The 141,512-nt window shown below is 50.9% G+C and overlaps 1 protein-coding gene, 1 long non-coding RNA gene and 7 other non-coding genes across 9 annotated transcripts; 5 read left to right on the top strand and 4 right to left on the bottom strand.

Moving 5' to 3' along the window:
* Positions 1 to 15,609: 15,609 nt before the first annotated feature.
* On the top strand, positions 15,610 to 37,397 carry LOC142821508 (zinc finger protein 773-like). Its single transcript, XM_075912649.1, has 6 exons — positions 15,610 to 15,985; positions 24,057 to 24,116; positions 26,143 to 26,343; positions 32,803 to 33,003; positions 34,240 to 34,353; positions 34,651 to 37,397. Exons 3-6 carry the CDS (start codon positions 26,157 to 26,159, stop codon positions 35,160 to 35,162), a joined length of 1,014 nt encoding a protein of 337 aa, XP_075768764.1. The 5' UTR covers positions 15,610 to 15,985; positions 24,057 to 24,116; positions 26,143 to 26,156; the 3' UTR covers positions 35,163 to 37,397.
* Positions 37,398 to 66,450: 29,053 nt separating this feature from the next.
* Positions 66,451 to 66,666, bottom strand: LOC142821674 (small nucleolar RNA U3). The gene has a single exon (XR_012898362.1). It is a non-coding gene; the product is annotated as a small nucleolar RNA U3 (small nucleolar RNA).
* A 1,523-nt stretch (positions 66,667 to 68,189) lies between these two features.
* TRNAS-AGA (transfer RNA serine (anticodon AGA)) lies at positions 68,190 to 68,271 on the bottom strand. Its single transcript has one exon. It is a non-coding gene; the product is annotated as a tRNA-Ser (tRNA).
* Positions 68,272 to 68,783: 512 nt separating this feature from the next.
* On the bottom strand, positions 68,784 to 68,855 carry TRNAG-UCC (transfer RNA glycine (anticodon UCC)). Its single transcript has one exon. It is a non-coding gene; the product is annotated as a tRNA-Gly (tRNA).
* Positions 68,856 to 87,068: 18,213 nt separating this feature from the next.
* LOC142821589 (uncharacterized) lies at positions 87,069 to 109,821 on the top strand. The gene is made up of 6 exons (XR_012898306.1): positions 87,069 to 87,180; positions 99,346 to 99,417; positions 99,718 to 99,740; positions 100,611 to 100,670; positions 104,885 to 105,024; positions 105,723 to 109,821. It is a non-coding gene; the product is annotated as an uncharacterized LOC142821589 (long non-coding RNA).
* Positions 109,822 to 113,212: 3,391 nt separating this feature from the next.
* TRNAS-CGA (transfer RNA serine (anticodon CGA)) lies at positions 113,213 to 113,294 on the top strand. The gene has a single exon. It is a non-coding gene; the product is annotated as a tRNA-Ser (tRNA).
* A 19,410-nt stretch (positions 113,295 to 132,704) lies between these two features.
* On the top strand, positions 132,705 to 132,784 carry TRNAT-UGU (transfer RNA threonine (anticodon UGU)). Its single transcript is given in 2 exon segments — positions 132,705 to 132,742; positions 132,749 to 132,784. It is a non-coding gene; the product is annotated as a tRNA-Thr (tRNA).
* A 954-nt stretch (positions 132,785 to 133,738) lies between these two features.
* Positions 133,739 to 133,811, top strand: TRNAK-CUU (transfer RNA lysine (anticodon CUU)). The gene has a single exon. It is a non-coding gene; the product is annotated as a tRNA-Lys (tRNA).
* A 1,738-nt stretch (positions 133,812 to 135,549) lies between these two features.
* TRNAS-AGA (transfer RNA serine (anticodon AGA)) lies at positions 135,550 to 135,631 on the bottom strand. The gene has a single exon. It is a non-coding gene; the product is annotated as a tRNA-Ser (tRNA).
* Between the last annotated feature and the right edge of the window lie 5,881 nt (positions 135,632 to 141,512).

The raw sequence follows: 141,512 nt of genomic DNA, 5'->3' as shown, positions 1-141,512 counted from the left end.
TATGCAAATGAAGCACAGATTAGCATATTGCCATGCTCATTTGCATAATTAATTGGGGTCCGTTTTTGCACAAGAGGGTTTTGCACAAGAAGGAACTGTGTAGACTGGGGCTCTTCCCCCGGCTCTAGACTGGCCTTGGCCTCTTTCCTGTCGGCCCCATGGGACCAGGGGAAATGCAGGGGCCATTTCAGAGTCTGGTTGGGGGCAGCGATCTGTCCGTGCTGTGATGGGGGAGAGGAGTGTGTCACACGGCTTTTGCTAGAGCTGGTATTTAAATAAAAAACAAAAAATAAACAAGCAGCTGGGATGGGGCAGCTGGAGGGAGCCAGGAGAGCAGAGGCAGCCTGAGAGCTGAGAGTCACAGGTGCCCACCAAAAACATCAGCTGTTTGTCCTACAGGGCAGCGCTCATGGCTCTGAACTTCACAACCTGAGTTCACATGTCAGTGGGATTTTCCTAGGCTGGTTGTTGCGAAACCTTCCTGTTTCTGGTGTCTTGTTCTCAGGCTGGTGAGAAGAGATTTTTGTGCCTTCTGCTGGGTGTCTAATGCATATTGGCGCTCGGTCTCTCATCCGGCTGGCTCAGATGAGCTGGGGCCCTGGAACCTACCAGGCTGGCTAGAGCTGCAGGGGGCTGAGTTTGTGTTTCTCTCTGCTTCCCCTGATGCCCTCAGGTCCAGTCCCAGCTGGTGCCAGGCTCTGCCTATTGCCCCCTGGCCTCTACTAACCCACATGTTGGGTGTGGAGCTATTGCCTTGGGCGTAGGAACAGTCTGGGAGAGTGAGCAGCACAAATGAGAGGGTAGAACAAGATTTACTCAATCAGTTTGGTTTTTTTGGATCCGCCCCTCCTGCACTTCTAGAAACACTGAAACAAAAAAAGACCCAGGAGAAGAACCCAACTATTTTACTTTTGCTGTGACATGAATGGATGTAGCTCAGGGTCCTTCTGCATGGGAAGTTTCCCTGTGTTCCACTTGGGGGAGGACTTGCCCTGACACTTGTACACGGGCCAAGCTGGTAGAGTTGCAGACTGTAGTGTGTGCTTGGCAAGTAATCCTTAGGTTGTACTGCAATTGACGAAAAGATTGTGCGTCTGAGCTGCTAATCGCATTTCTTGGGCTGCACAGGCCTTGAGACCCCGTGAAGGCTGGATTAAAATAAAGAAGGGCTGCACTTTGGAATTCAAAGGTGTTGTCTGGGACCATAAATTAGCACAGTTTTAGAGACACTTTTTTCAAAATAGACTTTTCTGATATTTGGCCCATCTACACAGGCCCAAATGTAGGGAAAACCTCCTCTTCGGGAAGAGCCCTTACTCCTAATGAAATGAGGAATACAGGCCTTCCAAAAACCACGCTCACTTTTTTGGAAACTGATCTCAAAAAGTCGACCCATTCCATGGACGCAGCAAAGTTTTTCACAGATACAAAAGGTAACCTGGAAAAGCTCAATATTTGGCATATAGCAAAGAAGGGTATCTGTATTGGGACTGCTGCCAAAAAGGGCATCATAGCCTAGCTGGCTAAAGTGCCTACCTTATAAGTTGAAAGTCCTGGCTTCAACTCCCAGTGGTGCCTTTTGGAAGCCTTTGTTCACATTTTCCTATGTGCTTCTGGGACACAGAAGAGGTCTCCCCCTGGCCACCCATGGAACTGCTGGTTCAGGAAAAGGCTGATTGGGGAGGAGTGTTGGGAAGAAGGAAACAACAAGCCTGGTACTGGTGCAGAGGCTGCTGTGATTGGCACTGGCAAGGCAGGGCTCTGACTGCAATTGGTAGGACAGGAGAGTCAGCACCACACACCCTTGTGATTCCCTGGGGGTGTCAGTGCCCAGAGATCCTGCAAGTGCAACCTCTGCAGCTCCAGAGAGTGAGGGTCTGTGGGCATCAGGTGCTTCTCACTTGTGGTTTCCTTCTTCCCAATACTCCTCTCCAATCAGCCTTTTCCTGAACCAGCAGTTCCATGGGTTGCCAGGGGAGGCCTCTTCTGTGTCCCAGAAGCACATAGGAAAATGTGAGCAAGGGCTTCCAACAGGCACCACTGGGAGTTGAACCCAGGATCTTGTGTTTGCTGAACAATAACTTGAGCCAGCTAAGCCATGGTGCTCTCTTCTTGCAGTTTGGTGAAACTTTTCTACCCTATGGTGTTAGACAACACCTTTGACTCCCAATGTGCAGCCATTCCCCATTTCCTTCCAGCCCTGGCAGTGTCTGGCTCCCCAGGACAGGACAAGGGGGCGGGGGTACGCTGGCTACATGTGGCTTGAGGATCTCCCAAAGATCCCAGCCAGTCGGCTTTTACAGAATCAGCAACCCCCTTGAACCATGGCCAAATGGGCCCAAGGCAAAGGAGGGGAGACAGCCCCACTTCCAGGAACTACAAGTCTCTGCACAGCAGAGGGAGGGAAGCAGCTGCCTCAGAAATGTTCTTGGCTGCTGGCCAGGAGTCACCCAGCCAGAGCCTGTCTTTGGCACCCCAGGCCCTCCCACCCCCCCAGCATTGATGGGAAGAGCAAATACTTGGCCAATTTTATGACTACAGATGAGGCTGTTTTCCCTGACTGGGAATCAAAGCCCAGCCACAGCACGCAAAGTGCTGACCCCTAGCCACTAACCCGCCAGGGAAACAAGAAGCACACTTATTTGCTCAGCTACACTCGCCCTTCGCAGGCCACTTTCTGTTCCCTTCAGAACGTGGGGCCATTCTCAGAGAAGGAGCGTGATGCCGGCATATTTCTCTGTGCCTCCCCTACCCCCCCCCCTTTCTCCTGCCCGCTCTTCCCACTTTCCTCTCCCCCTTCCCCTGCTGGTAACACAAACAGGACTTCTCCCTGTGCAAAGAACAAACTCTCTGATTTTGATGTGGGGAATGTAGAACTGGGGAGGAGGATGGCGGAAAGGGGAGGAAGGGGATGTGGGGCTCAGGGATGGTGCTGGGACTGGTGTCTGCCTTGGGTGGTCCCACTGCCTCGTGTGCAGGGGCCTCAGCAGCCATGGGGAGGCTCCAGGAGGAGAAGCCGCAGGAGCAGGGGCAGGTGCAGGTTCAGGAGGGACCTGAGCAGGAGCAGTTTGGATTCGGGGGGCTGCTGGGCCACTGAAGCAGGTGACCAGGCAGTTGGCAGCAGCTCTGTGTGCCAGGCACGTGCTCCAGGCCTTCTGGAAATATTGAGCCTCCCTCTGTGACTTGTGCTGAAGAACCTTGGGCCAGCCACTGCAGCAGTAGGAATTTGGGCATCAGGCCACCCCATTGGGGACAATGGAGGGAAGAGAAGAGTTTTCCCTCCTATTGGGGAAAGCAGGCCAGGACAAGGTCCTTTTAGCCACTGGGTCTGTGCAGGCTCAAGCCTCCTCCTACCAGCTCTCTGGCCTGCTTTCTACTTCCCTGTCCATAGCAGACAGCTAAAAGTAGACAAATGTGCCTGTGGGCAGCATGGGGCTTGAACCCACAACCTTGGCATTATTAGCACCATGCTCTAACCAACTGAGGTAGGGCATCTAGTGAAAGCCAGCTCATAAGTGGCCCTTTCAGAAAGGCTCTTCAGGCACCTGCAGCGACGTCTCTGCAGTGTTACCATGGGACGCAGTAACGATTAATTTAAACCTAATATTAGACATGCCCTGATTTGTAGTGCAGATGGTAAATATCCCAAGTCCCAAAAAAAGGATCACCTGAGGCCAATTACTCGTGGCCATATCTATCACCGTCGCGTGGTTTTCCAAATAAAACGCCGAGTCACAATTTGGGTCCAAACCATATATTATAAATTTAAGATGGAACAGCATGTAACAATAACTCTATAATCCTCCCTATCCCCGAAGACAAAGTAGATATTAAAGACCCCTAAACAATAGGACTATACATTACATTCACGTGGCCTAGAACAGCTGAGGCACTCACGACCTCTATGCCTTGGCTAGTTGCAAGTCGTGGCAGAGGAACAGCGAGGAGATCCCTTCAGGATCAGGCCCTCTGGTCTGATGATGGACGGGATATGGACTATAAGTCGAAGGCCTTCCACTCTCCGGTAATAATCCAATGGGATCCAAATGGTTTTCACCCAGGAATTCTCCACAGGCATAAAAAACCCAAAAATAGATCCCACCACACTCACACAAACACTACACTGACTAAGCTCACACTCTCTCACTCATTCTACCATTTACGCTACCACAGAGAGACATTCTACAGAACCAAACACAATCAGGAACCCAGCAAGAAAAAAGGAACCTGAACCACTACTGAACTGGGGTATTTAAGCACTCTCCGGCGGGAAGATTCCAAAGGTGCTGAGTGCACTCTTTTGCGGGTGGGGTGCATAACATTCTGAACCGTGTGCAGCTATTTTGAGCCAAGTGCAGAGCAATTTGTGCCGTGTGCACAACATTTGGTACCGAGTGCAAAGAATTAGAATGGGGTGCAGAGCACTAGTACCATGTGCAATTTGGAAAGGCAGTAAACTTCCAACTGGCAAACTTTCTTGCTTTGAACTAAGATAGATGGTTTGAACCAACTGCCTTAGTCTGGTTTAATCAGGACTCATAACACACTACTTCACAATTTCCCCTCCACACAACCAATAAACACACAAACTGAGGTAACAAAGCTACCCACCCCCTGGCACAGCATAGAACCCTCCCGTCCCATCTGCAGGAACACCTGGGCTACGTCTACACTGGCGGATTATTGCACAAGAACAGCTGTTCTTCCGGAAAGCGTCCACACTGCCCGTCTGCTCCTGCACAAGAAGATTTACAGTACGGCGTGGTAAGGGAGGACTTCTTGTGTAAGAGCAATGCTCATTTTTAACAGGTGTAAGCCCTCTTGCTCAGGAGCTCTTGCGCAAGAGGGCAGCGTGGACGCTCGGCAGGGCCCAAGCAGCCTCCTTTCACCTGGCAGAGGCAGAAGTGATGGAGGCAGCAATAAAAAAGTAACACCTTCACCCAAGTGTGTGTTGGGGCAGAACATGTGACAAGACAGTGTGTGTGTGAGTGACAGGCACATGCAGTGCATGAGTGACAGGATGTCTGGTGCCCCTATAAGGTTGCTGAGCATAATCAGAGCTGCCAGGCTGCTCCTTCTATTCCAGGCCCTGTTGTGTCCCCCTCTCTGTGAAGCTGGGGGGCAAGAGTTCCTGGGTTGGGGAGGGAAACATCCTGATATCAGCAACCCCTCCCTTGCCAGCAGGAATTCATGGGTGGCCAGGGGAGGTCTCTTCTGAGTCCCAGAAAGACACAAGCAAAGGCTATAACAAGGTACCACTAGGATTTGAACCAAGGATCTCTTGCTTACAAGGTAGGTGCTTTAGCCAGCTAAGCCACGCTGCCCTTTTTAGCTGCAGCCTCAATACAGATACCCTTCTTGGCTATATGCCAAATATTGAGCTTTTCCAGGATACCTTTTGTATCTGTGAAAAACTCTGCCGCGTCCATGGAATGGGTCAACTTTTTGAGATCCATTTCCAAAACAGTGGGCGTATTCTTTCGGTGTTCTCATTTTATTAGGAATAAGGGCTCTTCTCAAAGAGGAGGTTTTGTAGATGGGCCAAATGTCAGAAAAGCTTCTTCTGAAAAACGATAATTGTCTCTAAAACTGTTCTAATTGATGGTTGCAGACACCTTTGCATCCCAAAGTACAGCCATTCCCCATTTTCCTCCAGCCTTGGAGGGGGTCTCAAGACCTGTGCAGCCCAAGAAATGTGATTGGCAGTTGGCACCCACAATCTTTTTGTCAGTTTCACTGCTATCTAAAGATCACTTGCGAAGCAGGCACTACAGTCTGCAAGTGTACCAGCTGAGCTACCGAAGGGTGCCTGAGTAATGCTCATTTATACATGTTGGCCCATCTACAAGTGTCAGGGCAAGTGCTCCCCCAAGTGGATGGCATCGCAGGCGAGGGGCAGAAGAACCCAGGAGCACAGGGGTGCTTCACATGCAGAAGGACCCCTGAGCTAGATCCATTTATGTCACAGCAAAAGTAAAATAGCTGGGTTCTTCTCCTGGATCATTTTCTTTCAATGTCTCTAGGGGCAGACCCAAAAGAACCAAACCAGTTGAGTGAATCTTGTTCTAGCCTCTCACCTGTGCTGCTCACTCTCCCAGACTGTTCTTACGCCCAAGGCAATAGCTCCACACCCAACATGTGGGTTAGTAGAGGCCAGGGGGCAATAGGCAGAGCCTGGCAGCTGCTGGGACCGGACCTGAGGGCATCAGGGGAAGCAGTGACAAACATAAACTCAGCCCCCTGAATCTCTAGCCAGCCTGTTAGGTTTCCTGGCCCCAGCTCATCTGAGCCAGCCGGATGAGAGACCGAGCGCCAATATGCATTAGACACCCAGCAGAAGGCACAAAAATCTCTTCTTACCAGCCTGAGAACAAGAAACCTAAAGCAGGAGGGTTTTGCAACAACCAGCCTAGGAAAATCCCACTGACAGTTGAACTCAAGTTGCAAAGTTCAGATCCCTAAGTGCTGCCCCTTGTGCCATGGGACAAACAGCTGATGCTTTTTGTGATCACCTGGGACTCTCAGCTCTCAGGCTGCCTCTGCTCTCCTGGCTCCCTCCAGCTGCCCCATCCCAGCTGCTTGTTTATTTTTTGTTTTTTATTTAAATACCAGCTCTAGCAAAAGCCGTGTGACACACTCCTCTCCCCCATCACAGCACGGACAGATCGCTGCCCCCAACCAGACTCTGAAATGGCCCCTGCATTTCCCCTGGTCCCATGGGGCTGACAGGAAAGAGGCCAAGGCCAGGCTAGAGCTGGGGGAAGCAGAAAGCAGGAAGAGCCCCAGTCTACACAGTTCCTTCTTGTGCAAAACCCTCTTGTGCAAAAACAGACCCCAATTAATTATGCAATATGCTAATCTGTGCTTAATTTGCATAAGCTTTTGCGGAGGAGAGATGCAGTATGGAGATAGCCTAGGTGGTAGAGAGCCATGAAGTAACATAGACTCAGGAAAAATCCCTGGGCTGCAATCCTTAGTTACACACAATAAGAATAATTCACCAGCTCAGACGTGATTTCTAAACCCCCAAACAAGGAAAATGATAAAACCTGATGGAGTTGGGAGATGTTTCTCTACTTACACATTTCAAGAAGTTCATTCCTAAGTAAGGTAAGACTTCATGGCCTAAAGGACAAGGTGTCTGACTTTGAATAAAAAGATTGAAGGTTCAAGTCCCTTTGCAGTTATGTTTACCTACTTTTGTCTGTGCTTCTGGATCCTGCTGTCTTTGACCTTGAAAGGTTCTATATAACAATGTGGCTTTTCTGTACCCCTATTGGAAGCCCTGTGTCTAAAACAGTGGTCTCGAAACCTTCTTACAACCAAGATCACTTTTTAAATCTCAGAACAGGCAAAGATCTACCACCCCGCCCCTTCCTTGAAGCCCTGCCCTCTCTATTCTCCTACTGTCCATCACTTGCTATCCCTAGCCCCCACTGACACACTCTGATAAACAGTTTATTTTTAAATTATGCGATATATAAAATTAAAATCACGTGTTTATAGTTTTGAAATAAATGGTCTGGTTTTTATTCATGCTATTTAAATCTACAATGAAGCATTTATAATTATACATTTTGTGGGGACAGAGTTCTGTGGCTGGGGACAGGGTGCTGGGAGGGCAGAGGACAGGTTTCTGCAGCAGGGGACAGAGTGCCTGTGGGGACGGGAATAGGGACAGAGTTCTGTAGCTGGGGACAGGGGAGTGGGAACAGAATTTTGTAGCTGGGGACAGGAGAGTGGGGACAGTTCTGTGGCTCAGGAAAGGGGAGTGGGGTCTGGGGAGCGGGGAATGTGGACAGGGGGCGGGGGGCCAGTGGCAGCAAAGAGTCCCCTGAATCTGCCTCCTCCTAGGATTCTCCCCCACCCCACCCTGAGGGAAGCCAGCACATGCCTTCTCCGGGCCCGACTCCCCCCCGTCCCTCTGGTGCAGGGAAACCCTGCGTGTGCCTGACCCGGAGCCAAATCCCCTCTCCCATGGTGCGGTGCGGCATGGCCAGCTCCCTCCCACAACACGGCCAACCCCCGCAGGCACTTGCCCCGGGGCCAACCCCCTCCCGCAGCGCGGTGCGGCCCAGCCTGGCCAACCCAACTCCTATGGGCGCCTGCCCCGGGGCCAAACCCCCATCCCACGGCATGGCATGGCTTGGCCAACCCCCTCCCCTCCTGCAGTGTGGACAAACCCCAGGGCCGACCCCCTGCTCCTGCAGTGCAGGGAAACCCCTGCGCTCTGCTCACCCCTGCAGCACTAACGGCACAGGGAAACCGCTGCACTCCTCCTCCAGAGCCGACGTCTCCTCCCCCAGCACGCAACAGAGCTGTGGGAGGGGAGCAGCCCGAGCACTTCTGGAACCCCCGGAAGTGACGTGGGCTTCAGACAGGACTTCCATCCACCCCGCGGGAAGCCAAACTACACTAGATGTAGTTAGTGGGGCTTCTTGGAGGTGGGGGGAAAATGGGAGGTGGGAGTGTTCGAACACCTCTCCGTCGACTGGTCGAGGCCTTGTGATCGACCAGTAGATCGCAATCGACGGGTTGGTGACCACGGATCTAAACTGAAGCCTTTTTCTGCAGCCACACTGAAGAGCAGCAGCAATTAGCTGTAAAGCCTGGAGTCACATGCTCACATTCCATCTAAATGACATTGAAATAGTGGCACACTAGGCTGTGAGAAGGGATCTTATCCTAGTGGCACCCACTGTCACCAGGGAAGAAGCAGATCTCAAGGTGGGTAGTAAAAACTCAATTGACAGCATTTTTGTCTGGCAAAAGACTGCTTACCAATAGTTGTGGTTGTGCAATTGGCATTCTATGCTTCTTGGCATCACTTTCCTGATGTTTGTCTGTGTGATAGTCTGGTTTGGATCTGTTTCTGTCTGCTGTATAATTGATTTTGCTAGGTGTAAATCAACTAAGGCAGTGGGGTATGATTGGTTAGGTCATTCTGATACAGTATGTTATGTTTGGTGAGTGAAATTTTACTAAAATAATTGGTTAAGGAAGAACTAAGCAGTATTGAGTTTCTCTATATAAACTGGGATCCAAGAAGGAGCCCAGCAAGAAGAAGGAAAAGGGGAGAAGAGAAGAGGAAGGAAAAGGGAAAGGAAGACCAAGAAGGAGGAGAGAAGACCTTGAAGCAGAACTCACCTCCAAGGCAGCCTAACACCACAACAGCCTGAACTCCTCTGCACAGCTGTTGAAATGGTTTGCTGTGTGAATTCTATGGCAGTTGACATTAAGCCTGCACACTGGGATTATTTACCAGCTTGTTTTACTGTAGCTGTGATGGCTGAGTGGTTAAGGTGCTGGATTAGAAGCCCAATAGAGTTTCCCTGCCTAGGTTCAAATCCTGCTCACAGCAAGGTCTGTGTTTAGGCCACACCACTTCCTAAAACAACAAGGGCCTCTGAAAGTTACCAGCAGTGGGGCTGATGGTGCTGGTGTAGTAGACACAACCTATATGGCTTTGTGTCACCTTACAGCAACAGCCACACTAGTGGCACTTCCACAGTGGGCCCTGGACCATGCAGCTGCAACCACTTGGTCCCAGGCCAAGCACTGCTGAGAAGTCTCAGCCCCATCCCTGCCTCCTCCAATTTCAGCCTAACCTGTTTATCTGACTCCCACATGCTCCTGAAAGCCAGCACACAGGCAGCCCATCCCTGCACCAAAGGGCAGGCCCTGAAACTGCCTTGTGGGCATCAAGTAGAACCGCAATAAGAGAAGATGCCATGTTTTTGCCTGGTTTTAAACCAGGGTCCTTTTCCACGTTTAGCAAATGTGGTAACCACTACGCCACAGAAACACACTTAACACCATCTTCTGCTGCTGCACTTAAACTTGGGCAAATATTCGGTTGCTAACCCTTTGGCCAACAGAGATTGGTGCAGGGCAAAGGAATTCTCTGCTGTCAGGAAGGGACCAAACTGAAGGAGGCCGGGCCCCTACCTGGGGACTCCAACCTAAACCCTGAGACCAAGGGGTCTACAAGCTGGATAATCAAAGTTTGCCCCATTTCTTCCTCACACAACCCTGCAGAACCTCAAAGGCAACTCTACAGTCCCAGCGGCTGGGGGAGATGTGCATGTTAGAGCCTCTGCCCACTGAGCTGTAGCCTTCTGTGCCCAGGGAGCCAGATAGCAGCAGGGTGAGAAGGCAGGAATGAAATGGGGAATGGCTGAACTTTGCCATGCAATGGTGTTGTCTGGGACCATACAGTAGAACAGTTGACAGGTGGCTCAAAATAGGGCACCATGGCTTATCTGGCTAAAGTGTTTGCCTAGTAAACAGGGGATCTTGGGTTCAATTACTGGTGGTGCCTTGTTGGACCCTTTGCTCACATTTACTTATGCCCTTATGGGACATAGAAGAGGCTTCAGGAAAAGGCTGAGTGGAGAGGTGTGTGGGGAAGAAGGAAACCACAAGTCCCAAGAGGTTTTTCCCCCACAAGTGAGAAGCTCCTGATGCCCATATACCCTGACTCTCTATGGCTGCAGAAGCTGCAGAGGTTGCACCCTCAGGCTCTCTAGGTGCTGATCCCCTCAGGGAATGACAAGGGTATGTGGTACTTGCTCTCCTGTCCCAGCAATTGCAGTCAGAGCCCTGCCTTACCAGTGCCAGTCACAGCAGCCTCTGCACCCGGTCCAGGCTTGTGGTTTCCTTCTGCCCAACACTGTAGCATCTGCCCACGGGTGAGGCCTCCGCATCCCAGCACCCCTGTCTGCCGCACAGTACATGCATTGCGAACATTTGAACTGAGGCGGAGATGGACATAGGAGACAGACTTGTCGGGAGTCTCTGGATGAGGTTACAAGGGGTAAAACCCATCAAATCCAGCCCCCTGATCTAGGCAGGACCAATCCCAACTAAATCAACCCGGCTTTGTCAAGCTGAGACTTAAACACCTCTAGGGATGGAGACTCCACTACTTCTCTAGGTAACGCATTCCAGTGCTTCACCACCCTCCTAGTGAAATAGTTTTCCCTAATATCCAACTTGGACCTCTCCCACCACAACTTGAGACCATTGCTCCTTGTTCTGCCATCTGTCACTACTGAGAACAGCCTCTCTCCATCCTCTTTGGAACCTCCCTTCAGGAAGCTGAAGGCTGCTATCAAATTCCCCCTCACTCTTCACTTCTGCAGACTAAATAGACCCAAGTCCCTCTGCCTCTCCTCATAAGTCATATGCTCCAGCCCCCTAATCATTTTGGTTGCCCTCCGCTGGACCCTCTCCAATGCGTCCACATCCTTTTTGTAGTGGGGGGCCCAGAACTGGACACAATACTCCAGAGGTGGCCTCACCAAAGCCGAATAAAGGGGAATAATGACATCTCTGGATCTGCTGGCAATGCTCCTCTTAATGCAACCTAATATGCCATTAGTCTTCTTGGCTACAAGGGCACACTGTTGACTCATATCCAGCTTCTCATCCACTTTAACTCCTAGGTCCTTTTCTGTAGAACTACTACTTAACTGGTTGGTCCCCAGCTTGTAACTATGCTTGGGATTCTTCCGTCCCAAGTGCAGGACTCTACACTTGTCCTTGTTGAACCCCATCAGATTTCTAGTGGCCCAATCCTCCAATTTATCTAAGTCACTCTGGACCCTATCTCTGCCCTTAAGTGTATCTACCTCTCCCCCCAGCTTCGTGTCATCTGCAAACTTGGTGAGGGTGCAATCCATCCCCTCATCCAGGTCATTAATAAAGATATTGAACAAAACCGGTCCTAGAACCGAACCTTGGGGCACTCCGCTAGAAAATGACTGCCATCCTGACACTGAGCCGTTGATCACTACCCGCTGGGCCTGACCTTCTAGCCATCTTTCTATCCATCTTACCGTCCATTTATCCAGTCCACATTCCCTTAACTTGCTGGCAAGAATATTGTGGGAGACCGTATCAAAAGCCTTGCTAAAGTCAAGGTATATAACATCCACTGAGTTTCCCACGTCCACCGAGCCAGTTACCGCATCATAGAAGCTAATCAGATTGGTCAGGCCCGACTTGTCCTTTGGGAATGCATGCTGACTATTCCTAATCACTTTCCTCTCATCCAAGTGCCTCAAAATGAATTCCTTAAGGACCCCTTCCATGATTTTTCCAGGAACTGAGGTAAGACTGATGGGCCTATAGTTCCCTGGATCGTCCTTCTTCCCTTTTTTGAAGATGGGCACTACATTTGCCTTTTTCCAATCATCCGGGATTTCTCCCGATCTCCACGACTTTTCAAAGATAATAGCAAAAGGCTCCTCAATGACATTTGCCAACTCCCTCAGTACCCTCTGATGCATTAAGTCCGGACCCATGGATTTGTGTACGTTTAGCTTTTCTAAATAGTTCCTAACCTGTTCTTTACCCACCACGGGCTGTCCATCTTCATTCCATCTTGCGTCACTTAGCTCAGAAGTCCAAGAGCCGACCTTGTCCGTGAATACAGAGGCAAAGAAAGCATTGAGCTTTCCCCACATCATCTGTCACTAGGTTACCTCCTTCATCCATGAGGGGCCACACACCCTCTCTGATCACCTTCTTCTTGTTAATATGCCTGTAGAAATCTTTCTTGTTATCCTTCACATCCTTAGCCAGTCGCAATTCCATTTGCGCTTTCACCTTCCTGATAACCCCCTGGCATTCTCGAGCTATACCTTTAAACGCCTCCCTGGTCATTTGTCCAAGTTTCCACTTTTTGTAAGCTTCCTTTTTGTGCTTAAGTTCACCAAGGATTTCCCCTGTAAGCCAATCCGGTCTCCTACCATGTTTGCCTCTCTTGCTACGCGTCGGGATGGTTTCTTTCTGTGCCTTCAATAAGGCTTCTTTAAAATACTGCCAGCTGTCCTGGACTCCTTTCCCCTTCATGTTAGCATCCCAGGGGATTCTGCCCATCAGATCTCTGAGGGAGTTAAAATCTGCTTTTTTGAAGTCCAAGGTGTGTATTTTACTAGTCTCTTTTCTTCCTTTGGTCAGGATCCTGAAATCTACCATCTACCATCTTTGGTCACTGCTTCCCAGGTTGTCACCCACCTCCACTTCCCCTATTAGTTCCTCCCTGTTTGTGAGCAGAAGGTCAAGCTGCGCACGGCCCCTGGTCAGATCCTTCAGCACTTGTGTCAAGAAGTTATCCCCAATATTCTCCAAAAACTTCCTGCATTGCCTGTGTACTGCCATATTGGTTTCCAAACAGATGTCAGGGTGATTAAAGTCCCCCATGAGAACCAGGGCCTGCGATCTGGAAGCTTCTCTCAGTTGTCCGAAGAAAGCCTAATCTACCTCATCCACCTGATTCGGTGGCCTGTAGCAGACACCAATCACAACATCACTGCTGTTGTTTGCTCCTTTAAACTTAACCCACAGACTCTCAACAGGTTTTTCTCCCTCTTTATACTGGAGTTCAGAGCAATCGTAGTGCTCTCTTACCTATAGTGCAACTCCTCCTCCTTGTCTCCCCTGCCTGTTCTTCAGGAACAGTCTATACCCTTCCATGACAGCGCTCCAGTCATGCGAGTCATCCCACCAAGTCTCTGTTATCACAATTAAATCATATTTCTTGGACTGGGCCAGGGCCTCCAGGTCTTCCTGTTTGTTGCCCAGGCTTCTCGCATTAGTGTACAAACACTTCCGGTAACCAGTTGATTGCCCTATCTCCTCCATTCGAAACAGGGGTCCTCCTTTCTTGCCCCTTCCTCTCTGCATTTCTTCCCGGTATCCAACTTTCCCACTCCCCTCAGGGTTTTGGTCACCGTCCCCCGACGAACCTAGTTTAAAGCCCTCTCACTATGTTTGCAAGCCTGCCCACGAAGATGCTCCTTCTTCTCTTCGTTAGGTGGATTCCATCTCTTCCTAACAATCCTTGTGCCTGGAACAGAGTCCCATGGTCGAAGAAACCAAAGCCCTCTCTGCTACACCACCTGATCAACCATGCATTTACGTCCTCAATTCGACGATCCCTGCTCTGTACTTTCCCTTCAATATCCCTGCAGCTGCTCAAGGCTGCTTTCTGAAAGGGCCACTTGTGAGACTGACACCCATGGGCCGGCTAGCTCGGAGGTTTGGAACGTGGTGCTCGTATCACACAGACACGTCTTAAGAGCAAGCCCCTTATTCAAACCATAATGGGCTCGCTATTCCGACATCCCTGTAAACCTCAGGGCACGAGGAGGGAGGGATGTTTTGGAATTGTGATTTATTTCGAACTAAGTGCTGTGTAGGCAGCGCCGAATTACAAAATAAGATATTTCAAAATTGACTCGAAATAAGCTACACAATGTCATTGCTTATGTGGAGCTGTGGGACGCACCCCTAGTGAGTTAGAGCCCAGATCTGCCCCTAGCTCCCTGCTCCACATACTGACTCCCTTGCTGCCATGGGGCTGTTTCCATTGGCCTCTTCTCTCATTAGTCAGGCTTCAGCCAGGACTGAGACTCAGGAAGGAGAATGTGACCCGGCTCCCTGCACCTGGGCCCTGCATTTCTCATCCCTTCAGAGACACTTGCTAGTGGAGGAATAAATCACAGTCACATGAGTGTAGATTATGAAACTTTGTTGTTGCTGTTGCCTTGGAAACTTCCCACAGACCTTCCCCTGGGGACCCTGGGCAGCCCGCTCACATTGCACAGCTCACTTCAAGGTGAGGGTGCTAAGTAAATGCACCCACCCTGTTGAGGACCAGCCTACTGGGGGGAGGCTCTGGCCACTTCCTTTCCTCATCTCTCTCAGGCTGTGTCTACACTGCAGGGCTACGTCTACGCTGCAGGCTTTTTGCGTAAGAGCAGCTGTTCTTGTCCAAAAACTTGCAGAGCATCTACACTACAGGGATGTTCTTGCACAAGTAACTTTATAGTACAGCATCAGACAACAGGGCTTCTTGCGCAAGAGTTATTCCTCTCCCCATGAAGAATAAGCCCTCTTGCTCAAGAACTCGTCCACAAGGAGGCAGTGTGGACGGGCCACAGTGGTTTCTTGCGCAGGAGAGCGTCCACAATGCTATGCGTGCTCTTGCAGAAAATGGCCATCAGAGCTTTCCTGCGCAGGAGAGCGTCCACAATGCTATGCGTGCTCTTGCAGAAAATGTGGCCCCCTGGCCTTTCCTCCTGGCTGTGCACGGGGGTTTATTTCCCTTCTGCAGCTGCTGGGGAGCCCGGCGCTGGAGCAAGATGGACACATGACCAGAAGTAAACGGTGTCATGTCACCCCTCTCCAAGGGCTTTTCCCACCATCCTCCTACCAACAGGGATTAGTTTGGCCCCCACCAAACCCAACTATCCTACAGTTGCATTAACCCAACATGTGGGACATTAACTCGGGAGAGGGCAGAGAGGCTGGTCACTGGCACATGTGGGGCCAGCAGCCAGCTGGCTCCCTGGGCTGTCCGTGCAGTTAAAACAAGCATTGCTCTGGCAGAAATGGGGCTGGGGCTGGGCTGTGGGAAATATTGTGGGGTGGCGGCTGGTGCTGACCCCCTGGGACTGGCTGTGCCTGTGGCACTGGGTGAGAGTTCGGTGATTCTTAGGGGCTGGATGAGGGTTTGTTATGACACCAGGACCAGCCCAAGACCAGGAGATGGGAAGAGGCAAGTGTGAGACCCTGGTGTGTCTGTGGGGATAGGGAGGGGGCATCTCCTGCCTGGCACAAGAAGCTCCAGACCCCAGAGAAGCTAGGCAGGAGAATTGTGAGCAAAATACTCTGTTGGTTGCTTCCCTCCCTCCTCCTTGTGCCCTAGAAGAGGAGTCGTGCCCCGAACATTCCTCTTATCAGTGTGAGCTCTGGGGGAGGGAAGGACAAGCCAGGGCAGGAAGAACTTTCTCTCTACTGGGCTTAGATGCTGGGTGTGGGCCAGGGAGGGAGGGGGATGGTGCTGAGCGGAGGGTTAGGTACAAACTGAGGGATCTGCAGTGGCCCCACACCGAGCTAGCTCACCAGAGGCGCCTCTATTCCCAAGGACCAGGCAGGAGCGCACCGTGTGTGTGTCCGGCTGCTGTGTTCTCCTGTGAGTAACTTTCCTTCCCTTCTCTGGGCCAGTAAATCATTGGTGACGGTGCCATAGGACTGGCTGCAGGCACTGGGTTTGCTTTCGGCCGGGAGGTGCCAGTGACTTGGGGCAAATGCTCCTTTGGGATGGGCAGAAACCAGAGTGTTATGGGGCTTGGGGAGGGGCAGATGTTATGAGGGCAGGGGAGGGGAGCTGTGAGGGGATGGGGGCAGGGCGAGAGGGGGAGGGATGAGGGAGGCAGGTGTTTGGTTTGGGACTGGAAACCCCTGGTCCAACAGGCTCCTGGAGGCGCCAGGCAGCACCGCTGGCCGCGGTGTTGAATGTCTGGTTTGTGGCTCCGCAGGCTCCCTGCCAGCCCCTGCACAGCCCATGGGGCAGCCCCTGAGCCAGCATGGCCAGCTCTTAGCATTGGGGTAGCTGGAGCGGGGGGCATGTGCTCCCCATTGGCTGGGCCAGGGCCAGGCAGTAACTGCTCCTGGGCAGTGTGGTGAGCAGGGCTGGCCCCTCTCCAGGCACCCTGGGGAGGCACCTCCAGCCCCTCCCCTTGCACCCAGTTCCCCCAGAGCCTGGCTGGCATGGCTGCCCCACTGCTAGCCCCACTGCTTGGCATGGTGCAGTCATGGGGCCAAGGGAAGGAGTGTCCTTGGGTGTGGGGATCAGATGAGAGTTGGAGGGGGCCTGGAGTGCAGAGGGCAGGACGGAGGGATACGGGATGTTCCAGGCCATGTCTGGCTTTAGTCACAGGTATCCCCAGGCTCCCTGACCTGCTCTGCACCCCATTTCTGCTTCCAGCATGACCCTTGGTCCAAAAAGTTTGTCAAGCCCTGAACTAGCACCATGCTCATCCCCTTATGACCCACAGTGCACCCCCCCCATCCTACCCCACCCCCTCTCTGCCTGCTGGGATGTCCTGAGACAGGCACAGGACTCTGCCTCCCTGCAGCCAGCCCCATCCCACGGGGTTCTGGCAGAACAAAGGGGGGGCTCTGGTCACCCCCCTGAGTTTCTGCCCCCCCTCAACTTGGCTTTCCTCCTCTGCCCCCGCTCTTCTTTGGGCAAGTTCCTTGCGAGGAGCCAGCCCCATCTGCCAGCCTCCCAGGGCAGGAGAGGCCAAACCACAAGCTTACCACAGGTGCCTGGCCTGACTCATCTCATTTCCCCAGACTGGCACCCAGGGGCATTCTCAACTCATGTCACCCCCCTCTATCACACAGGAGTTGGGTTTATCCCAAGTGCAGGCTGGGCAGCAGGAGCTGCCCTTACCTGGGCACCAAGGGGAGCCACCACAAAGGAAGACCCTGGCTATGTCTAGACTGGCATGATTTTCTGGAAATGCTTTTAACGGAAAAGTTTTCCATTAAAAGCATTTTCAGAAAAGTGTGTCTAGATTGGCACAGACACTTTTCTGCAAAAGCACTTTTTGCGGAAAAGTGTCTGTGGCCAATCTAGATGCGCTTTTCCTCAAAAAAGCCCCGATCGCCATTTTCGTGATCGGAGCTTTTTTGCGGAAAAGAAATCTCTGCTGTCTACACTGGCCCTTTTGCGCAAAAGTCTTTCGGAAAAAGACTTTTGCCTGAACGGGAGCAGCATAGTATTTCTGCAAAAGCACTGACAATCTTACACGAGATCGTCAGTGCTTTTGCGGAAATTTAAACGGCCAGTGTAGACAGCTGGCAAGTTTTTCCACAAAAGCAGATGATTTTGCAGAAATCTTGCCAATCTAGACACAAGCCCTGTGTTTATACCTGGCTTTGAACCAAGGACCTTTTGCATATTAAACAAATATGATAACCACTACACCACAGAAACACACTTCGGCTATGTTTAGACTGGCATGATTTTCCACAAATGCTTTTAACGGAAAAGGTCTTCCGTTAAAAGCATTTGCAGAAAAGAGCGTCTAGATTGGCACGGACATGCCAATCTAGACGCGGTTTTGCACAAGAAAGCCCTGATCGCCATTTTAGCCATCGGGGCTTTTTTGCTCAAAACACTTCTTAGCTGTCTACACTGGCCCTCTTGCGCAAATACATTTGCACAAGAGGGCTTTTTCCTGAACGGGAGCAGCATAGTATTTGTGCAAGAACACTGACAATCTTACATGAGATCGTCAGTGTTCTTGCTGACGTCAGTGTTCTTGCGCAAATTCAAGAGGCCAGTGTAGACAGCTGGCAAGTTTTTCCGGAAAAGCGGCTGTTTTTGCGGAAAAGCTTGCCAGTCTAGACGCAGCTTTGGGTGTCAAGAAACACCCCTTTATGGCCTTCTACTGCTGGATTTAAATTTGGACTAATATTCTGTTACTAATTCTTTGGCCAAGGTCTTGGGGAGAAGAGGCAGAGCAAGAGCAGGGAACAAGATACCCCCCCACCCCCACTACTTCTCTAGACATTCACTCCCAACACTGGGGAGGGGGGGGGCGCATGTCATATCCCCATCATTTTCCCCTTGCAGGGATGGACCTTTGGGGCAGGCCCAGACTCCCTGGCCTCTCACTGACCTTCTGTCACCTGCACAGAGAAACCCTGCTGGATTTTTAGTCACACACCTTAACCACTTGGCCAGCACAGCTGTGAATGCAACAGGGCCCCAGGGCCAGGGAAGCTGGTAAATAATCCCAGTGCCCAGGCCTGACGTCATCTGCCCCACAGAATTCACACAGCAAACCTGGCTCCCAACACACAGGGGCAGTTTGGGGGCTCGTTCCTGGGCCATGTGGGTGAAGCATCAAATCAGCCCCCTCCTGTGGGGCTGTGAGTGTTGCTGTCCCTGCTGTACAGACAGGGACATGGAGGCAGGGAGAGGTTCACTGAACAGACCAAGGTCACACAGTGAGTTAGAGCCCAGCTCTGCCCCCAGCTCCCTGCCCCACCCACCGATGTGCTGACTCCCTCGCTGCCAGGGGCTATTGGCATTGGCCTCTTCTCTCGGTAGCCAGGGTTCAGCCAGGACTGAGACTGGCACATTCCAGCCAGGGGCTGCCCAGGTCTGCAATGAGAACAGCGGCCAGGCCTCGCCCAACCCAGAGTGACGGGTGCAGGCCTTAGGCCTGCTGACTCCATGTTTCTGACCCTCGAGTGCCGTACCTCGGTGTTTTCGTACCTCGGTACCTTCAGTGGTCTGGACTGTCAGTGTCAGCGTCGTCTGGTCAGGGTTGTCCTGGTGCGCTCCTGACAGGACCTTTACTCCATCGGTGATAATAAACTTTTGGCTGCGTGCGTAACAATCGGTACTCCCTTTATCTAGAGTGTTAGACCCCGTGCACTTGGGTCAACACAAGAGATATCTGAGAGGCCCCGGAAACCACAGATGCAGGCAAGGATTGAAATCAATTGAGCAGGTTTATTGTCAAATGCGAAGCTCTACCAGTTGGTAACAGAGATCAGTACAATGTTACACCACTGGGCACTATGTCCCACGTTGACAAGGTACCAACACCAGGCAGGCCTATTGCCATATAACAGGTATTAACAGCAGTTAGTCAAAGTTAAGCTACTGTGCATTCTGTAAGTTTAGGCAATGACACCTGCAGTTCAGGCGCCTAGTGCGCCCCCCCCCCCCCCCCAAGGTCGGCCGGAGAGCACCCTCTGCGGTGTCCTTTTATAGACAGGTACAAAAAACTTTCATCATTTCTTTACGTACCAGGTTACCACCCTCTGTTGCCTAGTTACTGTTGCATAAATTGCAAGGTTCGTCCCCTGGAGGCTAGTCTAATTTGCCCACAGAAGAGAGTCACACTTTCAGGCTGGGTCCAACTCAATTTTATTGTTTACAAACAATGGTCAGCCAAGGAGCTATTGCTCAAAGCAAAGCCGACCCCGGGCGTTGGCTAGTTAACTTCTTATATAGACTCTTAAAACTGTCGCGTATGGTGTGCTAAAACATAATTGGCTGTTTTAACTTTGCTCTTAACTTCCTTCTCAAGCTTGGTTCATTACCAAATAAGGCTTGGTACAGCATACAATAGCGCTTATAGAACAAGTATAGCAATTCTCGGAAGTTGCAGACTTAACAAGTACAACAATTCTCAGAAGTTGCAGACTTAAACGTGGAGCGTGCAGTTCTATTTTTACTCAATGGAGATGGGTTTAGCTTTCTGCTACATTACCACCCCTCATCTTATGGAAGGGGGGCTTACTTACTATCCTTCATGCTGTCAATCTCGACCCGGTCCTGAACCTAGGTCGGTATGTGCATTAGTTTTTAGGGAGTTTTTGTACCAAGACATTTCTTATTAAGATGTTCCATTACTCCCCTCTGGCTTACAGTCTGTACCCAGTGCCTCCCTGTGTCCTTCCATGCTCGACCTAACTTACACAATTGCACAGTTATCAATAGGGCTTCTTTCTTGGCTCCTGTTACTGAACCAAAGTCTTGCTCACTAAATTGCAGGCCTGTTGCTGTTTTAGGCCTGCTGACTCCATGTTACTGACCCTCAACTTACTACGTTCCCCCACTTTTTGTCCTTTTATGGGGAGGATGTTTACCCATCGTCCCGGAAAAGCATAATGTATGAACTGAAGGTGACCCAGTGGGCTAAACACTGTCATGTGGACACCTTTGTTGGACCATTCACACACTCATGCCCCATCTGTCCCTTAGTCTGCACATTCCCTCGTACGACTGATGGACAGATTTTATTTTCCAATTCTGTTAGGTCCCTTATGGTGGGCTTGGGAATGTTAGACCCGGGACCATACTGAAGAATGCAGGGTTTTTGTTTTGTTTTGTTTTGGTTTTTTTACTGAGTTTTAACAGGTCTCAAATAATTAATATGGAAATGGTGTATTTTTTGTAGAATATTTAGGCATATTTACACAGTGTGTATATGTATAAAAAGCATAACCTTATAACCATTTGTAACTTGGTATTGTGATTTGGCTCGTGTGGTATTGCTGATAGCCACACACACCAATTAGGGCATGTATAGTTACCGTTTTTACTATTCTTAATAATAGACTGAGTGTTTTTTAGTGATTTTAAATGTTGGTATAAGCATTGTTAGAGTGTGTCTCACAAGATTATATATATAAGAAGCAAAACAGAAATTTGGAGTAGTGACATTATAAATGAGGCCTTTTATAATAAATGTTTTGTACTCCATTACTACCCAGTGCTGTCCATTCATGTTATACATCAGCCTTACTGCTGGTGGTCACCCTCTGCAATAGACTTTTCTATGCAGGAACCAGGAATGGCTAGCATCTCTGTTCCAGTGGTTGCAGTGCTCTGTGACACCAGTCAATTGTTTCTTATGGATTATGTCTTCCAGACAACTTACTGAATGGACAGTAACCTGTTTATTAATTATTGCTGTGTCAGGATTCGGTATTGGTCCCAGACACCGAACAAAATTGTTTGGAATAATATGTGCCTCAGTTTGGGTCCAATGTCACTGATCCAAATCATGACGGGTAATAACAGGGTTTTATTTTTTAACTCAAGTTGTAGTTTTATACACTTAATTTTCTTTTGTGATTCTTTCTCTATTTTTTTAAACCCTTTTTTATGTTGCTTCTAGTTGTTGATTTTTCACCTATTATGGCTAAACAATTTAGTAGTGCTATGCACATTGTAAATTATGTACAGCAAAAAAAAAAATACAATAATAATACAGTGATACAGCAACAATAGTGGTACAGCAAACAACAATTGGTTTTACATAATAGCTAAGTTTAAATGAACTAACAATGATTTCGAGCTGATTGCCAACTTAATTGTCCATATATGGGACATTGAAGTGAACCATCTTTTATTTATAAAGTACTTCATTTTTCTTCTCTTTTCTTGATGCTTAGGCATTTCTTCACTGTGTCCTGGTATCTTTTAGGGTATGTCTACACTACAATGTTAGTTCGAACTAACGGACGTTAGTTCGAACTAACATTCATAGCCGCTACACTAGCGCTCCGCTAGTTCGAATTTGAATCGAACTAGCGGAGCGCTTAGTTCGAACTAGGAAAACCTCATTTTACGAGGATTAAGCCTAGTTCGAACTTACTAGTTCGAATTAAGGGGTGTGTAGCCCCTTAATTCGAACTAGTGGGAGGCTAGCCCTCCCCAGGTTTCCCTGGTGGCCACTCTGGCCAACACCAGGGAAACTCTATGCCCCCCTCCCGGCTCCAGACCCCTTAAAGGGGCACGGGCTGGCTACGGTGCCCGTGCCAGGTGCAAGCCTGCCAGCACCCAGCCAGCAGACCCTGCACCTGGCACAGCACAGAGCCACCCACCCGATGTCCCCCAGCCCACCCCCTCTTCCCGGGACCAGGCTGGCGGCTCCCGGGAGCTTGCCCTGGACCGCAAGAGGCGGGCACCTTCCTGGGCTAGTGCGGACATCGTGGACCTCATCCACGATCTCCGCACTAGGCACAGGAAAGTGGCCGTCTAGGGCAGGAGAGCTGCCAGCCTGGCCACCCAGGAGCAGGTGTGCATGAAAATCAAGGGGGTCCACTGAGACCCCCGACCCTGAGCCCTGAGCTTACAATGGCCGTCCTGGGTCAGACCAAAGGTCCATCTAGCCAAGTAGCCTGTCTGCCGACAGCGGCCAACCCTAGGGACCCTGGAGGGGATGGACCGAAGACAGTGACCAAGCCATTTGTCTCGTGCCATCCCTCTCCAGCCTTCCACAAACTTTGGGCAGGGACACTACTCCTACCCCCTGGCTAATAGCACTCCATGGACCCAACCTCCATGACTTGATCTCACTTCTCTTTAAACTCTGTTCTAGTTGTAGCCTTCACAGCCTCCTGCAGCAAAGAGTTCCACAGGTTGACTCTTTGCTTTGTGAAGAACAACTTTCTGTTACTAGTTTGAAGCCTGCTACCCATTCCTTTCCTTTGGTGTCCTCTAGTCCTTCTATTATGGTAATTAATGAAGAACTTTTCTTTATGCACCCTCTCCACCCCACTCATGCTTTTATAGACCTCTATCCGATCCCCCCTCAGTCTCCTCTTTTCTAAGCTGAGAAGTCCCAGTCTCTTCAGCCTCTCTTCATATGGGACCTGTTCCAAACCTCTGATCATTTTACTTGCTCTCCCCTCTCCCACCCTCTCTCTTCCCCTCTCCCACATCCGCTTCCCAGTCTCCCCGAGTTTTGTTCAATAAAGAGAGATTCTATTTTTGACCACACATTTTCTTTATTTCGTACATCAGGAAGGGGGGCTAGGGAAGGGTAAGTGGAAGGAGGTGAGGGAGGAATGGGGTACGAGCCCCCGATGGGGAGGACTGGGTTGGCTCTGTGGGCTCCTCGGGGTGGAAGCTCTCCTGCAGCCCCCCAATTGCCCCCTCTCCCCAGATGGCAGCCTGCGGCAAGTGCAGCCGGTCTGATGGCCGAGTGCTGTGATGTGCCCAGTGTGGGCACTCACGGCACTCCAAGACAGGACTGCTTTGCAAGCGGGGCAACCCTGAGAACTGTCTGTCCGGGGTGGGAGTCGGATCCCTTTAAGCACAGCCCTCGGCTAGCCTGAGGCAGCAGCTCCATGCTCTAAGTCCTCATCTGATGCCCTGCCGGCACTGCTTCCGGCCATCCTTAACCCCGGTTCAGGGTCCACTTAATGTGGACATGCTAGTTCGAATTCGAACTAGTTTTTTAGTCTGGATGCGTTAGTTCGAATTAGCTTAGTTCGAATTAGCACTGTAGTGTAGACATACCCTGAGCGAACAGATCCAACTGCTTGCAAATAGAGATAGGGGTTTGCAAACTCTGAACCTCCCCTTGGTGTCAAGGGATCAAAATAGGTAAAGTTAATGTCATAACAACGTGTTCCCCCAGCGCAGCTCTTGGTTATGACGAGAGGTGGTAAGTGACTGAGAGAAACCAGGTGAGAGGGGATGAGGTGGGAAAAGTAAATCTCACTTTCAGTTTGTGTCTCCTGGAGCGGGGATGAGGCTGCAGAGATGTTGGCTCCATTTCTGGGAGGTGCCCAAGCGAGAGAGGACACAGGTTTCAGACCTTTTCATACCTAACACTTGTCTGGTCTCTGATACAAGTGAAATGCAGAGTTCAGCGTGGGGACATTGTTATAAAGAGGAGAGCCTGGAATCTCACCTCCCTTATCCCTTCCCCCACCAGACACTCTGCCCTCGGCACTGGAGAGAGCAAGAGGAAAATCCCTGGGAGCTGTCAGACAAGGTGAGTTTGCAGGTGGAGATTCTTTAAATGAGAAAATTCCAGTGAAAACATCTTCACGGGATTGTCATTGAAGTTACCAACCAAACCCAGTGACCACTGTGCACACAGCCCTACATCTCACCCAGGGTATGTCTACACTACCCCGCTAGTTCGAACTAGGTGGAACGAGGTGTACCGGTAGTTCGGAATAGGAAGCCTAGTTCAAACTACCTAGTTCGAGCCCCATGTAGCCGCGCTGCACGGGGTACGAACCAGCGGGGTTTTAAAAATGGCGGCTCCCCGCTTATGCAAATGAAGCCCGGGAAATTCAAATCCCGGGCTGCATTTGCAAGTGCGGTATGCCTACATTACCCTCCTAGTTCGAACTAGGAGGGTAGTGTAGACATACCCCCACAGATCAGTGAGGAGCCTCAGGGGCACTGCATGGGGACCTGCAGACACTTTGAGAATCACTGATCTACGGGGTGTGATGCTAAAGGCGTGAAGTTAAACCATACAACGGATGGCACCTTCAGGCTCAGATTTCACTGCTCGGCCAGTTTCAATATGGGGTTGGTTTCAAACAATAAAAAGGCTGAAAGGCTGAGAGCTGTCTGGCTTCCATGGTATCAGTTTGTTCATGGTGAGAAACCGCTGGATCCCCAAGGGCTCTTCGGTTTAGTGCAATCCTGGGCAAAATACAGCCCATGGGCCGTATCTAGCTCGCCAGGCCATTAGATCTGGGCCACTGATGCTTGGCGACCCATGGGCTTCTTCCGTGCTTGCCACTACCCACCCTCAAGCCACTAAAAGCGAAGGTGAGCCTGGACGTGAAGCTGGAAGGCGGCAGGCACTGCTTCCACCCCCAGGACAATCTCATTGGCTGGTTTCTGGCCAGAAAGGAAGCACTGTGCCCCCTGTGCCCCCTCCCCTCCGGCTCATAGTTATTCACACACCCACATGGCCCTGCAGCCTTTGCAAGGATTGGGCAGGCTCCCTGCCTGTCTCAGAGAGGTGCTTGGCTGCTGTTCGGGAGTCACTCAGGTAAGTCTCCTGGCTAAAGCCTGCCTCTGGCACCCCAACCTCTTTCTGCCCCCTCCCCACTCCTGCCCCCCACTCCACATACCCAAACTCTTTGTTCTCTTCCTGCATTCAAGTATGCAAAAAGCTCTTCATGGTCAGAAACCCTCAGCCCCTTATTTCTCCACTCAGCTGGTTCTCTAAATTAACTTTTCTTTAAATATCTCATGAGTAGTTTGCTAATCCAGTGCTCCAAATCACACCTGCCTCCTTCACCCAAACTCCTTCCCAGACCCCTCTTTCCCTCCTGCATCCCAAACCGTCACCCAAAACTCCCTTCTTCTTTCACTGTCCATCCCATACGCTGTATTTCCTGCTTAATGTCTTGGAAGATTGCAGCTCTCAACCACTTTCCAAAATCTTGGAGTTCTTCCCTTCCCTCCCCCATCATCAAAATGAATTGCTCACCTCTGGTCTAGTGGATATAGTTCAGTGAGAGCTAATAACTGAAAGCTACAGCCGGAGAATTTCAGGCTAGAGAGGAGGCACAACTATTTGATGGGTAAGAGGATTAGCTGCTGAAACAAATGAGCAAAGAAGTGGTGGGCTCTCCAGCTCCTGATGTCTTCATATCAACACTGGGTGACTTTCTAGAAAACATGCTGTGGGGGAACAGAGCTTTGTGCCTGGGTAGCTGGGCTAAGTATAATGGCTTGTGCCACAGAGGGGACAGACTGCATGGCTAATGATTGCTTCTGATGCCATGAATTCATGAATTTTAAGGTCTTATCCTGCAAACACTCAGCACACGTGTTTAGTATCTCTGGATACTGACTAAAGTTTAAAGAGACAATAGAGGCATTACTAATGCCAAACAAAGGTCTGTGACCAAGGGAGACATTGATAATAATCCCCCAGCAATTTAATGTCTCCTGGTGGGTATAATTATTTTGGTGTGAGTACATTTTGGTGTGGAAAGGATTAAATCCCTTTTTGAAATATCTCCGATTCTCCTTCTCCCCGACAGGCTGCAGAACACCCATGTCTGACTCCAGCTCAGCCCCTGGCCTGCAGAGCCAGGGACAGGAAACGGCTGTGGCAGAGCCGGTGAGCTTCAAGGAGGTGGCTGTGTGTTTCTCTGAGGAGGAATGGGCTTTGCTGGACCTGGGCCAGAGAGCCCTCTACAGGGATGTGATGCAGGAAAATTATGAGGCTGTGAGCTGGCTGGGTGAGGATTCCTGTCCCCTTGTGCAACAGAAGCTGGGTGGGCTCTGGAGCAGCTGGGTTGGGTTTGGTTCAGGGTCCCTCATTGCCCAACCCCCCAATATCAGCAGTATCTGCCCCAGTAATCCTGGCTCCTGTGTGAGAGGAGGTTCAGTGACATAATAGTGGTGCTGCTCTTCCCACAGCCAAGGTCTCATTGAGGTTCCCACCATCTTGCCCATGTTGTGCCTTGGTCAGAGGTGTCAGTGGAAGGGCCCAGGCAGGAATGGCAGGTATCAGAGTTGTGGGGCTGGGTGTAGCTGCTCTTAGTGTCCCCTTGTGCTTGTGCCGCAGAGGGGACAAACTGCATGACTAAGGACCGCTTCTGATGCCATGAATTCATGAATTTTAAGGTCTTATCCTGCAAACACTCAGCACACGTGTATAATAATATGCATCTGAATATGCATATTAACTTCACTTCATCTCTGTTGTGGAAAGAGTTTATAAAGTCTGTGTCAGATGAGAGAACCAAAGTTTGGGCTGCAAATCAATGCACGAAGACTAAGGATTATAAATACTGCAGCCCAAATTCAATTAAACCTATCTCCATGTTCAGGCAGATGAATATGTGGCTTGTTAGCAGCAACATTAGGTGCTGAGAACTGAATCCCATTGTTGCAGGCAGGGTAATGTAACTGAAGCCAGATATTGAGAAAAATAAATATGGCTTTCCGATCTAACTCATGTGTGGTGTTTATGGAATATCTAGACTCAGCGATTGCCCAAAACTGCAGAGTTCAGCATGTGTGTCACCAGCAACAGAGCCTGGGCAGAATTGGGGTGTGGAAAGGATTAAAGCCCTTTTTGAAATGTCTCCAATTCCCCTTCTCCCCCTGTGTCAGCCGATGGTCAGGGCAGTGTGTGTGTGTGTGTGTGTGTGTGTGTGTGTGTGTGTGTGTGTGTGTGTGTTACACCTGAGTCTTCAACTGCTGGGACACAAGGCCCTGTCACAGTGGGCAGTCTAGGAGAGACTGACGGGTGCCCTGAGGAGTTTAACATCCGTGTCTTAGTCTGCTAGGATCAGGATCCCTTCGCAGAAGGCAGCCAACAGGCTAACAGATGCCCCAGAATTTATAGGAAGAGCTTATTAACATCTCAGATTTTAACTGCTAGGATACAGGATCCTGTCGCAGTGGGCAGCCTAGGGAAGACTGAGAGATGCCCCTACAGATCTGTCCTCTGGAAGCGACACGATCCAAATGCCCCAGCTCTTCCTATATATGTCCCTTATGACCGGCTGAAGTTCTTTTAAATTGTGCTTGGTTCTATTACAGCAACTGTGGGCGTCAGGTTACAGCTTAAACAGTTACAGGTTTATTAAAGAAGCTTATAAATCCTATGGTTACAATGGCTATTGCTCTATTTCTTAACTGCTAGCAAATACAGATCTTATGGTCACACAGGATCAGTAAAGAAAGCTACCTTGTTGAGGTTAGAGCATGCAGGGACAAAGTGAGAAAGGCTAAAAGTCAGGTAGAGTTGGACCTTGCAAAGGGAATTAAAACCAATAGTAAAAGGTTTTATAGCCATATAAATAGGAAAAAAAAACAAAAAAAGAAGAAGTAGGACCACTAATTACTAAGGATGGAGTGGAGGTTAAGGATAATCTAGGAATGGCCCAATATTTGAACAAATACTTTGCTTCAGTCTTTAATGAGGCTAATGAAGAGCTTAGGGATAATGGTAAGTTAACAAATGGGACTAAAGATATGGAGGTAGATATTACCATATCCAAGGTAAAAGCCAAACTTGAACAGCTTAATGGGAGTAAATCGGGGGGGCCCCGATAATCTCCATCCAAGAATATTAAAGGAACTGGCACATGAACTTGCAAGTCCATTAACACAAATTTTTAATAAATCTCTAAACTCAGGGGTTGTACCATTTGACTGGAGAATTGCTAATATAGTTCCGATTTTTAAGAAAGGGAAAAAAAGCAACCCGGGTAACTATAGGCCTGTTAGTTTGACATCTGTAGTATGTAAGATCCTGGAAAAAAATTTGAAGGAGAAAGTAGTTAGAGACATTGAGGCTAATGGCAATTGGGACAAATTACAACATGGTTTTACAAAAGGTAGATTGTGCCAAACCAACCTGATCTCCTTTTTTGAGAAAGTAACAGATTTTTTAGATAAAGGAAATGCAATGGATCTAATCTACCTCGACTTTAGTAAGGCATTTGATACAGTACCACATGGGGAATTATTGGTTAAATTGGAAAAGATAGGGATTAATATGAAAGTTGAGAGGTGGATAAGCAACTGGTTAAAGGGGAGACTACAGCGGGTCATACTGAAAGGTGAACTGTCAGGTTGGAGGAAGGTTACTAGCGGAGGTCCTCAGGGATCAGTTTTGGGGCCAATTTTATTTAATCTTTTTATTGCTGATCTTGGCACCAAAAGTGGAAGTGTCCTAATAAAATTTGCAGATGACACAAAGTTGGGAGCTATTGCCAATTCAGAAAAGGATCAGGATATCATACAGGAAGATCTGGATGATCTTGTAAATTGGAGTGATAGCAATAGGATGAAATTTAATAGTGAGAAGTGTAAGGTTATGCATTTAGGGATTAATAACAAGCATTTTAGTTATAAGCTGGGGACACTTCAGTTGGAAGTAACGGAGGAGGAGAAGGACCTCAGAGTCCTGGTTGATTATAGAATGACTATGAGCTGCCATTGTGACATGGCTGTGAAAAAGGCAAATATGATCTTGGGATGTATTAGGCGAGGTATTTCCAGTAGGGATAAGGAGGTGTTAGTGCCATTATACAAGGCACTGGTGAGACCCCATTTGGAATACTGTGTGCAGTTCTGGTCTCCCATGTTTAAGAAGGATGAATTCAAACTGGAACAGGTACAAAGAAGGGCCACTAGGATGATCCGAGGAATGGACTACCTGTCTTATGAAAGGAGACTCAAGGAGCTTGGCTTGTTTACCTTAACCAAAAGAAGGCTGAGGGGGGACATGAGTGCACTCTTTAAATATATTAGAGGGATAAATACCAGGGAGGGAGAGGAATTATTTAAGCTTAATACCAATGTGGACACAAGAACAAATGGATATAAGCTGGCTAGTAGGAAGTTTAGACTTGAGATTAGATGAAGGTTTCTAACCATTAGAGGAGTGAGGTTCTGGAACGGCCTTCCAAGGGAAGTAGTGGGGGCAAAAGATCTATCTGGCTTCAAGATTAAACTAGATGGGTTTATGAAGGGGATGGTTTGATGAGATAACATGATCTTGGTAACTCAGGGTATGTCTACACTACCCCCGTAGTTTGCCTCGTGGAACGAGGTGTACATCTAGTTCGGATTAGGAAGCCTAATCCGAACTAGCTAGTTTGTGCCGCGTGTAGCCGCGCGGCACGCAGTCCGAACTAGCCGGCATTTAAAAATGGCGCCGGCCGGCTTTATGCAAATGAAGCCCGGGAAATTCAAATCCCGGGCTTCATTTGCAACTCTGTATGACTACATTACCCCCCCTAGTTCGAGCTAGGGGGGTAGTATAGACATACCCTAATTGACCATTAATTATCAGTGGGAAATAGGTTAATGGAGGGATGATAGGAATTACTAGAGAACTTTCTGGGTATCTGGCTGATGAGTCTTGTCCACATGCTCAGGGTTTAGCTGATCGCCATATTTGGGGTCGGGAAGGAATTTTCCTCCAGGGTAGATTGGCAGTGGCCCTGGAGGTTTTTCGCCTTCCTCTGTAGCATGGAGTACAGATCACAGCTAGAGGATTCTCTGCATCTTGGGGTCTTCAAAGTATTTGAGGGCTTCAGTACCTGAAATATAGGTGAGAGGATTATTCTGGGAGGGGTGGGTGAGATTCTGTGGCCTGCACTGTGCAGGGGGTCAGACTAGATGATCATAATGGTCCCTTCTGACCTTAAAGTCTATGGCTATGTCTATACTGGCATGAATTTCCGGAAATGCTTAAAACAGAATAGTTTTCGTTATAAGTATTTCCAGAAAAAGAGCGTCTACATTGGCAGGCTGCTTTTCCGGAAAAGCCCTTTTTCCGGAAAAGCATCTGTGGCCAATGTATACATGCTTTTCCAGAAAAGAGCCCCGATCGTCATTTTCGCGATTAGGGCTTTTTTCCAGAAAAGACTACTGGGCTGTCTACACTGGCCCTTTTCCGGAACAGTGTTCCGGAATAAGGACTTATGCCCGAGCGGGAGCAGCGTAGCTTTTCCGGAATAGAATCTGATTTTGTACAGTAGAGCGTCGTTGCTTTTCCGGAAATTCAAGGGCCAGTGTAGACAGCTCGCAGCTTATTCCGGAAAAGCGGCTGATTTTCCGGAGTAAGTGGCCCAGTGTAGACACAGCCCCCGTGTCTATGAATCTATGAGGAAGAAGGAAGATAGAAAATAGAAATAATGGTACCAAGTGACAGCTTAATCTTTAAAGAGTTCTATTCTATGCATGCACTAAAACAAAAGGACACATACGGGTACAATTTTTACCCCTTTCTGCATCGCTCGGTCCCAGCGTGTCAGGCCAGTATAGGTCCCTCAATTCCTCAGAAAGACGAAATATGAGGTGGGCATTCCCGTGGACCTTGGGAGGTCAATCACCTAACCCGACCAGCAGATAGATAGATGGTAGATAGATGCTCAAAGTGAGTGTGCTGCTGGACCCATCTTTATACCCATTGGGTCACGTATTTCTCTTTCTTATCTGCGATGCCAAATGGTGCTGGTCCATCTTTGTGACACCAGTTCTTACAAGGGAGTTGTGAACTAAATTTGCACTTGTAAGAGAGAGAACTAAATTGGGAGAACTGGGCATTCTTTTCTCAGTGGGAGATTCCTCTCCCAGGGACGACTGTATCTGATCGTATGACTATAGGTGCCAGCCAGGGCAGTTCTCGCAGCCTCGAGGTCAGCTTATTGCCTTAATCGTTCTTTCTCATATCTATGTTTTCAGCTTACCCAGGGTCAGATGAGCTGGCATATCCTGGCCTCGCATCAAGGCTTCAAAGGCTATGCTGATTTTATTGCTTCTTTCTGCCCTGCATTCTCCAGGCACTTCAGAGGGGCAAACAAGATGGATGTGATGGGGGGGCCTGTCTGGCTACATTCCACCCCCTGATACAACACACCAGTCCCGGGAATGCAAGATGATGGTGTGCCAGCACCTCTTGCCCACCTTGAAGGAATCTAAAAGTACCCAGTGGCCTGATTAGAGGGCTTGGGGTCGAGGAATTGGCTGGGATCTTTTCCCAGCGCTGTATATCAAATGTGCGCAGAGGAAATGGCTTCATTAACCAAGCATCTTACAACACACAATATTATACAAAAGGCAATTACAACAATCAAAATAATCAAAACAGTGGTTACGATAGAATGTAGGAAAGGTGTTAAGGAGAGTCCTAGCTGTTGGGCTAAGCAACTTAGCCATGAGATTTCTCCATCTTTAGTTACAGCGTGTAACACTTTAACTGCATCATTTATGGCAGACACGTCCTGTTCAATCTGCCCTGACTGATTTACATAGAAACAGCAAGACTGATTAATTACAGCACAGACTCCTCCTTGTTGAGCGAAAATTGCATCTAATGCTATCCTATTTTGCAGGGCAAAGTGGACCACTGATTGGATCTGCTCGTTGAGCAGGCCTAGGGCATCTGCAATGTGGTTGAAAGCTATTTCTAGTTGCCCTGACACATTTACTATGGCTTGTTCAAGTTCAGCTACACCAAGGCAGAAATGCACGGGTAAATCGATGAAAACCTGTGGGGCGTCTCACAAGAGGGTTAATAGTAAATTTCCTCTTGGATCGATGCAGGAAGCTTCCAAGGTTTGTAATACCTGGAGCTGTAATGTATGGGTGTACCGTTAATCCTCTAGGCACCGCATGTCCTAGGGAACACCAACCTGTCCAACCCACTGGCAGGTATTTCTAAGCCTTTACCCCACAGATGAAAAAGAGTCCAGGTTCTTTGCTAAGGATAGGGGAATATGGTCCCTTATACCACCCTCTTCCCATGTGCCTTTCTTTAGGGGCATGATACACAGTACAATAGCTGCTATTAATGATGGAGCACTGGACAGCGAACAACAGATCCTGTAGGATCTGATCTGGTTGAAAAAGGTCTGCCCTAGCACACTGGCCAGGTAGCAGGCTATTCTTATATACCAGTGTGGGGTTGTAGATGTGTCTGGTGCTGGGAACTATAAAGAGGGAATTATTGTACCAGGCACTGCTCTCTGGATACTGACTAAAGTTTAAGGAGACAATAGAGGCATTACTAATGCCAAACAAAGGTCTGTGACCAAGGGAGACATTAATAATATTCCCCCAGCAATTTAATGTCTCCTGGTGGGTATAATTATTTTGGTGTGAGTACATTTTGGTGTGGAAAGGATTAAAGCCCTTTTTGAAATGTGTCCAATTCCCCTTCTTCCCGACAGGCTGCAGAACACCCATGTCTGACTCCAGCTCAGCCCCTGGCCTGCAGAGGCGGGGACAGGAAATGGCTGTGGCAGAGCCGGTGACCATCGAGGAGGTGGCTGTGTATTTCTCTGAGGAGGAATGGGCTTTGCTGGACCCGGGCCAGAGAGCCCTCTACAGGGATGTGATGCAGGAGAATTATGATGCTGTGAGCTGGCTGGGTGAGGATTCCTGTCCCCTTGTGTAACAGAAGCTGGGTAGGCTCTGGAGCAGCTGGGTTGGGTTTGGTTCAGGGTCTCTCATTGCCTGAACCCCCAATATCAGCAGTATCTGCCCCAGTAATCCTGGCTCCAGTGTGAGAGGCCGTTCAGTGACAAATAGTGGTGCTGCTCTTCCCACAGCTAAGGTCTCATTGTTGTTCCAGCCATCTTTCCCATGTTGTGCCTTGGTCAGAGGTGTCAGTGGAAGGGCCCAGGCAGGAATGGCAGATATCAGAGTTGTGGGGCTGGGTGCAGCTGCTCTTAGTGTCTGCAGGGTCCACTTGTGCTATTGTGCTGAGCTCCTGGAAGGAAGGTACCAACTCAGAGTCCTTCCCTGCCTATAGTAGATTCTGTGTAAGCCAGAGAGGCACCAAATGGCAGGCCCAACTGGCCACAAGAGGAAGGCTGCTGCTGCTGGCAGAGTAGATTCAAGGCTTCAGAAGGGGAGCTGAGCTGCAGGAGCATCTACGAGCAGCAGAGAAGCAGCCCATCCAGTCCCCACTTTGGCTGGCCACAGGAACAGACCAACACTGCCCTGACTGTCTGCAGGACTGACCGCTGTTGTGGGCAGCTGACAGGGCCCACCATGGCACAGTCAGTCAGGATCAGGAGTGTGAACCATAGGCAGGGCCTGAAGTGGCCAGCCAAGGATTCAATTTCCCGATCAGAGAATTACCCTGGCCTCCTTCTGGCTCAAGTAGAGCATCTAAGCCCAAGAGCAGGGCAAGTCCAGCCCCAAGCTAAGAGCTTTGTGGGCAGAGCCCATAGGGATCTAGAGCTCTGCTGGATCCTGTCCTTCCCAGCACTAGAGACCTGACATATCGCAGCTCAAATATGAGTCCTGGCTAGATGCATCTGTCAGTCCTGAAAGTCTTAGAACTCTCCCCTTATGAGCAGTGTGTTCCTGTCCTGCCCAAGTATGCAACAGGCCCTAAGGGAGACTGAGTTGTATCCTGCAGAGTGCAGCAGAGCGCTCAGTTCCCCATGGGAGTCTGCTGGGCTATTCCCAACATGGTAGTGGTGCAGGGGGAGGATGGAATTAGTGTGTCCTGGGATCTTGTACCAGCCAGAGACCAGTCTCTGGAAGGTTGGGAAGGAGCCTGTCTGGATAGGAGACTCAGATCCTGGCTTTGGAAGCAGGAATGGCACAGACCTTAATGAACAAGCTCACCACTTGGTTAATTGCTCCCCAAATAGGATCTCCAGTCTCCAAAGTTCATGTGCTCTCCTGGGTGGAGCAAAGGGAAGAGATGCAGATCCTGGATCTCCAAGGATGTGAGGAAGGGGAGATCATCAGTGACACCCACACAGGTGAGAAATCAGCTAAAGTGACTCAAACCAATTTCTGAGTTTGCATAGCAGATGTTGGTTGTGTGTTTTCATCAAGTCTGACTGGCCCTTCAGCCTGTCTTCAACTACAATCTGAGAGTGCTGGGTGGGGAATGAGTTATGGGGGTGCAGGGTGAACTCAGCTCATGATTATTGAATCTTTCCAGCCATTCTTTGGGTTTGTACCCCATTTTGTCCCCCCAGCTGTTCACCATTCAGAATTTTTCTTTCAGCTCAGCTCAGATAATGACTCCTGTGTGCTTTCTCTCTCCATTCCAGTAGGTGATGGGATACTGAATGACAACAGTGAGAGGAGTCTTCAGGAGGAAGGACCTGAACAAATGGCTCCATGTGCGGTGTTAGTGGGAAGATCTGAAGGGCATGTTTCTCAGAGTCCTGAGCAAGGAGAGACTTGTGAGAGTCAGTGTAGTCTACAAAGGCAGCAGGGAAACCATCCAGGAGCAGGACAGGATAAATCCAGTCACAGGAGCAGAAGGTTGAAAACAAACACCGAAACTGTTCAAATGAAAATCCCCCATCAACATTCACCTTGTTCTTGCAGTGACTATGCAACTCTTATTAAACATGAAAGAGCCCACACAGGAGAGAAACCCTTCAGCTGTTCTGAGTGTGGGAAAAGCTTCTGTCACAAGTCACAGCTTGTTATCCATAAGAGAGACCACACAGGGGAGAAACCCTTCAGATGCTCTGACTGTGGGAAAAGATTCAATTACCGGTCAGATCTTGTTAGACATAGAAGAGTTCACACGGGGGAGAAACCCTTAAGCTGATCTGACTGTGGGAAAAGCTTCAGTCAGAATTCATACCTTGTCATCCATAGGAGGAGTCACACAGGGGATAAACCGTTCAGCTGCTCTGACTGTGGGAAAAGCTTCAGTCAGACCTCAACCCTTGTTAGACATAGGAAAACCCATACGGACGAAGCTATTCACCTGCTCTCACTGTAGCAAATGCTGCAGTCATAGGTCACACCTTGTTATCCATGAGAACTCTCACAGGAGAGAAATCCTTTAACTGCTCTCACTTTGGGAAATGCTATAGCGATAGTTCAAGCCTTGTTGCATGTAGTTGAATCCACATAGGTGAGAAACCCTATAGTGGTGGTGAGCAAAATTTTTCTCTGTTGACAGAATCCAGCCTGCCTAAGGCTTTGATCCTGTTCACAAGGCAGTGCCAGGTCCCACCTCCAAATGAAGATGTACTGAGGGGGAAGGAGCTTAGCCCCACCCCCTCTTCATGCTTTGTAACCACTAGGGTGTGTCTAGACTACAGGATTTTGTCGACAAAAGTGGACTTTTGTTGACAAAACTATACCTGCATCCACACTGCCTTTGAGTTGTATCGACATAACATTGACAAAACTCAGCAGTTTTGTTGACGTATGTAAACCTCATTCTACAAGGAATACTGCCTTTTGTCGACAGAGTTCTGTCGATAGAAGGCATTATTGCATCTACACTGTCCTTTGCGTCCACACTGTTATGTCAACAAAGCAGCTTGCTTTGTCGACAGAACTGGATGTAGTCTAGACACTCTATGTTGACATAAGTTTTGTCGACAGATTCTGTCGACAAAACTTATGTCGACGTAAGCCTGTAGTCTAGACATACCCTTAGAGAGGAGGCAGCGCTTGGCTGAGTCTTTGCTATACAACCTGAGGCCAGCACTAGAGGCCACATGACCATGTCAGGGGTGCCTCTGGGGCTGGTCCTGGGCTGCATGGCTGAAGCAGCAATACCTCCAGCCCTGGACTGAATGGGTGCAGTAGTGGTGCCTCTGTTGTCCTGGGCTGGTTGTATTCTGTGTGGCTGCTGCTGCAGCAGTTGAGCCTCCCTCCAGTGTGACCAGAACAGTGTGACTGGAGATGTTGCTGCCAGGAGGCCCAAAGCCAGGTAATATTTGCTGTCCTTTCCAGACACTCCCTCCCAATCACTTCAATTCCCTTTCTCCCAGCGGCCAGCATCCCCAATTTGCACTGACACCCTCCTTTTTTCTTGCACCCTTTCTCCTGGCCACACATTGCATCTTCCCCCTGGCCAGACACCTGCCTGCTTCTGCATCCCAGATCCTTCCTCAAGTCCCCAACCCTTTCTTAAGGCCCCTGTCACATTATTAGATTTTAAGGTGAGCATACTCACTTTAAGATCATTGCTGTGCTCACGGGAAACTGTTTGCCCCAAATTTGGTACAGAGTGGGCCATGCGAGGTGTCAAATGAAAGCTGATATTGTGCTAATTCTATGTGTGCTATTCATGTACTTGTTTGGAGTTTGTATGAGGAGTTACGACTATGGGCTCTGCTGATGCTGTGTATGGACTGCCTGTCATGAGGAAGGAATGTCCAATGAGTGACTATGCTAATCAGTATGGCTCCAAGGACAATGGTTCTCAAGGTGGCCAGTACACAGCTGAGGAATGCGTGTGGAAAGCTGCAAAGCAGCCAGGGCACAATGGCTGCTGGCATATGAAACAGACAGGACACTTGAACATGTGATTATCTCCAGCTTGGGAGACACCAGAAATGAATATCAAACGCCATGAGGGGGGCTCCATCTTGTCTTCAGTCTTGCTACTTATCCCAGAGGCAGCCTTGCTAAGGACAGAGACACAGGAAGGATTGCTGACCCATCCTGACATACGATGTACACCAAAGACTTTTATGCTAGCAGTTTCTAACATCTCTGCTAAGATCCTGCATCAAGAACTTGCTGATTGATGTATACAATGTATTCTCCTTAACAACCTTACTCTCAACCTTTTCTTTCTTGTATTAATAAACCTTTAGATTCTAAAGGATTGGTCCACTGTGATCTGGTGGGTAAGATCTAAAGTATAAATTGACCAGGGATTCATGGCTGGTTCTTTGGAATGGGGTGGATCTGTTCTGGGTTGGAGAGATTGGGCTGTATAACCCCTCACCTTTGTGTAATCCCAGGGCTGATTGTGGCATAGGAAGAGCTGGTGTATCTGAGGGGTTTTGCTCATGAGGCTTCCTGCAGGATGGATTGGCAGCTGAAGTGCTCAGTGTGACTGGTTTGTGGCCTATTTTGGAAAGGTATCCAGTCAAGGACTGTCAGCAGTTCTGGTTTTGAGCAATTTGCCTTGAGTGGATTCCATCAGCAGTGCTCAGGCCTGGTCCGGCCCAGCCAATCACAGCCCTGCCCTCTCCAAACCTTCTGTAGATTACTGTTGCTAATGGAAACTCACTGTTAATTACATAATTAGTCAAGCCATTTTGCTAGGACTGCATCTGGGCAGTTGCATTTAAATTATTAAAGAGATTAAACTTTTTAACTTTCTCATGTTAGTTGATCAAACTTTATTTTAAATCAAGTACAATACATACTGTGGAGGTAGGCCTCACTAGCCTGGGCAAAGACTGAACCGTACGCAGTGCATCCTGCATCAGAAGTGAGCTTCCTAAGCAAGTTGAGCAAGAAACCACAATGCTGTTAAACAAACAAACAAAAAATCGCGCTGCTTGCACTTTGTTATCGGGTCAAGCAGATGTTACCATCTAAGAGTAAAGTGCCTTACTTTCTCTTTTCTCTGTAAATTTCCACTGTGACTTTGTAAGAAGGTATAAATATCTCAGGCGTTTGAGTGTGAAGAGGGGCTTGTATCGGTAAGGGGTAACTCCCTGCCATCTGCAACACCCCCCCCCCCCAGCTGGGATATTAAAATGGTTTTGTCTGACTTGAACCCTAAAGCTAGCGTGCGTTTATTCCATGACAATTCTGATGCCATGACTCAGATCCACACATCCTGCTTTTCACTCGGGAAAAACCATAGGCACTCTCTACCTAACTCCAGGCACTGCAAGCAAGGTGAGGGCCTTTTAAATCCCTACTTTGAGAATCAGTAGAGGGTTTCCTGTTGGCTTCAGGAGCTTGGTGGAATTGCTGGATCTGAACTTTTAAACTCAGGTCAGTTCAAAACCAGTGTGCCTGCTTAAAGAATCCCCACAGTTCTGTCAGGAATTTGGAAATTAGAACATTCTGGAGGGAGAGTCTGGTATATAAGTCCGGTTGTTAAATCATGCATTTGTTGAGTGTGTGAATGTATCTGACTGAGTGCATGATTCCTGAGAAATGAGTGTTGAGTCTTATCACCTCCCTGGAATAGACTCCTGGGGCATCCATCAGCCACCGTGGCTGCCCGCTGCGAAGGAGCAACCAGCTCTAGCAGTTGAAGTCTTGGATGGTATGAGGTCTCAGTGGTGATGAGGAGGTGTCCAAAAGGAAAACTGAATCTCAAATTAGGAGTATAAAAGACTCAGAAAAAAACAAAACAAAAAATAAAAAAGAAATCTTAAATTACATTTAAAACAAATCAAGAAAAATTGGCTACTCTTTGAAATCCGATCTGCAGTGGTATAAGAAAACATCCAAGCGCTTAAATAAATCCCAGGTAGGGAGTCTAAAGGACTCTCCCCAAAAATTAAAAAGTCAATTGAAATCTTTTAAAACAATCAAATTTAAACATTTGGCTACAGACAATTTGTTAAATCTACTAAAAAAAAGAGAGATAAGAAGAAATTCTATTAACACTTACCTTTGCTGGTTTCCCCATCTACAATAGCTGTTATGTAAATGTACTTCTTTGTGCTTTCCTTTACCCTCCTCCTTGTCTATTGTCAAGTACACTTGGTCCCTTCTGATGAAGTTACCAATAAAAATGCCTTTGCTGATCAATCAGCAAAGAATGCGGCCCTTTCTGGACTTCAGGCTCCTAAACGTGTTCTTGTCTGCCCTTCTGTAGCCCAGCCAATGTAGGCGTCCCTCACAGAACTGGCTGGGCTACGAGACAAGGCACCTGAGACTGAAAAAGTAGACTGGCTGTGGCGGGGCTTCTTGTTGCACCCTGACTCACTCCGGCTGCCTGGTTGTGCCTCAAACCCTCCTGCTCTACCTTGTTCGTGTGCCCCACTTGGTGGCCCACACGAACACAGGGGGGATGATTGCCACGGTGCAGCAGGATTGGTTCGCCCCACATTTCCCTGCTGTGGCGGCACAGTACTGCAATATTTGCTCTATCTGTTTAGCTCATAACATTGGACAAAGGGTAAAAACTAAAATTGCAGCACACCCCTCACTGTGGGGACCCTTTGTGAATTTACAAATGGATTTTGTACAAATGCCTACATCTTGTGGATATGAGTACCTTCTTGTAATCATTAATATGTTATCGGGATGGGTAGAAGCTTATCCTTATAAACATGCTGATGCTACTATGGTTGCCAAGAAACTCCTCAGAGAATTAATCCCCCGGTTCGGAGTGCCTCTTTCTTTAGACAGTAACTGGGGAACTCATTTCACAAGACAAGTAGTTCAAAAGGTATGTGCTGTTCTAGGAATCCAACAGCATTTACACTGTATGTACCATCCACAGTCCAGTGGAGCGGTAGAAAGAAAAAACTCTGACCTAAAGACCAAATTAGCTAAAATCTGTGAGGACTCTGACCTTAATTGGCCAGATGCATTACCTTTGGCCTTAATGTATATCGGGGTACAGGGAATAGGAAACATGGGTTATCTCCCCACAAAATTTTAACCTGTAGACCTGTGAGATTATTTCACACCCCACCTAGAGCACCACATCAATTATATCTACATATAATAGATGATATGTTAATTTACTGTAAAGCCTTAATGAAATGTGTAGGGTCTATTCACACTCAGGCCAAGGAAGCCCTTCTTGAACCTGCATCGGAGCCATGTCATCCTTTAGAGCGTGGAGACTGGGTCTACATCAAGGCACACCAGCGGAAAAATGCCCTCCAACCTCACTGGAAAGGGCCTTACCAAGTCCCACTAACACTGCTGTAAAATGTGAAGGACTCCAGAGCTGGGTACATGCATTGCACTTCAAAGAGATACCTCCCCCGGTTGATCTACATCCGTTCTCAGCTACTGCACCTCCAATTGCAGCAGACTCAGTTATACATTCTACAGAGACAGAGTCTCCACAATATAACTTACGATCACGAAGGAAAGAGGACTTAATAATCCCCACGACTGAATTGTTTGGTACAAGATTTGTCATTTTCATGATTCTGGGAGTTATAGGAGTTTATTATTGGAATATATATATTCCATATATATATATACATATATATATTTCAATAACAAACTCCTATATCTCCCAGAATCATGAAAACGACAAATCTTGTACCAAACAATTCAGTCGTGGGGATTATTAAGTCCTCTTTCCTTTGTGGATATAAATATATATTCCACATGCAGGGCCACGTAGGCAAGCAGAGCTTCAGAGTCTCAACGCGTGGATGAGACGATGGTGTAGGCAAGAGGGGTTTGGATCTATTAGGCACTAGGGACACTTTTGGGAGAGGGGGGAGCCAATAAAGGAAGGTTGGGCTCCATCTAAACCAGGGTGGAACCAGACTGCTGGCACTAAACATTAAAAAGGCCATAGAGCAGTTTTTAAACTAAGAGATGGCGGAAAGCCGATTGGTGCGGAGATGCATGTAAATTGGATGGAGAATTCTCTTAGAGAATCCATTGATAGAGATTCTCTAAGCTGTAGTCAGAAAGAGAGGAGGGGAGAGGACAAACCATGGGCCATAGTAGACAAACAACTACATATAAAGGAATCCAATGCATCAGGGAAGGGCAGACAAATAAGCAGTGGCAAATTTTTAAAGTGCTGTTACACAAATGCTAGGAGTCTGACTAATAAGATGGGTGAACTAGAGTACCTCGTATTAAAGGAGGAGATTGACATAATAGGCATGACTGAAACCTGTTGGAATGAGGAAAATCTGTGGGACACAATCATACCAGGATATAAAATATATTGGAAGGATAGAGCAGGCCGGGTGGGTGGCGGAGTGGCACTGTATGTGAAAGATAATGGAGAATCAAATGAAATAAAAATATTAAATGAAGTAATAGGTTCAATAGAATCGCTATGGATAGTAATTCCATGCTCCAATAATAAGAAATTAGCAGTAGGGATATATTATCGACCACCTGACCAGGACAGCGATACTGGCATTGAAATGCTGAGGGAGATTAGAGAGGCTACCAAAATAAAGAACTCTATAATAATGGGGGATTTTAATTATCCCCATATTGACTGGATACATGTCACTGCCGGAAGAGAAGCAGAGAGAAAATTTCTCAATGGCTTAAATGGCTGCTTCTTGGAGCAGCTGGTACAGGAACCCACAAGAGGAGAGGCAATTCTTGATTTAGACCTGAGCGGAGTGCAGGATCAGGTCCAGGAGATAACCGTTACAGGACTGCTTGGGAATAGTGAAGGGGAAATCTCGCTCCCCTGGGGTACAGAGCCCCCAGAAGGGTTCGAGGCCGGAGGTCAAATCAGTGAGGCAGGAGAGAAATCTAGAAGGAAAAACTTTATGATGCATGCATGCAGGCTGTCACACCAAGAGTGAAAAGCAGCCCTGAGATACAGGTTTAGGTATCCTATATACAGAATGCTTAGACAGTTCAGTTGTTGATTGTTATTCTTTAACATATCAAAGTCTCAGCAGAAGTACTCTGAAACTTCTGTTCACCCCAGGAGTGCTAGAAGTAAGTTTTACAAAACAAAGGCACATGAGAATGTGGAGTGGAGAAGTCTACAAGGCAAACTGTGACAAAGATAAGGGTTTACATGACAAATTGTGACAGACTAGGAGTATCCATGAACTTGAGATAGGCATTGTAAGGTTCTTGATTAGAGCTAATTTGATTTCTCTGTTACAGGGAGAGAGGCCTGGAAAACTTTTTAACCCTTACAGCAGTTTTCTTTTAGAGAGTTTTGATTTCCTGCACAGTCCCCCCTTAGACACAATTGGATTTATTTGATTTTTCCTCCCACAATTTTTTGATTTCCTGCACAGTCCCCACTTAGAGACAATTGGAGTTATTTGATTTTTTCTCCCACAATAGTGACCATAACATAATAACATTTAACATTCCTGTGGTGGGAAGAACACTTCAGCAGTCCAGCACTCTGGCGTTTAATTTCAAAAAGGGGAATTACACAAAAATGAGGAGGTTAAACAGAAATTAAAAGACACTGTGACTAGAGCCAAATCCCTGCAAGCTGCATGGAAACTTGTTAAAGACACCATAATAGAGGCCCAACTTAAACGTATACCCCAAATTAAAAAACATAGCAAGAGACCTAAAAAAGAGTCACTGTGGCTTAACCACCATGTAAAAGAAGCAATGAAGGACAAAAAGGCATCTTTTAAGAAGTGGAAGTCCAGTCCTAATGAGATAAATAGAAAGGAACATGAACACTGTCAGATCAAGTGTAAAACTGTAATAAGAAAAGCAAAAATAGATTTTGAGGAACAACTAGCCAAAAACTCAAAAGGAAATAAAATGTTTTTTAAGTACATTAGAAGCAGGAAGCTTGCTAAAAAAAACCTGTGGGTCCCCTAGATGATTGAGATATAAAAGGAGCAATCAAGGACCCTAAAGCCATTGTGGAGAAACTAAATGATTTCTTTGCTTCAGTTTTCATGGCTGAGGATGTTAGGGAAATTCCCAAATCTGTACCATCCTTTGTGGGTGATGAATCTGAGGAACTGTCCTGGATTGAAGTGTCACTAGAGGAGGTTTTGGAACAAATAGAAAAACTTAATGTTAACAAATCTCCGGGATTGGAATGCATTCATCCAAGGGTTCTAAAAGAACTCAAATGGGAATTTGCTGAACTATTATCTGTGGTTTGTAACCTATCCTTTAAATCGGCTTCCGTACCTGATGGCTGGAAGGTAGCTAATGTGCACCATTAACATATCGCTACATGAAATGAAATGGAAATTAAATATTCTGTTATTTAATGGGCTCAGTTCAGAGTGCTGTTTGGGTATGTCTACATTTGCTCCCTAGTTCGGACTAGAGATGCAAGTGTAATCGACTGAAATTGCTAATGAAGCAGAGAATTAAATATCCCCTGCTTCATTAGCAAGATCTCTCCCGGTGCGCTAGTCCAAATCACAGCTGATTTGAACCAGGAAGTGCGTGCCTGGACGCAGTAGTTCAAACCAAAGCCCTTGGTTCGAACTAATGTTACTCCTCATGTTTTGAGTCCAAGGTGTTGTCCTGGACCATAAACCAGAACAGCCCTGTCCAGGGAAGGCACCATGGGTTAGCTGGCTAAAGCACCTGCCTTGTGAACAAAAGATCTGGGGTGCAACTCTCAGTGGTACCTTGTTGTAGTCTTTGCTCACGTTTTCTTAAGTCCTTCTGAAACAGAGAAGAGGCCTCCACTGGCCACCCTTAGAACTGCTGGTTCAGAGAAAGGCTGATTGGGGAGGAATGGAGGGAAAAAGGAAATCACAAGCCTGGAGTGGTTGCAGAGGCCCCTCTGACTGGCAAGGCAGTGGGAGAGTTTGAGCTCCCTGGATTTCATACTGGAGCTCTGCTTAAAGCTGCAGGATCTGACTCCAGAGGCTGCTCTTAAATGCAACAGAGTTGAGCTGCTTGCAGCTCTGCCTTTGGGAGAGGGAGTTTGTACTAGAAAGAGGCAGGCTAGGTGACTAAGAACAAGAGGCTGGGCATTCCCGTCATTGAAGCATTGTTAGATCGTCATGAGAACATTGCCCGGTACACCACTTAAAAGATGGGACGTCAGGGAAGAGTAGGAATGAGACTGGGAGGAGGCTGAAGCAGCAGGGTTGGCGTGACCAGGCCACCTGTGCTGGGGGCAGGAATGTCTCCGCCTTGTTCTCACAACTATTCTGGAGGACACTTGGGTGATGTTCGACTTGCCAAGGTGCAGCCAGGGGAGCAGACAGCAGAATCTCTCTTTAAGGGGCCTGAAGGCCCCTCCACACCAATGCGGGCCCTGCTGAGCCTGCCTGAGAAACGTTCTTTGCTTTAGGGCTGTCCTGTGTAGGGCTTCATCAGCCCAGGGAGCAAATGGCAGGTGGCATCCCCCACTATGCACAGGGGCAGGTCCACGTCTCTGGCCCTGAAAGTAGGGTCAGGGGAAAAGTTCTGGGAGTCATCTTCTGGTAGAACATGGAACTGCAAAATACGCCGGCATCACGCGCTTTCACTGAGAATGGAACCATGTCCTGGAGGGGGACAGAAAGTGGCCTGAGAAGAGCTAGTGTAGCTGAGCAAGCAGCATAGCTCCTTGTCTCCCAGTGGCTAAGATTTGCCACTTTTGCTGCTGTGGCCTGGGTTTGATTCCTATTCAGGGAAACCAGCCTTGTCATGAAACCTGCCTGGCTTTTGTCCTTCCTATCATAGGAAGTGCCAGTGGGTTGAAGGAAGGGAGAGGCTAGGGTGCCAGCGGCAGGCTCTCACTGGGAGACCTGCCAAGCACAATTCTCAGGTAGCTCCTTCCCTGCGTGGGTGGTGCAGGTTGTATGCCTGGGTGAATAAGAGCTTTCTGGGATGTGCCAGGGCTTCAAGCAGGCAGCTCCCATTGACTGCAAGTGGGGACCAGACATGAAGCCTTTTCTTTTACAGCTGTGAAAAACAAAGGGCCCTGCAGCCTCTTCTCTCAGCTGTGTGTGGCGGGCAGGGGAAGCAGGGAATCTTGTCTGAGGCTTCTTGCTGCATTGGCAGGCCAGATCTGGTGGCTTGATGGTGGCTTGATGGGCTGGATACAGCCCACTGGCCTATACTGCTTAGGCCTGGCTTAGAGGGAGGGCTTGGTTCTGCACTGTGAGGGAGGGGTGCTGTGGAAAGGCCAGTCTTGCCTTCCTGGGCAGGGAATGACAATGTCCATTTTGTGCAGCTCAGCTGCCCAACATCCCAGATAGAGAATTAGAGGCCAGAGGGGTCCCTATCCAGCAGCCAAAGTAGCTCACTTAGGAGAGCATTATGCTGAAGATCTAAAGGTCCCTGGTTCAATCCCAGACTTTAGTATATGACAACAAAAGGAAGGAACACATTTGCTGAGATGGTGTTACTCCTTACTCCTGTGTTTGATCCTTCCCTTGCTAGCTATGGCCACAGCTTGGCAAGGACAAATCAAGTTCATCTGATTAGCCCTGTCCCTGACTTCTTCCTGTGAGTTGTTGCCTCTTTGACTAATGCCCATCCACTGCTGGCCCTAGATATGGAACAGTGGCTATGGAGATGTATTTGGATAATCTCATGTGACCTTATCTGGGGCCAGCTAGCTAAGTAGGAGGGACAGGGCAATGTTTCTCCTTCCGCAGAGAGGGAGCCAGCTCATTCCCATGAGGCTGCATACAAATGGAGCAGGGTCTGGAGAGGTGAAGCAGCTGAATGGAAAAAGCAAGCGCAGTAGAGTATCAACTACCAGCTGAAAACCTCAAGCACAGCACAGTGTGATGGTCCCATAGAGTAAGGGGCAGGGTTCAGGAGTCTGAATCCTACAAGCTGAGTTCAATTCTCAGTGGGTCCCACTGGAGAAAGGTTGGTTTGTGTAAATCCTTGAATATTGATCTTCTTGCCTCTCTCACTCAGTTCTACTTTGTTCTTCTTCACTTTCTCAATGTAAGGACTTTGGAGGAAACTCTCAAACATCTGCTCCAGTGGCGCAATGGGTCAGTGCACAGTATTTATAAAGCAGTGCGAATAGGAGACATGCTGAGGTTGTGACTTCAAACCTCACCCAGAGCAGTGGTTTTTAGTCCCTACTGGGAAGTCCTCTTCCAGTGAACCCTGTGGGAGCTGGGATTCCAGCTCAGAGGAGACTCAGTCAAAATTCCCCCTTCACAGATTATGGCCTCAGAGTGAATGCTGGGTGGCCAGAATCTAAGGCCAAGTGACACAGAAAGAGTTGGACCTTGGTCCTTCTTGCTTCCAGGGTCGTCTTGCCCATCTTCTCCCCCAACCCCCTACCCATCAGCAGCTGCTGTCCCTTTCAGCCATTGGGTCAGCTCAGGCAGGGAGGCAGGAAATGGGGCAAAGGAACCAGACAAGCTGAGGGAGGCAGGAAAATTCTGATCTCTGCATCTCCCTTGCGTGAGGGTTTCTCTACACGTCATTCCTCTTTTGAGAGAGAAATGCAAATTCAGCTGAATTAAATTGCAAATGAAGCAGGGATTTGCATAATCACGTCTGACCGTTATTTTGAAGTACCCTATTTTGAAAGAACAGACGCTGTCTAGACGCAATTATTTTGAAAGAAAACCCTTTCAAAATCACCCTTACTCCTTATAAAATGTGGTTTAAGGGTTATGTCTGAGGAAGGGTTTTCTCCCAAAATAAGCGTAGGCTGGTGCTATTTTGAAATACTTTATTTTGAAATACAAAACGCTGTTGAGATACGTTTATTTCGTATTTAACACTATATTTTCAAAATAAAGTATTTTCAAATAGCACTGGAGTGTGAATATGCAAATGAAGTGCAGGATATTTAAATCCCAGTTTCATTTACAATTTCATGTGTCTACATTTGCATCCTTGGCAGGATCTCGGGGCGCTGAGAACCCCAGTGAATCACAAGGGTGTGTGGCGCTGGCTCTCCTGTCCCAGCAATTGCAGTCAGAGCCCTGCCTTGCCAGTGCCAGTCACAGCAGCCTCTGCACCGGCTCTAGGCTTGTGGTTTCTTTCTTTCCAACATCCCTCCCCAATCAGCAGTTCCATGGGTGGCCAGGGGAGGCCTCTTCTGTGTCCCAGAAGGACGCAGGAAAACATAAGCAAAGGCTACAGCAAGGCACCACTGGGATTTGAATCCAGGAGTTCCTGCTTACAAGGAAAGCATTTAAGCCTGCTAAGCTATGGTGCCCTTTTTGGCTAGTTCCTTTCCCCCCCAAGACAAATTCCCTTCTTGGCTATATACCAATTATCGAGCTTTTCCGGGATATCTTTTGTATCTGTGAAAAACGCTGCCGTGTCCATGGAATGGGTCAACTTTTTGAGATCAGTTTCCAAAACAGTGGGCATGTGCTTTTGGAAGCCCTGTATTCCTCATTTTATTAGGAATAAGGGCTCGTCCCAAAGAGAAGGTTTTCCCCACATTTGGGCCCATGTAGATGGGCCAAATGTCAGAAAAGCCTCTTCTGAAAAAAGAAAAGTGTCTCTAAAACTGTTCTAATCCATGGTCCCAGACAACACTTTTGAATTCCAAAGTGCAGCCATTCCCCGTCAGTCTGAGAGGGGAATGAAGGCCGATGCAGCCCAAGATATGCAATTGGTAGCTCATACCCACAATCTTTTTGTCAATTGCAGTGCAACCTAAGGATAACTTGCTAAGCACACACTACAGTCTGCCGCTCTACCAGCTGAGCTATTGAAGGGTGCCCAAGTGCCACTGGTTTGTCCATGTTGGCCCATCTACAAGTGTCAGAGCAAGTGCTCCCCCAGGTGGATGGTATCACAGGCGAGGGGCAGAAGAACCCAGGAGCACAGGGGTGCTTCACATGCAGAAGGACCCCTGAGCTAGATCCATTCATGTCACAGCAAAAGTAAAATAGTTGGGTTCTTCTCCTGTGTCTTTTTTTGTTTCAATTTCTCTAGGGTTACAGGAGGGGCAGATCCACAAAAAAAAATGGATTGAGTGAATCTTGGGCCAGACCCTCACTTGTGCTGCTCGCTCTCCCAGACAGATCCCAAGGCAATAGCTCCATGCCCAATGGATGGGTTAGCAGAGGCCAGGGGGCAATAGGCAGAGCCTGGCAGCTGCTGGGAACAGACCTGAGGGCATCAGGGGAAGCAGCAAGAACCACAACCTCAGCCCCCTGCATCTCTAGCCAGTCTGGTAGGTTCCAGGGCCCCAGCTCATCTGAGCCAGCCAGATGAGAGACCAAATGCCAGTGGGCACCAGACATCCAGAAGGCACAAAAATCTCTTCTCACCAGCCAGAGGACAAGAAACCTAAAGCAGGAGGGTTTTGCAACAACCAGCCTAGGAAAATCCCACTGACAGTTCAACTCAAGTTGCAAAGTTCAAAGCCCTGAGTGCTGCCCCTTGCAGCATGGGACAAACAGCTGATGTTTTTGGTGGGCACCTGTGACTCTCAGCTCTCAGGCTGCCTCTGCTCTCCTGGCTCCTTCCAGCTGCCCCATCCCAGCTGCTTGTTTATTTTTTGTTTTTATTTAAATACCAGCTCTAGTAAAAGCCGTGTGACACTCTTCCCTCCCCCATCACGGCATGGACAGGTCACTGCCCCCAACCAGACTCCGAAATGGCTCCCTGCATTTCCCCTGACCCCATGGGGTTAACAGGAAAGAGGCCCAAGGCCAGCCTGGAGCCAGAGGAAGCAGGAAGAGCCCCAGTCTACACAGATCCTCTTGTGCAAAAGCCTCTTGTGCAAAAACAGACCCCAATTAATTCTGCAAATGAGCATGGCAATATGCTATTCAGTACTTCATTTGTATGAACTTTTGCAGAAGAGAGATGTAGTATGGAGATAACCTAGGTGGTAGAGAGCCATGAAGTAACATAGACTCAGGAAAAATTCCTGGGCTGCAATCCTTAGTTACACACAATAAGAATAATTCACCAGCTCAAACGTGATTTCTAAATCCCCAAACAAGGAAAATAATAAAACCTGATGGACTAGGGAGACTACTCCCTACTTACACATTTCAAGAAGTCCAATCCTAAAGAACCCAAGAGTGTGTGGCTTAATGGATAAGGTGTCTGACTACAGATCAAAAGGTTGAGGGTTCAAGTCCCTTTGCTGTTGTGTTTACCTCCATTTGTCTGTGCTTGTGGATCCTGCTATCTTTGGTCTGGAAAGGTCTTATGGAGCACTGTAGTTTCTCTGTAACCCTGTTGAAAGGCCTTTAGGTATTCAGTAGGTCTAAACTGAAGCCTTCTTCTGCAGCTAGATGGAAGAGCAGCAGCAATTAGCTGTAAAGCCTGGAGTTACATGCTCATATTCCAGCTAAATAACACAAGAGGGGGGGGAGTGTTTTATCTTAGTGGCGCCCACTGTCATCAGGCAAGAAGCAGATCTCAAGGTGTATGGAGAAAACTTAACAGCATTTTGTCTGGCATAAGACTGCTTACCAGTAGTTGTGTTTGTGCAATGGGCATTCTCTGATTCTTGTCCTCACTTTCCTATTGTTTGTCTGTGTGATAGTCTGGTTTGGATCTGTTTCTGTCTGCTGTGTCCCAGTGCCAACCCCCGACCCACGCAGGGAAGCCCCGTGTGAATGCCTGGCCCGGGGCCAACCGCCCTGCGCGCCTCCTGCGGGGCTGACTCACCCCTCCTGTGTGGTGCAGGGAGCTGATGCTCCCTCCCACAGTACACCCTGCTAGCGCACTTCTGGAATCGACGGAAGTGGCGCTAAGCTGCGGGACTTCTGTCCATCCCCGGGAAGCTGACGCTACCTCCATTTTCACTTGAGGTAAGTAGTGAGGCTTTTCTGGGGTGGGAGGGAAATGGGGACGGGGCAGACAGGAAGCCTCACGAGCGACTGGTCAAGGCCTTGCGATCAACCAGTAGATCGACCTGTTGGTGACCATTTTCAGGGCACCTTTTACAGACCAGGCAATCCTTAGGGTGACACTGGGGTAGGCTTGAGTCCAGACAGTTCCCAGCAGCAGGGCCGGCCCCTTGTGGGGACGCGCGGTTGTGGGAGGAGGGCATTGCTGGCCTGTGGTGCAGGGATGCAGGCAGGCTGGGGCTGTGGGAGCTGGGCACAAGACACCTGATGACAGCTCTAATGGATGCCGCATGCCCCTTACATCTGCCATCAGGCGCCCCATCAGATCCATTCACATATAGCTTCACTGAAGCCCCCCTCATTGGCCTGCACCCAGGTCAGTCCATATCACTGGCTCAGGGGTTTCTCTCCCCAGCGTGCTGCAGAGAAAGCCCTTGTGTGTTAAAGGGCCCCAGAGAGCCCAGAGCAGAGGGAGCTGAGATTCTAGTCTCATTGATCCCCTCAACACACACGTACAGTCCCAGCCCCAAGCCTCCCCCATATTCCTAGTCCTGTGCCCTGACTTCTCTACCCTCCCACATCCTCACCCCTGCCCTGAGCCCCCCCTCACTCTCACACATGCCCAAAATCCCTGCCCTGAGTCGCTCTGAGTTACTCACACTCCACATTTTAATTTCTTACAGGTACTGTCCTATCACAACCCCTCCCCCAACTTCCTGCCTTGAGCCTCCCCCCGCCCAAAGGGCGGTGCCCAATAGAACAGTCCCTGTAAGAAATGTGTCACTTTCACCCCTGGAAGCAGCTCAGCCATGCAAAGGGGCTGCCTGGGGCAGGGCATTAGCCCTGGAGGGCAGGGGTGAGTGTGGCAGTGACATCACAAGGGCCTTTTGCAGCCCCTCAGCTTATTGGCTAATGGAGGTTGGGAGGTAATGACCTCACAGAGAGTCCATGACAATAGCCAGGTGCGACAGGCTGCAGGGCAGGGGCCATTTCAGAGCCCCCCCATGGCTTTGCTGCAGGGAGTCTCCTTGAGATCTGCCCTTGAGGCCTTTTTGGAGCCTTCTCCTTTCCCACGACTAACTGACCTAGAAGGCCGACATCCCTGTGGAGAAGGGAAGAGCCTCCAAGAAGGGTGGCTCTACCATAGCAGGGGAATTAGCTCAATTGGTAGCATGCTCACTTCGCATGTGATAGGTAGGGGGATCAATGCCCACATTCTCCAGTGGTGGGGGCAAGCCCCATTCTACTCCTTACTGGCAGAGCCAGCCAGGGGGCTAAGTGGGTCCAGTAGCCCCATTTCCTACTTACTCTTCCCAAAAGCCAGCCATGCTGGGGCAGAGAGCTGCTGGAGGACACCAGCCCTCCTGGGCCAGACAGTGGCAGGAGCACTGGAGACAGGTTGCAGGTGGGGCAGAATTAGCTCCCCTGGAAAAGTGCTGCCCCTGCGCATGAGAGGTAGCAGGATTCACTCCCACCTGCTTGCGGGGCCGGCCCCTTTCCTGCTTCCCCAACTCTTATTCCCACCATGCACTTTGTGCAGGGGCCAAGGCACCTGGCTGGGAGCCAGGACTCAGTACCTTTTCCCAAAATATACGAATCCCCTCCGCCCCCAATCCTCTGTTCTGCTCACACAGGAGGCACAATGATTCCCACAGCACATGCCAAGGGCTGCAACTTAACTGTGGTTGTGTTATGCTTAAAAAAAGCACCCGGGATTTTTTTCAGAGGGATAAGGCAACATGCCACATTTATTGAACATACATAGATTAATCAATGTTTATCATATGCATATGACACATCACACTCATGCACTCTCACACACATACAAGCACACTCTGTCTGGTTCTGTGGTCACCAAAAGGTGGATCGCGATCTACTGGTCGATTGCGAGGCCTCGACCAATCGCCCGTGAGGCGTCCTGTCTGCTCCACCCCCATTTCCCTCCCACCCCTGAGAAGCCCCAATACTTACCTCAAGTGAAAATGGAGGTAGTGTCGGCTTCCCGGGGATGGACAGAAGTCCTGCAGATTAGCGCCACTTCCGGTGATTCCAGAAGTGTGTTAGCTGCTCTGCCGGGTGTACTGCGGGAGGGAGCATCGGCTCCCTGCACCGCACAGGAGGGATGAGTCAGCCCCGCGGGAGACACGCAGGGGGTTTCCCGGTGTGCGCAGGGTGGTTGGTCCCGGGGTAGGCGTGCGCGCACGGGGCTTCCCAGCACGGGGTGGGGGGGTTGGAGTCAGGACAAGCATGCACGGGTTTTCCCTGCACCGGGGAGTGCGTTCTTGGTGAGTGACCCTTAGGCTGCTCTGCAATTGACAAAAAGATTGTGGGTATGCGTTGCTAACCACATTTCTTGGGCTGCACACGGCTTGAGACTCCTTCAAGGCTAGTGGGGAATGGCTGCACTTTGGAATTCAAATGTGTTGTCTGGGACGATAAATTAGAACAGTTTTGGAGACACTTTTTTTTTCAGAAGAGGCTTTTCTGACATTTGGCCCATCTACACAAGCCCAAATGTGGAGAAAACCTCCTCTTTCAGAAGAGTCCTTATTCCTAATAAAATGAGGAATACAGGGCTTCCAAAAGAACACGCCCACTTTTTTGGAAATAGATCTAAAAAGTTGACCTGTTCCAGAGTTTTTCCCAGATACAAAAGTTATCCTGGAAAAGCGCTATATTGGGGCTGCAGCCAAGAAGGGCACCATGGTTTAGCTGGTTAAAACCCTTGCCTTGTAAGCAAGAGATCCTAGGTTTAAATCCCTGTGGTGCCTTGCTATAGCCTTTACTCAAGTTTTCCTGTCCCCTTCTGGGACACAGAAAAGGCCTCCCCTGGCCACCCATGGAACTGCTGGTTCAGGAAAAGGCTGATTGGGGAGGAGTTTTGAGAAGAAGGAAACCACAAGCCTGGAGCTGGTGCAGAGGCTGCTGTGGCTGGCACTGGCAAGGCAGGGCTCTGACTGCAATTGCTGGGACTGGAGAGCCAGCGCCAAGTACCTTTGTGATTCCCTGGGGGTGTCAGTGCCCAGAGAACCTATGAGGGATGCAAATATAGACACTCAAAATTGTAAATGAAGCTGGGATTTAAATATCCTGCACTTCATTTGCATATTCACAGACCGGTGCTATTTCAAAATACTTTATTTTGAAATAAAAAACACTGTTGAGATACGCTTATTGCGGGAGAAAACCCTTCGTCAGAAATAACCCTTAAACATCATTTTATAAGGAGTAAGGGGGATTTTAAAAGAAGGGTTTTCTCTTGAAAGAACTGTGTCTAGACAGCGCCTGTTATTTCAAACTAGCATATTTCAAAATAGCAGCCAGAGATGATTATGCAAATCCCCACTTAATTTGCAATGTCACTCAGCTGAATTTGCATTTCTCTCATGAAAGAGGAATGACGTGTAGACAAATCCTCACATGGGGAGATGCAGAGATCAGAATTTTCCTGCTTCCCTCAGCTTGTCCCATTTCCTGCCTTCCTGCCAGAGCTGACCCAGTGGCTGAAAGGGACAGCAGCTGCTACTGATGACTGGGAAGAGGAGAAGATGGGCAACAAGACCCTGGAAACCACTTGGCCTTACATCCTGGCCACCCACCATTTAGTCTGATGAGGCAATAATATGTGAAGGGGGAATTTTGACTGACAGACTCCTCTGAGCTGGAATCCCAGCTCCCACAGCAATCAGTGGAAAGGGGCAGCCCAGTAGGGACTGAAAACCACTGCTCCAGGGGAGGTTTGAATTCACAACCTCAGTATGTCTCCTATACGCACCGCTTTATAAATACTGTGCACTGACCCATTGCATCACTGGAGCAGATGTTTGAGAATTTCTCCAAAGTCCTTACATTGAGAAAGTGAAGAAGCACAAAGTACAATTGAGCCAGAGGGGCAAGAAGATCAATATTCAAGGATTTACACAAACCAACAATTCCCCAGCAGGTCCCACTGAGATTTGAACTCAGCTTGTGAGATTCAAGCTTCTGATCCCTTCCCCTTATATTATGGGACCATCACACAGCTCTGTGCTTGAGATTCTCAGCTGGTAGCTGATACGCTGATCACCTTGTTTCTTCCATTCAGCTGTGTCACCTCTCCAGACCCTGCCCCATCTGTATGTGGGCTCATGGGAATGAGCTGGCTCCCTCTCCGGCAGAGGAAAGAGAAACGTTGCCATGTCCCTCCTCCTTAGCTGGCTGGCCCCAGGTAAGGTCACATGAGATTATCCAAACACATCTGCATCAGCCCACAGCCCTGTTCCATAATAGGGCCAGCACTGGGTGGGCAGTAGTCAAGGAGAAAGTGACTCACAGGAAGAAGTCAGGGGCGGGGCTAATGAGGTGATCTTGATTTGTCAATGCCAAGTCCGAACTAGGGAGCAAATGTAAACGTACACAAACAGCACTCCGAACTGAGCCCATTAAATAACAGAATATTTAAGTTCCATCATAAAGTGTAACAACTATTTCATTTCATGTAGCGATATGAATCATCATAGTTTGTTTGCTAAATCAAGAAAATGGACAATTTTGTTTTATGCCTCAAAGGAACAGATCCGTGTAAGATACCGAATGGCTACGGAATGTGTTGCAGTGTTAATGGTCTTTGTATTTGATTTCATATTAAATACATAAAGTCATGTACCTTGTTAATTATCCCTTGTTTCGATATTTTTTCTTCTATAAAATTATAAAACTGTATTTAGCTAAGCTGTTTGTGAGTAACTGGTGGGTACCACAGTAGCACACATCCGCACAAGCCCAAACGACCTCACTAGTGGCACACATTATGAAACTCACTCCGCCCATGGATGGAAAATCTCACAGGGAACACTGCCCTGCACCCATCCCCGTTGGCAGCTACAGTCCCTTTCAGCCACTAGGACACCCCGGGGAGAGAGGCAGGAATGGGGCCAAGTGCAAGTCAGACTGAGGGGGGCAGGCAAAACTCATCTTGCCTTGCAGGACCACTGGCAGCAGCATCTCTCTTGTATACTGCTGTGGAGAAAAACGTGCCTGAGAGAAGTGTCAGCTTCAGACTCTTTGAGACAGTTCCTGAAGTAGCTCAGTTGGGCGAGAGTTAGACTGAAGATCTAAAGGTCCCTGGTTCAATTCTGGGCTTTGGCAGAAGCCTTTGCCAATATGGCTTAGTCTATTTTGACATCTCTCCATGGGCTCATCTACACTGGCCCTTTTTCCGAAAGGGGCATGCTAATTTCACAGGTCGTAATAGGGAAATTCGCGGGGGATTTAAATATCCCCTGCGGCATTTAAATAAAAATGTCCGCCGCTTTTTTCCGGCTTTTAGAAAAGCCGGAAAAGAGCATCTACACTGGCCCCGATCCTCCGGAAAAAAGCCCTTTTCCGGAGGATCTCTTATTCCTATTGGCAAGTTGAACATCCCCCAAGTGGTGGTGGCCTGCAGTGTCCTCCAGAGTAGTTGTGAGCACAAGGGGGAGTCATTCCTGCCAGGGTGTGGGCCAGAGGCTGAGCAGCTCGCAAGGGCCCTTCAGCAGCACACTGCTGCCATCCAGCAGGACCATCGAGGGCTTGTGCATCCGAGGCCCTGACGGAGAGTTCCAGACAAGGACAACTGAGACTCTCCTCCTAACATTTCTCTGGCCTGAGTCCTGCAAACCCCTCAGCCTTTTGCTGCTTCCCTGGCCATAGCAGGAGGCAAAATCAGGGCAAGTCAACAAATCAAGCAACCCTGTGGTCAGCACAGGGCTTGAATCCACAACCTTGATGTTATTAACACCATGCTCTAACCAACTCAGCTAGGCAACCCTATGGGAACATCAGCAATGCAAGAGTCTACACAGCAATTCCGTTATTTTGAAACAATTCTGAAGTAACAGACGGCTTATTCCGACTTCTGCAAACCTCGTTCTACGAAGAATAACGCCTATTCCAAATTAGCTATTTCAAAATAAGGCCTGTGTAGATGCACCACTGCTGCTAATTTGAACTAGTCCCTCCCCAGGGCCATTCTAAGTTATTCTTTCTGAGGCTCTAAATCGAGGTAGCTCGTCTACACTGGGGAGCCTGCCTCTGACTATTCTGAGGTTTCCCTGCAGTGTAGATGTGCTAGTTCAAAATAAGCTATTTTGGAATCACTATTCAAGAACAGCTTATTCCAAAATAAATGTGTGGTGTAGTCATAGCCAGTTATAGCCTTCATCTGTGTAAGGTGTGGTACCAGTTACGGCACAGGAGAAACTGAAGGGTTGCTCTTCAGTGTGGATTCTCCTAAGTCTAAAACGGTCTGAACTGTCACTGAAGGTTTTTTCATACTCAGGACAGTTACAGATTATTCCACTGAATTTTTGCCGCACGTGTGCAGAATGAGTTTTGTTAAGGGTAAATGAGGGGGGTTCTTGCACCCTGCACTGTGGTCGGCAGAGGCATAACATTCTGGGGTGAGACGGCCTCACTGCATCAGCCCTGCTGTGTGTGCTCCCAGGCAGTGGAGGCAAATCTACCTCCTTTTAGGACCTCGGGAAGGATGGTGGCAGGAAAGCATGTGTGCATGCCTGGTTATGTTCAGCCATGCTGGCGTTCTCCTGGCAGGAACTATAAATTTTCCCAGACTGCTGGGAGAGGAGAGTCAAGAGGAGGCACATTCAGCATAGAGGTGGAAAGGATATGGCGGCCTGCCTTTAGCAAGCTGGTCCACCAACCCCGAGCAGGGATTGCCTGGCGAGGAATGCCATGGGTGCAGTTACACAAAGTGTTCCATTGAATTTTTCCCACAAATGTGCAGCATGAGTTTTGTTAGGGGTAATCATAGGGAGGGAATGTGTGACACACCATTTCTGTATTGGTACAAAAAAGGAAGCTTATGTGACAGGCTCAAAGGTTTGGATTGTGGGAAGGGATTTAGCGCTGAGGCAAAAAGTTGGGATGCAGAGGTGTGAAGGCTGGCTCTGAGGTGGGACTAGGGATGAGAGTCTCACAGATGAGAGAGTAACATTCCACAAGGAGTAACAGCTAATTTGAGTTAGGGGTTTACTTTGAACTCCTGTTTCACTGCTGCATGTAGATGCAGGTAGTTATTCTGGACTAGTCGGTTTCCAAAATGGCGACCTCCTGGGAACATGCTAATGAAGCGTGGGATATTTAAATCCTGTGCTTCATTTGCAATTTTGGTTGCCAGGAGCTAGTGTAGACATACCCAGAGAGAGTTGCAGTGTGGAGAGTTGAGGGCACTGTTCCCTCTAAGGTTGAAACCCACCCACCACGGAAACAGAGCCACGCAGTGGCTACTGAACTGCTCCAGGGCAGGCTGTGTGGCAGACAGCACTTCTTATAGCAGCCCTGGTCCGGGGCCAGGCCCAGGGCAAAAGCAGCAGTGTGCGCTTGCCCCAGCAGCCTCACTGGACCCAGAGCTGCAGCTGTGTTGTGGGTGGTGTGCACTTTGGTGGCCTTGGCCAGGGACTGGGCTGCAGCAGCATCACAGACAGTGAGAGCTTCAGCGGCCCTGGCCCAGAGACATGCGGTGGTGAAGTCACTCCAGCAGTCACACATGGTGGTGAGGCACTGATCTGCTCTAGCGACTGGGGCCATGTGTTGAGGAAGTCTGGTTCCAGCTCCACTTCACTGAAGAGCTCCATCTCAGGATTTGAAAATGTAAATCTGCAGATTACCTGAGGGATTAAATAGATGGCAAAAGACTAGATAAATGTTCTGTGCCCCATTCATATTTAAGAGCCTAAACCATGTCAAGGAGAACAATTCTCTCTGACCCTCTCGAGTCCTGTCACTTGCGAAGGCATCAATCACATCAAGAGTGTTGATTGACGACTATTTTTCTCCCCATGGAAGTTATTTCCCTCAATCTCACTCTCACATACACACACTGTGTAGAAGCAACTAAAACTTTCTTAATGGATGTTGATTATTTTCCATTGACGCTAAATCAATATGCAATTGATGATGACATATTAAAGGGACTTAATATGACTTCGATGATTCACATGTGTCTAAAGCATGCAGATACTATAAGAAATAATCCAATTATTGAGTACAGGCAGTCCCCGGGTTACGTACAAGATAGGGACTGTAGGTTTGTTCTTAAGTTGAATTTGTATGTAAGTCGGAACTGGTACATATTGTAGGGGAAACTCTAGCCAAAAATTTTTTTTAGTTTTGGATAGCATAGGGAAAGGTTAACTCCCCTCCAATGTTTGTTTTGCTGTCTGTTCCCCTGTTCAGAAGATTTCACATCTATTTCTGTCCCTGTGACAAACTCAGGACTAAAGGAGTAACTCATCAAATACCAAACAGCTCTGCACCATGCTTTGAGCTAATAGCTTTATTTCCACACACCACCCAGGGTTCTAGGAGGAGGGTCCTTTTTTTGCTAACACAATGAGGCCAGCACTTTGTTTGTTTTGGTGGAGTCTTTGTTTGCCCAGGGAGCCCAGCATGTATAGGGGGAGGAGGGGCGGAGAGGCTGCTTTTGTCTGCTGTTCTGCAGCCTGTTGCTCAGGGGAGGGGGCAGCCTGTTGCTGGCAGGGGGGGAGAGGGGAGGCATGCAGGATGCGAGGCCGCGGGGGGGGGCAGCGGGCGTGGGGAGGCACTTTTCCTCTGCCCGGCAGCTCTGCGGGATCCCTGTCCCTGTGGCCAGCTGCTGCAGGCAGAGGCCAGTTGGAGCCGGCCGAAGAGGAGGAGGAGGTGGATTCTAGGACCCAGGTGAGCGAGCCCCGGGGACGCTGCTGCGCTCCGGGAGCCCGGCATGTATAGAGGGGAGGAGGGGCAGAGAGGCTGCTTTTGTCTGTTCGGCAGCCTGTTGCTCAGGGGAGGGGGCAGCCTGTTGCTGGCAGGGGGGTGGGGGGGGGCAGCGGGCGTGGGGAGGCAGCTCTGCGGGACCCCAGTTGGAGCCGGCCCGAGGAGGAGGAGGATCCTAGGACCCAGGTGAGCAAGCCCCGGGAATGCTGCTGTGCATGTGCGGGAGTTGCCTCACCCCGTTCGTATCTAGGGATCCGACGTAAGTCGGATCCACGTAAGTCGGGGACTGCCTGTATATGTTCTATATACAATGTAGTAATGTGGACTGAAGAAAAAGAGCTGGATGAAGTTTTCTGGTGATATCCCTAAATTCATCTTCTGAATATCATTAACTTGCAACTGCAGAATGAGCTTTAGAGTCCATGACGAAGGATGGTGCATTAATTTTGTATGCTTTACAAATTACTACACTTTGACTGGATTAGACTGGGAGGAAAGTGCAGGGGTTGGGTTGAAGGGGACACTGCAAAAGTAGGGGCAAAGGGCTAGTGGTAAAGGATGCACAGGATGGGGGGGGCTCATGGATGCAGGAACGGTGAAGCAAGGCTGGGTGGGAATGAGACTGGGTGCCAAGCTGGGAAGTCTTCAGTGTGTGTGCGCGTGCGCGCAGGGTCATGCACCTTGTTAATTTTCCTTTGTTTCAGGATTTTTCCTTTCTTAATTGATCTTTTGTGTGTGTACACACACACACACGTACACACACACACACGTACATCTGTGTGCAAAAATTCTCAGTAACTCGTTGGTTCCACAGGGCCACAAATCAGAACAAGTGCACAGAATGTCACTATGTCATTGTTGGTGCACAAGAAAAAAACCTCACTCTACTCCTGCATGGAAAATCTTAGAGGGAATACTGGTTGAGGACTCCAGCTGGGGGTGTGATCTCAAAGATGGAGGGGACTGACAGTTAGGTCACTGAAAGGCTACACCGAGAACAGAAGAATTCCATGAGCTCTTGCTCCCACAGCTTAGGTGCTATTGTAAAGCAGGAGGAGGGAGACACACCTCTCCCTGCCATAGTAGCTCTGGGGCTGGTGCCAGGGCTGTGGGATAGCCAACTGTCCTCTGGTCATGGCAGGTTTGAGGCAAGATTGAGACCAGTGGGTTGAAGTACCTCTCCCCACCAAAGCCCTATAAGCTTGCATGGCATTTAATAGGCACAACCACCTGATCAATAGCTTAAAGGGAACTCAAGTGATAGGTTTCTCCCCTCTGTGGTTCTCCAATGGCTAACAAGATTTGAGCTAACTGAAGCTTTCCCCACAGTAAGAGCAGCAAAATAGTTTTCTCTCCTCTGTGTTAAACATTGTCTTATGTTTAACAAAGTCTGACCTGTGTTTGAAGCCTTTTCTGCAATCAGAGCTGTTAAGAGGTGAGTCTCTTGTATGTATTATCTGATAGCTAGTAACACAGGAGCACTGACTGAAGCTTTTCCTGCAGTCAGAGCAGCCGAATGATTGCTATCCTGTATGGATTCTCCCATGACTAATAAGATGAGAGCTCCTCCTGAACCTTTTCCCAGTCAGAGCAAACCTTTTCCCAGTCAGAGCAGATGAAGGGTGTCTCTCCTGTGTGGTTTCTTTTATGTCTAACAAGGTGTGAGCTTCTACTGAAGCTTTTCCCACAGTCACAACAATCAAAAGGTTTCTCTCCTGTGTGGGTCCTCCTGTGTTTAACAAAGCTTGAACTCGTACTGAAGCTCTTCCCACAGTAAGAGCAGGTAAAGGGTTTCTCTCCTGTGTTTACCAAGGTCTGATCTTATACTGAAGCTCTTCCCACAATCAGAGCACGTAAAGGGTTTCTCTCCTGTGTGGGTCCTCCTGTGGTTACCAAGGTTTGAACTCGTATTGAAGCTTTTCCCACAGTCAGAGCAGGTAAAGGGTTTCTCTCCTTTATGGATTCTGCTATGTCTACCAAGCTGTGACCTACGCCTGAAGCTTTTCCCACAGTCAGAGCAGGTAAAGGGTTTCTCACCTGTGTGTGTTCTCCAATGGATAACAAGGTTTGACTTGCAGCTGTAGCTTTTCTCACAGTCAGAGCATGTTGAACAAGGTGTGAGTTTTTACTGAAGCTTTTCCCACAGTCAGAGCAGGTAAAGGGTTTCTCTCCTTTATGGATTCTGCTATGTCTACCAAGCTGTGACCTACGACTGAAGCTTTTTCCACAGTCAGAGCATTTGAAGGGCTTCTCTCCTGTGTGGGTTGTTTGATGTTCAATAAGAGTTTCACAGTCACTACAAATGCAGGGTGACTATTGATGGGGGATTTTCTGTCGAATGGTTTCTCTGTTTCTTGTCTCCCCTCTGCTCCTGTGACTGGCATTACACTGTCCCTCTCCTGGATGGTTTCCCTGCTGCCTTTCTGGGCTATGTTGACTCTCACATCTCTCTCCTTGCTCACGTATCTGGAAAACATGCCCTTCAGATCTTCCCAATAACATACCACATGGAGCCACTTGCTCCAGTCCTTCCTGCTGAAGACTCTTCTCATAGTTCTCAGTCAGCATCCTCTCACCTGCTGGGACAGAGAGAGAATCCAGACAGGAGTTATTCTTCATGATGATCTAAAAGAGAAAACTAAAAGAGGAATAGAAAAAGGGACACTCTCAAGTAATGGTTGTATTATCAGGAGCTGAGTTCATCATTCTTCACAACACTTCCACAGAGGAGAGAACCCAGCCTTTCCCCATCCACCACGCATTGACTTGAGCTGAAGACAGGCTGAATAGTCAGACTTCATGAAAACACACAAGTTAGACCTGCTATAAACCAGTTTCTGAGTCAGCCCTAGGGAGGGCTGGCAGGGCTGACACCAAGGCCTCCAGACAGGGCTCAGACTGTAGCGACCACATGCCAGGTCACTAGGTCTTGGAGAGGAAGGACTAGCTCTAGCCCCCCCAAGGCTTTGTCCACAAAGCTCCTGGCTGGTGGGCTGGGCTCCCCCTGCTCTTTGGCTCAGATTTTCTACTTGGGCCAGGAGGAGGTAGAGGAAGTTCTCTGAGCAGCTAAGTTCCCGCGGCTGCCCAGGGTGGCGCTAGGCTTCTGCAGCAACAAGCCAGGGTGGAGCTGGGCCGTGCTGCTTCTCTGATGCTTATGGCTGTTACTCAGCTCCCCATCTGTAGCCTTGGTTCTACTCTGGGAAACCACACAAAGGCTGCTGCTGGCAGTCTGCCTCTTCTGGTGGGCCTGCCCTTCGATTTGGGGCTGCTCCAGGAAGGCACAGAATCTACCACATTTGCACCTTGTGAGCACCTTCCCCTCAGCTATGCCTCCACCCCTTCTCGGACCTGAATTTAGTGTTCAGAACAGCCACCTGTGATGTGACCATGGAGATCATTGTGCTACCACTGTTACACAATCGCAAGAAAGCTTGTGCGAAGTGTGCTGTGTGCCGAGTCAATGGGAAAATTCCGATCTGATGACTATGATTATCTTGTTTATGTCCATTTTTTTAACTAAAACAAGCCAGACTTTGGCAGAATGGTGGAGCACTGGTACCACCTAACCAAGAAATCACATTCCTGAGCAGGAGGAGGGCAAACAACACATGGCTCTCTGCAGTAACTGCAAACACACAGTCCTAACAGATAGCTCACTGACCCTTGTGCACATGAACAGGATGAGGGGATAATGGATATGGATGTTTTGTTCAAACAAACAGGCAGAAGGCCAAAGGGGGTAGAAACACATGGAACGCAATATGCATTTTGTTTGCGTCAATGTGAGAGGAGGGGAAAAGTCACAGGGCATGTTGATACTGGCTGAGGGGCAGTGTTCTAGCTGGTGACTGAGCTGGTACAATTATTGGGTTGAGACAAGTCTCACTATACCTGTGCCTGAGGAGCTGGGACACTGGCACCCTGCTCCTTTCACAATAAACCTGGCCGAGTGCCTTAGCCTCCGAATGGAGCCTGGGTCTTTCTTAGCGGTAACCCTGTGGTATGCTGCATGGATAAGCTGCACGCTCTGACAGTGCCGCTGGAATCAAGGCTCCAGAAAGAGCCGCCCTGAATAAGCCATATAAATGCTCCGTGGTGCTAGCAGCAATTCTAATGGTACTGCAGTCACTGAAGGAAGCAAAATTATCAATCACAGCACCACCTGGCAACTCTGGTGTAAATCAGGACCCCATTGTGCTATCGCAGTGCTCATATGGAGCTAAGCATCACCCCTCTTTAGTTTAGGTATCCTTCCCAGCCCTGAGAAACAGGGACACTATAAAAGCTAGTAAAAGAAATGACCACACGCAGAGAGTCTAAGAGACTTGATCAAGGTCACACAGGAAGACTGTGATGGGCAGAGAACTGAACACAGGTCTCCTGAGCACAAAGCCAGACATTCACACAAGAAGAAAAAATCCCTACCCGAAGATATTTCACTCTAGAAACACAACACAGATGACGTGATTTATCTCCATTGCACATAGAAACAAGTGAGCCCCAGAGAGAATGAAGCTGATCTTTTGAAAGGAAACCCAGCCTGTGCCTGAAATGCAAGGAGAGCTCTGCTCACGTTTCTCTACTACAGAGCTACCTCAAACAAAATACTCACAGAGCGTGAACTGCCTCACCCACTCTCCCTCAGCCCCAGCATCCAGCCCCTCCCACTGGCAAGTACCAGCATGTCACAGAGATTAGTTACAGGCAGGGAAGGACTCTAGGAACTGCACCCTCCTTCCAGTGGCTGAGCTCACTGCCACATGGGGACCCTGCAGCCACTAACAGCAGCCAGACCCAGACCTCTGGTACCTGCTGTTCCTGCCTGAGCCCTTCCACTCACACCTCTGGTCAAGGCACAAGATGGGCAAGCTAGGGGGAAGCGCAGCGAGACCTTAGGTGTGGGAAGAGCCACACCATTGTCACATCCCTGAACCTGCTTTCCCTGGGAGGGGGTACGGAGGGGACAGTCTTTCATACAAGAGCCAGGATTATTATGGCAGATACTCCTGACATTGGGGGCAGAGGCAATGAATAACCCTGAACCAAACCCAACCCAGATGCTCCAGAGCCCACCCAGCTGCTGTTACCCAAGGGGACAGGAATCCTTACTCAGCCAGTTCACAGCCTCATAATTCTCCTGCATCACATCCCTGTAGAGGGCTCTCTGGCCCGGATCCAGCAGAGCCCATTCCTCCTCAGAGAAATACACAGCCACCTCCTCGAAGCTCACAGGCTCCGCCATGGCCATTTCCTGTCCTGGCTCTGCAGGCCAGGATCTGAGCTGGAGTCAGACATCGGTGTTCTGCAGCCTGGCAGGGGGAGAAGAGGAATTGGAGACAGTTCAGAAGAGGCTTTAATCCTTTCCACGCCCCCTTCTGCCCAGACTTTGTCCGTGGTGACACACATGCTAGACTCTGCCATTGTGGGCAAAAGTTTTAGTCTAGATATTCCATAAACAGCACACAGGAGTTAGACCCCAAATACACATTCATTTCTGTCTGTACCTGGCTTGTGTTACAACATTACTGCGTCTGTAACAATGGGATTTAGTTCTCAGCACTCAGTGTTTCTGATAACAAGCCACATATTCATCTGCCTGACCATGGACGTAGGTTAAATGTAGGCTGCTGTATTTAAAATCCTTAGTCTTTGATTCATTGATTTGCAGCACAAACTTTGCTCTCTCATCTGAAAGACGGTATAAACCCTTTCCACAACAGAGTCAGTGAAATTAACACCACCATTCAGATGCTTACAGGCAGTCCCCGGGTTACATACAAGTTGAATTTGTACGCAAGTCGGAACTGGCGTCCAGATTCAGCCGCTGGTTGCTCTGCCTCGGGCTTCCTGGAATCAGCTGCTGGTCAGTTTCAGCAGCGGCTGACTTGGGGACGCCTGGGGAAGAGCAGCTGGGGTGCTGCCGGGTTGGTCCAGTAGCACCAAGGAGCGGCACTGCGGGACCAACCAGGCAGCCCCCAGCTGCTCTGCCTGGTCTGCTGGGGGGGGGGGGGGGGGGGCGGGCTTCTTCATAGAATGAGGATTACCAGTGCTGGAAAAACCCCTCCGTTCTTTCAATTTTCTTACAGAAGAACGTGTTTGTAGTGTGGACATAACTCAAGGTGTGTTGGAAAAATGGCTGTTTTTCTGACAAAACTCTGTAGTGTAGATGCACTCATAGTGGGGAGGGGTAACAGCTCCTTGGGGATGGCAAATGGGCTTCTGTAGCCACATACACCCTAGCATGTATGTTCTAGAGCAGGGCTACTCAACACGAAGTCGGTGGGCAGCCTCTTTGTTTGCGGCCCTCAGCGGGGCTCAACACATGGCCTGCTGTTGGGAGCCAAAACAAAAAAGTAGTCCCTCCCTCCAGCCCCAGGGATGGGAGGAGGAAGAACCCCTGGGGCTGCAGCAGGAGCAGATGTGAGGGCTGGGCAGGGACAGAACTAACAGCCGGGCTGGGGACAGGTGGAGGTGGGGGCTGAGCAGGGACAGAACTAACAGCCGGGCTGGGGACAGGTGGAGGTGGGGGCTGAGCAGGGACAGAACTAACAGCCAGGCTGGGGACAGGTGGAGGTGGGTGTTGGGCAGGGACAGAACTAACAGCCGGGCTGGTGACAGGCAGAGGTGAGGGCTGGGCAGGGACGGAACTAACAGCCAGGCTGGGGACAGGCAGAGGTGAGGGTTGGGCAGGGATAGAACTAACAGCCGGGCTGGGGACAGGCGGAGGTGGGGGCTGAGCAGGGACAGAACTAACAGCTGGGCTGGGGACAGGTGGAGATGGGGATGGCAGGACACAGAATTAGTCAGTTCTTGTTTGGGAGGTTGGGGAGAAGCTAAAAGCTCTGCAGCTGCAGGGAATGATTTGTACCAATCTGTGTCCTGAGATCTCATTGACAGGGCTTGACAAACCCCGGCAAGAGCCACTTGCCAGCGCCGCACGGCGCATGTGCCAGACCAGCACTGTGCAGGCGCAAAGCCCAGTGAATGGAGCGCATGGAGCGACCAGCTGAAATCCATGCACCATGGATGAGTAGATTCAGCGGTTTGTCTAGCCCTGCTCATTGGGGTCTCCCAGCCAGATGTTTGGGGGGGTTGGCAGGGTTCAAAGGGAGGGGGCTTGGTAATAGTAGCGAGCAGGGGGCACAGCCCACTAGTTTAATCATAAAATGTTATTTGAGTGTCAGAATGAGTGCAAATAGCAAGGAAAGAATGTGTTCTTTTAAGGAGGCTTTGCAAAAGGAATATCCTTTTTTAAAGAAACTTGCCAATCCACACAACATTTTGCAGCTGTTATAGTTGTAAGGAAAGATTGCTTATGGTGAGAAATTTGACATCACCTTTATATTCAATGAAAGATACATCAGTTAGTTGTCCGCTCTGTAGCTTCCAGTGCTTCAGTGAAGAAATGTATTATAAAAGATGATTCTGTTAAAATTGAGTTTGTGGCAATGCCAGGAGCAGGAGCGGCCCGAGGCCGGCTGTAGCAGCTGGCGCCCCAGGCAGAAAGCACAATCAACGCTCCTGCCTGCACGGCTGTCAACTGCCATGACGTCATCATCAGGTGCCCGGGCCAGCAACACTCTAGGCAACTGCCTAGTCTGCCAAGGCTCATGGGCCGCCCTTGGCCAGGAGTAATTATATAACAGACCATAACACACTATCAGTTTCAGATCTTTTGAGTGGACCTCTAAGATAACTTCCCCAAACAATGGTCTTGCACAAGAGACCAGTGTAGACAGGCAACATCAATTTCTTGCACAAGAAAGCCCGATGGCTAAAATGGCCATCAGAGCTTTTTTGAGCAAGAGAGCATCTACACTGGCACATGCCAGTGTAGATGCTCTTTTGTGCAAATGTTTTAATGCAAAAACTCTTGCATTAAAAGTATTTGTGCAAAATCATACCATTGTAGATGTAGCCTACAAGTAAATCCAGGAATTAAACAGAAGCTAAGACAAGATGATGAAGTGAAATCCCTGCTCCTCTCTACTGCAAAACTAATTTTGAACTTTTTGACAATAGCTAATCACTCAGTCTGTGCTCTCTTGCTCCAGCTTCCCAACAGGAAAAAAGGAACAATCATCAAAAGCAGACAACAATTATAGTAAAGCAACACTGTCTGCTTGCTTTGTACTCAGCAGACAACATTATCACTCATCCCCACGGTTAGCAAGACCAACTACTTTCAGCTGCATTTCTCTAGTTACCAACTATAGAAATGATTCCTGAAAGTACAGTCTTAACAGCAGCCTGCTCGCTACACACCCACACTCATGTGCATTCACTTTCTCCTCATGAGGAATGTTTTCACACAACACTTAGAAAACTAAAGAACAGAAATAATCTCAGCAAAGTGCTTGTCCCATTCAAACACACTCCACCAGGTTTAGAAATCTGTATATTAGAATATGGTCTGTGTCCCTGTTTACAGAAACATGCCTCCTGATTAGCATGTGGAGCACCTGGCAGCCAATCAAAATCTCCTGCTGTTTCTTCCTGAAACTGCAGTTCCTGGGGCTCCTGTAAGTCAGTGGTAACAAACTGCCAGTCTGCAGACCAGCAAGGGGCCAAGAACCCCTGCCTGCCGGGCAGAGATGGAAAATACTAAGTAGAAATACTTGATCACACTACGCAAGACCTTTTTTGGGTATTTGTACTTTACTCAAGTAATTTATTTTTGTCACACTTTGATTTTTATTCAAGTTATTTTATTTTTTTAGACAATATTGTACTTTTTACTCCACTCCCATGTCCAGAGGCGCTGGGTTACTCACGACTCGCATCGTTCTGATTTGCTAAAGCCCAGCTGCATGTGCAAGCACCAGTCATCCAAGAAATAGCCAATCCACAAGCACAATGCCCCTGCCAAGGAAGAAGCCTTTTAATAGCTGCTCCAACACCTTGTCATTCAAACCCAGTATCCCTGCAGGCCCTGCCAGCCTGAGATCTGAGCGAGCAGGGCGGCTGCCCAGGGCTCCGTGCTGAGGGGGTGATATGAGCAGTCTCATGTGACCTTACCTGGGGCCAGGCAGCTAAACAGGAGGGAACCCAGCAGCCGGGGTCAGGGGGGACAGAGGCACTTACTTGTGTCGGGTGAATCCTCTGCTCTGGTGGGAGCAGCAGCAGGGTGGGTGGGTGCCGGGGCAGGGGCTCCCCATTCTCCCTGGGACAGAGGCCCCTGTGGAAGCCCTGTGGGGGGAGGTGGGGCAGGCTGTGCTGGAAGAGGCTGGGGGTGGCCGGCTGAGAGGGGTGGGGATTGAAGAAGCGTCTGTGTGGGCACTTGGGCAGCCAGCTCGTCAGTGAGCAGCAGAGCACACGGGCCCGTCGCCCCCCACCTGAGCCCCTCAGCTGCTCTCCCAGGGCTGTGGATGACCAGCCTGCACTGCTGCCACCCCGGGCTCAGCTCTGTCCGTGACCTGCCCAGCCGCCTCCCTGCCAGGGGCTGCAGACGTGTCTGCTGGGGTAGAGAGGAGGGACATGTCTGCCCCGCCAATGTGAGGCGTGCGCCTTTGGGACAGAGAATTTCTGTCCCGTCTCCTTGTTTCTTGCTTGGGGACGGGCACTGATGACAGGTGCTGTGGAGGTTAATGCAGCCCCAGGGAACTGCTGCAGCCTGACAGGAACCAGACACACAGGAAGTGCCTGATGGCAGCTGCCCCACTAGCTCACCCCTTAATCCAGTCCTGATGCCAGCAGTAACAGCCCCACTGCTGGTAACTCATAGAGGCCCTTGCTGCCCGAGGAAGAGGGCAAAACACAGACCTCACTGTAAGCAGGATTTAAACCTGCACAGGGAAACCCTATTGGATTTCTAGTCCAACACCTTAACCACTCGGCCATCACAGCTCTGGGCAAAGTGAAGCCAGGGAAACTGGTAAATAATCCCAGTGCACAGGCCTAACGTCACCCACCATAGAATTCACACAGCAAACCCTTTCAACAGTTGTGCAGTGGAGTCCTGACTGTTTTGGTCTTAGGTTGCCTTGGAGGTGAGTTCTGCTTCAAGGCCTTCTCTCCTCTTTCTTGGTCTTCCTTTCCCTTTTCCTTCCTCTTCTCTTCTCTCCTTTTCCTTCTTCTTGCTGGTCTCCTTCTTGGACCCCAGTTTATAAAGAGAAATTCAAGTACCGCTTAGTTCTACCTTAACCAATTATTTTAGTATAATTTCACTATCCAGTCATAACTTACTGTAACAGAATTACCTAAAAAGCATTGCTTCTTGGCCGTTTGGCTAAGATTGAGCACTTCCTGCCTCTCAGAGAGGAATAAAAGTGGCAAGAGGCAGCAGGACCCACTTGTGCCTGTTGTTTCAGGGTTAAAGTAGAAGGTATGCAAGGAATTGTGCAGCTACTGCCCCACATTGCATTGCCTGGGAATTGAACCCAGATCAACTACTTGGAAGGTAGCTATGCTCACCACTATACCACCAATGCCTGTGCCAACCATGTCTGTAAAAATTAGTGAGGGAAGTCCACATCTGCCATGAAGCGCACTTGAGGGAAGAGGGTGCCCATGTGGTCTGGGGTAAAGCATAACCTCTTGCCCGATTGGCTAAAATCGGGGGGGGGGGGTGATGTTGGGCAGTAACAGCCTTGTGGCTCTCTGTGGTGTGAGGGATTGGCTGGCATAGGAGTCCCAGAGGTTTCTGGGTGGGCAAGTACAGCTTCTTGTCCCTTGGCCTAAGTTCAAGAGCAGCAAAGGGAGGTGGCTGCCAGACACTCTGCATGGCCCAGAGGTACAGACCAAGAGCTGCCCTCATGTTTTTTGTCATAGTGTTTCTCGGCCATTTGGCTAAGATGGAGCGCTTCCTGCCTCTTGCAGAGCCATGTCACAGGCACAAGCCCCCAGAGACCCCTCTGGCCCTTCCATGGACACAGCACAGGACCAAGCAAGGGGCACCAAGTGCCAGGCACTGTCATGGTCCAGGCCAGAGATAAAGCTGTGGTTCAAGGAGGAGTCTGCAGACCTGGCAATCCAGGTGGAGGAATGTGGATATTTATGGCCAAATGGCTGATGGCCTTGCAAAGAAAGGCCACCTCCCCCTCCCCAGACCAAGTCAGAGCCATGGTCAAGGAATTGTAGCAGGGGTACGTGAGGACCCGTGAGCACAGCTCCTGCTCTGGGGAAGCACCACAGCACTGTGCATACTGTGAGGAACTGGACCAAGTCCTGGGGGTTGGAGAATCCTGTCTCCAGGGACAGTTGTGGAGTCTGGGATGGAGACACCTGGGCAGCAGCAGCTGCAGCTTCAGGACAACAACCCTGCTGACCAGCAGCTCCAGGATAAGGAGGAGAATTCCAGGAACGTTGTGACCCTCACCCTGGAACTGGTCCCCCAGATACAGGAGGCTTCCCAAATGTCTTTGGGCACCCGGGAGGGAACATCAGGTGAGTGCTGTGAGGTGGCAACACACACAGGGCAGGCGGGAGCACAGAGGATGATGCGCTATCGTGACACGTCATGCTGATCGTAGGTTGGGGGACACCACACATGTCTGACCCCATAGAGGGCCGTGTCCCCCCCCCCACCATGTGTGCAAGGCACCACCTGCTCCTGCAGAAAGTGCTGCCAGCGGCTAATTTCCTAACACTGGATGCAAGCAAGCAAGTGTAATGGGGATGTAGCTCAGTGGTAAAGTATTTGACTACAGGCAACGTGATCCCTGGTTTAACTCCAAGTGCCCCCTGAATGGTTGATCAACTTCATTGAAACTTGTGCATCTCCAGTTGTATCACAGTCTAGATTTCTGCGGTGCAGAGATTACTACAACCCCCAATGTGTTCCTGTGTCAATGCACATAAACCAGGCAAACCCATCTCAACTGAAACAAGTTCAAATCTGCTTTGTGTCTCATTTCTATTCCCATCAATTCAGCAAGGGTGTGATCTGAAGGTCCTTGGTCTACCTGGGCTATGCTGCGCAGAAGAACAAGAATCACACCCAGTGGGGGAGGAATGTCCACAATCAATCTTCTGGAGTTTGATTTAGCAAGTCCAACTAAGACTCACTAAATCAAATCCAGAGGGTACCCCACCAGTTTCCAGGACTTCTGCTCTTTGCTCCGTTTGGGTTCCTGCAGTAGGGACACAACCAGACTCAACTAACAGAGGCCAACTCTAGCTATGTAGGGTATGTTTACACTTGTACACTCTTTGCAAAAAGAGATGCAAATGTAAAGATTGGAAATTGTAAATGAAGCCACCAGGGACACATACAATGGGCCTGCAGAAAAATGAAAGAGCTGAGCACTTTGCAGAGAACAGGCCAGAGCCCTGCTGGGAGAGGCTCTGCTGGGAGAGGCTCCATCATGCACAGACTCTGCGCCGAGCCAGACTGCTGGGAGGAGGCTCTGGCCATGGACTTTCCTCCACTCTGTTACCTCCTGCACCTGGGGCTGAAAGGGACGTGGGCTGCAGGCTGGTCCTGCCCAGCTGCCTTCCCCAGTGGGAGCAGAAAATGCTCATGGAAGGGCTCACACGTTGTCCCCAATGCACTGGCCTGAGGGCCTGAATTCTTGCTGCACCTGGGTGCACCCAAATTCCCCTTCTGGGGGGGCAGGCTTCCCAGCTCACACCCCTCCTGTCACACAAAGCTTGCAAACGGGGTTGATTTTCCTCCATCTCCCCTTGCTTTCTGCTGCGCTAAAAGAAATCCAGAAACCAGCCCCGTCTCCTGTCACTGGACAGATGGCCCTGTGCTGGGATATGAGAAACCATCCCAGTGATGCTCCTCGCAGCCCAGGAGAAGAAGGGGGCTCTGAGTGGAAGGAACCCAAGTAAAACAGGTCCCAGTGGGCATGAGCTGGGGCACTAGTTTGGCCCAGTTGAGTGAGGGGAGGTTGGTTCCATGGTGTCAAGGGCAGCGCTTAGGACTCTGCTGCTGCTGACAGCGAAGAAGCTGGGAGGCAAGGTGCTGGCAGCAAGAGATTCCGGCTGCCTCTTTGCCCTGGGTCTGCCGGCCGCCAGCCACCTTGACCAACCCTCAAACCAGCTGGACTAGCCAGCCCACGTCACAGTGAGTCACTAGTGGCCCTGTCAGAGAAGAGCCATTGGCAGCTGCAGAGACGGCCCTTCAGCTGCCTACGGCGCCTTTCCTCAAAGGGCCACTGGTGAGCTCTAGGTCTGATGGCCAGCTAATTCAGTTGGTTAGGGCATGGTGCTAATAATGCCAAGGTGATGGGTTCAAGCCCCATGCTGGCCACAAGGGTGTTTGGTTTGGTGACTTCCCTTCCTTTAGCTGCCTGCTATGGACAGGGAAGTAGAGACAGGCAAGAGGCTGAGACCTTTTCAGGAAACAGGCCAGAGAGCTGGTAGGAGGAGGCTTGAGCCTGCACAGACCCAGTGGCTAAAAGGGCCTTGCCCTGGCCTGCTTTCCCGAATAGGAAGGAAAATCTTTCTCCTCCCTCCATTGTCCTCAATGGCGTTGCCTGATGCCCAAATTCCTGCTGCTGCAGTGGCTGGCCCAAGGCTCTTCATCACAAGTCACAGAGGGAGGCTCAATATTTCCAGAAGGCCTGGAGCACGTGCCTGGCACACAGAGCTGCTGCCAACTGCCTGGTCACCTGCTTCAGTGGCCCAGCAGCCTCCCTGAACCCAAACTGCTCCTGCTCAGGTCCCATCTGAACCTGCTCTTGCCCCTGCTCCTGCGGCTTCTCCTCCTGGAGCATCCCCATGGCTGCCGAGGCCCCTGCACATGAGGCAGTGGGACCACCCAAGGCTGACGCCAGTCCCAGCACCATCCCTGAGCCCCACTTCCCCCTTCTTCCCCTTTCTGCCATCCTCCTCCCCAGTTCTACATTCCCCACATCAAAATCAGAGAGTTTGTTCTTTGCACAGGGAGAAGTCCTGTTTGTGTTACCAACAGGGGAAGGGGGAGAGGAAAGTGGGAAGAGCGGGCAGGAGAAAGGGGGGGGGGTAAGGGAGGCACAGAGAAATACGCCGGCATCACGCTCCTTCTCTGAGAATGGCCCCACGTTCTGAAGGGAACAGAAAGTGGCCTGCGAAGGGCGAGTGTAGCTGAGCAAATAAGTGTGCTTCTTGTTTCCCTGGCGGGTTAGTGGCTAGGGGTCAGCACTGTGCGTGCTGTGGCCGGGCTTTGATTCCCAGTCAGAGAAAACAGCCTCATCTGTAGTCATAAAATTGGCCAAGTATTTGCTCTTCCCATCAGTGCTGGGGGGGGTGGGAGGGCCTGGGGTGCCAAAGACAGGCTCTGGCTGGGTGACTCCTGGCCAGCAGCCAAGAATATTTCTGAGGCAGCTGCTTCCCTCCCTCTGCTGTGCAGAGACTTGTAGTTCCTGGAAGTGGGGCTGTCTCCCCTCCTTTGCCTTGGGCCCATTTGGCCATGGTTCAAGGGGGTTGCTGATTCTGTAAATGCTGCCCTGGTAATGAAGAAACAGCTAAAGTGACACTGGCAAGAACTGAACCCACAACCTTTGAATGAGTAACTAGCCTAGCTCACACTGAATGGTGTGGCTTAGACTTGCCCCACACTGCTACACAGCCCACAAGCCTCTTATGCTGCTTCAGAGCCTGGTGATGACTGGGGTAGAGGAAAGGGATGCCCTGAGCCAGAATCTGTGTTGGGGAGAAACTGAACTGAGCCCGCTTGCCCAGCGCTGCTCATGCCCCCAGGCCCTGCCTCCTGCCCTCCACTCTTAACTTTCTTACAGATGCTGTTTTATCACACCCCTCTCACCCCCAGCCTGACCGTCCTGCCCCACTTCCCAAAGGAGCCCTTGTGTGGCCATGGACAGAGGCTGCACTGGGGGATTGGCCCTGACTGCCCAGTACCTTGTGATGCCGGTGGCAGAGAACAATCTGGTCTGGAAGCAGCTGTAGCAGACATTAGGGGGTGCAGGAGTGGTCTGAGGCCGGTTGCGGCAGCTGACGCCCCAGGCAGAAGGTGCGATTGGCACCCGTGCCTGTACAGCTGTGATGTAATCACAGGGCGCCCTGGCAGTCATGACATCATCATCGTGCGCACGGGCTGGCAGCGCTCTAGGCAACTGCCTATTTCCCCAGGCTCACGGGCTGTCACTGAGGGGGTACAGAGCTGACTGGCTGGGATTTTTGTGAGATCCTCAAGCCACATGTAGCCAGCTTCCCCCCACCCCCTTGCCCTGTCCTGGGGAGCCAGACACCGCCAGAGCTGGAAGGAAATGGGGAATGGCTGCACGCTGGGAGTCAAAGGTGAAGTCTGGGACCATAGAGTAGAAAAGTTTCACCAAACTGCATGCAGAGAGCACCATGGCTTAGCTGGTTCAAGCTACTGTCTAGCAAACACAAGATCCTGGGTTCAACTCCCAGTGGTGCTTGTTGGAAGTGTTTGTTTACATTTTCCTATGTGCTTCTGGGACACAGAAGAGGCCTCCCCTGGCCACCCATGGAACTGCTGGTTCAGGAAAAGGCTGATTGGAGAAGAGAGTTGGAAAGAAGGAAACCACAAGTGAGAAGCACCTGATGCCCACAGACCCTCACTCTCCATGGCTGTAGGAGCTGCAGAGGTTGCACTCACAGGATCTCTGGGCACTGACACCCCCAGGGAATCACAAGGGAGTGTACTGCAGGCTCTGCTGTCCCAGCAATTGCAGTCAGAGCCCTGCCTTGCCAGTGCCAGTCACAGCAGCCTCTGCACCCGTGCCAGGCTTGTGGTTTCCTTCTTCCCAACACTCCTCCCCAGTCAGCCTTTTCCTGAACCAGCAGTTTGATCAGTGGCCAGGGGAAGCCTTTTCTGTCACAGGAAGAAAATGTGATCAAAGGCTACAACAAGTCACCAATGGGATTTGAACCCAGGATTGCTTGTTTATAAGGCAGCTGCTTTAGCCAGCTAAGCCACAGTGCCCTTTGGAGCAACATCCCCAACACAGATACCCTTCTTGGCTATATGCCAAATATTGAGTTTTTCCAGGATACCTTTTGTATCTCTGAAAAACCTCTGCCACATCCATGGAGATCAGTTTCCAAAAAAGTGGGCGTGTTTTTTGGAAGGCCTGTATTCCTCATTTTAGTAGGAATAAGGGCTCTTCTGAAAGAGGAGGTTTTCCCTACATTTGGGCCTGTGTAGATGGGCCAAATGTCAGAAAAGCCTATTCTGAAAAAAGTGTCTCTAAAACTGTGCTAATTTATGGTCTCAGACAACACCTTTGAATTCCAAAGTGCAGCCCTTCTTTATTTTAATCCAGCCTTCAAGGGGTCTCAAGGCCCGTGCATCCCAAGAAATGCAACTAGCAGCTCAGACCCATAATCTTTTTGTCAATTGCAGTACAACCTAAGGATTACTTGCCAAGCACGCACTACAGTCTGCAACTCTACCAGCTGAGCTAGTGAAGGACGCCTGAGTGAGGCCACTGGTTTGTCCATGTTGGCCCATCTACAAGTGTCAGGGCAAGTGCTCCCCCAAGTGGATGTCGTCGCAGGCGAGGGGCAGAAGAACCCTGGAGCACAGGGGTGCTTCACATGCAGAAGGACCCCAGAGCTAGATCCATTTATGCCACAGCAAAAATAAAATAGCTGGGTTCTTCTCATGGGTCTTTTTTTGTTTCAATGTCTCTAGGGGTGCAGAAGGGGCAGACCCAAAAGAACCAAACCATTTGAGTGAATCTTGGTCCAGCCTCTCACTTGTGCTGCTCGCTCTCCCAGACTGTTCCTACGCCCAAGGCAATAGCTCCACACCCAACATGTGGGTTAGCAGAGGCCAGGGGGCAATAGGCAGAGCCTGGCAGCTGCTGGGACTGGACCTGAGGGCATCAGGGGAAGCAGCAAAAACACAACCTCAGCCCCCTGCATCTCTAGCCAGGCTGGTAGGTTCCAGGGCCCCAGCTCATCGGAGCCTGCTGGATGAGAGACCAAGCGCCAGTGGGCAGTAGACACCCAGAGGAAGGCACAAAAATCTCTTCTCACCAGCCTGAGAACAAGACACCTAAAGCGGGAGGGTTTTGCAACAACCAGCCTAGGAAAATCCCACCGACAGTTCAACTCAGGTTGCAAAGTTCAGAGCCCTGAGTGCTGCCCCTTGCACCATGGGACAAACAGCTGATGCTTTTGGTGGGCCCCTGGGACTCTCAGCTCTCAGGCTGCCTCTGCTCTCCTGGCTCCCTCCAGCTGCCCCATCCCAGCTGCTTATTTATTGTTTTGTTTTTATTTAAGGCTTGTTTATTTTTTGTTTTTATTTAAGTACCAGCTCTAGAAGAAGCTGTGTGACACTCTTCCCTCCCCCATCACGGCATGGACAGGTTGCCACCCCTAACCAGACTCTGAAATGGCCCCTGCATTTCCCCTGGCCCCATGGGGCTGTCAGGAAAGAGCCCAAGGCCAGGCTGCAGCCAGGGGAAGCAGGTGGCAGGAAGAGCCCCAGTCTACCTAGCTCCTTTTTGTGCAAAAGCCTCTTGTGCAAAAATAGACCTCAATTAATTATGCAAATGAACATGGCAATATGCTAATCTGTGCTTCATTTGCATAAGCTTTTGGGGAAGAGAGATGCAGTATGGCGATAGCCTAGGTGGTAGAGAGCCATGAAGTAACATAGACTCAGGAAAATCCCTGGGCTGCAATGCTTAGTTACACACAATAAGAATAATTCATCAGCTCAGACGTGATTTCTAAACCCCCAAACAAGGAAAATAATAAAACCTGATGGACTAGGGAGACTTTTCCCTACCTACACATTTCAAGAAATTCAAGCCTGAGTAGCACAAGACTGCACGGCCTAAAGGACAAGATGTCTGGCTTCATGTCAGAAGATTGAGGGTTTGAGTCCCTTTGCAGTTGTATTTATCTACCTTCATCTGTGCTTCTGGATCCTGCTGTCCTTGGCCTGGAAAGGTCCTATGTAACACTAAGGCTTTTCTGTAACTCAATTGGAAGCCCTGTAACTATTCAGTAGGTCTAAAGCAGTGGTCTCCAACCTTCTTACACCCAAGATCACTTTTTAAATCGCAGAACAGGTGAAGATCTACCGCCCCGCCCCTTCCTTGAAGCCCCGCCCTCTCTATTCTCCACCTGTCCATCACTTGCTATCCCTAGCCCTCACTGACACACTCTGATAAAGTTTATTTTTAAATTATGCGATATATAAAATTAAAATCAGGTGTTTATAGTTATGAAATAAATGGTCTGTTTTTTATTCATGCTATTTAAATCTAAAATGAAGCATTTATAATTATACATTTTGTGGGGACAGAGTTCTGCGGCTGGGGGCAGGGGAGAAGGAACAGGGTCCTGGGAGGGCAGAGGACAGGGTTCTGCAACAGGGGACAGGGTGCCAGTTGGGTCAGAGTTCAAGGAGTGGGGACGGGAATGAGGACAGAGTTCTGTAGCTGGGGACAGGGGAGTGGGGCCAGAGTTCTGTGGCTCGGGACAGGGGAGTGGGTTCTGGGGAGCGGGTAGTGTGGACAGGAGGTAGGGGGCCAGTGGCAGCAAAGTCCCCTGCATCTGCCTCCTCCTAGGATTCTCCCTCCCCCCCCACCCCGGCTCCAAGGGAAGCCAGCACGTGCCTCCTCTGGGCCCGACTCCCCCCCGCCCCTGTGGTGCAGGGAAACCCCACGTGTGCCTGACCTGGAGCCAAATCCCCTCTCCCATGGCGTGGTGCGGCATGGCCAACCCCCTCCCACAGCACGACCAACCCCCATGGGTGCCTGCCCCTGGGCAACCCCTGCGCTCTACTCACCCCTCCAGCGCTAGCGGCACAGGGAAACTGCCGTACTCCTCCTCCAGGGCCGATGCCCCCTCCCCCAGCACGCAACAGAGCTGTGGGAGGGGAGCAGCCCGTGCACTTCTGGAACCCTCGGAAGTGACGTGGGCTTCAGACAGGACTTCCATCCACTCCACGGGAAGCCAGCACTACACTAGAGGTAAGTAGTGAGGCTTCTCAGGGACGGGGGGAAAATGGGGGTGGGGGTGCCCAAACACCTCGCAATCAACTGGTCGAGGCCTTGTGATTGACCAGTCGATCGCGATTGACGGGTTGGTGACCACGGGTCTAAACTGAAGCTTTTTTCTGCAGCCACACTGAAGAGCAGCAGCAATTAGCTGTAAAGCCTGGAGTCACATGCTCACATTCCATCTAAATGACATTGAAATAGTGTCACACTAGGCTGTGAGAAGGGATCTTATCCTAGTGACACCCACTGTCACCAGGGAAGAAGCAGATCTCAAGGTGGGTAGAGAAAACTCAATTAACAGCATTTTGTCTGGCAAAAGACTGCTTACCAAAAGTTGTGGGTGTGCAATTGGCATTCTATGCTTCTTGGCCTCACTTTCCTGTTGTTTGTCTGTGTGATAGTCTGGTTTGGATCTGTTTCTGTCTGCTGTGTAATTGAGTTTGCTAGGTGTAAATCAACTAAGGCAGTGTGGTATGATTGGTTAGGTAATTCTGTTACAGTATGTTCTGATTGGTGAGTGAAATTTTACTAAAATAATTGGTTAAGGAAGAACTAAGCAGTATTGAGTTTCTCTATATAAACAGGGGTCCAAGAAGGAGATCAGCAAGAAGAAGGAAAAGGGGAGAAGAGAAGAGGAAGGAAAAGGGAAAGGAAGACCAAGAAGGAGGAGAGAAGTCCTTGAAGCAGAACTCACCTCCAAGGCAGCCTAAGACCAGCACAGACAGGACTCCTCTGCACAGCTGGGGCTCGTCTACATTGGCCCCTTTTCCGGAAGGGGCATGGTAATTTTTGAGATCGTAATAGGGAAATCCACGGGGGATTTAAATATCCCCCGCGGCATTTAAATAAAAATGTCCGCCGCTTTTTTCCAGCTTTTAGAAAAGCCGGAAAAGAGCATCTACACTGGCCAGATCCTCCGGAAAAAAGCCCTTTTCCGGAGGATCTCTTATTCCTACTTCAAAGTAGAATTGGATTTCTAGTCCAACACCTTAATCACTCGGCCATCACAGCTATGGGTAAACAAACTGGTGAATAATCCCAATGTGCAGGCTTAACATCACCTGCCACAGAATTCACACAGCAAACCATTTCAACAGGGCTACGTCTACACTGGCCCCTTTTCCGGAAGGGGCATGGTAATTTTTGAGATCGTAATAGGGAAATCCGCGGGGGATATTTCAAAGTAGGAATAAGAGATCCTCCGGAAAAGGGCTTTTTTCCGGAGGATCTGGCCAGTGTAGACGCTCTTTTCCGGCTTTTCTAAAAGCCGGAAAAAAGTGGCGGACATTTTTATTTAAATGCCGCAGGGGATACTTAAATCCCCCGCAGATTTCCCTATTACGATCTCAAAAATTACCATGCCCCTTCCGGAAAAGGAGATGTGCATGTCAGAGCCTCTGCCCACTGAGCTGTAGCCTTCTGTGCCCAGGGAGCCAGACAACAGCAGGGTGAGAAGGCAGGAATGAAATGGGGAATGGCTGAACTTTGCCATGCAATGGTGTTGTCTGGGACCATACAGTAGAACAGTTGACAGATGGATCAATATAGGGCACCATGGCTTAGCTGGCTAAAGCATTTGCCTAGTAAACAGGGGATCTTGGGTTCAATTGCTGGTGGTACCTCGTTGGAGCCTTTGCTCACATATACTTATGCCCTTCTGGGACACAGAAGAGGCCTCTACTGGCCTCTCATGGAACTGCTGGCTCAGGAAAAGGCTGAGTGGAGAGGTGTATGCGGAAGAAGGAAACCACAAGTCCCAAGAGGTTTCTCCCCCACAGGAGAGAAGCACCTGATGCCCACAGATCCTGACTCTCCATGGCTGCAGGAGCTGCAGAGGTTGAATCCTCAGGCTCTCTAGGTGCTGATCCCCTCAGGGAATGACAAGGGTGTGTGGTGCTGGCTCTCCTGACCCAGCAATTGCAGTCAGAGCCCTGCCTTGCCAGTGCCAGTCACAGCAGCCTCTGCACCCGCTCCAGGCTTGTGGTTTCCTTCTGCCCAACACTCCTCCCCAATCAGCCTTTTCCTGAACCAGCAGTTCCATGGGTGGCCTGAGGAGGCCTCTTCTGTGTCCACAAGGACATAGGAAAAGGTGAACAAAGGCTGCAACAAGGTACCACTGGGAGTCAAACCCAGACTGTTCTGTTTACAAGGCAGATGCTTTAGCCAACTAAGCCATGGTGCCCTCCTCCAAAGTCTCTTTAAAATGGCTCTTTATGTTTCCAGTCAACACCTTTGCCTCCCAAAGTGCAGCCATTCCCCATTTCCCTCCAGCCCTGGCGGTGTCTGGCTCCCCGGGCACAGAAAGCTACAGCTCTGTGGGCAGGGGGCTTTGGCTTCCTTGCCCATGGGATGCTGTTGCAGGAAGGGCTGCTCAGCAGGGACGGGGTTCACCTGTCGAGCAAGGGAAGAGTATTTGGGTGCAGACTGGCTCACCTAGTGGGGAGGCTTTAAACTAGGTTTGATGGGGGCAGGTGCCCAAAGCCCACAGGTAAATGAACAACATGGACACCTGGGAGATGGGGCAGAAATGGGAGAGAGCAGGGGCTGTAACAGCAGAGATAAAGGAAGGATGCGGGACCACTGGGAAGCAAAATCTAATCTGTGTCTTAAATGCTGGTATATACACACGGGAACTATGGGTAATAAGCAGGAAGTAGTTGGTATCACAGGGACGTGGTGGGATAATACACGACTGGAATATTGGCACAGAAGGGTACAGATTGCTCGGGATGGACTGGCAGGGAAAAAGGGAGGAGGAGTTTCCTTATCTATGAAACGTGCGAACACTTGAGCTGAGGCGGAGATGGACACAGGAGACAGACTTGTCGGGAGTCTCTGTGTGAGGTTACAAGGGGTAAAACCCAATAGTGATATATCACGCTAGGCATCTATTACAGACACCTCCCCAGGCAGAAGAGGTGTTTGAGGCTTTTTAAACAATTAACAAAATCATCCCAAGCGCAGCTGGTTTCACACACACTCAGCCACACCCACAGCTGGAAGGCAGTTTGCAGGGAGCTGAAAAGAAACTGGCTGGTAGAACCAAGTCTTGGGATTCTTTTGTGTCCAGATGTGCTAAGCAGCTGGCAGGCAAGATCCCAAGTGCTGGTCTGTTCCCACCCTCCCCAGGCAGGCGAATCCCCTCCCCTGGGTGTTACAGGCTCCACTTTACCTACGGAGCTGTTGCATGTGAGGCAAACGTGACACCCACTGCACTGCAGAAAGCAGCCCCCTGCCTTTTGGGAAGAGACCCCTGAAAGCGCTTAGCCCTCTGGCTCACTAAACAGCTTAGCCCTGTGGCAGCTAAACAAGTTAGGCTGAGAGTGGAGGAGGCAGGGCTGGGGCTGAGACTTCTCAGTGGTGCCTTGCCTGAGACCAGATTGTGGTGGCCACACAGTCCAGGGCCCGCCCTGAAGTGTCACTGCTGTGGCTGTGCACCTTCGGGGCAGTGTGGCTGTGGCCTTTGCTGCAAGGGGACACAAAGGCACAGCATGTTCTGCCTCATGCCCAGACCCCAGCCACCCCATTCCCCTCACTTTCTTCCCAACCAGCCCCTCCAGCTTGCTTGCACACCGCCCCTTTTTCCTGCTCCCTCAATCCTGGCCAGACACTCCACCCTGCCCCTGCATCCACGTTCCTTCTGCACCCTTCACCTGGCCACACACGGCTCGTTGGCGCGTCTCAAGCCAGGCCCTGCAAGGAGCCACCAGGCAGGAACCAGCCCTTGGAGCTCATCTTGCACCGGAGCTGGTAGATTCCCACCACATCTCACCTGAGAAGAGGTGACTTGTTCTCCTTCCTTCTGACCTTACGTCTCCATTCCCTTCAAAGGTCTCCGCTGCCTCGGGACCCGCCTCCTCAGGGCACTGCCCCCCTCTGCCACTGGGCTGGGAGTAGGAGACGCCACGGTCTCTGCACTTGGGCTGAGAAGTCTCACTGGGACTCGTCTGTTGATGGGTTAGTCAGCCCGATGGCCAGCTGGATCCATTCTGTAGCGCTGCCCGAGAGGGAGCTTTACAAGTGCCCAGTGTCCTCTGGTATTTCTGGGGCTCTGTGTAGGGGATTGGGCTTGGCCATATTTTCCATGGGAAATGCCTCTTCTTTGGAACAGCAGCTCCCAGGAATTCATGGAACTTCTTCTTCTCAGCTTGGGAAAGAGACGACTCAGGGGCGATGGGACAGAGTTTTGTGTAATGATGACAGGGGTGCAGAAAACAATAAGAATTTTTTTTCTCCTACTGAAGATCCCGGGTGAGAGACTGAAACTGGTAAGTAACCAAATTAAAAATAAACCAAAAGGAAGCATTTTTGCACCCAGTGGAACTCCTTGCCAGAGGCTGCTGCGAAGGTGAAATCTACAAGAAAGTCCAAAACAGAACTGGATAATTTAATGCAGCAAAGGTCAATCGATGGCATTAAACCAGGATGGACAGGGCAGGTGTCCCTAGCTGGTGTATACCAGAAGCTGAGAATGGGTGACGGGAGGGATCACTTAACAATTGTCTGTCCTGAGAATTCCCATTGTGCAATGAAATTGGCTGCTGTCATGAGACAGGATCCTGGGCTAGTTGTGCAACTGGCATGGCCCAGTCTGGCTGTTCTGTTTGGTTTTTGTTCTTGTCACCTCTGGGCAATAGAAAATGGACCCCTGTCCTGAAGGGGACAGAAAGTGGCCTATGAAAGGCTAATGTAGGTAAGGAAAGAAATGCATTCATGTGTCCCTGATGGTCTAGTGGGTAGAATTTGGTGTGCTCACTACTGAGCTCTGGGTTCAATTCCCAGTCAGGGAAACCAGTTTCACATGACAACTGCCCACTCGTTCATCTTACCTCATTGTTACAGCAGCTGTGACCCAAGAGATTAATTGAGGGCCCTTTTCCCACCTCTCTGTCTTCTAGGTTGTTTAGCTGGTGGGAGAGGAGAGGAGAAGGCTCCAACCAGGCTCCTCCTCACACTCATACTTGTGACTCCCATTCTCTCTCTGGCCTCAGGAGTAGACTCCTTGCAGCAAAGCTGTGGGGGTGTCTCTTAGATGGCCCCTGCCCTGCAGCCTGTCCCACCTGCCCATTGTCATGGACTCTGTGAGGTCATCACCTCCCAACATCCTTTAGCCAATAAGATGAGGGGCTGCAAAAGGCCCTTGTGATGTCACTGCCACACCCACCCCTACACTCCAGGACTAATGTCCTGCCCCATGCAGCCCCTTTGCATGGCCGAGCTGCTCCCAGGGGTGAAAGTGACACATTTCTTACAGGGACTGTTCTACTGGGCACCAGCCCTTGGGCTGGGGGAGGTTCAAGGCAGAAATGAGGGGGGGTTCAGTAAAGCTACATGTGAATGGATCCATCTAGCAACCACTGCCAGCCACACGCGGGGGAGGGGGGGAAGGTTTTTGTGCAAGTGAAACATGCAGTGGAGACATACTGGGAGAGAAGGGCAAGGGCAAGGGGTGGAAGGCAGGTATAGATGGTGCCAAAGTAGCTCAGTTGGGTGAGCATTAGACTGAAGATCTAAAGATACCTGGTTCTATCCTGGACCTTGGCAAAATCCTTTGTTCTTGAGGCAGCCCAAGGGAGGGCTCTGGGGTCTCAGACTGGGGGGCTCTCAGCAAACTGGGCTCTCAGAGCACAGGGGAAGTTTGGGGGTTTGTTGCTTGTCTTCTGAGTTTGTCCCATTTCCTGCCTCTTTTTCTGAGCTGACCCAGAGGCTGAAAGGGACAGTGGCTGCTGATGGGTGGGGAAGGGGGGAGAAGATGGACAGGAAGGACCCAGCAGAAAGAGGGTCAAGAGTCCAAACCTCTCTGTGCCAGTTGGCCTCACATCGTGGCCACCCAGCAATCGCTCTGATGAGGCCATCACTGTGGGCCTAGGTGAGCTAGGCAGCTGCCTATGGCACCACTAACCAGGGTGCCCAATGATGACATCACAGGCATTGATAGCTGTGCAGGCAGGGGGGCCGATTGCACCGCCCCGCCCAGGGCGCCAGCTGCTGCAGCTGGCTTCCGGCTGCTCCTGGAGGCCATAACATGTGAAGGGGGAATTTTCACTGCTCCTGTCCTCTGGGGTGAAATCCCAGCACCACCAGGGTTCAATGCTAGAAGACAGCCCAGCAGGGGCTGAAAACCACTGCTCCAGGTGAGGTTTGAATTCACAACCTCAGTATGTCCCTTGGGTGCACTGTCTTATAAGTACTGCAGGCCGACCCATTGTGCCACTGGAGCTGCTTTTGGAAACAGTTTCTTCAAAGTCCTTAGATTGAAAAAGTAAAGAAGCACAATGTGGACTTGAAGGAGAGGGGCAAGGAGATTCACTCTCACAGATTTGCACAAACCAACACCTCACCAGTAGGCCCCACTGTTGATGGGTTAGTCAGCCCAATTTGGACTCAGATTGCAGAAATCAAAGTCCTGCTCCTTACACCATGGGACCATCATACTGCCCCATGTTTGAGTTTCTCAGCTGATAGCTGATACTCTGCTCTCTTTGCTTTCTCCATTCAGTGGCTTCACCTCTCCAGACCCTGCCCATCTGCATGTGGTCTCATGGGAACTATCTGGCTCCATCTCCAGGCTCCATCTCCAGCAGAGGAAGGAGAAATGTTGCCATGTGTTATACCCGTTGGCAGCATACAGACCCCAGCCCTAGGTCCCCCCTGCCCTGAGCTCCATGGAACAGGGAGAAACTCCAGGAGATGGTTCCCCTGGGATCATATCTCACATGGATCCAAAGGCTGAGAGGACCCAGACCCACCCTGTGGCCAGGAATGCTTGTTCCTAGAAGCTCCCACCTAGAAAGGACTCAGCTGGGGGGGGGGGGGCAGGTGTCAGGAAGAAACTGGGGAGGAATTGGATGGCAGAGGAGTTACAGAAGTTTCTGAGAGAGAGCAGGTGCAGCTTCTTGGCTCTTGGGCTAAGTTCAAGAGCAGGAAACTGGCTCCCAGACACTCTGCATGGCTCATGGCCAAGAGCTGTTCTCATGTTTCAGGTGGTCAAGTGTAGCTTCTCCACCATTTGGCTGTGATCAAGCACTTCCTGCCTATTGGAAAAGCAGTTCCCAGCTGTGGGACCCACTTGTGGGGGTTAAAGTGAAACCTCTGTAAGTGGCTTCATTGCTCCTTCTTCCCTTTGCATTGGCTGGGAATTGAACCCAGGTCAACTGCTTGGAAGGCAGCTTGGCTCATCACTATACCACCAATGCCTGTGCTTGTTTCCTGCCATGGTTGTGGAGTCTGGGATGGAGATTCAGGACGACAACCCTGATGACCAGCAGTTCCAGGATGAGGATTCCAGGAACGTTGTGACCCTCACCCTGGAACCGGTTCCCCAGATGCAGGAGGCCTCCCAGACATCTTAGGGTATGCGGGAGGGCACATCAGGTGAGTGCTGTGAGGTGGCAACACACACAGGGCAGGGAGGCGGGAGCTCAGGGGGTGATGCGCTATCGTGAGGCATCATGCTGATCATAGGTTAGGGAACACCACACATGACCAACCCCATAGAGGGCCGACCTCCCCCCGCCATGTGTGCATGGCACCACCTGCCCCTGCAGACAGTACTGCCAGAGAGTAATTTCCCAAGACTTGAGGTAAAGATAGATGGGAAATAGGGGTGTAGTTCAGTGGTAGAGTGGTAGAGGAGAGCAGTGTGGACATACCCTGTGTGAAAAGGAGGGAAGAGGACACTGCTGTCAGTGAGGAGCAGGGCGCATGGATCCCATTCCTTCCTGCAAAAAACTGAACCAGCTGAGCACTTTGCAGAGAACAAACCTGCTGTGAGAGGCTCCATCATGCACAGACTCTGTGCAGAGCCAGACTGCCGGTAGGAGGCTCTGGCCATGGACTTTCCTCTCCCTTCTGCCCCCTGCACTCCAGGTCCTCCCATCCAGCCCCGGTCTGCTCCCCACACTTGACAGCTCCCCTGCCCTTGGCCCCATGACTGCACCAGCCAGGCTCTAGGGGGAAGTGGGTCTGAAGGGGGCAGAAGGGGAGGGTCTAGGCGCTTCCATTCTCAAACTGGACACCTGCCCCCCTCCCCTGCCATCATAACATCATAACATCTGCCCCACAGCTAGGGAACCCTGGCTCACTCCCCCCAGCACAGCCAGGAGGGGACAAGGACCCCACACTCCAGAGGCTAATCCAGGGGCTGAAAGCTCTCACGTGGGCTCCACCCCCTCTGCTCACTCTGGGTCTGTGAGGCCCCAACCTTGCTCCTTGGCCCAGGGGGCAGCGAGGGGCCAGAGCCGCCTGGCCCCAGGAGGGGGGTTCTTAGGCCGAGCTCAGCACCGGCCTGTAGTGGGGAATTAGGCAACAAGCTCCATGAGAGCCAGGACTTAGGTCACATGCTCTGTGGGGGGCTCCCATTGGCTGGCTCCGGCGGCTCCCTGCTCGCACGCTGGTGTGTGTGGGGCCCATTCTGAGGGGGCATCTCTCCCCTTTCCCTGCCCAGGGAGTCCACAGGCCCATCTCAGGCTGGGTTGGTCCCGGCGTGTCCTGTGACTGGGCAGGTGCTGGTCAGTGAGGTGCCTGGCGATCAGTCTAAGGTCTTCAGGGCCGGTGAATGTGGCCCCCAGGCCTTTCCTCCCAGCTGCTCACGGGGGTTTATTTCCCTTCTGCAGCCTCTGGGGAGCCCGACGCCGGCGCGACTCTGGCGCAGACACAGCGAGGGGAAGGCAGGCGGGGACGTGACTGAAATAAGAGCAGCGGGCAGGGGTCTCAGGCGTGGGGCCAGCGCAGACACTTTGTGCTGCGGGGGTGTTAGTGGGGGTAGCCCTGGCAATGTGGCAACGGGGCGGTGTGAGGAACAAGGGGAGATTTTCCGCCCAAGAGCCTGTTGGGAAGGGATTCGTCAGCCCATCCAGTGCTGTAACATGGCTCCCCGTGACGGTCAGTGTGCGGTGTGTCGCACAGCTGCTCACCACAGACATGCAGGCCTGTGTGATGCTGCTCCCCCTCCTGCACGGGTGCCCATGGGCGGCGGGTTTGTGTAATTTTTGGTAGTGCCTCATTAGCCACGCCTCTGGACGTAACACGCTTGGGGCAAGATGGACACACGACCAGAAGTAAACGGTGTCATGTCACCCCTCTCCAAGGGCTTTTCCCACCATCCTCCTACCAACATAGATTAGTTTGGCCCCCACCAAACCCAACTATCCTACAGTTGCATTAACCCAACATGTGGGACATTAACTCGGGAGAGGGCAGAGAGGCTGGTCACTGGCATATGTGGGGCCAGCAGCCAGCTGGCTCCCTGGGCTGTCCGTGCAGTTAAAACAAGCATTACACTGGCAGAAACGGGGGCAGGGGCTGGGCTGTGGGAAATATTGTGGGGTGGCTGCCAGTGCTGACCCCCTGGGACTGGCTGTGCCTGTGGCACTGGGTGAGAGTTCGGTGTTTCTTAGGGGCCGGACAAGGGTTTGTTGTGACACCAGGACCAGCCCAAGGCCAGGAGAGGGGCAGAGCCAAGTGTGAGACCCTGGTGTGTCTGTTGGGGTGAGGAGGGGCAACTCCTGCCTGGCACAAGAAGCTCCAGACCCCAGAGAAGCTAGGCAGGAGAATTGTGAGCAAAATACTCTGTTGGTTTCTTCCCTCCTCCTTGTGCCCTAGATGAGGAGTCGTACCCCAAACATTCCTCTTATCAGTGTGAGCTTATCAGGGGGAAGGAAGGACAAGCCAGGGCAGGAAAAACTTTCTCTCTACTGGGCTTAGATGCTGGGTGTGGGCCAGGGAGGGAGGGGGATGGTGGCGGGGGGAGGGTTAGGTACAAACTGAGGGATCTGCAGTGGCCCCACACCGAGCTAGCTCATCAGAGGCGCCTCTATTCCCTTGGGCCAGACAGGAGAGCACCCTGTGCGTGTGTGTGTCCGGCTGCTGCATTCTCTCTGTGAGTAACTCTCCTTTCCTTCTCTGGGCCAGTAAATCATTGGTGATGGTGCCATAGACTGGCTGCTGGCGCTGGGTTTGCTTTCAGCCAGGAGGTGCCAGTGACTTGGGGCAAACACTCCTTTGGGACGGGCAGAAACCAGAGTGTTGTGGAGCTTGGGTAGGGAGCTGGTATCTGTCACTCAGTGTCCTGCTGGGGTGGGGGGAGGAGGGTTCCCTTGAATTTATTTCTCCCTATGTGTAGAATAAATGTTGTTGTGTGCACCAAGGCAGGTGCAGATGTGCACCACCCATAGAAACACAGGCTGCTGCCTGGGGTGGGGGGATGGGGGGAGGCTCTGCTAATCACCTGGGCAGCACCTGAATCTCTCCTGAGTGGCTGCTAAAGTGCTCAGCTTACAGGGAACATTGGTGGGGGGCCCATGAGCAACCCCAGCCCATGTCCACACCCCCGCCCAGGGCAGGTGGAGTCTGAGGCTCCCTACAACTGCCCCTGTGGTCCTTACCCCATTCACATTACAGTAAGAGCTGGCTGGGCAGTGGGGGGCATCCATGGACCCTCCATGTGCCCTGGGCAGGGGCTGCTAGGACCGGTCCATCAGCCAGGGGCAGCTTTTGAGCCCCCCCATCCCCAGGTGGATGGTCCTGTGATGGCCCCAGCTGCATTGGCATCTCAGGGCTTCTCCTCTCTGGGCAGGGCTCCAGCTTCTAGCCAGGGTGGGGCGGGGGCAGAGCGCAGGGGGAATGGGGAGGGGCAGGGGCGTCTGGGAAGAAGAGGCCAGGCCAGACCTGTCCACATTCAACACTGGGGGGGGCCCTTGGCCTCCTGTTCTGGGCCCCCCCCCAGGGGATGGGCAAAGGCAGAGGTTGCTCATTGTGACAGGAGTGTCCTGTATCCATGGCAACATTGCACCCCCTGACCTAGGGGCTAGCGACATGTGGGGTGGGGCAGGGATGGGCAACAGCAGGTGGGGCTGGTAATGTCTCAGCTCCCAGCCCTGGAGCAAAGGCTGGAGAGAGGCAGGAGGGGAAACTGACAGATGCACACACACCCCCATCCCCACCTGTACCCCTGGGCCAGTGAGTGGGGAGAGGGGCCCCTCTGGGGTGGGAATGTCCCAGCTCCCAGCGCACTGTCCAGGGGCTGCAGGGTGCAGTGACCAGCAGAATCAGCAAAGGGCAGGAGGCAGGTGTGATACCAGCTCCCAGTAGCAACCCCCACAGCAGGGAGTCCTGGGGGGCAGAGGAACTGGGGGGGGGGGGGGTCCTACAGCCCGGGGCAGGTTAATTGACTCCACAAGAACCCAGAGGAGCAGGAGACATCGCCCCGCAGCTCCATGGCCCGCAGGGGGGAGCAGCCGCGCAGCCAGGGACACGCGTGGGGCAAAGAGCCCAGGGATCGCAGGGCGCTAGGACCCAGGGGGCGTCGGGCGGAGCAGCGGGGACACAGGCGGGCGCCCTCGCTCCTCGCAGCCCCTCGGGGAGAAGGGGAGCCGGCCGGGGGAGGGCGGGTGCGAAGGGGGCGGGGCTGTGGGCCTTTGGGGCGCGGGGAATCGGGGCGGGGATAATTCTGGGGCTGGGTGCAGAGTTGGGGGGGGGGGCAGGCTGAGCAGCCGAGCCCGGAGCAGGGCGGGAGCCTGGGAAATGGGTGTGAAACGGGCCCAGACCCCTTTGGAAACTCCCCCGAACTGCCCCTTTCGCCGGGAGGGGGGGGGGGGCAGGAAAGTACCGCACCGCTCGCCCCATATCTCCCCCAGCCCGGAGCCTGCCCCCAGCCCCTGCCCCACACTCTGCACCCCCGGCCCCTCCCGCACCAGAGCTCCCAGAGCCCAGCCCCGATGTCCTGGCCCCGCCCCCCGCTGGGTGATCCCCCCCCCTTCCCGCCGCGCTGGCTGCGGCCTCTGCAAACGCCCCCCCGCGAGGGTCCGGCCCGGCCCGGCGGCTGCCCCAGGCCCCGCCCCGCGTGTAACAATGGGGGGCGGGGTTTCGTCACAGCCGGGCTGGGGAGGCCGCGCCACGGCCCGGGGGGCGGGGCCGGCGCGCGCTGCTGTTCGGCTCCCGCCAGTTGACATGCGGGGTCTCCCCCGCCCACGCGGCTTTCCTGGTCGGTCCGAGGGGCGGGGTTGGGGCTGCAGGGACCCGCGTGGGGCCCACGTGGGTGCCCGGGGGGGCCGGAGAGGCTGTTGCGGGTTTGCGCGCGGCTCCCTCTCCCCCAGCCCCACAGCTCTTGTGCGTTTCCCGGGGGGGCACCAGGGAGCCCGCACCAGTGGGGCTGTTCCTGTCCCCGCTGGGCCCCCTGCCCCCTCGCGTGGGAGCACACGCGCCTCGGGGAGCTCCTGTACGGGGCAGCGGGGCAGGGCAGCGGGGCAGGGCAGCGGGAGAGCGAGCCCCTCCCCCCCCCCATCAATCGAGAGTGACAGGAGCTCTGTCTACACTGGCCAGGGGTTTTCTTGTGCAAGAAGGGGCAGTGTAGACAGCTCCTGGCACAGGACCCTCTCCTGCAAAAATGGTGGCTCATTAGCTATGCAAATGAGGCTCAGGATAGTCCACCTTAGCCTCATTTGCATATGTCTATCACAAGAACAGTGTAGACCAGTGTTTCCCAATTTTATTTGGCTGAGGAACCCTTTTCAGAATTTCGAGGAACCCCTAGGCTTGTCAAGCAAAAAAAAAAAAACAAAAAACAAAAAACAGGAGGCAGGGGAGGAGAGAGGGACCCACCAATTCATGAAAATCACATTCCTTCCCCAAACCCCTCCCCGCCTCCCATCTCCCTTCTATGAGGCCTCATCTGCTCTGTTCCCCTCCTCTCCATCACTTGCTATCCCCAGCCCTTATACCTGTCTCAACCTAGTGAGAGTGAGGTGTGGGGTGGGAATGAGGGATTTGGGTGTGGGAAGGGGTGAGAAGTACAAGCTCTGGGAGGGAATTTGGATGCAGGAGAAGGGGCTGTTCACTCAGGGAGGGGGCTCTAGGCTGGGGAGTGTTGGGCTCAGGTGGAAGGTTGGGGTGCTAAGCAAGCCATGGGCTTGTGGATGTGGGGGTGCAGGAATTTGGGCTGGATATGTGAGGGACTCAGGGCAAGAAGGTTGTGAGTATGATGGGCTCAGGACACAGATTTGTGATGTGTGGATGGTGGAGGAATGTTATGGCAGAAGACTGAGGATGTGGCGATGCAGGAGTTCGGGGATGTAAGAGGCTCAGGATGGGGGTTCCAGTGTATGATAGGCTCAGATTTGGGGTCATGTGGTGCAGGAGTGTTATGATGCTGCAGTGAAATGGGGGTTTGGCCCCAATTGGGGGCTTGTTGGCCTGTCTTCATTTTTAAATAAAATATTATGTCAAACTCAAAAGGTTTTAGCATTGTCTTTATATATGAGAGGGGTGAGGAAACTGTTTTGAGTCAAAGGTCACTGACCCACAGAAAAGTCAGTTGGGGCCACACAAGTGAGATGCAAAAAATCAAAAAAAAAGCTCGTCCAAAACCCCCCAAGCCTCACTAATGTGGTCCCATATGTGCTGGTGGAGGTAGGGGACAGAGTGCTAGTGGGTGCTGGGGCTGGGCTGGGGCTGGGGAGAGGGTGCTGCTGGGTGGAAGGATGCTGGCTCAGGTGGCAGGGTGCTGGGGCAGGCAGGTGGCAGGGTGCTGGGGTCAGGGATATGGTCCTGCTGGGTACTAGGGTGACTGGCAGGGTGCTGGGACAAGGAACAGGGTGCTGCTGGGTGCTAGCATGGATGGCAGGGTGCCGGGGCCGGGGCTAGGGCCGGGGCAGTGCTGAGTCCTGGGGTGTGAGGCAAGGTGCTGGGGCCAGGGCGGTGCTAGGGTGGATGGCAGGGCTGCAAAGGAGCGGGATAGGGATGGGGTGCAGGATCTGGGAGGGAGCTGGGGGGTGGAAGGGGACAAGGTCTGGGCGGTAAGTAGGGTGCTGAGGCAGGCTGGATGTAGGTTGTCTGGCTACGAGGGAGGGTGCGAGGAGGGGACTTGGGTAGGAGTTGGACCTCCCTGATCTGGCACCCTCTAGACCTGACTGGTCCCAGATGAAGAATTTTTGGACCAGGGGAGGTCATTTCAGGGCTCCTGGTTCCCTCCCCCCCCCCCCGTTCCCCACTAGGCTTCTTTGCACCTCTATCCCCTGCAATGGAACTAAGCTGCCCACCCCTGCTGGTTCCCTGCACTTCCCCCAAAACCATCCCTCACAATCCAAGGGAGTGCAGCACCAGTTCCCTGCAGCCCCTCACAGCCCAGCTGAGCTGCCCATCTGTTCTGTATGCCCTCCCCCATCCCCCTCAGCCCAGCTGAGCCCTGCACTGGTTCCCTGCATGCCTCCCCCACAGCACAGCTGAGCCCCGTTTCCCTGCACCTCCTCCAAGCCCCACAAAACTGCTGAGCCAAGAGCCCATTCCTTGTCCCTCCCTCCCCTTGAGTCTAGCCCCAGTTCCCGGCACCTCCCTCCTCCTGCAGTCAAACTGAGCTCTGAGCTCCACACACACAAACACACACACACACACCCCACCCCATAGCCCAGCTCCCCAGACCTCCCCACTCTGCAACCCAGCTGAGCTCAGTTTCCCTGCACCTTCCCCCAAACCATGTAGACATGCTGAGCCAGCGCTGATTCCCTGCCCCTGCCTTCCTCCCTCCCCTTGGCTGTGTCTGCACTGGCACGATCTTGCGCCAAAGCGGCCGGTCTTGCGCAAAAATTTGCTGCCTGTCTACACTGGCCGTGTGTTCTTACGCAAGTACACTAACGTTCTCATGTATGAAATCAAGGCTTCTTCTGCAAGAACTATGATGCTCCCACTCAGGAATAAACCCTTTTGAGCAACTATTCTGGAGCAAGAGGCCAGTGTAGATAGGCAACATGAATTTCTTGAGCAGAAAGCCCTATGGCTAAAATGGCCATCTGCACTTTCTTGGGCAAGGAGTGTCCACACTGCCATAGATGCTCTTGTGCAAAAGCACAGCTCATACATGGAAGAGTGGATGTGTTCTTGCACAAGAAACAAGCAGTGTAGACATAGCCTAAGAGTTTCCTCACATGAGCAAAATGTATTTTGTGTTGTGCACCAGTATTGAGTTCATATGGCTTGTTTGGATGTGCCACCCAAGTTATTAATAAATATTTTTAAACCTCTACCTTTTCCCTCTGCTGTCATGTCAGCTCCCCTGGTGCCTGCTACCCCCCCGACTCCTCACCCTCCTCTGCTGTCCTGACTCCTGCTCTTCTCACTGCCCTCAGCCCTCCTGCAACCTGCCCCCCTCCACCAGCCCTTCTCTCTTCCTTGTGCCCACTTATCCAGTCGCCTCACTCTGATCATGTGAGCTACCCCTCCTCATCCCCTCTTCTAACACCTCCCTCTACAAACCTGCCCTGCGTCTCTCCTCTGATGGTGGTCCCTCCACTGCAGGTGTCTGCCCTTTTGCTTCACCCCCACAATCCCCTGGAACCTGCACGTTCCCTTACCCCTGCACCCTCCTGGTGCCTCCCCCTTCCCTCACTTCCCCTGCCCCCTTTGCTCCATTTTTTCCTGATGCCCACCCCTCACCACCCTCTGCCCCCATTTCCCTCATGCCCCTGTGCCCTCTCACATGACTTGCTCCATGCCCACCCCTTCTTTCAAGCCTTCTCCCAGCACCTCCCCTCACCCTTCTGGCCCCCAATGCCCTTACCCTCTCCCCTCCCAGCATCACCCTGTCCTCCTTCCCACTGACACCTCCCCTCCTGCCCTTTTCCTCATTGTCTGCACTTGGCCCCCTGCCGTTTCTCTCCACCCTTGTCCCTTTGGTGCCTTCCCCTTCCCCTCCACCTCCGCACAAGCACCTTCCTCTCCCAGCCCTTCCCCTTTCCCTCTGCACAAGTCCCTCCCACTCCCTCTCTTTCTCCCTCTCCCGTACCTTCTGCCTTCCACTTTGTGAGGCCGGAGTCTGCGCTCTGTCCCCAGACTCCGAACCCCCAACTCAGCCATGCGGCGCATCACAGCGCTCAGCAGGTTTAAAATCCCGGGCCGTGACATTATGTCCAGGCGCCTCCCCACCCGCTGGTTTGAGCGCACTGCACAGGGCAGCAGCAGCCAGCCAGGGGCAGCTCAGGGAAGGTTGTGCACGGCGGGGACGGTTCCGGGGACGGGGGAGATACACTCTGGGACCGGGCTGGAAGGACACGTGCGGGGGGGTCGGGACCCGCTCCAGCTCCAAATATTGCTGGAGCGTGAACACCACACAACTCGCCGCCAATGCCTCTGCTGGCTAGCTGGCTCTCTCTCTCTCTTTTTCAGAGGGGGCGGGGGAGCGCCTGCTCCTCGCGGAACCCCTCGTTGTGCTCCGCGGAATCCCAGGGTTCCGCGGAGCACCAATTGGAAAACACTGGTGTAGACATAGCCAAGGTGAATGACAGAGCACTAGAAAGCCTGTTGCCTGCCTATTGTACCCTGACAAAATCACTGAGGGTATGTCTACACTACAAAGTTAGTTCGAACTAACTTTCATAGGCACTTAATTCGAACTAGGTAATCCTCATTCCACGAGGATTAAGCCTAGTTTGAACTAGCTAGTTCGAATTAAGGGATGTGTAGCCCCTTAATTCGAACTAGTGGGAGGCTAGCCCTCCCCAGGTTTCCCTGGTGACCACTCTGGCCAACACCAGGGAAACTCTACTGCCCCCCTCCCGGCCCCGGACCCCTTAAAGGGGCACGGGCTGGCTACGGTGCCCATGCCAGGTGCAAGCCTGCCAGCACCCAGCCAGCAGACCCTGCACCTGGCACGGCTCGAGCCACCCACCCGATGCCCCCCAGCCCTCCCCCTCTTCCTGGGACCAGGCTGGCGGCTCCCGGGAGCTTGCCCAGGACCGCAAGAGGCGGGCACCCGGCCGGGCTAGTGCGGACATCGTGGACCTCGTCCACAACCTCCGCACTAGGCACAGGAAAGTGGCCGGCTTGGGCAGGAGAGCTGCCAGCCTGGCCACCCAGGAGCAGGTGTGCAAGAGAATCAAGGGGGTCCACTGAGACCCACGACCCTGAGCCCTGAGCTTACAATGACCGTACTAGGTCAGACCGAAGGTCCATCTAGCCCAGTAGCCTGTCTGCCGACAGTGACCAACCCTAGGGACCCTGGAGAGGATGGACCGAAGACAGTGACCAAGCCATTTGTCTCGTGCCATCCCTCTCCAGCCTTCCACAAACCTTGGGCAGGGACACCACTCCTACCCCCTGGCTAATAGCACTCCATGGACCCAACCTCCATGACTTGATCTCACTTCCCTTTAAACTCTGTTCCAGTTCTAGCCCTCACAGCCTCCTGCAGCAAGGAGTTCCACAGGTTGACTCTTTGCTTTGTGAAGAACAACTTTCTGTTACTAGTTTGAAGCCTGCTACCCATTCCTTTCCTTTGGTGTCCTCTAGTCCTTCTTTATGGGAACTAATGAAGAACTTTTCTGTATGCACCCTCTCCACCCCACTCATGCTTTTAGAGACCTCTATCCTATCCCCCCTCGGTCTCCTCTTTTCTAAGCTGAGAAGTCCCAGTCTCTTTAGCCTCTCTTCATATGGGACCTGTTCCAAACCTCTGATTATTTTAATTGCCCTCCCCTCTCCCACCTCCTTTTCCCAGTCTCCCCGAATTTTGTTCAATAAAGAGAGATTCTATTTTTGACCACACGTTTTCTTTATTTTGTACATCAGGAAGGGGGGCTAGGGAAGGGTAAGTGGAAGGAGGTGAGGGAGGAATGGGATACGAGCCCCCGATGGGGAGGACTGGGCTGGCTCTGTGGGCCTCTGGGGATGGAAGCTCTCCTGCAGCCCCCCAATTGCCCGTTCTCCCCAGATGGCAGCCTGCAGCAAGTGCAGCCGGTCTGATGGCCAAGTGCTGTGATGTGCCCAGTGTGGGCACTCAGGGCACTCCAAGCCAAGGCTGCTTTGCAAGCGGGGCACCCCTGAGAACTGTCTGTCCGGGATGGGGGTCGGGTCCCTTTAAGCACAGCCCTTGGCTAGCCTGAGACAGCATCTCCATGCTCTAAGTCCTCCTCTGATGCCCTGTCGGCATTGCTTCCGGCCATCCTTAAGCCCTGTTCAGGGTCCACTTAATGTGGACATGCTAGTTCGAATTAGCAAAACGCTAATTCGAACTAGTTTTTTAGTCTGGATGCGTTAGTTCGAATTAGCTTAGTTCGAATTAACTAATTCGAACTAAGTTTGTTCGAATTAGCGCTGTAGTGTAGACATACCCTATGAGAGGGCCTGATTCTGTGCTACAAATATATGAAGGAAAACCAGGTAGACTCAGCATCTGCGCACAATGGCAGACTCTAGTGTGTCGGGGGCATCGCCTGTCTCGCACAGGAAGCTACAGACAAGACTCTGTTCATTGCTCCCCTCCTCCACGTGCCCTTTGAAGAGGACCCAGCCCCAAATCCTCGTATCAGTGTGAGCTGTGGGGGAGGGAAGGACGAGCCAGAGTAGGAAGAACTTTCTCTCTCCCAGGCTTAGATGCTGAGAGTGGGGCAGGGAGGGAGGGGGATGGCGGAGGGGGGAGGGATAGGAACAAACTGAGGGATTTGCAGCTGGTTCTACAGGACACAGGGAGGTGCGTCTATTCCCTTGGGGCCAGGCAGGAGCGCTCTCTGGGCCAGTAAATCGTTGGTGACGGTGCCATAGGACTGGCTGCAGGCGCTGGGTTTGCTTTCAGCCCAGAGGTGCCAGTGACTTGGGGCAAACGCTCCTTTGGGATGGGCAGAAACCAGAGTGTTATGGAGTTTGGGGAGGGTCAGAAGTTATGAGGGCAGGGGAGGGGAGCTGTGAGGGGATGGGGACAGGGTGAGGGGAAGGGATGAGGGAGGCAGGTGTTTGGTTTGGGACTGGAAACCCCTGGTCCAACAGGCTCCTGGTGGCGCCAGGCAGCACCGCTGGCCGGGGTGTTGAACGTCTGGTTTGTGGCTCCGCGGGCTCCCTGCCAGCCCCTGCACAGCCCATGGGGCAGCCCCTGAGCTGACATGGCCAGCTCTTAGCATTGGGGTAGCTGGAGCGGGGGGCATGTGCTCCCCATTGGCTGGGCCAGGGCCAGGCAGGAACTGCTCCTGGGCAGTGTGGTGAGCAGGGCTGGCCCTTGTCCAGGCTCCCCGGGGAGGCACCTCCGGCCCCTCCTCTTCCACCCAGCTCCCCCAGAGCCTGGCTGGCACGGCTGCCCCACTGCTTGGCATGGTGCAGTCATGGGGCCAAGGGTAGGGGAGTCCTTGGGTGTGGGGATCAGATGGGAGTTGGAGGGGGGGAGGCCTCCTAATAGAAGAAAAGTGTTTTTTGCAGTTTACAGATAGATACAAAGACTCCCTGCGGTTTGATTGACAAGTTAATTGGGTTCCACAGTTTATAGCTAAGTGACCTTACCAAAGGCAGTTTTACAATAGAGATGAAGCAGTTTGACTTAAGAAGCTATAATAAAGTAACTAAACTTATAACATAGTACCAATTAAAGTGTACACATAAAGAAACACATTGCAGGTATAATTCTCACCCCTGCATTCCAGACTTGGCGTGGCCAGCGTCTTTCTCTCAATCCCTTGGGAGGAAGTAGGGCGAGGTTGGGTGTCCCACGGACCTCGGGAGACAATCAATACCTGCCAGTAGGTGTAGGTGATTGGAGCTCAAATGGGGTGGGCTACTAAACCCACTTTATACCCCTTGGGTCACGGAGGCTTCTTCCTGGTCTCAAGTGACCAATTTAGGAAAAATGGCTTGAACGCCAAGTTTCCCACGAAGGGTGCAAAGCATAATTCACACCTGGGAAAGTGCGGGCAATGAGCACCTCTGGTATGTGATGGGCGAAGATTCCTCTCCTGGGACACTGCAGGCATGTCAATTACTGGTACTAGCCTTCAGGGTGACAGGAGGCCTCCCAGTCGTCAGCTAGCCCATTTACTGTCTGGTTTCTGTTTATAGTAGAGTCAGGGACAGGCAGCACATCTGTGTTCTCAGGGCATCAAAGGCTGACTGCCTTTCTCTTGCTCTCGGGGGGGAGGGGGGAACAAGATGGGGATCATGTCTGGCTACAGCCCTCTGATCCCAGGAGAGGGGTTCCTAGGCTGAGCTCAGCACCTGTCTACTGCAGCATGAGTCACCAAGCTCCATGAGAACTGGGACTTAGGTCACACACTCTATGGGGGTCTCCCATTGGCTGTCTCCAGTTGCTCCCTGCTCGCACGCTGCCGTGTGTGGGGCCCATTCTGAGGGGGCGTCTCTCCCCTTTCCTTGCCCAGGGAGCCCTCAGGCCCAGCTCAGGCTGGGTGGGTCCCGGAACGTCCTGTGACTGGGCAGGTGCTGGTCAGTGAGGTGCCTGGCGATCAGTCTAAGGTCTTCAGGGCCGGTGAATGTGGCCCCCAGGCCTTTCCTCCCGGCTGCGCACAGGGGTTTATTTCCCATCTGCAGCCGCTGGGGAGCCCGGCGCCAGCGCGACTCCGGCTCAGACACAGCGAGGGGAAGGCAGGCGGGGACGTGACTGAAATAGGAGCAGCGGGCAGGGGGCTCATGTGTGGGGCCTGCACAGACACTTTGTGCTGCGGGGGTGTCTGTGGGGGAAGCCCTAGCAACGGGTCGGGTTGGTGTGAGGAGCAAGGGGAGATTTTCTGCCCAAGAGCCTGTGTTGGGAAGGGATTTGTTAGCCCGTCCAGCGCTGTGACAAAGCTCCCCGTGACAGTCGGTGTGCGTCACACGGCCATTCACCACAGATGTGCAGGGCCATTGTGATGCTGCCTCCTCCTCTCCCCTCCAGGTGCCAGCTCCTGCCCAGGACCCAGACCTCGCTGGACACTGGCACATGCCAGCCGGCAACCAGTTGGCTCCCTGGGGTGTCCATGTGGTTAAAACAGGCCTTGGACTGGCAGAGATGGGGGCAGAGGCAGGACTCTGCGAAATGCTGGGGGGTGTCTGCCGGTGCTGACCCCCTGGGACTGGCTGTGACTGTGGCGCTGGACAAGGGTTTGTTGTGACACCAGGAGCAGCCCAAGGCCAGGAGAGGGGCAGAGCCAAGTGAGAGACCCTGGTGTGTCCAGAGGGCGGGGGAGGGGGCATCTCCTGCCTGGCACAGGGAGCTCCAGACACCAGACAAGCTAGCCTGGAGCATAAGACTCTGTTGGCTGCTCCCCTCCTCCACCTGGCCTTGAAGAGGAGCTGGCCCCAAACCCTCTTATCAGTGTGAGCTCTGGGGGAGGGAAGGAGGAGCCAGGGCAGAAAGAACTGCCCTGTCAGTAACTCTCATTCCCTTCTCTGGGCCAGTAAATCATTTGTGACGGTGCCATAGGACTGGCTGCAGGCGCTGGGTTTGTTTTCAGCCAGTGACTTGGGGCAAACGCTCCTTTGGGATGGGCAGAAACCAGAGTGTTGTGGGGTTGGGGAGGGAGCAGGTCTCTGTCACTCAGGCTGTCCTGCTAGGGCAGGGGCAGGGTTTCCTCAAATTTGTTTTCATATATGTGTGGAATAAATATTGTTCTATGCACTAAGGCAGGTGAGATGTGCACCACTCAAACCCAGGCAGCTGGCTGTGGGGACTCTGCTAATCTACTGGGCAGCACCTGAATTGCTCCTGAATGGCTGCCCAAGCACTCAGCTTACAGGGAACATTGGTGAGGGGCCCATGAGCAGCCCCATCCCATGTCCCCACCCCCACCTAGGGCAGAGTAAGAGTCTGAGGCTCCCCCCAACTGCCCCAGTAAGAGCTGTCTGGGCAGTAGTAGCATCCATGGACCCTCCATCTGTTCTGGACAGAGCCTGGGGCAGCTTTTGAGCCCGCCCTCCCCCCGCTTCCAGGGGACTGGTTCTGTGATGGCGCCAGCTGCATTGGCACCCCAGGGCTTCTCCTCTCTGGGAAGGGCTAATAGGAAGCCTAATCCGAACTACCTAGTCCGTGCCATGTGTAGCCGCGGGCACAGAGTTCGGACTAGCCAGCATTTAAAAAATGGAGGCACCCGACAACATGCAAATGAAGCCCGGGATATTCAAATCCCGGGCTTAATTTGCAAGTTCGTATGACTACATTAACCACCCTAGTTCGAACTAGGCTGAGTTTCAGCAGCTGCGGCAGTTCCTGGAGGAACAAGAGCGACTCCTGCTGGCCCGGCTAGAGAAGCTAAATGAGCAGATTGGGAGGCTCCAGACTGACGCTGACGAGAAACTCTCCCCGCAGATTTCCCGTCTCAGTGAGCAGATCAGTGAGCTGGAGGGGAAGTGTCAGAAGCCAGCGAGTGAATTCCTGCAGGTGAGACTGAGGGAGAAACGTCCCAGCTCCCCACCCAGGGAAGGGAGGCTCCTGAATAACAAGTGCTGAAGTCCAGCCGTCAGATCTGGGTGTAACTCAGCGTGTGCATTGCTGCCATGCGAGTGACTGTTGTGCTTTCCAGAGTCACAGACACAGACCTATTAGAGATGGCAAAGCCCCATTCGCTCAGGGGAACCATGGCCCTGGGATCAGGGCAGGGCCTCTCTTCCCATGTTTGCAAAATCCCTTCCCTGTGTGTGTCCAGTGCAGCTGAGATTCTTTTCTGTCTCTTTTCTCTAGGACATCAGAAACAGCTTGAGCAGGTAGGTGGCTCGTGCTCCTGTCATACTGCACAGCGCAGGGAAATAGCTTGGAGCTGATGTTGGCACCACATCTCCCCAGGGCTCTACAGCCAGATGTTGGATAGAAATGTCTCTGACTCACTTAATTCTGAGGGTCTCGCCCTTGCACATCAGACTCTGGAATTCCCCATTCAGGGGCACAGTCTGACTTCAGATATTTCCTAGAGCTGTCACCTCCCTGGGGACTGGCTGCCTCAGGACTGTGGGGCTGGAATATGGGTCTGTCACAGCTGGGCACTGGGCACATTCAGCCCAGGGCAAGGAGTGAAGGACTGGCCATCAAGACTCAATAATAAAGGTATTAGAAACTATTGAATCTGGCCTCTGAAGCCAACCTTCCCCTGCCTCAATTCCCACATGGAGAATGACGGCCCCATCATGCTGCTCTTCTTAGAGACACTGAGCAAACAGATCCAACTGCTTGCAAATAGAGCCAGGGGTTTGCAAACTCTGAGTCTCCCCTTGGTGTCAAGGGATCAAAATAGGTAAAGTTAATGTCATAACAACGTGTTCCCCCAGCGCAGCTCTAGGTTATGATGAGAGGTGGTAAGTTACAGAAAAACCACGTGGGAGAGATGAGGAGGGAAAAGTAAATCTCACTTTCAGTTTGTGTCTCCTGGGGCGGGGATGAGGCTGCAGAGATGTTGGTTCCATTGCTGCGAGGTGCCCAAGCGAGAGAGGACACGGAAGGTTTCAGACCTTTTCATACTAAACAGTTGCGTGTGTCTCTGTCTGGTCTCTGATACAAGTGAAATGAAGAGTTCAGTGTGGGGACAATATTATAAAGAGGAGAGCCTGGAATCTCACCTCCCTTATCTCTTCCCCCTCCAGACACTCTGCCCTCGGCACTGGAGAAAGCAAGAGGAAAATCCCTGGGAGCTTTCAGACAGGGTGAGTTTGCAGGTGGAGATTCTTTAAATGAGAAAATTCCAGTAAACACATCTTCATGGGATTGTCATTGAAGTTACCAACCAAACCCAGCGACCACGGTGCACACAGCCCTAAATCTCACCCACTGATCAGTGAGGAGACCCAGGGGCACTGCATGGGGACCTGCAGACACTTTGAGAATCACTGATCTATGTGCTGTGATGCTAAAGGGGTGAAGTTAAAGCACAAAACGGACAGCTCCTTCAGGCTCAGATTTCACTGCTCAGTCAGTTTCAATATGGGGTTGGTTTCAAACAATAAATAGGCTGAAAGGCTGAGGGTATGTCTACACTACCCTCCTAGTTCGAACTAGGAGGGTAATGTATGCATACCGCACTTGCTAATGAAGCCCGGGATTTGAATTTCCCGGGCTTCATTAGCATAAGCGGGGAGCCGCCATTTTTAAATCCCCGCTGCTTCGAACCCCGTGTAGCGCGGCTACACGGGGCTCGAACTAGGTAGTTCGGACTAGGGTGCCTATTCCGAACTACCGGTACTCCTCGTTTCACGAGGAGTAACGGTAGTTCGGAATAGGACCCTAGTCCGAACTACCTAGTTCGAGCCCCGTGTAGCCGCGCTACACGGGGTTCGAAGCAGCGGGGATTTAAAAATGGCGGCTCCCCGCTTATGCTAATGAAGCCCGGGAAATTCAAATCCCGGGCTTCATTAGCAAGTGCGGTATGCATACATTACCCCGCTAGTTCGAACTAGCGGGGTAGTGTAGACATACCCTGAGAGCTGATTGGCTTCCATGGTATCAGTTTGTTCATGGCGAGAAACTGCTGGATCCCCAAGGGCTCTTCGGTCTAGTGCAGGCCTGGGTAAAATACAGCCCATGGGCCGTATCTAGCTCTCCAGGCCATCGGATCTGGCCCACTGATGCTTGGAGACCCATGGGCTTCTTCCGTGCTTGCCATTTCCCACCTGCAAGCCACTAAAAGCGAAGGTGAGCCTGGAGGTGAAGTGGGAAGGCTACCGGCACTGCTTCCACCCCTAGGACAATCTCATTGGCTGGTTTATGGCTGGAAAGGAAGCACCGTGCCCCCTCCCCTCCGGCTCATAGTTATTCACACACCCACATGGCCCCGCAGCCTGTGCGAGGGTTGGGCAGGCTCTCTATCTGCCTCAGAGAGGTGCTTGGCTGCTGTTCGGGAGTCACTCAGGTAAGTCTCCTGGCTAAAGCCTGCCTCTGGCACCCCAACCTCTCTCTTCCCCTCCTAATTATCTACCCCCCCCCCGCCCCCACTTCACATACCCAAACTCTTTATTCTCTTCCTGCATTCAAGTATGCAAAAAGCTCTTCATGGTTAGAAACCCTCAGCCCCTTATTTGTTCACTCAGCCACTTCTCTAAACTAACTTTTCTTTAAATATCTCATGAGTAGTTGGCTAATCCAGTGCTCCAAATCACACCTGTCTCCTTCACCCAAACTCCTTCCCAGACCCCTCTTTCCCTCCTGCATTCCAAACCGTCACCCAAAATTCCCTTCTTCCAGTGTCCATCTCATTCGCTGTATTTCCTGCTTAATGTCTTGGAAGAGTGCAACTCTCAACCACTTTCCAAAATCTTGGAGTTCTCCCCTCTCCTCCCCCGCCTCAAAATGAATTGCTCACCCCTGGTCTAGTGGATATAGTTCAGTGAGAGCCAATAATGAAAGCTGCAGCCGGAGAATTTCAGGCTAGAGCGGAGGCACAAATATTTGATGGGTAAGAGGATTCACTAATGAAACAAATGAGCAATGAAGTGATGGGTTCTCCGTCTCTTGATGTCTTCATATCAACACTGGGTAACTTTCTAGAAAAGATGCTGTGGGGAAACAGAGCTTTGTGCCTGGGTACCTGAGCTAAGTGTAATGGCTTGTGCCACAGAGGGGACAGACTGCATGACTAAGGATAGCTTCTGACGCCATGAATTCATGAATTTTAAGGCCTTATCCTGCAAACACTCAGCACACGTGTTTAATAATATGCATCTGAATACGCATATTAACTTCACTTCCTCACTGTTGTGCAGAGAGTTTATAAAGTCTGTCAGATGAGAGAACCAAAGTTTGGGCTGCAAATCAATGCATGAAGACTAAGGATTATAAATACTGCAGCCCAAATTCAATTAAACCTATCTCCATGTTCAGGTAGATGAATATGTGGCTTGTTAGCAGAAACATTAGGTGCTGAGAACTGAATCCCATTGTTGCAGGCAAGGTAATGTAACTGAAGCCAGATATTGAGAAAAATAAATATGGCTTTCCGATCTAACTCATGTGTGGTGTTTATGGAATATCTAGACTCAGCGTTTGCCCAAAACTGCAGAGTCCAGCATGTGTGTCACCAGCAACAGAGCCTGGGCAGAACTGGGGCGTAGAAGGGATTAAAGCCCTTTTTGAAATGTCTCCAATTCCCCTTCTCCCCCTGTGTCAGCCGATGGTCAGGGCAGTGTGTGTGTGTGTGTGTGTGTGTGTGTTACACCCGAGTCTTCAACTGCTGGGAAACAAGGCCCCGTCACAGTGGGCAGTCTAGGGGAGACTGACAGGTGCCCTGAGGAGTTTAACGTCCTTGTCTTAGTCTGCTAGGATCGGGATCCCTTCGACGAGGGCAGCCAACAGGCTGACAGACGCCCCAGATTTTATAGAAAGATCTTATTACATCTCAGATTTTAACTGCTAGGATACAGGATCCCTTCGCAGTGGGCAGCCTAGGGAAGACTGAGAGATGCCCCTACAGATCTGTCCTCTGGAAGTGACACAATCCAAATGCCCCAGCTCTTCCTATATCTGTCCCTTATGACCGGCTGAAGTTCTTTTAAATTGTGCTTGGTTCTATTACAGCAACTGTGGGAGTCAGGTTACAGCTTAAGCAGTTATAGGTTTATTAAAGAAGCTTATAAATCATATGGTTACAATGGCTATTGCTCTATTTCTTAACTGCTAGCAAATACAGATTTTATGGTTACACAGGAAGAAGGAAGATAGAAAATACAAATAATGGTACCAAGTGACAGCTTAATCATTAAAGAGCTCTATTCTATGCAGGCACTAAAACAAAAGGACACATACAGGTACAATTTTTACCCCCTTCTGCATCACTCGGTCCCAGCGTGTCAGGCCAGGATCAGTCCCTCAATTCCTCGGAAAGACGAAATATGAGGTGGGCATCCCCGTGGACTTCGGGAGGTCAATCACCTAACCCGACCAGCAGATAGATGGTAGATTGACGCTCAAAGTGGGTGTGCTGTTGGACCCATCTTTATACCCATGGGGTCACGTATTTCTCTTTCTTATCTGTGATGCCAGATGGTGCTGGTCCGTCTTTGTGACACCAGTTCTTATAAGAGAGTTGTGAACTAAATTTCCACTTTAAGAGAGAGAACTAAATTGGGAGAACTGGGCATTCTTTTCTCAGTGGGAGATTCCTCTCCCAGGGACAACTGTGTGATATCATATCAATATAGCTGTCAGCCAGAGCAGTTCTCACAGCCTCGAGGTCAGCTTATTGCCTTAATCGTTCTTTCTCATACCTATGTTTTCAGCTTCTCCAGGGTCAGATGAGCTGGCATATCCTGGCCTCGCATCAAGGCTTCAAAGGCTATGCTGATTTTATTGCTTCTCTCTGCCCTGCATTCTCCAGGCACCTCAGAGGGGCAAACAAGATGGATGTGACGGGGGGGCCTGTCTGGCTACATTCCACCCCCTGATACAACACACCAGTCCAAGGAATGCAAGATGGTGGTGTGCCAGCACCGCTTGCCCACCTTAGAGGAATCTAAAAGTACCCAATGTCCTGATTAGAGGGCTTGGGGTCGAGGAATTGGCTGGGATCTTTTCCCAGTGCTGTATATCGAATGTACGCAGAGGAAATGGCTGCATTAACCAAGCATCTTACAACACACAATATTATACAAAAGGCAATTACTACAATCAAAATAATCAAAACAGTGGTTATGATAGAATATAGGAAAGGTGTTAAGGAGAGTCCCAGCTGTTGGGCTAAGCAACTTAGCCATGAGATTTCTCCATCTTTAGTTACAGCATGTAACACTTTAACTGCATCTTTTATGGCAGACACATCCTGTTCAATCTGCCCTGAATGATTTACATAGAAACAGCAAGACTGATTAATTACAGCACAGACTCCTCCTTGTTGAGCCAAAATTGCATCTAATGCTATCCTGTTTTGCAGGGCAAAGCAGGCCACTGATTGGATCTGCTAGTTGAGCAGGCCTAGGGCATCTGCAGTATGGTTGAAAGCTATTTCTAGTTGCCCTGACACATTTACTATGGCTTGTTCAAGTTCTGCTACACCAAGGAAGAAATGCACAGGTAAATCGATGAAAACCTATGGGTCGTTTCGCAAGAGGGTTAATAGTAAATTTCCTCTTGGATCGATGCAGGAAGCTTCTAAGGTTTGTAATACCTGGAGCTGCAATGTGTGGGTGTACCGTTAATCCTCCACGCACAGCATGTCCTAGGGAACACCGTCCTGTCCAGCCCACTGGCAGGTATTTCTAAGCCTTTACCCCACAGATGAAAAATAGTCCAGGTTCTTTGTTAAGGATAGGGGAATATGGTCCCTTATACCACCCCCTTCCCATGGGCTTTTCTTTAGGGGCATGGTACACAGCACAATAGCTGCTATTAATGATGGAGCACTGGAGAGTGAACAGCAGATCCTGTAGGATCTGATCTGGTCGAAAAAGGTCTGCCCTAGCACACTGGCCAGGTAGCAGGCTATTGTTATATACCAGTGTGGGGTTGTAGATGTGTCTGGTGCTGGGAACTATGAAGAGAGAATTGTTGTACCAGGGCGCTGCTCTCTGGATACTGACTAAAGTTTAAGGAGACAATAGAGGCATTACTAATGCCAAACAAAGGTCTGTGACCAAGGGAGACATTGATAATATTCCCCCAGCAATTTAATGTCTCCTGGTGAGTATAATTATTTTGGTGTGAGTAAATTTTGGTATGGAAATGATTAAAGCCCTTTTTGAAATGTCTCCGATTCTCCTTCTCCCCGACAGGCTGCAGAACACCCATGTCTGACTCCAGCTCAGCCCCTGGCCTGCAGAGCCAGGGACAGGAAATGGCCGTGGCAGAGCCGGTGAGCTTCAAGGAGGTGGCTGTGTATTTCTCTGAGGAGTAATGGGCTCTGCTGGACCCAGGCCAGAGAGCCCTCTACAGGGATGAGATGCAGGAGAATTACGAGGCTGTGAGCTGGCTGGGTGAGGATTCCTGTCCCCTTGGTTAAGAGAAGCTGGGTGGGTTCTGGAGCAGTTGGGTTGGGTTTGGTTCAGAGTCCTTCATTACCCGAACCCCCAGTATCAGCAGTATCTGCCCCAGTAATCCTGGCTCCTGTGTGAGAGGAGGTTTAGTGACATAATAGTGGTCCTTCTCTTCCCACAGCCAAGATCTCATTGTGGTTCCCACCATCTTGCTCATGTTGTGCCTTCGCCGGAGTGTCAGTGGAAGGGCCCAGGCAGGAACGGTAGGGACTAGAGTTGTGAGGCTTGGTGCAGCTGCTCTTAGCATCTGCAGGGTCCCTTTGTGCTATTGGGCTGAGCTCCTGGAAGGAAGGCGCCAACTCAGAGTCCTTCCCTGCCTCTGGTAGATTCTGTGCAAGCCAGAGAGGCACCAAATGGCAGGCCTGATTGGCCACAAGAGGAGGGCTGCTGTTGCTGGCAGAGTAGAACCAAGGCTGCAGAAGGGGAGCTGAGCTGCAGGAGCATCCACAAGCAGCAGAGAAGCAGCCCATCCTGTCTCCACCTTGGCTGTCCACAGGAACAGGCCGGCATTGCCCTGGCTGTCTGTAGGACTGACCACTATTGTGGGCAGCTGACAGGGCCCACCATGGCACTGTCAGTCAGGCTCAGGAGTGCAGACTACAGGCAGGGCTTGAAGTGGCCAGCCAGGGATTCATTTTCCTGATCAGACAATTTCTCTGCCTCCTTCTGGCTCAAGTAGAGCATCTAAGCCCAAGAGCAGGGCAAGTCCATCCCCCAGCCAAGAGCTTTGTGGCTCTAGACCTCTGCTGGATCCTTTCCCTCTCAGCCCTAGAGACCTGACATGTGTCAGCTCAAATATGAGTCCTGGCTAGAGGCGTCTGTCAGTCCTGAAAGTCTTAGAGCTCTCCCCTTATGAGCAGTGTGTTCCTGTCCTGCCATAGTATGGAACAGGCCCTAAGGGGGTATGTCTACACTACCCCCCTAGTTCGAACTAGGGGGGGTAATGTAGTCATTCGGAGTTGCAAATGAAGCCTGGGATTTGAATTTCCCGGGCTTCATTTGCATGATGCTGGCTGGCGCCATTTTTAAATGCCGGCTAGTTCGGACTGCGTGCTGCGCGCCTACACGCGGCATGGACTAGCTAGTTCGGATTAGGCTTCCTTTTCCGAACTAGCTGTACATTAGGAAGCCTAATCCGAACTAGCTAGTCCATGCCGCGTGTAGGCGCGCGGCACGCAATCCGAACTCGTCTCGAATGTCATACAAGTCTCGAATGGTATGAGTTCTCAGTGGTGACTCACCCCATTTACCCCTCCCTGTCTCTGGCTACATCCCATTAGCGGGGGATCAGGATCACCTTGGCAACAGAAATCATGGGATGATGCCTGGGTAGTGATGGGTCAGGATCACCTCAATGACAGAAATCATGGGATGATGCCTGGACAGTGCAGACTTCCCCACTAGTGTACCTGTGTTTCCCTGTGTAAATGAGGTAATAGGTACTGGTCAGTCAAAGGAGATTCTCGTTCCCCCTTAAAGGGACTCCAGCATACTATATGTATGTACATTGCTCTCCTAAAACTTGCCAGTTTCTGGATAAGTGGGATGTGTACACATAAAATGATTCATCTAGACAATTTCTGGTGAAAGGTACTTTTAATATAGGTAAAATAGTGCACTTGAAGGGTGCCTTGGAATCCAGAGGATCTAAGATAGCAATTGAAAAAGGCATCCCATTGAACCTGGGGTATGAGGAGGTGTCCAAAAGGAAATGTGAATCTCAAATTAGGAGTCTAAAAGACTCGCAAAAAACAAAAAAAAATTTTAAAATATTAAATTACATTTAAAACAAATCAAGAAAAATTGGCTATTCCTTAAAATCCAATCTACAGTGGTATAAGAAAATGTCCAAGCGCTTAAATAAATCCCGGGTAAGGAGTCTAAAGGACTCCCCCCAAAAATGAAAAAGTCAATTGAAATCTTTTAAAACAATCAAATTTAAACATTTGGCCACAGACACTTTGTTAAATCTACTAAAAAAAAGATAAATTCTATTAACACTTAACTGGGTAACTGCAAAAAAGAATGGAATGTATACATTGTACATTTATAAAAGCTGCACCCTTAAAGGTTAAATTTGCTCTCTAAGAAAACAAATCATACACTTTTGGCTTGCTTTCAGATCCAAGGTTGTATGAATAACAAACTGCCTGTTTATTTCAGAAGAATGTGTGGCCCGCTGTAACATTGTATATGATTCTTTTCCAGAAAAAAGAATCTTTTTGATTGCTGGAATAGTAACTAGCAAATGCCTTGTTTTTAAAAAAAGAGTTTCTAGCAGTAAATTCTCTCATCACAATAATTTGAAGCTTCACACGTTAAAAACCCTAATCAGCAGTACAAGAGAGAAACTAAAACATGCCACCTTTAACTTAATAATTGAACAATAAAGTAATCCACTCAAACCCTTTAAAACTGGTGTGCAAAACAGAAGCATACCATTGAGTAACAACAGGCTAATCAAAATTAGCAAAGACATCTGTAAAGTATTCTAAAATATAATGTGCCACCCCCATGGTGGTAGAAATATTATCTTTGTCTTTCAGAACATCAAAGCGCGCTGGTACCAGGTTAAAAAACAAGCAACAACCATGGTTCTTTGTCATGACATAATGTTGTTTTTGTGGTGTTTTGTGTTGTTTTAATGTTTTGCAAATGTGTATAGAATATTGTTTTTAAATAAAAAATATTTTAAGTAAAGCAAAACTGTAACATTAAACAAAACAAATTTAATAATTGGGCCCAATCAATTGGCAACTCAAAATTTAGTAAAAAATAATAGTGTAAAAATTGTTTAAGCTAAAAGAATGTAACAATGTCTCCACTGCTCCTGCTACTCTTACGGAGCTGAAGGAAAACAACAAAATTTGCACTGTGAAAAGGAATATTGAAAGTGGGGTACCAATCCCTTCCTCTGGATTTGCTTTGCTTAAATTGCCATACCAAAGAAATATTTAGCTTTTGCAACTTGCACACTAATTATAAAAGTGGTTTATCCAGAGATGACAAAGAATCTCTAAGTAACACAACATGGGCAAGTGAGACATCAAAATATTTAAATACAATGAGGAAACTAGTAACCCCACCACTGCAATAATGGCCACTTGCCCTGCTATTCATTGGTGCTGGACACCTTAAAAAGCTTTAAAAATCATTAAATTAAATGATCTTTTGCTCACCTTTCTTACCTTTAAAGCTTGTAAATAAGATTCCCTTGTTCTCTTGACTGCACTAACTCTCACCTGTATTTTAGTTAAAGGACTGTCTGCCGATATTTATACTGACTCCCAATATGCCTTTGGTGTTGTCCATAATTGTAGACAGTTGTCAAAGCAACGTGGCTTCCTTAACTTCTCTGGTTTCCCCATCTACAATAGCTGTTATGTAAATGTACTTCTTTGTGCTTTCCTTTACCCTCCTCCTTGTCTATTGTCAAGTGTCAAGCACACTTGGCCCCTTCTGACGAAGTTACCTATAAAAATGCCTTTGCTGATCAATCAGCAAAGAATGCGGCCCTTTCTGGCCCTCGGACTCCTAAACATGTTCTTGTCTGCCCTTCTGTAGCCCAGCCAATGTAGGCGTCCCTCACTGACCTGGCTGGGCTATGAGGCAAGGCACCTGAGACTGAAAAAGCAGACTGGCTGCGGCGGGGCTTCTTGTTGCACCCCGACTTGCTCCGGCCACCTGGTTGTGCCTTAAACCCTCCTGCTCTACTTTGCTCGTGTGCCCCACTCGGTGGCCTACACAAGCACAGGGGGGATGACTGCAGCGGTGCAGCAGGATTGGTTCGCCCCACATTTCCCTGCTGTGGCGGCACAGTACTGCAATACTTGCTCTATCTGGGTACGTCTAGACTACATGCCTCTGTCGCCAGAGGCATGTAGATTAGGCTACCCGACAGAGTAAAATGAAGCGGCGATTTAAATAATCGCCGCTTCATTTAAATTTACATGGCTGCCGCGCTGAGCCGACAAACAGCTGATCAGCTGTTTGTCGGCTCACCGCGATAGTCTGGACGCTCCCCTGCCGACATCAAAGGGAGCTGTCGACAACCCAGGTATGCCTCCTGGGATGAGGCATACCTGGGTTGTCGACAGCTCCCTTTGATGTCGGCAGGGGAGCGTCCAGACTATCGTGCTGAGCCGACAAACAGCTGATCAGCTGTTTGTCGGCTCAGCGCGGCAGCCATGTAAATTTAAATGAAGCGGCGATTATTTAAATCGCCGCTTCATTTTACTCTGTCGGGTAGCCTAATCTACCTGCCTCTGGCGACAGAGGCATGTAGTCTAGACGTACCCTCTTCTGTTTAGCTCATAACATTGGACAAAGGGTAAAAACTAAAATTGCAGCACCCTCCCCCCCCCCGCTATGGGGACCCTTTGTGAATTTACAAATGGATTTTGTACAAATGCCTACATCTTGTGGATATGAGTACCTTCTTGTAATCATTAATATGTTTTCGGGATGGGTAGAAGCTTATCATTATAAACATGCTGATGCTACTATGGTTGCCAAGAAACTCCTCAGAGAAGTAATCCCCCGGTTCGGAGTGCCTCTTTCTTTAGACAGTAACCGGGGAACTCATTTCACAGGACAAGTAGTTCAAAAGGTATGTGCTGCTCTAGGAATCCAACAGCATTGACACTGTGCGTACCATCCACAGTCCAGTGGAGCGGTAGAAAGAAAAAACTCTGACCTAAAGAGCAAATTAGCTAAAATCTGTGAGAACTCTGACCTTAATTGGCCAGATGCATTACCTTTGGCCTTAATGTATATCAGGGTACAGGGAATAGGAAACATGGGTTATCTCCCCACAAAATTTTAACCAAGAAAGCCCTTCTTGTACCTGCATCGGAGCCATGTCATCCTTTAGAGCCTGGAGACTGGGTCTACATCAAGTCACACCAGCGGAAAAATGCCCTCCAACCTCACTGGAAAGGGTCTTACCAAGTCCCACTCACACTGCTGTAAAATGTGAAGGACTCCAGAGCTGGGTACATGCATTGCACTGCAAAAAGGTACCTCCTCCAGCTGATCTACATCAGTTCTCAGCTACTGCACCTCCAGTTGCAGCAGAATCAGTTACACATTCTACAGAAAGAGTCTCCACGATATAACTTACGATCACGAAGGAAAAAGGACTTAATAATCCCCATGATTGAATTGTTTGGTACAAGATTTGTCATTTTCATGATTCTGGGAGTTATAGGAGTTTGTTATTGGATATATATATATTCCATGAGTAGGGCCAGGTAGGGAGGCAGGGCTTCAGAGTCTCAATGCAGGGATGAGACGATTGTGTAGGGAAGAGGGGTTTGGATTTATTAGGAACTGGAGACACTTTTGGGAGAGGGGGAGCCTATACAGGAAGGATGGGCTCCATCTAAACCAGGGTGGAACCAGACTGCTGGCATTAAACATTAAAAAGGCCGTAGAGCAGTTTTTAAACTAAGAGATGGGGGAAAGCCGATTGGTGCGGAGATGCATGTAAATCGGATGGTGACTTCTCTTAGAGGAGAATCCATTGATAGAGATTCTCTAAGCTGTAGTCAGAAAGAAAGGAGGGGAGAGGACAAACCATGGGCCAGAGTAGACAAACAACCACATACAAAGGAATCCAATGCATCAGGGAAGGGCAGACAAATAAGCAGTGGGAAATTTTTAAAGTGCTGCTACACAAATGCTAGGAGTCTGACTAATAAGATGGGTGAACTAGAGTACCTCATATTAAAGGAGGAGATTGACATAATAGGCATGACTGAAACCTGGTGGAATGAGGAAAATCTGTGGGACACAATCATACCGGGGTATAAAATATATTGGAAGGATAGAGCAGGCAGGGTTGCTGGTGGAGTGGCACTGTATGTGAAAGATAATGTAGAATCAAATGAAATAAAAATATTAAATGAAGCAATAGATTCAATAGAATCTCTATGGATAGTAATTGCATGCTCCAATAATAAGAAATTAACAGTAGGGATATATTATCGAGCACCTGACCAGGACAGCGATACTGACATTGAAATGTGGAGGGAGATTAGAGAGGCTACCAAAATAAAGAAGTCTATACTAATGGGGGATTTTAATTATCCCCATATTGACTGGATATGTGTCTACCTCAGGAAGAGAAGCTAAGATAAAATTTCTCAATGGTTTAAATGACTGCTTCTTGGAGAAGCTGCTACAAGAACCCACAAGGGGAGAAGCAATTCTCGATTTAGTCCTGAGTGGAGCGCAGGATCAGGTCCAGGAGATAACCGTTACAGGACCGCTTGGGAATAGTGACCATAACATAATGACATTTAACATTGTTGTGGTGGGAAGAACACTTCAGCAGTCCAGCACTCTGGCATTTAATTTAAAAAAGGGGAATTACACAAAAATGAGACAAATTACATTTGTCTGTGCTTGTGGATCCCGCTATCTTTGGCCTGGAAAGGTCCTATGTAGCACTGTGGTTTTTCTGTAACCCTATTGTAAGGCCTGTAGGTATTCAGTAGGTCTAAACTGAAGCCTTCTGCAGCCAGATGGAAGAGCAGTAGCAATTAGTTGTAAAGCCTGGAGTCACATGCTCATATTCCAGCTATATGACATTTAAATAGTGTTACACATGGCTGGGGAGTGGAGGGAGGTGTCTTATCCTAGGGGCACCCACTGTCACCAGGCAGGAAACAGATCTCACGGTGAGTAGAGAAAACTTAACAGCATTTTGTCTGGCAAGACTGCTTACCAATAGTTGTGTTTGTGCAATGGGTATTCTATGATTCTTGTCCTCACTTTCCTATTGTTTGTCTGTGTGATAGTCTGGTTTGGATCTCTTTCTGTCTGCTGTATAATTGATTTTGCTATGTGTAAATCAACTAAGGTGGTGGGGTATGATTGGTTAGGTAATTCTGTTATATTTGATTAGTGAAATTATACTAAAATAATTGGTTAATGAAGAATTAAGCAGTATTGAGTTTCTCTATATAAACTGGGGTCCAAGAAGGAGACCAGCAAGAAGAAGAAAAAGGGGAGAAGAGAAGAGGAAGAAAAAGGGAAAGGAAGACCAAGAAGGAGGAGAGAAGACCTTGAAGCAGAACTCACCTCCAAGGCAGCCTAAGACAACAACAGCCAGAACTCCTCTGCAGAGCTGTTGAAATGGTTTGCTGTGTGAATCCTATGGCAGGTGATGTTAGGACTGTGCACTGGGATTATTTACCAGTTTCCCTGGTTCCCCAATGCATGCAGCTGTGATGGCCGAGTGGTTAAGGTGTTGCACTCGAAATCTAATAGGGTTTCCCTGTGCAGGTTCAAATGCTGCTCATAGCGAGGCCTGTGTTTTGGCTATACCCCTTCCTATGGCAACAAGGGCCTCTCTAAGGGTACGTCTAGACGACAGGCTTTTGTCGACAGGTACTGTCGACAAAGCTTCTGTCGACAAAGAGTGTCTAGACTACATTCAGTTCTGTCGACAAAGCAAGCCGCTTTGTCGACAAAACCCTGTAGTCTAGACACAACCCTAGATGCAATAACACCTTCTGTCGACAGAACTCTGTCAACAAAAGGCGTTATGCCTCGTAAAATGAGGTTTACCAGCGTCGACAAAACTGCTGAGTTCTGTCGACGTTATGTCGACAGAACTCAGTGGTAGTGTAGACGCAGGTATAGTTTTGTCGACAAAAGTCCACTCTAGACACACCCTTAGTTACCAGGAGTGGGGCTGTTAGTGTCGACATCTAACTAATTGCACCATTAGGCCCTGTCTTCACTCAGGTAGAGATTTCTGCTGCAATCCATCTCGGGGGTTACGTCTACACTGCAGGCTTTTTGCACAAAAACTTGCAGAGCATTTATACTGCACTCATGTTCTTCCGCAAGTAAATTTACAGTACAGCATCAGAAAACAGTTCTTCTTCCGGAAGAGTTATTCCTCTCCCCACGAGGAATAAACCCTCTTGTGCAAGAGCTCTTCCACAAGAGGGCAGTGTCAACAGGCAACATTAATTTCTTGCGCAAGAAGCCCGTATCTGAAGTGGCCGTCAGCGCTTTCTTGCGCAAGGGAGCGTCCACACTGCTATGGATGCTCTTGCGGAAAAGCACATCTTTTGCACAAAAGCACATGGCAGTGTGAACGCTCTCTTGTGCAAGACCTTTTGCACAAGAACTATTCCGCAAAAGAGTTGTTGCACAAGAAGCCACCACTGGACGCTCTACCTCGACTTAGAGCCCCAGGAGGCACTGGGGAGAATGACTTTGAATAGCCCTGGGCAGGAACTATTTTGAAATAGCAGTAGTGGAGCATCCACACTACCACTATTTCAAAATAGCTATTTCGGAAGAGGTGTTATCCCTTGTGCAATAAGATTTACTGATTTGGAACTAAGCTGTGGCTGGCTTTTGGGGTGCGTGAGTAGAATCAGAGAGGGGCCACTGGAGGCTCTTGGCCCTCTGGATGGCTCTGCTTGTGAAAAAAATAGGGACCACACATTATTGGAGAATGTAGGTAAGGATCCCACTGCTTCTCACATGCTGAGCGCTCTACCACTTGAGCTAATTCCCCTGCTATGCAAGTGCTAAATCTCTTGGTGACTCTGCCCTTCTCCACAGGGACGTCTGTCTTCCAGGTCAGTTAGTTGAGGGAAAGGAGATGGATCCAATGAGGCTCCTCCTCACACTCGTGCTTGGGACCCTCATTCTCTCTCTGGCCTCAAGGGCAGATCTCAAGAAGGAGACTCCCTGAAGAAAAGCCGGGGGGGGGGGGGGGGGAGGCTCTGAGATGGCCCCTGCCCTGCTGCCTGTCCCACCTGGCCATTGTCATGGATTCTTTGTGAGGTCATCGCCTCCCAACCTCCTTTAGGCCAATAAGCTGAGGGGCTGCAAAAGGCCCTTGTGATGTCCTGAAAATAATCAGCAGGAGGGTTTTCGTTGCGCTAGAAGGGGCAGTGTAGACAGCTCCTTCTGGCACAAGAGCTTCTTCAGCAAATATGGTGGCTCATAAACTATGCAAATGAGGCTCGGCGATATTCCACGTTTAGCCTCATTTGCGTATTACTCGTGCAAGAAGCCGCAAGTGTAGACATAGCCTTCTTGTCAGCTCACTGCAAAACACCTCACAACGGAGAGTGAGGGTGAGAGTGGATAAACCCAGCTGTGCTGCAGAGCAGCTGTTAGATGGGGAAAGAGAGGGGCCCCCTTGGCCTCACCGAGCAACACACACATATAAGAAAACTTCAGTTGTGTCAGGATGGCCGAGTGGTCTAAGGCGCCAGACTCAAACCATCCCTCAGTGGGGTGCTCTGGTCTCTGAATGGAGATGTGGGTCTCCCCTGCCATTGTAGAAGCGCTTGCTTAGGATTTCTCTGAGGCTGCATCTACACAGCAGCGTTCCTTGGGAATAACGGCCATTATACTGCAATAACAATGGAAGCATCTACACAGCAATTCCATTATTCCGACGTCTGTAACGCTCCATCCAGGCCAGTGGTCTGAGGAGCCAGGAGGTTTCCAGGCTGCAGACAGACAAGCCCACAGGTAAAGACAAAGCAAAGTCCCAGCCACTTCCTGCTCAGCCCAGCGGGGTCTCTGTGTGGTCCCCAGACCTTTTGTTTGCTGTTGCCAAGTTGCAGGGGCCCAGATTCTACAACACTCACGGGCCCCACTGGAGGGGGCTGGTTTGATGCTTCACCCCTCCGGAGACCCCAAACTCCCCCAGTGCTCTGAGAGCCCAGTTTGCTGAGACCCTCCTCCCCCCTGCCTGGGACTCTGTTTGCTTGAGACCCCAGAGCCCTCCCTTGGTCTGCCTGGCATGTGGGGACTCAGGTCTAGTGGTGGATTTGCAGAGTCCCACAACAGCTGCTGCCAGCTGTGGATGTGCACGTCTGTCTGGGGTTACTGGGCACCTGGCTTGATTGGGTGAGTCCCGGATATTGTTCCTGCCAGGATGGACAAAGCAGCAGTGAGAGAGGAGCTTCAATAGGTCAGCTGGCAGAGCAAGGGCAGGTGTTCTGAGGGGGCTGGCTTGATTCTGCTCTAAGGAGAGCTCCTTCTTCCTTCCCTGGCAGAGGAGAGGAAGGATTTGCCGGCTCCTGGCTTCCAGGAGGCACAGCTGGGCTCTTCTCAGAGGAGCCAAAGAAGGGATAAGCATCAAGAACAAGAACTTTTCACAAAGCCTGAGATTGAACCAGGGAACCTTCAAATCTTGAGTCTAACACTCACCCCACTGAGCTACTTTAGCAGCTGACACATTGGCTGTTCTGAGCCTGCCACTTCTCTCCCAGTATGTCCCCACTGAGCTACTTTGGCACCACATGTAATTGCCTTCCCGCCTGCCTGTCAGCTCGCCTGCCCCCCTGTATGTCTCCACTGCATGTTGTGCTTGCACAAAAACCTCCCCCTGTGCGTGTGGTTGGCAGTGGTTGCTAGATGGATCCATTCACATGTAGCTTCACTGAAACCCCCCTTGTTTCTGCCTTGAGCCTCCCCCTGCCCAAGGGGTGGTGCCCAGTAGAACAGTCCCGGTAAGAAATGTGTCACTTTCACCCCTGGGAGCAGCTCAGCCATGCAAGCCAAATCCTACCCACTAGACCATCAGGGACACGTGAATGCATTTCTTTCCTTACCTACATTAGCCTTTCATAGGCCACTTTCTGTCCCCTTCAGGACATGGGTCCATTTTCCATTGCCCAGAGGGGACACGAACAAAAACTTTCACCCCTGGGAGCAGCTCAGCCATGCAAAGGGGCTGCCTGGGGCAGGACATTAGCCCTGGGGTGGGTGTGGCAGTGACATCACAAGGGGCTTTTGCAGCCCCTCAGCTTTCTGGGCCAAGTCAGCTGCCCAACTAGCCCAGGATCCTGTCTCACAACAGAAACCAATTTCATTGCCCAGTGGGAATCCTCAGGACAGACAATTGTTAAGTGATGCCTCCTGTCGCCCATTCCTAGCTTCTAGAATACACCAGCTAGGGACACCTGCGCTGTCCATCCTGGTTAAATGACATTGATTGACCTTTCCTGCATTAAATTATCCAGTTCTTATTTGGACCTTCATGTAGACTATACCTTCACAAGATCCTGTGGCAAGCAGTTCCACTGGGCACAAAAATGCTTCCTTTTAGTTAATTTTTAATTTGGTTACTTACCAGTTTCATTCTCTCACCCAGTAACTTGAGTAGGAGAAAAAAAATTGCTATTTGCTTTCTGCACCCCTGTCATCATTACATAAAACTCTGTCCCATCGCCCCTGAGTCGTCCCTTTCCCAAGCTGAGAAGAAGAAATTCCATGAACTCCTGGGAGCTGCTGTTCCAAAGAAGAGGCATTTCCTGTGGAAAAGATGGCCAAGCCCAACCCCTACACAGAGCACCAGAAAATACCAATGGACACTGGGCACTTGTAAAGCTCCCTCTCAGGCAGCGCTACGGAATGGATCCAGTTGGCCATCGGGCTGACTAACGCCATCAACAGACGAGTCCCAGTGAGACTTCTCAGCCCAAGTGCAGAGACTGTGGAGTCTTCCGCTCCCAGCCCAGTGGCAGAGGGGAGCGCCCCGAGGAGACGGGTCTCGAGGCAGCAGAGACCTTTGAAGGGAACGGAGACGTAAGGTCAGAAGGAAGGAGAACAAGTCACCTCTTCTCAGGTGAGATGTGCTGGGAAACTACCAGATCCGGTGCAAGCTGAGCTCCAAGGGCTGGTTCCTGTCTTGGTGGCTCCTTGCAGGGCCTGGCTTGAGAAGCACCAAGGAGCTGTGTGTGGCCAGGAGAAAGGGTGCAGAAGGAACATGGATGAAGGAGCAGGGTGGGGGAGCAGGAAGAAGGGAGGGTTTCAAAGGAAGCGGGAGGTGCTGGGTGGGAAGAAAGCAAGGGGAATGGGGTGACTGGGGTTCATGAGGTGGGACATTATGTAGTTTTCTGTCCCCGTGTGGCAAAAGCACCAGCCACAGTACCCTGAAGGTGAACAGCCAATATAGTGGCACTTCCAGAGTGGAACCTGGACTGTGTGGCCACAACCACCTGGTCTCAGGCACGGCATCTCTGAGATGTCTCAGCCCCAGCCCTGCCTCCTCCAATCTCAGCCTAACCACATGCTCCTGAAAGCCAGCACACATGCCACCCATCCCTACACCAGGGGGCAGGCCCTGGAACTGCCTTGTGGGCACGCAGGGGAACCGCAATAAGAGGAGACCCTGTGTTTCTGCCTGGCTGTGAAGCAAGGACTTTTTGCGTGTTAGGCAAATGTGATAATCACTACACCACAGAAACACACTTAACAGTGACTTCTGCTGCTGCAGTTAAACTTGGGCAAATATTCGGTTGCTAACCCTTTGGCCAACAAAGATTGCTGCGGGGCAAAGGAATTCTCTGTTGTCAGTTTTGTGGCCTGAGGAAGGGACCAAACTGAAGGAGGCCCGGCCCCAGCCTGGGAACTCCAACCTAACCCCTGAGAGGCTGCTGTGCCTGACACTGGCAAGGCAGGGCTCTGACTGCAATTGCTAGGACAGGCGAGCCAGCGCCAAGTGCCCTTGTGATACCCTGGGGGTGTCAGTGCCCAGAGACCCTGCAAGTGCAACCTCTGCAGCTCCTGTAACCGTGGAGATTGACTCTCGTCCCCCCTCCCTTGGGATGGGCAATGGCAACAGGTGGAGGAGCTGGGAGAGAAGTCCCAGAGAGCATCCCCATGACTAAGCTGGCCAAGCAGCTGCTGGGTATGGGGGAGGTGAGGGAGGCAGCCCCCAGTGGTGCCTGGCCAATGTGTCTGCTCTCCCTGCCATCCCTCCCTACATAGCTGGAGATGGCCATGTCCCCACAGCAGGAAGCCGAAAGGGAGCAAAGAGCAGAAGTGCTGGAAGCTGATGGGGGTGGCCTCTGGGTTTGATTTAGTGAGTCTTAGTTGGACTTGCTAAATCAAACGCTGTCAGATCGATTGTGGCCATTCATCCCCAGCTGGACATGGTCCTTGTTCTTCTGCAGGACAAGGCCAAAGTAGAGTAAGGATGAGCCAATGGGCATCCAGATCAGATCACACCCTTGTTGAATGGATGGAAACAGAAACCAGACACACACACAGAGCCGGTTTGAATTGGTTCCAGCTGAGGGAGGGTTTGTCTGGTTTATGTGCATTGGCACTAGAGCACGTTAGGGGTTTGTGGTCATTTGAAGAATCCCTGTTCAATAGAAATCCAAAGTGTGACACAGCTGGAGATGTAAAAGTTTCATTTCAATTGATGAGCTTTTTAAGAGGGCACTTGTTACATTCCCATTGCAACCATGTGTTTGCATCCAGCGTTGGGAACGGAGCAGGAAACGAGGCTTTTGTGTGACACACATCTCAGGTGGGAGGGACCCTCACTGACCCCAGAGTGTGACTGGTCCTAACAAGGGATTTGCCCTGAAAGCAGCAGAGCTGGGGCAGGACAAGGAGTCCTGGGAGATGAAGCAGCTGGAGGGAGCCAGGAGAGCAGAGGCCAACCTGAGAGTCAGAGGTGCCCACTCCACTTTCATATCATGGGTCCCATGGTGTAAGGGGCAGGATTCTGAATTCTGCAATCTGAGTTCAAATCTCAGTGGGACCTGCTGGGGCTCAGCTGGTTGTTACAAGGTTCAGGTGCTTCAGCTTCCATGCACTGAGGCTCAACAAAGAGAGTTTTGTTCCTCTTGCTGGGTGCCTGAGGCCCTCTGGAGCTCCATCTCCAGACTGAGCAGGCAGGCGGGAAGGGCCTGATGCCATCACAGCTGCAGGGCAGGTCATGCACCTGGCCCCTGAGCTCATCCTGTGCTGGAGGCAGCCAGACAGTGTGAGCAGGTCAGAGGGGGGATTGGGGGAAGGGTCCTGAGTCCTGGCTCCCAGCCACGCAGCTTGGCAGAAAGACCAATGGCCCCTGCACAAAGTGCATTGTGGATATAAGAGTTGGGGCAGCAGGAAAGGGGCAGGCCCCTCAGCACCAGGGCACAGGCAGGAGAAGATGAGATTGAATCCTGCTACCTCTGCCATGGCTTGGCCCAGGAGGGCTGGTGTCCAGCAATTTTTCACCCCAGCTTTGTGGGAGGCCAAGTAGGAAGGGGCCACTGCAGGTGCACAACCCCCTGGCTGCTGTGTCTGTGGGAAGGGGAAGAGGACACACACTTGTCACTGGGGAACAGGGCTCATGGATCCCACTTGTTCCTGCAGAAAATGAAACAGGCTGAGCATTTTGCAGAGAACAGGCCACAACCCTTCTCCTGTCCCTGGAGAGATGGAAATGGGGCCATTCCTTGTGGGGAAAGAAGTGGGGGTATGTCTACACTACAACGTTAATTCGAACTAACTTAGTTCGAATTAGTTAATTCGAACTAAGCTAATTCGAACTAACGCATCTAGAACTAAAAACTAGTTCGGATTAGCGTTTTGCTAATTTGAACTAGCATGTCCACATTAAGTGGACCCTGAACCGGGCTTAAGGATGGCCGGAAGCAGTGCCGGCAGGGCATCAGAGGAGGACTTAGAGCGTGGAGATGCTGTCTCAGGCTAGCCAAGGGCTGTGCTTAAAGGGTCCTGACCCCCACCCCGGACAGACAGTTCTCAGGGGTGCCCTGCTTGCAAAGCAGTCCTGGCTTGGAGTGCCCGGACTACCCACACTGGGCACATCACAGCACTCGGCCATCAGCCCGGCTGCACTTGCTGCAGGCTGCCATCTGGGGAGAGGGAGCAATTGGGGGGCTGCAGGAGAGCTTCCACCCCCAGAAGCCCCAAATGGAATCTGTCTTTATTGAACAAAACTAGGGGAGACTGGGAAAAGGAGGTGGGAGAGGGGAAGAGAGAGGCTGGGAGAGGGGAGGGCAGCTAAAATGATCAGGGGTTGGGAACAGGTCCCATATGAAGAGAGGCTAAAGAGACTGGGACTTTTCAGCTTAGAAAAGAGGAGACGGAGGGGGGACAGGATAGAGGTCTCTAAAAGCAGGAGTTGGGTGGAGAGGGTGCATACAGAAAAGTTCTTCATTAGTTCCCATAAAGAAGGACTAGAGGACACCAAAGGAAAGGAATGGGTAGCAGGCTTCAAACTAGTAACAGAAAGTTGTTCTTCACAAAGCAAAGAGTCAACCTGTGGAACTCCTTGCTGCAGGAGGCTGTGAAGGCTACAACTAGAACAGAGTTGAAAGGGAAGTGAGATCAAGTCATGGAGGTTGGGTCCATGGAGTGCTATTAGCCAGGGGGTAGGAGTGGTGTCCCTGCCCAAGGTTTGTGGAAGGCTGGAGAGGGATGGCACGAGACAAATGGCTTGGTCACTGTCTTCGGTCCATTCCCTCCAGGGTCCGTAGGGTTGGCCGCTGTCGGCAGACAGGCTACTGGGCTAGATGGACCTTTGGTCTGACCCAGTACGGTCATTGTAAGCTCAGGGCTCAGGGTCGTGGGTCTCAGTGGACCCCCTTGATTTTCATGCACACCTGCTCCTGGGTGGCCAGGCTGGCAGCTCTCCTGCCCTAGCCGGCCACTTTCCTGTGCCTAGTGCGGATATTGTGGACGAGGTCCACGATGTCCGCACTAGCCCAGGTGGGTGCCCGCCTCTTGCGGTCTCGGGCAAGCTCCCGGGAGCCGCCAGCCTGGTCCCGGGAAGAGGGGGAGGGCTGGGGGGCATCGGGTGGGTGGCTTGATCCGTGCCAGGTGCAGGGTCTGCTGGCTGGGTGCTGGCAGGCTTGCACCTGGCACGGGCACCGTAGCCAGCCTGTGCCCCTTTAAGGGGTCCGGGTCCGGGGCCGGGAGGGGGGCAGACGAGTTTCCCTGGTGTTGGCCAGAGTGGCCACCAGGGAAACCTGGGGAGGGCTAGCCTCCCACTAGTTCGAATTAAGGGTCTACACAGCCCTTAATTCGAACTAGTAAATTTGAAGTAGGCTTAATCCTCGTGGAATGAGGATTACCTAGTTCAAACTAAGCGCTCCGTTAGTTCGAATTAAATTCGAACTAACGGAGCGCTAGTGTAGCACCTACGAAAGTTAGCTCGAACTAACGTCTGTTAGTTCGAACTATCTTTGTAGTGTAGACATACCGTGGGTGTGTTGGGAGTGGAGTTCAAGTTCAAACCTCTCCACAGAGCAGAAATCCATGTTAGGGGCAAGAAAGAGCCTTGTGTCAGGCGGTGGAGAACACTTGGCTCCTGTTATGCTGTGATAGGATATTAGGAAGCTTTTTGCACATAGTCTGGCTAGCTCAGTTGGTAGAGCTTTTAATTTCAGGGTCATGGGTTCAAGCCCCATGCTGGGCAGTCCCCTTCTTTAACTCAACTTCTCAGTCTACAAGCAATTCCCCCTCAGCTTTCACCAGGGTTTTAGAAAGAAAAAGTGTAGTCCTGGGCTCCAGCTTTAGTAGAACCAAAGAGAGAACCAACTGCAATTTCCATCTTCTGAGGGAAAGGGAAGAGGATTTCCTTCTCCTCCGTTCTAGCCACATCAGCCCAGGGAGGAGAAAAAAAATAACCCTCCGCCCGCTGATTGTCCCCTGTCAGCTTCTGTAGCTTCACCTCTTTCCACAGTAGCTCCAAATCTCAAGGGGCTGGTGAGGAAATGAGGAGCTGGCAGCTCGGGTTAGTGGCTTCCCTGAGAACAAGAGGTGGAGTGTTCACAAGGTGCATTCCCCTCCCCCGCAGAGCAGGGTGTTAGAAATGGCTGGGAACAGAACAGTCAGCCAAGTTCCACTAGCAAAGTGTGTTTCTGTGGTGTAGTGGCACAGCTCACACATGGCAGTATGGCAGAACATCTTGTGAAAGAAGCCGTGAGTGTAGACATAGCCTTGGTGAGGGTGCTTCACAGTTGCCATCTCCTGTTGTTCAGGCCCCTCCTTAGTAGAGGCTGCTGTTAGGGGCAGATGGCATGAGGGGTGGGGTTGCTTAAAACCTCAGGTGTCCTCAGTGAGAGCCAAGGGGCCTACTCTCCTATCAGGCCTAGGAGTCAGACAGAGCATAGCCTGAGGATAAGAACTCCTACCAAAGGCAGAGGCTCCAGAGGAGGGAGGGGCTAATTATTTGCTGGGGCAAACTGACAGAAAATCCCCAGGCTGGGAAGACACAGTGCTGCCAGGGAGGGGCCTCACTGCTAGTCGCTGTTCCTGTTCCAGGAGCGGAGAAGGTGCGTGCACCTGTGTGTGTGTGAGCCACATGGCACCTGTGGCCTCTTGCTGAGGGGGGGGCTCCCTAGGCTCCATAGCTCCTTCTGTGGAGGGGTGGAGGGACCCCTGGTCTGGTATTTCCTGCTGGGGAGAAGTAGAGGCCCCAAGCCCTATAGCTCCTGCTGGTGGGGACCCTGACCCCTCATCTCCTGACACAATTTCAGTTTTTCCCTGGTGGGATGCTTCAGACAGGAGGGATGTCGATGCCAACACACTGGCCCAGCCTGGGCCGGCAGTGACACTTTTTATGCATGCAGGGAAATGCCCCAGCTTGTCCCCATCACAGAGCTGCTGCCACTCTGCTCTTTCCAACTCTTCTCTCCACTCACCCTTTTCCTAAACCAGCAGTTCCATGGGTGGCCAGGGGAGGCCTCTTCTGTGTCCCAGAAGCACACAGGAAAATATGATCAGAGGCATCCAAAAGGCATCACTGGGAGTCTAACCCAGGATCACCTGTTTACTAGGCAAGGGGCTTTAGCTAGTTAACCCATGGCACTCTCTTGAAGCACCTTACTGAAACTGTTCCATTGCATGGTCCCAGACAACACCTTTGACTCCCAAAGTGCAGCCATTCCCCATTTCCCTCCAGCCCTGGCAGTGTCTGTTTCCCTGGGCACAGAAGGCTACAGCTCAGTGGGCAGAGGCTGTAACATGCACATCTCCCCCAGCCGCTGAGACTGCAGAGATGGCCTTAAGGTTTAGCACAGTTGAGGGGAGGGAAAAGTGCAGCAAACTTTGATCATCTGGCTTGTAAACCCCTGGTTCTCAGGGTTTGGGTTGGAGTCCCAGATGGGGGCCCGGCCTGCTTTTGTTTGGTCTCTTCCTGAGGGCACAGAATTAACAAGAGAGAATTCCTTCCCTGGCAGCAATCTGAGTTGGCCAAAGGGTTAAGTTTACGTACAAGCAAGACAAGCATCTGTGGTGTAGTCGTCATTGTGTTTGCTTAATATTCGGCAAGTCTTTAATTCAAAGCCAGGTAGAAACACAGGCTGGTCAGGTGTCCCTTCTAATGAGACAGGAATGTTCTACTGTGAGACAGGGGTTTCAGTGCTTGTGTAGCTTGTTGCCCTACTCAGGCTTGTGCAGAGGTGTCCTAGAAGCTCTGGTTGAAGGTTCTTTCACAGGTGAGTTTTCTTCTTGCTGGTCTCCATCTTGGACCCCAGTTTATATAGTGAAAATTGAGCCCTGCTTAGCAATATCTTAACCAATTATTTTAGTATAATTTTGCTAACCAGTCATAAGATACTATTGTGATTTACCTAACCAATCGTACTCCACCACCTTAGTAGATTTACATCTAGCAAAATTAATTTTACAGCAGACAGAAACAGATCCAAACCAGACAGCAACTACACAGACAAACAATAGGAAAGGGAGGACAATAATCATAGAATGCCCATTGCACAACCACAACTATCGGTAAGCAGTTTCTTGCCAGTCAAAATGGTGTTTAAGTTTTCTCTACCCATCTTGAGATCTGTTTCTTAGCTGGTACCAGTGGGTGCCATTAGGACAGGATCCCCTTCTCACAGCCTAGTGTGACACTATTTCAGTGTCATTTAGCTGGAATGTGAGTATGTGACTCCAGGCTTTACAGCTAATTGCTGCTGCTCTTGAGTCTGGCTGCAGAAGAAGGCTTTAGCTTAGACCTACTGAATAGCTACAGGCCTTCCAATAGAGCTACAGAGAAACCATATTGTTACAGATGACCTTTCCAGGCCAAAGATAGAAGGAAACCTTCAGAGGTGTTTCTAGACCCAGGTTCATTCAAGTGGTTTGTTTTTTTGTGGACCTGCCCCTATCGCACCCCTAGAAACTCTGGAACAAAGAAGACACATGAGAAGAACCCAACTTTCTTCCTTTTGCTGAGACATGGATGGATCTAGCTCAGGTTTCACTCAGGGGATCCGTCTGCATGTGAAGTACCTGTGACAGCACCTGTACTCCTCTGCCCCTCATCAGCAATGCCATGTACTTGGGGGAGAAGTTGCCCTGAGACTTTCAGAAGGGACAACCTGGACAAAGTTGCATTGTTCAGGCACCCTTTGATAGCTTAGCTGGTAGAGCGGAGGACTGTAGTGTGTGTTTGGCAAATTATCCTTACGTTGCTGGTTCAACTTTGGCTTGAAGGAGCCATTCTTTTCCCCCCAGAGTGGCCTTAGCAGAAAGCAACCAAGGTGGTTTCCTTGGGTCCATGTCTTCAGAACCCAGCACTTCAATTGACAGAAAGATTGTGGGGAGGAGCTGCCAATCATATTTCTTGGGCTGCGCAGGTTTTGTCCACACACAAAAGTTCTTTTGGAACAATGGCCGTTATTCCACAACAACAATGCAAGAGTCTACACAGCAATTCCGTTGTTTTGAAATAATTCTGAAGTAACAGGCCGCTTATTCCGACTTCTGCAAACCTCATTCTACGAAGAATAACGCCTGTTCCAAATTAGCAATTTCAAAATAAGGCCTGTGTACATGCACCACTGCTGCTAGTTTGAACTAGCCCCTTCCCGGGGACATTCTAACTTATTCTTCTGAGACAGCTCGTCTACACTGGGGAGCCTGCCTCGGACTATTCTGAGGTTTCCCTGCAGTGTAGACGTGCTAGTTTGAAATAAACTATTTTGGAATCACTATTCGAGACCAGCTTATGCCAAAATAAATGTGCCATGTAGTCGTAGCCAGAGAGATGAAGCAGCAGGAGGGAAGCCAGGAGTCCAGAGGCCAGCCAGAAAACTGAGTGTCCCTGATGCCCATGCATAGCTCAGCAGATAGGTCCCATGGTGTAAGGCGCAGCACTCAGGACTTTGAATCCTGCAATGTGAATTCAAATCTCAGTGGGACCTGCTGGTTTGAGCTTGTTATTGTGAGGTTCTTCACACTGCATGGTTATATCTATGCTGCAGGCTTTTTGCACAAGAATGGCAATTCTTGTGCAAAAACTAGCGGAGTGTTTACCCTGCATGTGCATTCTTGCACAAGAAAATGTACAGTAAACCATTGGAAAAGAGGGCTTCTTGCACAAGAAGGCAGTGTGCACAGGCAAGAGGGATTTCTTGTGCCTAAAACAGCCCTTAGAGCTTTCTTGCACAAGAGAGTGTCCACAGATGCTCTTTATAAGGAGATACATCATCTCATAGGGCTGGAGGGAACTTTGAGGGGTTATCTAGTCCAGTCCCCATGCTCATGGCAAGGTGACATGCATACCTGACAAATTTGCCTCAGATGTCTCTAAACAGCTCTTTCAAGGATTAAACTCATAACCCTGGGTTTAGCACACTAAGGCTCAAACCACTGAACTATTCCTTCCTCTTGGATCACACTGCATGGCAGTGTGGATGTGCTCTTGAGCCGAGAACAGTGCTTCATGTGCACTGGCCTTTTGTTTGGGTGCTGGGAGGGGGGTACCTATGGATAATAGGTGCCAAGGCGCATACAGAGAAGCCAGCTACTGCATCTCTGCAAGTGACTTCACTTTGCACATCTCGGCTTTTCAGAAAGACTCTCCTCCTCTTCGCGCCTAACACCACTGTTAGTGTTTGCTACTGAGGGGTCCTGTCTGGGGGGAAATGGCAGTTCCACGGGACACTTGTCCAGTGTTCATACATCTCACCGATAACATGGTGAAAAGGAAGCCAAAGAGACTTGAACCTACTAGGAAACATCACAACTACCACATCAGACGGGACTCAAACCCACAATCTCTGGATTAGAAAACCAATGATTTGTCCATTAGGCCACACTAGTGACACCAGAAAAACAGAAATTCCCTCTTTCAAATATACTTTCCTCAACTTTTAGATGACAGATTCAAGGCATTGGAAGGAGCCAGAAACACAGGGAGGGCTGATCACCCCCCTCTGAAAATCAGCTCTCAGGAGGCACCTCCAGCTGTCCCCAGAGTGTAGGTCACCCCACACTAGCCATGGCCGAAACTCAACACCTGGACACCTCAATTTCATTATTCTGACTTCTGTAACTCTCCATCCAGACTAGTGGTCTGAGGAGCCAGGAGGTTTCCAGGCTGCAGACAGACAAGCCCACAGGCAAAGACAAAGCAAAGTCCCAGCCACTTCCTGCTCAGCCCAGCGGGGTCTCTGTGTGGCCCCCAGACCTTTTATTTGCTGTTGCCCAGGTGCAGGGGCCCAGATTCAGCAACACTCACAGGTCCCACAGGAGGGGGCTGGTTTGATGCTTCACCCCTCCGGAGACCCCAAACTCCCCCAGTGCTCTGAGAGCCCAGTTTGCTGAGACCCTCCTCCCCCGCCTGAGACTCTGTTTGCTTGAGACCCCAGGGCCTTCCCTCGGGCTGCCTGGCATGTGGGGACTCAGGTCTAGTGGGGGATTTGCAGAGTCCCACAACAGCTGCTGCCAGGGTGCAGATGTGCACATCTGTTTGTGGTTACTGGGCACCGGTCTGATTGGGTGAGTCCCGGATTCTCTTCCTGCCAGCATGGACAAAGCAGCAGTGAGAGAGGAGCTTCAATAGGTCAGCTGGCAGAGCCAGGGCAGGTGTTCTGAGAGGGGTGGCTCAACGCTGCTCTAAGGAGAGCTCCCTTTTCCTTCTCTGGCTGAAGAGGGGCAGGATTTCTGGCTCGGAGGTGGAGCAGCAGGGCAGAGAGGGCCCAGCTGGGCTCTTCACAGAGGATCCAAAGAAGGGACAAGCCTCAAGAACAGAGGCTTTTGCCAAAGCCTGGGATTGAAGCAGGGACCTTCAGATTTTCAGTCTAACGCTAGCCCCACTGAGCTATTTTGGCACCTCATGTAATTGCCTTCCCGCCTGCCTGACAGCTCTCCAGCCCCCCCAGTATGTCTCCACTGCATGTTGTGCTTCCACAAAAACCTCCCCCTATGCATGTGGCTGGCAGTGGTTGCTAGATGGATCCATTCACATGTAGCTTTACTGAAACCCCCCTCGTTTCTGCCTTGAACCTCCCCCAGCCCAAGGGATGGTGCCCAATAGAACAGTCCCTGTAAGAAATGTGTCACTTTCACCCCTGGGAGCAGCTCAGCCATGCAAAGGGGCTGCCTGGGGCAGGACATTAGCCCTGGAGGGCAGGGGTGGGTGTGGCAGTGACATTATAGGGGCTTTTTCAGCCCTTCAGCTTATTGGCTAAAGGAGGTTGGGAGGAGGTGACCTCACAGAGAGTCCATGACAATGGCCAGGTGGGACAGGCTGCAGGGCAGGGGCCATCTCAGAGCCCCCCCATGGCTTTGCTGCAGGGAGTCTCCTGGACATTTGTTCCTGAGGCCAGAGAGAGAATGGGAGTCACAAGAATGAGTGTGAGGAGGAGCCTTGTTGGAGCCTTCTCCTCCCCCACCTAGAAGACTAACTGACCTAGAAGACAGACATTCCTGTGGCAAAGGGAAGAGTCACCAAAAGGTTCAAAAAGTTGACAGCAGGGGAATTAGCTGAAGTAGTAGAGTGCTTGCTTAGCCTGTGAGAAATACTGGGATGACATTCTCCAATGACCAGCAGGTTCCCTATTTTTTCTTTTTTGCAAGCAGAGGGCCAAGTGGCTGCAGTGGCCCCTCCCTCTTCCTATTCACTCACCTCAAAAGCCACCACGGCTTAGTTCCAAATCTGTAAACCGCATTGCCCGAGGGATAGCGCCTCTTCCGAAATAGCTATTTTGCAATAGCCGGAGTGTGGCTGCTCCATTGCAGCTATTTCGAAATAGCTCCTCCCCAGGGCCATTCAAAGTAATCACTCCCCAGTGCCTCCTGGGGCTCTAAGTCGAGGCTTCCCTGCAGCGTGGACGTGCTACTTTGAAACAAGCTATTGAAAAACAAGCGCACTGTGTAGACGAACCCTGAGAGCTGAGTGAAGCTGTTAGTGTTAGTGTCCCCGCTCCTGGCACAATCCCATTGGCTGGTTTCTGGCCATGTGAAGCACCATCCCCCCTCCACTCAGGCTCTTATTCACCAACCCACATGGCCCCTGCAGCCTGTGTGGGGGCAGGGCAGGCTGCCTGAGAAATGTAGCTGGGCTGCTGGCCGGGAGTGAGCCAGGTAAGTCTCCCAGCCAGAGCCTGCCTCTGGCACCCCAGCCCCTCCCTTCCCTCAACCCACTGGTGCCCCACGTAAACCAAACCCTCTGCCCCCCACCTGACCACACTGAACACACCCCCCCCTCCCAGATCCTCCCACGGAGCTGCCATGTCTTCTCCAGAGCCCTTAGGCTGGCACCGGGGAGGCCTGAGTCCAGGCAGTGCCCAGTGGAGCCCTGTGATGGTGGAGGGAAGGACTGGGCTGGTACTTGGGGTGGGGCCGGGGGCTGTTCTGAAAGGCTGCAGGCACTGTTAGACCCTTTTTTCCTTCCTCACCCCAGCGCTGAGCAACACTCAGTGTTGGTCTGAGCATCCCTCCTGCTCTGGGATGTGTCTTTGTGGCAGGAACCTGCCCAGGCAGCTCTCGCAATGAGAGCTGAGTGAAGGGGGAGAAGGCTCCATGACTGTGTGAGAGGGAGGCTCTGCCCTGGCCAGTGGGGAATCGTTGCCTCTCCAAGGGGCCCAGGCCTGGTGGGTCATTTCCCCAGGTTACTGAGTGGGGGCTGGAGCCAGTTCTGGGTTGTCTCCTTCAACAACCAAACTGAACCAATGGATCTTGTGCCAACCTGACTGTGTGCTGGGCTAGTGCTGTGTGTGCCACAGAGCTTCCTGCAAGGGCTTGCAAGGGCTGCCTGCATGGTAGAGGGGAGGGGCATTTTGAGTCACCCAGCTCTGGGCCTTCTGAAAATGGCAGGTGCTGTCTTGGCAGTGAGGGAGAGGTGGGAAAGGGGCCCTGAGTGAACCTCTTGGGTCACAGCTGATGTAAGATGAATGAGTAGGCAGTTGTCATGTAAATACTGGGGCTGGTTTCCCTAATGGGGAATTGAACCCCAGCCTCAACAGTGAAAGTGCTGAATCCTAACCACTAGACCATCACAGACACCTACCTATATGGTCTTTCCTTACCTTCACTAGCCTTTCACAGGCCACTTTCTGTCCCCTTCAGGATGGGGGTCCATTTTCCCTTATCCAGAGGGGACAAGAACAGAAACCAAACAGAACAGCAGAACAGCCAGACTGGGCCATGCCAGTTGCCCAACTAGCCCAGGATCCTGTCTCATGACAGCAGCCAATTTCATTGCCAAGTGGGAATCCTCAGAACAGACAATTAAGTGATGCCTCCTGTCGCCCATTCCTAGGTTCTAGAATACACCAGCTAGGGACACCTGCCCTGTGCATCCTGGTTAAATACCATTGATTGACCTTTCCTGCATTAAATTATCCAGTTCTGTTTTGGACCTTCTTGTAGATTTCACCTTCACAACATCCTCTGGCAAGAAGTTCCACTGGGCGCAAAAATGCTTCCTATTGGTTTATTTTTAATTTGGTTACTTAGCAATTTCATTCTGTAACCCAGGATCTTGAGTACGAGAAAAAAAAACTTATTTGCTTTCTTCACCCCTGTCATCATTACACAAAACTCTGTCCCATCGCCCTTTAGTCGTCCCTTTCCCAAGCTGAGAAGAAGAAGTTCCATGAATTCCTGGGAGCTGCTGTTCCAAAGAAGAGGCATTTCCTGTGGAAAAGATGGCCAAGCCCAATCCCCTACACAGAGCCCCAGAAAATACCAATGGACACTAGGCACTTGTAAAGCTCCCTCTTGGGCAGCACTACGGAATGGATCCGTCTGGCCATCGGGCTGACTAACGCTATCAACAGACGAGTCCCAGTGAGACTTCTCAGCCCAAGTGCAGAGACTGTGGAGTCTCCCGCTCCCAGCCCAGTGGCAGAGGGGCAGCGCCATGAGGAGGCAGGTCCGGAGCAGCAGAGACCTTTGAAGGGAACGGAGACGTAAGGTCAGAAGGAAGGAGAACAAGTCACCTCTTCTCAGGTGAGATGTGGTGGGAAACTACCAGATCCAGTGCAAGCTGAGCTCCAAGGGCTGGTTCCTGCCTGGTGGCTCCTTGCAGGGCCTGGCTTGAGAAGCACCAAGGATCCGTGTGTGGCCAGGATAGAGGGAGCAGGAACAAGGGAGGGTATCAAAGTAAGTTGAGGGTGCTGGGTAGGAAGAAAGTGAGGGGAATTGGGTGGCTGGGGTCTGGGCATGATGTTATGTGGCTTTGTGACTCCTTGCAGTGAAAGGGACAGCCACAGTGCCCTGAAGGTGCACAGCCACAGTAGTGGCACTTCCAGGGTGGGTCCTGGACTGTGTGGCCATAGCAACCTGGTCCCAGGCAGGGCACTGCTGAGAAGTCTTAGGCCCAGCCCTGCCTCCTCCTATCTCCGCCTAACCTGTTTAGCTCTCCCACATGCTCCTGAAAGCCAGCACACATGCCATCCATCCCTGCACCAGGAGCAGGCCTTGGAGTCACCAAGGAGAACTGCTGTAAGAGAAGACACCATGTTTTCTACCTGACTTTGAACCAAGGATCTTTCACAGGGTAAGCAAACATGATAACCGCTACACCACAGAAACACACATGCAGAGGAGTGATAGAAATGTAGCCATGTTAGTCTGGTCTACCTGAAACAGAAAACAGGACTAGTCATGTTTTTTGTTTCAGAACCACACACAACACTGTCTTCTGCTGCTGCACTTAAACTTGGGCAAATATTCGGGTGCTAACCCTTTCGCTAACAGAGATTGCTGTTGTTAATTTTGTGCCCTCAGGAAGGAACCAAACTGAAGGAGGCCAGGCTCCCACCTGGGGACTCCAACCAAAACACTAAGACCAAGGGGTTTACAAGCCAAATGATCAATGTTTGCTGCATTTTGCCCTCCCCAAACCTTGCAAAACCTCAAAAGCAACTCTGCAGTCCAGCGGCTGGGGGAGATGTGCATGTTAGAGCCTCTGCCCACTGAGCTGTAGCCTTCTGTGCCCAGGGAGCCAGCTCTGGATGCCCATTGGCAAGTCTCTTGTCTGCATGGGCTGTGCTATGCAGAAGAACAAGAACCACGTCCAGCTGGGGAGGAATGGCCATGCAGAGCGTCCAGTCGCCACTTCCCTGTTTGCTGCACTCGAACTTAGCCCAAGAGCCGAGAAGCTGCTCTCTCCCACCCAGAAACCTCTGGCCTCATCTCTCCCCAGCTTCTTCCTGACCCCTCAGTTGAGTCCTTTCCAGGGGGGAGCTTCTAGGAACCGGCATTCCTGGCTGCAGGGTGGGTTTGGGTCCCCGCAACCTTTGGATCAATGTGAGACATGATCCCAGGGGAACCATCTCCTGGAGCTTCTCCCTGTCCCAAGGAGCTCGGGGCAGGGGATACAGGGCCAGTGTCTGTGCGGTGCCAACATCAGTAACACATGGCAACATTTCTCCTTCCTCTGCTGGACAGGGAGCCAGATCGTTCCCATGAGGCCACATTCAGATGGGGCAAGGTCTGGAGAAGTGAAGCTGTTGATTGGAACAAGCAAGGGGAGCAGAGTATCAACTAGCTGAGAGCCTCAGGCACAGAGCGAAACTTTGACTCTTGCAAGCTGAGTTCAAATCTCAGTGAGACCCTCTGGCTAGGTGTTGGTTTGTGCAAGTCCTTCAGAATTGATCTTCTTGCCCCACTTTTTCAAGTCCACTTTGTGCTTCTTGACTTTTTCAATCTAAGGACTTTGAAGCAGCCTTTGGCAGAGCTGCTCCAGTGGCGCAATGGGTCAGTGTGCAGTACTTGTAGGAGATATGCTGAGGTTGTGAGTTCAAATCTCACCTGGGGCAGTGGTTTTTAGTCCCTGCGGGGCTGGCCTCTTCCAGTGAACAGGCAGGAGAAGGGATCAGTGAAATTTCCCCCTTCACATATTATGGCCTCTTCAGAGTGAATGCTGGGTGGGCAGGATCAGAGGCCAAGTTGCACAGAGAGGGTTCAAAAACCATTGCACAGGGACAACCCAGGTAGGACAGAAAACCATTGCTACAGGGAAGGTTTGAACCCACAACTGTAGCATATCTCTTCTGAGTACTATCTTACACATACTGGGTGCTGACAAGTTGCACCACTAGAGTAGATGTTCAGAATGTTTCTTCAAAGTCCTTAGATTGAAAGAGTCAAGAAACACAAAGTGGAATTGAAGTTTCTGCTGTGCCCTTGTTCTTTCTTTTCACAGGCAGAGCCAGGGGTTCTGCACATCCAGAGACCCCTCCCTCTTCTTCCATGGTCACTGAAAAGCCCCACCTCCAATCTCTGTTACCTCCTGCACCTGGGGCTGAAAGGGACGTGGGCTGAAGGCGGGTCCTGCCCAGCTGCCTTCCCCAGTGGGAGGAGAAAATGCTCATGGAAGGGCTCACACGTTATCCCCAATGCACTCGCCTGTGGGCCTGAATTCTTGCTGCCCCTGGGTGCACCCAAATGCCCCTTCTGGGGGGCAGGCTCCCCAGCTCACACCCCTCCTGTGACACAAAGCTTGCAAAGGGGTTTGAATTTCCTTCATCTCCCCTTGCTGCTGCACTAAAAGAAATCCTGAAACCAGCCCCTTCTCCTGCCACTGGAGAGATGGAAATGGAGCCGTTCCTTGTGGGGAAAGAAGTGGGTGTGTCAGGAGGGGATTTGAGTTCAACCTTCCCCACAGAGCAGAACCCCCCCATTAGGTGCAAGAAAGAGCCTTGAGTCAGGCAGTGGAGAACACTTGGCTTCTGCTACCATGTGATGGTGTGTGAGAACACTTATTGCACAAAACCTGGCTAGCTCAGTTGGTAGAACATGAGATTCTTAATTTCTGGGTCATAGGTTCAAGCCCTATGCTGGGCAATGTCTTTCTTTAACTCACATTCTCAACCTACAAGCAATTCACTTTCAGCTTTCACCGGGGTTTTAGAAAGAAAAAGTCTAGTCCTGGGCTCCAGCTTTAGTAGATGCAGAGAGAGAACCAACTGCAATTTCCATCTTCTGAGGAGAAGGGAAGAGGATTTTCTTCTCAGTTCTAGCCACATCAGCCAGGGAGGAGAAAAAATAACCCTCCGCCTGCTGATTGTCCCCCATCAGCTTCTGTAGTTTCACCTCCTGCCACAGCAGCTCCAGCTTTGAGCTACAAATCTCAAGGGGCTGGTGAGGAAATGAGGAGCTGGCAGCTCGGGTTAGTGGCTTCCCTGAGAACAAGAGGTGGAGTGTTCACAAGGTGCATTCCCCTCCCCTGCAGAGCAGGGTGTTAGAAAGAGCCAGGAACAGAACAGTCAGCCAAGTTCCACCAGCCCCAAAGTGTGTTTCTGTGGCGTAGTGGTTATCATGTTTACTTAACACACAAAAGATCCCTGGTTCAAAGCTGGGCATAAACACAGCATCTGCTCTTACTGCTGCCCCTCGGGGTGCCCAGGTAAGCACAGCTGCTGTTGATGTGTGTACCTGGGATGAGCCCAACTCCCATGTGACAGAGAGCAGTGACATCAGCTGAGGAGTGTTGGGATACATTCACATCCCTTGCAGGAGGGAACCACAAGTGAGAAGCACCTGATGCCCACATACCCTAACTCTCCATGGCTGCAGAGGTTGCACTCACAGGATCTCTGGGCGCTGACCCCCTCTGGGAATCACAAGGGCATGTGTTGCTGGCTCTCCTGTCCCAGCAATTGGAGCAAAAGCCCTGCCTTGCCAGCACTAGTCACAGGAGCCTCTGCACCTGCTCCAGGCTTGCGGTTTCCTTTTTCCCAACACTCCTCCCCAATCAGCCTTTTCCTGAACCAGCAATTCCATGGGTGGCCAGAGGAGGCCTCTTCTGTGTCCCAGAAGGACGCAGGAAACATGAGCAAAGGCTACAGCAAGGCACCACTGGGATTTGAAGCCAGGATCACCTGCTTACAAGACAGGCACTTTAGCCAGCTAAACCACAGTGCCCTTTTCAACTACCCAACCAGGGCTGGCTTTTGGGGAGAACAAGCAGGGAGGGGCCACTGGAGCCCCTTACCCCCCTGGCTGTCTCCATGGGGAGTTGGCTCTGCTGAAAGCCCAAGTAGTTGCCTTATCAGTTAGGAAGGGCTCTGTTATCTGTGTTTCCACCTGATTTTTGTAGGCTCCTTTGCCTTCTTCAGGGCTATGTCTACACTGGCAGCTTCTTCACGCAAGAAAATGTCCACACTGCCATGAGCGAGATGTTCTTTTGTGCAAGAGCATCCGTGGCAGCATGGACACTCTCTTCAACAAGAAAGCTCTGGTGGCCATTTTAGCCATCAGGCTTCCTTGTGCAAGAAATTCCTGCCGAGCATCCACACTGCCCTCTTGTGCAAGAGCTCCTGTGCAAGAGGGCTTACACCTGTTAAAAATGAGCGTAGTTCTTATGCAAGTCCTCTATTACCACACCGTACTGTAAATCTTCTTGTGCAAGAGCAGGCGGGCGGTGCGGACGCTTTCCGGAAGAACAGCTGTTCTTGTGCAATAATCCGCCAGTGTAGACGTAGCCCAGGTGTCCCTGTAGATGGGACGGGAGGGTTCTATGCTGTGCCAGGGGTTGGGTAGCTTGTTGCCCTAGCAGCAGGTGTTGGCAAAAGCCAGGTTTCACTGTGAACAGGATTTGAATCTGTGCAGGGAAACCCTAGTGGATTTCTAGTCCAACACCTTAACCACTCAGCCACCACAGCTGTAAGTGCAACAATATCCCAGGGTCAAGGAAACTGGTAACTAATCCCAGTGCCCAGGCCTGACCTCACCTGCCCCACAGAATTCACACGGCAAACCTGGCTCCCAGAGCACAGGGGGAGTTTGGGGGCTCGTTGCTGGGCCGTTGGGTGAAGCATCAAACCAGCCCCCTCCTGTGGGGCCTGTGAGTGTTGCTGACTCTGGGCCTTGTGCCTCGGCAACAGCAAACAAAAGGTCCGGGGGCCACACAGTCGCTCCCTTCAGAGGGGCCCTGTTAGTCTGGAGCTGTGACAGGTTAAATACCAACAAATGGTCCTAGAACCAGAGAACCCGGCCTTGTGTCTGGTGCAAACCACCTTGGTGCTGCTAAGAGACTTGTAGCTCTTGGAGGCAGCCCTGTGTCTTTTCCCTTGTCCTCATTCAAAGGATGGCCTGTTCTGTAAAAGCTGCCCTGGGACTCAGAGAGCAGCTCAAAGATTTGAGCCCACAAGCTTTGAACAACTGACCGGGCTCACACTGCGCACCACAGCTTAGACATGCAACAGACTTTCCATTGCACCACAGAGCCCTGTGCGTAGCCCCCTCCCACATCTCCTCTCTCCGCTTTGCAACGTGGCCATTGCTGGGGTAGGAGGGAGGGTAGAGCCGGGCCAGCGCCTGGGTTGGCTGAGCCAAGTCAATGAGGGTTTGGTTTTATTTTTCCACTTCTCTCCTGTGTTCAGCCCCCAGCTGATTTCTCGGTGGGTCTGCGTCCGCCCAGCTAAGAAATGGTTCCCACCCCTGAGCTGGACCCCAGAGCTGCAGGGAAGCCAGGAGCGCAGGGTGTCGGCTGCCAGCCCAGAGTCCCAGGTGCCCTGAGAGCAGCCTCCCTGCAGGTCCCATGGTGCGTGCTCTGTGGCCAGCATCACAAGCTGCCTGACAACCAGGGCCAATCCCCTGGTGGGGTCTCTGCCCATGGGCACATGAGGGCTCCTTTGGGGGGTGGGGCAGCACAACCTACCCCCTGGGGGGCCGAGGCTGGCGTGAGAGGGTTGTGATAAAACAGCATCTGTAAGAAAGCTACGTGTGGGGGTGCAGGCTGGGAGGCTCAGTGCAGTGTGTGGGGCTGACGGAGGAGGGCCGGGGGCCAGGGACGCAGAACCAGGGGGTGGTGTGTGGATACGTGTCTGTTTTGGGCAGGTTCCTCACTCCCACGTCCCAGACACATAATGTGGCACAAAGACCAGCAACGGTCCCTGCACAAAGTGTGTCCCAGGGATAAGCGTTAGCCTGGGAACAAGCATCACCCTGCAGAGGAGACACCCCTGGTACAGAGCCAACAAGCCCAGGAGCCACCTGCTTAGGATCCCCAGGGGCATTGACACAGACTCCCTGGCACAGGAGAATCCCAACCTCAGTTCTGCCAGCCAGCGGTTTCCCCTCTTCCGCTTCTTGTCAGCTCCCTGCACAACACCTCGCTAGGGTGAGTGGGGATAAACCCAGCTGGGCTGTAGAGCTGTTGTTAGGTGGGGAAAGAGAGGGGCCCCCTTGGCCTCCCTGAGCATCTCACACATGTACGAAAACTGCACTCAAAGATCCTCACATGGGTGTCAGAAAGGCCGAGTGGTCTAAGGTGCCAGACTCAAGATCCTGCCTTTCCTTCAGTTGGGTGTTCTGGTTTCTGAATAGAGTTGTGGGTTCAAATCCCACTCCTGACATGTTTGCTTCTTGATAGCTAGAGAAGTGACCTCATTTCCCTGTCTTCCCCTGCCATTGTAGAAGCATTTTTCTTAGGATGCATCTACACAGCAGCGTTCCTTGGGAATAACGGCCATTATACTGCAATAACAATGGGAGCATCTACACAGCAATTCCATTATTCCAACTTCTGTAACGTTCCATCCGGACCAGTGGTCTGAGGAGCCAGGAGGTTTCCAGGCTGCAGACAGACAAGCCCACAGGCAAAGACAAAGCAAAGTGCCAGCCACTTCCTGCTCAGCCCAGCGGGGTCTCTGTGTGGCCCCCAGACCTTTTGTTTGCCGTTCCCAGATTCAGCAACACTCACAGGCCCACACGAGGGGGCTGGTTTGATGCTTCACCCCACGGCCCAGCAACGAGCCCCCAAACTCCCCCTGTGCTCTGAGAGCTCGGTTTGCTGTGTGAATTCTGTGGGGCAGGTTATGTCAGGCCTGGGCACAAGCAGGGTTCAGAACCAACCCACAAGTAAGTCCCTGCTCAAGGGGATTGAGCAGTGTCCTTTGCCAGCAATGCAAGTCCAGCCATGTAAGTGTCCCATTCACATGCCCAGACTATCTTCATACCCCACTCACAGTTGCTGCCCTTGCTCAGGGCAGTTAAGAGCTCACAGGTGGTTTTCAGAGCTCACCTCCCACTCTTGGGGGGGTGGGGATAGGAGGCATCTCACCCACTCTGTTGGCTACTTGCTACTGCTCCTACCAGCCGCCCGCCAGCCACTCCCTCCAGCCACTCCGTCCATGCTGCTGTGGGTGCCAGTGTCTCAACACATGGTAAAATCAGACCAGAGACAGACACTGTCAGTAAAAGCTTCTCTTGGAAATGCTCCTTTGGATGCTGGGCCTCCCTCCCCAGCCCACCAGAGCCGTGTGCCGCTGTCATACGCCTGCCCCATGGACATCTTCCCATTGCAGAAAGCACGCCGAGCCAGACTGTGACTAGCCAGCCCATCTCTGGGCACCCAGGGGCTACGTCTACACTGCAGGCTTCTTATACAAAACTTGAGGAGCATCTATAATGCACGCGCATTCTTGTTGCAAGTAAATTTATGGCAAAATGTAGGAAAGGAGGGCTTCTTGCGCAAGAATTATTCCTCTCCCCATGAGGAATAAGCCCTCTTGTGCAAGAGCTGTTGCACAAGAAGTCAATATGGATGGGCAACAGGGGTTTCTTGCATGAGAGAGCGTTCACACTGCCATGGATGTTCTTGAGCAAAACCACATGGCAGTGTGGACATGCTGTTGCACCTAACAGTTCTTGCACAAAAAGCCTGCAGGGTAGATGTAGCCAGGGGTGTTTGGGTTTGTTACCAGCACTGAGCTTTATACAACAGCCCAGGGAACATTGTGAAAAGCCAAAACCTTCCAGCCCTGGGTATCCCTGGCCAGCCAGAAAGAAAGGGAATTTCGGTTTCCATATCATTGCTCATGTACCCTAGTGGCCTAACGGACAAGGCGTTGGCTTCTGAAGCCAGGGATTGTGGGTTCAAGTCTCATCTGGGATGACACTTGTGATGTTTCCTAGTTGAGTCTCTTTGTCTTCTTCTTTACCATGTTAGCTGTGAGGGTCCCCTGGAATTGCCATTTTCCCCCAGACAGGACCCCTCAGGAGCAGACAGTGACACTGGTGTTAGGCTCAGACAGGAGGAGAGTGTTTGTTAAAAGCTGAGGTGTGCACAGTGAGGTCACTTGCAGAGATGCAGGCTCTGGCTTCTCTGTATGCACCTTGGCACCTGTTACCCATCGGTACCTGCCACCTCTCACTCCCCTGCCAGCACCCAGACAGAAGGCCAGTGCACATGGAGCCAGCGACCGTAGCGAGGGAGGTGGCTGCAGCACAATTCCAGGCTTGGGGCACATTGAACAACTGTTTGAAATATTTTTAAAACAAAAAAATATGAAAAACTTTAGGCTCCATCTACACTGCAGGCTTCTTGCCCAAGAACTATTTTGTGCAAGAGTTCTTGTGCAAGAGCATATCCACACATCCATGTGCTTTGGCACAACAGAGAGGGAGAGCTGAGTGGTTTGAGTATTAACTTGCTAAACCCAGGATTCTGAATTCAATCCTTGAGGGGGCCATTTAGAGATCTGGGGCAAATCTGTCAGGGCTGGTTCTTGTCCTTGCTATGAGGGTAGGGGGCTGGACTAGCTGACCTCTCAAAGTCCCTTCCAGCTCTATGAGGTGGTTTATCTCCTCATAAGGAGCATCTACAGCAGCATAGATGCTCTCCTGTGCAAGAAAGCTCTAATAAGCCCTCTTGCCTGTGCACACTGCCTTCTTGTGCAAGAGGGCTTATTCGTAATGGGGAGAGGAATAACTCTTGCACAAGAAGCCCTCTTTTCTAATGGTTTACTGTACATTTTCTTGCACAAGAATGCACATGCAGGGTAGACACTGTGCTAGTTTTTGCACAAGAACTGCCATTCTTGTGCAAGAAGCCTGCAGCATAGCCAGGAAGTGTGAAAAACCTCACAACAATAATCCCCAACGCAGCAAATCCCACTGAGGTTTGAACTCAGATTGCAAGACTCAAAGTCCTGCCCCTTACACCATGGGACCTAAACAGGTGACTGTGTGTAGCCATATCGAATACTGAGCTTTCAGACTGGCCTCTGCACTCCTGGCTTTCCTCCTGCTGCTTCATCCCTCTGGCTACGACTACACGGCACATTTAGTTTGGAATAAGCTGGTCTCTAATAGTGATTCCAAAATAGCTTATTTCGAACTAGCATGTCTACACTGCAGGGAAACCTCAGAATAGTCTGAGGCAGGCTCCCCAGTGTAGATGAGCTATCTCGATTTAGAGCCCCAGGAAGAATAACTTAGAATGGCCCCGGGGAGGGGCTAGTTCAAACTAGCAGCAGTGGCGCATCTACAGACACCTTATTTTGAAATAGCTAATTTGGAACAGGTGTTATTCTTCGTAGAATGAGGTTTGCAGAAGTCGGAATAAACCGTCTGTTACTTCAGAATTATTTCAAAATAACGGAATTGCTGGGTAGACTCTTGCATTGTTATTTTAGAATAACGGCCATTGTTCCAAAAGAACTTTTGTGTTTGTGGATATAACCTGCGCAGCCCAAGAAATGTGATTGGCAGCTCCTCCCCACAATCTTTCTGTCAATTGCAGTGGAAGACTCTGAAGACATGGACCCAAAGCAACCACCTTGGTTACCTTCTGCTAAGGCCAGGCCGGAGGAAAAATAATCGCTCCTTTGAGCAAGAGTTGAACCAGCAACCTAAGGATCACTTGCCAAACACACACATTACAATCTTCTGCTCTGCCAGCTGAGCTATCCAAGGGAGCCTGACTGGTACTGGCTTGTCTAGGTTGTCGTTGCTACAAGTCTCGGGGTACATGCTCCCCCAAGTAGGTGGCATTGCTGATGAGGGGCAGAGGAGCACAGGGGCTGTCACAGGTACTTCACATGCAGACAGACCCCCTGAGTGAAACCTGAGCTAGATCCATCCATGTCACAGCAAAAGGAAGAAAGTTGGGTTCTTCTCATGTGTCTTTGTTCCAGAGTCTCTAGGGGTGCGGTCGGGGCAGGTCCACAAAAAAACAAACCACTTCTTCTCACGTGTCTTCAGCAGGGGAGGCAGGAGCTGAAAGTGGGAAGGGCGGGCAGGGGAAGGGTGTGTGCGGTGGTGGTGGGGGAGGCACAGGGGAAATACAGAGGCCCCTTGTGGGGGCACCCAGGGGAGAGTCTCACAGGTGTCCTTGTCTGGAACTCTCCCTCAGGGCCTCTCAGATGCACAAGCCCCCGGAAGGGCCTGCTGGATGGCAGCCGTGTGCTGCTGCTGAAGGGCCTTTTGCGGAAAAGGGATGCAGATTAGACACAGCGCAATTGCAAATGAAGCGGGGATTTAAATCTCCCCTGCTTCATTTGCATGAACATGGCTGCTGCTTTTTTCCAGCTCGGGGCTTTGCCGGCAAAAAGCGCCAGTCTAGACGGGGATCTTTTGGAAAATAAAACCTTTTCCAAAAGCTCCCTTATTCTTAGCAATGTGGCCCCCTGAGCAGCCCCTGATATTCCCTGCTTGAGCCCCAGAACCAGCCCTGAGTGTTGGGGGCAGAAGGGGAGCAGCTCACACATGCCAGGGGCTGGCCGGGGGCAGGACATGAGCCTGCAAGGCAGCAGTGAC

Source organism: Pelodiscus sinensis, chromosome 31, assembly GCF_049634645.1.
Source record: "Pelodiscus sinensis isolate JC-2024 chromosome 31, ASM4963464v1, whole genome shotgun sequence".
Lineage (NCBI taxonomy): Eukaryota > Metazoa > Chordata > Testudines > Trionychidae > Pelodiscus > Pelodiscus sinensis.
This window is presented reverse-complemented; position numbering and strand designations above follow the sequence as displayed.

Coding starts and splice junctions, on each gene's coding strand:
- LOC142821508 (XM_075912649.1), top strand. CDS start 26,157: ATGTCTGACTCCAGCTCAGCCCCTGGCCTGCAGAGCCAGGGACAGGAA. Junction 26,344..32,802: donor TGAGGCTGTGAGCTGGCTGG/GTGAGGATTCCT, acceptor TCTTCCCGACAG/GCTGCAGAACACCCATGTCT. Junction 33,004..34,239: donor TGATGCTGTGAGCTGGCTGG/GTGAGGATTCCT, acceptor CTCCCCAAATAG/GATCTCCAGTCTCCAAAGTT.